General features: G+C 34.2%; 1 protein-coding gene and 1 pseudogene across 1 annotated transcript; both read right to left on the bottom strand.

Annotated features, from left to right (window-relative positions):
* Nucleotides 1-35,281: 35,281 nt before the first annotated feature.
* LOC129232956 (dystrophin-like) lies at nt 35,282-141,206 on the bottom strand. Its single transcript, XM_054867045.1, has 26 exons — nt 141,101-141,206; nt 111,394-111,605; nt 107,795-107,949; nt 107,484-107,676; nt 88,505-88,677; nt 88,069-88,337; nt 85,005-85,168; nt 82,670-82,804; nt 78,481-78,706; nt 76,556-76,616; nt 76,399-76,460; nt 74,919-74,993; nt 73,093-73,297; nt 70,945-71,033; nt 69,129-69,208; nt 68,913-68,990; nt 65,541-65,707; nt 64,584-64,695; nt 61,679-61,887; nt 61,153-61,200; nt 58,939-59,008; nt 55,600-55,691; nt 53,977-54,220; nt 40,405-40,531; nt 37,395-37,452; nt 35,282-35,420 (listed from the first exon to the last, which is right to left on the bottom strand). The coding sequence occupies exons 2-25, from the start codon at nt 111,559-111,561 to the stop codon at nt 37,403-37,405; spliced, it is 3,252 nt and encodes a 1,083-aa protein (XP_054723020.1). The 5' UTR covers nt 111,562-111,605; nt 141,101-141,206; the 3' UTR covers nt 35,282-35,420; nt 37,395-37,402.
* On the bottom strand, nt 116,299-117,069 carry LOC129232957 (uncharacterized; annotated as a pseudogene).
* Nucleotides 141,207-144,179: the final 2,973 nt, after the last annotated feature.

Genomic DNA, 144,179 nt, shown 5'->3' with positions numbered 1-144,179 from the left:
TATTTTACGGCAAGTGCAAAAAGAAAATGTAGTTTTCTAAAAAGACAGTTCCACACAGATTTCGAAACATTCAACACATTTTCTTAGTTTTTAAAAAGTCGAAAGAAAGACAATGCGCTGAAATGTTTTTAGCGAGAATAGGATATCCCTTTTCCCAATCTAAGTGCAAAATCATAAAAATAAAAAACCTCGTTTAATACTTTTTAAATAAGAAAATAGAACCGACTTCAACAACTGCAGCTAAAAATTGCTCTAAAAAGTAAAAATAATTTCATTCTTCGAACAGCATATACTGCTTTTAAACATAATTTTTGAAGTCGACGCAAAAATGATAGGAAAAATGAAATGCAACCATTTTTATTTACATTTTTCATGAAAAACAGTCAAAATTCGAACGAAGCCTTTATATCGATACACAAATATGTTGTTAAAAATGTTGTATGCGAATTCTATAGAAGAACCTGGGTCCATTAAAATTAGCATTTTTAATTAAATTATGTTTAAGTATGATTTTATCTACTGTTTTTGCGCCGACTTCAAAAATTGTTTAAAAAGTAGTTTAAGTTATGTTTAAATAGCTGCTGTTCGAAGAATGAAATTATTTTTACTTTTTAGAGCAATTTCCAGCTGCAGTTTTTGAAGTCGGTTCTATTTTTTTACTTACGGTTCTTTTTTGTGGTGTAAATATAAAATAAGTACGTAGGGTAGAGAGTGTAGTACACTCCTTACGTACATCTCGAGAGAGAAATTATCTAGCACAGGAGCCTGAAAACAGCTAAGATGAGCAAAATAGAGAAAGAAATAGAGCTCAACGTCTCGGAAACTTCCGAAGACTAAAGAAACACTTTTTTAAATGCGCAATTATTTACAAAGAAAATTGTCTTCATCACCAGTTTGACTTTATCAAAGTATGCTTTCCGAAAAAAAAATCACGAGTCACTAAAAAACAACAGAAATCGCTTTAACTTTGACCATATAATTTGAACAGTTTTCTTGATTTTTCGAGAATACATTCGGATACTGACCTGATGATCATGGGATTACCTGGGAAGTACATACCTTTTCAAACGAGAAAAAAAAAAAAAAAAAAAGAACTTTCCAAATTGGTCTATGCGTGTTTGAGTTTACGGGGGACAAGTATAAAAAGATTCCGACGAAGTGAGAACGCCTTTTTTGAAGTCGGTTAAAAAAAGAAAAAAAAATTATTGCGCATAACATTTTATACGATTGTCACTAAAAACTGATCTTTGTTCCTCTGTAGGATTTATTTGTGCGCTAATTTAATTAGAACCATTTAAATGTCAACAGTTTTCCTAACTATGTTATGTTTCACAATAATACGTGTTACGTAAATCGTGAAAAGTCACCTTTCTCTTTACTTGGCCACGTTATAGATTAACACCACACTAGAAACAGAGTACCTTCTGTGATGTTATATAGATGAAAACCAAAGTAGTACTAAAATAATGATACTGAATGAATTTCCTGTTTTCTTCAGAAGTGTCTTTATTCAAAATTTGCAATATGACTACTAATGATTAATACAGGGGAAATATTAACGGGGGGGGGGGTACTCCCCCTAAAGCAAGAGCCCTTCTAAAAAGGAAAAATTAAGGGACTCCCCTGATTAATATTGATGTTTTATGGTACTTTCTTTAACACTGAATAAGGAAAGTACCTTTGTTTTATGGCACTTTCTTTAACACTAGATTTTATATTTAATTGTTTAATATTGAAATTAAATGAAGTTTATTGTTTTTTGCCCATAACTTTTTTCTAAAGAACAAATATGGTGAAGCAAAGGTTTGGGACCTAAGTTAGATCACTCCTATCCATTAAACAAAAAAAAAAAAAAAACTATACAAATCGTTTCACTAAGTGAGGCGCTATGAATTTACAAACAAACTAGTATGTTGTGGCCATCACGAAACTTTCTTCTATATTTTTCTTTTCTTTCTGATCCTTCCCCATGCTTGACGAGGAAGCAATATTCCCAACAAAAACAAAATTACACATGCAAAAACTGAAAGTTATTTTAAAAGCCTTGCTTGAATTAATTACAAATATTTTATTTGTTAACAAACATAAGATGGCAACAGTTAAAAATTTTAAATCATTGAGATAATATTTCCGATCATTTCCATACAATTAAAATCACGAGAAATACGCAGACGACAATCTATTACGATTTATCTTTCTTATTGTTGCATTAATAAAGCTATTTTTTATTCGCAAAAAAAAAAAAAAAAACACCCTGGAGCGATTGGTGTCAAAATTGAACCAAAGCCTGTTTACATATGGATTCACATATATTCCAAATTTCAACCAGAACGTAGCATTACTTCTTGAGATAGGGCACTCACAATGGAAAAAAAGAACGAGCGATTGCGCTACCCCCTTTTTACTTTCTTCTATATCTAATATTTAGCTATTGACACCAAAATAAAATCAGCTTTTATACCCTTTAAGGGCTATTTGCCGATAAATTTTTCTTTCATTCCGTTCATTATTTCTTGAGATACAGCAGTCACAATTGACGACAAAAAACGTTCTATAGCTCAACCCCCGTTTGAGTTATTGGCACCAAAATTGAATCAGCACCTGTTCCTGTTACTGGCAACATATGGACCAAATTTTGTTTGATTCCGCCAGTTACTTCCTGGGGAATAGCAATCACGCGTAACTCAAAAAACGTCAAATTGCTCCACCCCCCTTGGAGGAATTCGCGCCAAAAACCAATGGGCACAAGTTCACAAGTTCACATAGGGGTACATATGTGTACCAAATTTCGTTCGATTTCATGCGGAAGGTTTTGCTGTAGAGCGGCCACAAAAAACTGGTCACACACAGACGTGACACACACACACAGACAGACAGACATTTTCCAAAAATAGTCGAAATGGACTCAGCACACCTAAAAACGTTCGAATCCGTCAAAATTCGAAATTCGAAAATTTGCACGAATCCAATACTTTTTCTATATATTAGATATAGAAGAAAGTAAAAAGCGCGAGTATGAAATTTGAAGAGTTCCCACGATTTCTCCTGGATCCCTCATACCCGGACTTGAAGACCATTAAACGACCGGGTGAGGTATACCGTTTCAAACAGAAAAAGAATTTTCCTAATCGGTCCAGGCGTCTTCTAGTAATCGGGGAGCATATTACATAAAAAAGTTCTGACGAAGTCTGTTAATTAGTATCGCCATAACTGTAAATTAAACTCACGGCGTCATGAAATATTAAATCTAGAATACTTGTCAAACTTCAGAAATTAGACACCAGTTACGATACATTGAATAAGGAATATAGATTTAATCGTCGGATTGGTGGGGGGGGGGGATTTTTGTCTTCAGGGTTCCCCCTGAATTGAACACTTAATATATTTCAAAACTGAAATATTAACAACATATACAGTAAAACCTGTAAAGTTGACTACCCTTGTAAGTTGACCACCTGTCTAGGTTGACCGCTTTTGTCAGGAACGGAATTAGCCCTATCTCATATAATGAAGGAAAACCTCTGTAACTTGACCACCTCTCTATCTTGACCACCTGCCTATCTTGACCACTAATGTACGCCAAATTTGGTCTGGAGTATTGTAAAAAACCCTTTGTAAGTTGACCACTTGTTTTTTTTTTTTTTAACTTTCTTCAGCATATTACTTTATAATTTATTTATTTATAATAATAATAATAATTATATATATATATATATATATATATATATATATATATATATATATATATATATATATATATATATATATATATATATATATATATATTATAGCCTTCAAAGAATGTTTTTAATGCTTTGATGACATACTAGCATTTTACTAACTAAACAGCAGCATAAAGCTTATGCTGCTTTTTATTCTCCAAACTTGTTTTTCATTTGTAGTTCTATTTGAGATAACTTTTTGTACTCTGTTCAATGAAAATAGGTGTCAGTAGAAAAGTTCAAAGTCTTTTCTTTCAGTTGCAATACGTTGCGGCAACACAGGAATTCTGCTAAAAAGAGCAGGCCCGGATCTATACATTTTGGGCCCCCTGGCAACAAAATATGTAGGGCCTTTCCCTAGTGGCCAGCAGTGTCTATTTGAAAAGCAAATAAGCCTCAGTGCTAGTTTTTTTTTTTTTTTTTTCTATTTTTTCATCAATTTCTAGGGCCCCTCGCACGGCGGATACGCAGATCTGGGCCTGCTAATGAATAAAGTTACATGTTTCTGGTGCAAGGGATTAAGAGATAAGATATTTTAATTTTGCCTTTATGAACTGGGAACTATTATGAGTTGAGCTTGTTGCTCTTTGTGCTATAAGTTTTACGTAAAAAGGCTTCAAAAAGAACGTTAGTGGAACTTGAGATTAATAAAAAGTATGAAATATTAAAAGTAATTGAAAATGGAGAAAGCCAGAGAAAATTAGCTGGCATATATGGAATTTCTAAAACTACAGTGTCTAATATAGTTAAAAACAAGGGAAAAATAACAAAAGTATTTGAATCGTATTTTTAATTATTGTTTCACTTTCAATAATGTTAAACAGTGAAAGTGGAGCTGAACAGAAAGAGTAAGGGTGAATTCCTCAAAAAATGAATACATGGTGCAAGAAATGACAAAAAAAAACATTACCGCTTTTTATAAGTTGACCACCTGTCTAAGTTGACCAACAAAGTACTGCACCGCGGGTGGTCAACTTACACAGGTTTCACTGTATTTAAAAAAAAATCAAAGTAGTAGTTAACTAATTAATTAAAGTTATTTATTAGCATTTTTTTAAATTAAATTCATTAATTCAACTATTTTCGTAGCAAAATACATTTAATTTACTGATTTGCTACACAAGTAATAAATACATTAGTAAGACTATAATTAAAATTAACAGGCGGCTACATGAAAATCAAACACCCCGATGCGTGAGAATTGAAAATTGTTCAAGACAAAATTCCTCCGTCGAAAAAATGCACCGTTCACGCCAAAACCACGTGACCTGAGAGTGATGTATTTCTCAGCTGACGAAAGCTGGTCTATGTAGTCGCAACGTATGAAATTTAAAGTTTCTTAGATTTCTCCGGGACCCCTCATCAGAGCCAAACAAAATTAACATGGGACCATCTGGAAAGTATACCCTTCCAAACAAAAAAAAAGAATTCTTCAAATCGATCCAGTATTCTTGGAGTAATACGAAAACATACATAAAAAGCAGCAAGACGAAATAATAACCTTCTTTTTTTAAGTTGGTTAACAAATGAATAAATGATGAATAAAAAACGCTTGAACTTAAGACTTCATCTCAAACAGCAAGCATGTTTGAATTCCGCCACCACAATTTTATTTTCGCAATCCCCTTTATACCTCCTGCGAACCCCAGGGGTTCGCGAACCACGGGTTTGGGAACTAATGCACTATAGCAAGGTGTAAAAATATAGAAAAAAAAAAGTTCCCTTAAAATTTTAAGTGAGGAGGAGGGGGCACAAAAAAAAAGGTCTGCTAAAATAGTAGGCCTTAAGTATTTCGATTAAATTTATTAGTTTTGTGAAACAAGATCGTTAAAAAATATCCTTTTCTTCTGATCTTTTGTGTATAGAAATCAATAACACTTGAGTGGTTCTTAAAGTTGCCATGACACAAAAAATGTACAATGTTTCCATAAGTTATCTATCGTCAAATAAATAACATTTAATAACTATCTCAAAACCTTTCATGCAAAGTTCTTAGCATCTACCTTAGATAAAAATTCTCACAAGAGCTACTAAGAACTGCTTTGAAGCAAGTCATTCATGTCGCCACCACCTTCCCTTCGTGCCGGACATTGTCACCACGGAAAATGATCAATGGTTGTCCGGCACCGGGCTATCAGGCGCCTCACTGCACAGGATTTAGGGAGAGAACTCTTCTTTGGATAAATGAAAATCTCGTTATGTTCTTAGAAGAAGAATTATATCGGCGGAAAAGATGGTATTTTGCTCCCATAACACGATAGGCAACCATGTGAAAGGATAATTGAATTTATGACATGAATTCTGGATAACAAAACTGTATCTATTGCTGAACTAAATGCATCCAAGGGGTCCCATATAGGGGGGTAAGGGGGCTCGAGCCCCCTCTTTGAAATGAGAAGTTCCATGTTTTTAGTACATTTTTCTTTGCAAAAATGTAAAAACATTTCTCCAGCCATTAATGAATAAGTTATAAAAATGTCAAATTTCAATGACTCTAATCTGTCCATGGGGAAAATATCCGGCTAAACCATGATTAAAATATCTGAGATCCCCCCCCCTTACAATTTTGCATATGGGATCCCATGAATGCATCTAAGAAGCTGTTGAAGCAAAAGGTCATTTTCAAGAGATTATTATCTTCGAATTTGATTCAGTTTTGAGTCCTTTTAATTATTTTGTATACTTTTCTTTTTAGAATATTTATTTACTTTATCTAATTGCGGGATTTTCTTGCCTGAGCATTATACATATATTTCAGGTTTTCCATTTTACTGATGCATGTATGATCTGTTCAACAACAACCTATTGAAAATTTCCCCGCGTAGCGTACCAAAATCATCACTATCTTGTAAAAATCACATCAGTGACGCGTTTTTTGAGGGGAAGGGAAGTAAATATTTTGTTTCTAATGAAAAAAGCATCCTCTTCATGGAGTCTAAAATTTAGACACGTTTAGAGCTAAAAAGATCCGTAAGAGCTTTTGACTGCGAAAGTCGAAAGATTTATTGCAACTGCAACTTGTGTTGATAAACTTTAACTGATACTTCAGTTTTATATATTAAAGAAACTTATCAAATTGTTCTCAATGAAAGTCGTTGTGAAATTCATCTATTTCTCAAAAGTTTAATATCCTGCTGTAAACTGCTGTCTTAGAATCGTCTGAGTTCGACTAGAACATTTTACGTTACCTAATTTCAACTCTAACACTATGATCCTTTGCTCTCTCATAACTGAAAGTACTAACTCCCAAACAAATAATTATTATGAATAAACGTGTAGGACACTTAACTAATAATTTACGAAAAGTCAGTACGTTCCTGATGTGCTATCGCAAGACAGCAACCAGCAACGGTCCAAGTCTAAATTGTAGAATATTACAGTCGAAACTGAAGTATTATTTTCATTTACAAATGAAAATGATACAATAAGGACCCCTCAACACTAGGGCAGGGCCTGCTCTAGCAGTTTTTCCACCCATGGAGATGTTGACAAATGCCCCCCCCTCGTCTTAGTAATATTTTACAATCATCGAGCATACTGTCCCGTACTGCTGCAATTTGAGCAGCAAAAAAAAAAAAAAAAAAAGCCGAGTCCCTCATTTTTTTTTTTTTTTTTCCTCCTCACATTTTGCAATCATGAAATTTTCCGCCCTACACCAGGTCGCGTACACCAGGGCACCCCGATGGGAGGTTACGGTGACCTCGCAAAAGTTTTCTTATTCGGCGAATTTTGTCTGACGATTCGGCGAAATTCTCATCATTCGGCAGAATTTGGAGTTCTGTTCGGCAAAATTGTCATCATTGGGAGAAAATTCCATTCCATTCGACAAACTGCGAATTTCCGCCCACTCAAAAATGTTAAGTTCGGGGCGCACTTGCTCAACCGTGTATCAAAATCAGACTGAGCAAGAAAATGGCTCATAACTTAATATGCTACTCAACGACCTGAAATGTAACTTTAACTTGCATTCCATTGCATCATCGCCTTTGAATAACGAGACCAAAAATGGCGCTCAAGAAAATAATTGGCTGCCTGCCAAGAGATCGATCCAAAGAAGCCACTCGTGCCTCGAGATGCCAATCACCGGAGATAGATCCAGGATCAGGGACATTTTTTTTTGCCGTCAGAAGAAAATTCCGACATCACATCCTTTCGCTCCTCAGCCCTTAAATATTTTTCCTTTTTTTTTTCCTGTTCCCATGTTCAATAAAAGTTTAGTGTTTTTTTACGTAATTCGATGGTAATGCATACAATGTTTTATAAATGTAAATTTTATCAAACAATATGTGCTTAATTTCGAAAGAATCGTTTTGATTCATTACTAAATGATGTTTGCCGATTGATTCCTATTTAAGAACTAAAGAATAAAACGAAATTTAGAAAAGCCGAATTTCAAGTTTCCTTCTAATTTTTATACATAAATTGATAAAATAGAAAATTGTAAGTTTGAAAGTTTAAAGTACTCTTCGAAATCTAACTAGCGTATTTGATTGAAGATTTAGACAAAAACTGCTTTTGTCAGTTCGTAATAAATTGATCGTTTTATAACTTCTATTTTCTAGAAATAATTCTCTACCGTCAGCATTACTTCAGTTTTTCTAGTAACTCTGAGACATAAAGAAAAATAGCCGGAGAAGTATTAAAAAGTTCGAAGGAAGAAAAAATCTTTAGGAGACATTTTTTGCTTTAGGTAATAAAGAAAAAGAAATCTTCTGGGTAACAAAAAAGGAATGATAACAAGATTTAATACAGTGAACGAAGATAATAGTGAGAGTAATTCTAGGCTAAACCTTTGACTAAGAAGAAAAATCGTTTGAATTCATTTGAAGAAGAAATCCTTCCAGTGACAGGATCAAACGTGGTGACATTGTATCAAAAAAACATACTTGAGGAAGTTGATGTTAAGCTAAGGAAGAATGAATTAGAAAAATGTGCATCTGTGCAGTGTAAGTAAAAGGTTATATAGTCGTAACAATATTTTTTGTTTTCCTACATCTTTGATCACATACATTCTTATATTCAGTAAATTACAGCTTCGGTCACTCGTCTGGTCGTGCTAATTATATTAGCTACCAGTTTGTTCGGCACTCTTGGCTTCCTTAAGAGGTTTTCCATCTCCAGCTCAGTCACTTTCTTATGCCGGGCTGATGAGTGCTAATAAGCACGAAACTGCAGTCCTCGGCTGGAAATGACTGAGCTGGCGGTGTATTTCATGTACATACATTCTTACTCATAAAAAATGTCGCTTATGTGCCATTAATTTCATTACATAATTCCATTATTCCATAAATTCTACAATTTCCAACAATTTATTAAATAAATGCATATACTAAAGCTAGTTATTAAATGAAAATATAGACAAGTTTGTACGCAAAATTTAATATTACTACACATCACTTTAAAACTCTTTAACATAGTACAGAAGACCCTTATTTTACGCGGATTTGATTATACGCGGTTTGAGATTTGACACCTTTATTTTATTTTACGCAGATGCTAGACATAGATAAAGAAAATAAAAATTGCATTAAAAATTGGAAGAAAGAACGCAATAATTGAAGAACATTTCTATGACACCACAAAATTGAGAAAATTGTAATCTATCTTAATTTCTTGTTGTATTTCTTTCAAATAATCACGCCTCCCTGGAAAGTCTGCTATGCCTTTCCAGGTTGAAAACCCATGCATTAGAAGATTATGAGAAATGAAACATTAGAAGTTACGTACATAGTTGAGTTCTACTTAAAACACTTTCTGCAAGTTGCTCCTAAGTGATATTCAGCAGACCGCGATTTGTTGCAGATCACTTAGGCACGAATGCAGGAAGATTTCTCAATGAAACTTGATCAGGTCCCGCAATTTCAAATACTTAACTTTCTCAAAATTTCCTTGCAAACTGCTTTTGAAGAACTGAAAACTTACCCCCATTTGGTTTCAATTTCAAAAATTCGTTCGAGTTGTGAAAAATGTATATTTGAAATACAGTGAAACCAGTGTAAGTTGACCCCACTTGCGGTGCACTACTTTAGTGGTCAACTTAAACAGGTGGTCAACTTATAGAGGTTGAATTATATGATATAGATCTAGTTCTGTGCCTGAAAATTAGTCAACTTAGACAGTTGGTCAACTTACAAGGGTGGTCAACTTTATAGGTTTTACTGTACTTTACTGCTTAAATAAATTGAGGAAAAGTGGAAGAGACTTAACTGAATGAAGGAAATCGAAGTTGGTGCACCGGAAAGTAATCTCGCTCAGTTCTAAACGAACTTTTCGTTTTACCACGTGTTTAGTTCAATACGCGGCCAAAACATTTGCAGAGGGCGGTTAAGTTCCCGCAGGACACAGGCCCCGGCAACTAGCGACATAGCCTCTTTGCAGCTAAACTTAATGAACAGCTAAATTTAATTACATTATTTTTGGCTCAGAATATCCAGAAATCAATTATCCAGCGTAAATCCTTTCTGCTGATTGAGAAAATGAACATTTTTCTTCGTCGAAGCTGATAAATAATCCATGCCTTTTTCATCTCATAAGTTAGAGGCATAAGAATAATTTTCATAAATTTGCATCCATTTTGCGCATCAAAAGGCAAGAAAATATTCTTCAAAAGAAAAGAAATGTTTCCTTTACAAACAGTGCGAAAAAGGAAAGGAAAATTAAGGAATAAAAGAATAAAAGAGAACAATTTACTGAACATATTTCAAGATGGGAAAAAAGAGAGAGCAATAAACCAAACTGATTAAAAAGGAAAAAAATTTCTCTTACAGGAACATTACTGTTTACTAATATCCTAAGAAAAGAAATAGACATGCTAATGTTTTTTCTTTTGAAATTTAATTGCCAACTAAGTTATCTTCCACGAAAAAGATTTTTGCATGGATGATGCTAGTTAGATCACTTTGATCTAACTTTTTTACAGAATAAGCACAAAATGAGTTTTGAAAAAAAAATATATGAAAATATTTTGAAGATTGTTGTTTAAGACTTAATGTCAGTAATCGAATTACATCCGGTAAAAAAACTGAGGACTTAAAATGGATAACGACTTAGGGACCAAAAAAATCCAAAATCTTTCTCTCTCTCTCTCTCTCTCTCTTTTTAAAGGAAAACTGTCTTAACGACAGAGCTAAACAAGACGGTAAATTCCCAAAGTGCACACTACAGTATATCAATAGTTCAAACAATTGTTGAAAGATAGAGCTGGTTGCATTTGTTTTGCTAAGTGAAGTGAAGATTGTTCTAATAGTTCAATGTTGCCATCAGGGACTAGGTGATAAGACGCCATCCGAGTTCAGGTGTGTTATTGTTGTTGCTTATCCTCGAGAAGAGATCCGACATACGTCAGATCATCTCCAGCAGGTTGACTAATAAAATGTTGGTTGCCATTTGGGGATCAGAGGTTAAGTCTGCCTTTGAAAGTGCGAAGCAACCCAGATTTGCTCTGATGAAGCTGGATGGTCACAGCATTTTTTACAAACAGGGTGGATTTTTCTGCCGCATTCAAAAGTAAGAGACACTAAAAATGGCCAGTTGTAAGTCTGCTATAGAATAGTTTCAGTGCGACTGTCACATTTGACTTCAGGCAAGAGCCCCAGAAGACGTTGCGCTGTGCCATTCTTGAGCAGGTGGAATAAGCTAGACCAAATTAAGTTTTAATATTTCATTAAAGTACAGTTCTAGATAAGTAGGCCAAGAGCCAGTGACCGTTTCGTCTTCACTGCCCTCTATAGACAATCTATCCGCGACCACCTCGTTACCACAAATGTTTGCATGTGATGGAATCCATTGGAGATGGATGTCATGGTTCTGGGAAGTCTTTCTCAGTTTGAGCTGAGCAGATAAGCTAGTTTCAACGTTTACCGAGGACCAGCTACTAAGATGTTGTGGAGCACTGAGGTTGTCCGATAAAATCCAAAGTTCACCAAAAATACAATCATAGGAAATAATTGCGTCATCCCTTACATTTATTGCGATTAACTCGCTCCGCAAGACAGAACAAGTGTTAGGGTTGCGCTGTTTTAGTGCAGTCTCAAGGTAAGGAGTCTTAATACAATTCCGCTGCCTCTACGAGCATGTGTACGATTACCATAAGTATAGACCTGAAGTGCATCTTTAGGAATACAACTGAACATTTCCAGCTACAGATCTAAAGGTAGTCGTCAAGATGAGTTTGTTCGTTTGCAGCTGAATTCAGATCGAAATGGAAGAAAGCTCTTGATAGTCCCGGAGAAGGGTCAATTCAAGCTCTCAAACATTAAGGATCAACTTCTCGGAAGAACAAATTTGGGTTTCTGCCAAGCGAAAAGGGCTGTAAGTAATTAGTTTTTCTTTGCTGTGCCAAGTGTGCAAACACCAGGAAGTATAATGTTGGGGGACATAGCTATGCGTGGTTGTTATAGTTAATCTCGAACGGAGCTATACCAGAAAAGCAGATATTTCTGAGTCCTAATATAATGCGAGCGGCATTAATTGGACACGTTCTAATTTCTGAAGATTGGTTTCGGACGCGCATCAATAAATTGGGTAGTCATTTTTCAGAATAGGTCTAATTAGCAAATAAAATGTAACTCTAAGAGTGTTTGCATCAGATCCCTAATCCCTGCTTGCTAGAAATTTACAAATACAAATACAAATACAAATGTGACGACCAGCAACAGGCTCTGGGCCCAGCTAGGCTGGTCCTAGTCAATTAATTAGTCCCCAATGAAGATCAATGGCCCTCTTAAAGCTATCCACTCCCTTGCTCATTACCGCCTCTTCCGGTAAGCTATTCCAAGTGCCCACGACCCTGCTAAAGTAGTAGTTTTTCCTGATTTCCAAGTTAGCCTGAGGTTTAAATAGCTTAAAACAATGACCCCTCGTCCTGCTTTTCCAGCAAAAATTTAATCCATTTACATCTTTCATTTTGATAAATTTAAATAACTGAATCATGTCCCCTCTGACTCTCCTTTGCTCCAGGCTATACATGTTAAGCCTATTAAGTCTGGTATCATAATCTAAACCTGAGAGTCCCGCCCTTACTAATTTAGTTAGCCTTCTTTGAACCCTTTCCAATACAAAAATATCTTTCTTCAGATAAGGCGACCAAAACTGAACAGCATACTCCAAATGAGGTCTTACTAAACTCCTATATACTGCCGTCATAATCATAGTTGCCGTAACTCCACTTTAGGTAAATGTTCAGGAAGGGCGATTTAGTTTCTTTCGCTTGGGCCACCAATTTAAATTGCGACAACTCTTTTGGTGATTATGTTACTAGGATGCTCTTTGACATAAGATCGTTAAATTGGACGATTTTGCAAAATTTGGGGCTAAAATGGCGGTTACGGCTTTTATGCGTAGTATACGACTTCATTCTGGAGCAGCAGAAATGCCGCAACTCCCTTCTTTAGCGTGATTTCGGCTACAAAGTTACGATTTGAAACACCATTCAGTGAAATTGTACTTTATATTTGTTATTTAACTTTTGCTTTGTAAATAAAAAGGATGAATTAAATTAAAAATGAACCTTTAACACCAGCCAAATAAGTTTTATTACATCAAAAACAAAACAAAAAGTCTTACTTGTTATTCACAAGTTGATACCAGGTCAGTAACGTGTCTGGTTGTAAAAATTTGCCTGTTAAATACCATTTTTCGAATGACATATTTATCCAAAAATTTACAAAGGTATAGTGCTTTCAGTATTACAATTTAAATACCATTCAAAGGAGATATTTATACAAAAATTGACAAAACTATAGAGCTGTCAGGATTACAACTTAAATAACATTGATTAAATGACATTTTTCTAGCCATCGTCGACATTGCTGCGGAGATCTGCAGCCTTGTTATTCACTGGAAGATTTTCCCAAAATAGCCGTCTGTTTTCTGGCATGAGGGGGAGCAAGGTTTTTAAAATTCCTTCTTTTCTTTCAGCTGAAATGCCCCGTGCTTCGGAAATCGATTGCGGCATGCCCTTGTATTTTTGTGCCTTTACTGAAAGGAAATTGAGTGGAATGTACTCCTTTTCTGAAAAGTCAGTTTTATATTTAACGTTTTGCTGTCCCCTCTCCGCAACAATTTCGACGATATCTTTTAAGTAGGGCCTTGGCTTGGCCCGACTTATTTTGTATTGTGATGACTCATCTTTCCATTCCAAAAAATCGCTTTGACCCATCTCTTTCACCTTAACTTTGCCAGGATTGGCTTCACCGACAGCTTTAACGAAATCCGAAAAGTCGTAGGTTTTTTTTTGACGTTTCAGTGATAGTTCGACCTGGTGGTGAAAACTATCAGCCGCCATGAAAGTATGGCTAGGCTCAAAATAACGTAAGGTAATAGAGTTTGCAGCTATTTCGTTGGAGTTAACTATTTTTACGATGTACGAAATGAGAGTCCAATTTTTATTTTGACCGGCGCAATTATCCAGCCAGATAACTAAATAAAGTATGTCCCTGTGACAAACAAAAAACGAATGGAAAGCACTTACAAGATCTTCCTTTTTGCGCCCAGAAGTGCATTCATGCCATAGGCAGGCAAAAGGGGGTACCTGCGGCTTATCGCCTAACGGAGCGAAAGTCTCATTAAATACAACGATTCTTGGACAAAATAATACCTTTTTAAACATGTCAATTCGCGGTAGCATAATTACTTTTTCTAGATCAGCAGAAACGTACAAGGTCTCGGCGGAAGTAGTTTGGCTGTCGGCGCGATATTTTTCTCGCGCTGCTGTTGCTTTCTCAATATGTTTTTTCCATTCAATACAAGAAGTACAGTCACTTGACAAAGAATCCTCTGTATGCAGAGGGTCATGTAGCTTAAAAATTTCGCAATGATCGCACTCTTCATGACCAAGTTTGGTACGCGAAATATTCAAAGCTTTGACACATTTTCGGTACAAATCATACGAACACGTAATATTTGGATACTTTTCAACAAAATCCGCATGCATATCAGTGACCGTTACGTCGTTTGGCAAATATCTTTTGTTCGGAGCGTGCTCCCTACGGTAATGAGACACGCTAGGCGAAAAAGATTCTATGTGTTTATTTATAAGATCTCTGGTTGTTTTGTCTCTTTTATACCGACCTCTTTTATCAGCAGTCACATAGTTACCAAAAACTTTATCGCCGTTCAGGACCTTAACAATGATTCTATCGTTTTTAGCACTATAACCAAGAGTTGTAAGGAAGAATGTTTTACACACATGGCAAGCTTTTCCGTTTTCATCTTTTAACTCGTACGTAACAGATCTCTTGCGTTTATCAGCATTCTCGCCGCGCCTTCTTTTAACTACCGATTGTGTTACACACGACGAAACAAAAAGCTGCTGTTCATTCGGTTTCATAGCCCAATATTCAGAATTTAAGACGTATCTTCGATCATTGGAAATTTTTGAACCGCAAGCTTTAAAGGTGCAAGCGCAACTAGCTTTGAGTTGATGTTGTTTAACTTTCTTTGACCGTTGATCCTCTTTCCTGTCATTTACAGATTGGCTGTACATTTTTCTCTTTCTAGTGGCACCCCTCTTCGTCAAACTTTCGGCTACATCAGATTCCTTAACGCTCGGAGTACCGGTATTTGAAGTGGACTGTCCCAGTTCAGTGCTGCTGCTGCCGTTTGCCCTATTTTTCTTTGCTTCCGTTAATCGTATATAGTAATCAAACGGATCACAATCACTGGAATCCGAAGAATCAGTGCAAACAAAATTTGGATTTAGCATGGAGCGGTTTGAACTCGTATTAATGTGGGACGGGCCCGCTTTTGGTGAAGATGCACTGTTGTTGTCATCTTGATCCAATTTAACTGCCTCCCGCTCCTCTGGATCGGTTTCCATTGTGGCGGTCAATTTGTTATACCCTAACAGCCAAACAGACAGAAAACTCATTAAAAAGGTGACTCTTGTTAAAAGCCGTTGTCCCACCTAATTAGTCTACGTAATTAAAACTAGTAACTGCAATATTGCACTAATAAATACACAAACTTTAGTGTAAGTTTTTAGTGAATTACAGAATAAAAATAAACTCACCTGACTTTTGAAGTCTCCAAGAGCACTTTTTTTTAGGTATGCACTATTGCTGCTGAACAATAATTCACTCGGGCACACTAGATAGGTCAAGATCACACGTCCACGTACTAAAATAAAATGAAGGTGTGCCACAGTCTACCTTGCAAAGTAAACATCACCAGCTGAAACATCCGCGCTGGCCCTTTCGCGCATCGTGTCTCTGGTCCGTTCCTAAGCGTAAACACAGTAACTCCACCACGTGTGCGGAGTTGCGGCATTTATGCCTATGATTGGATTTGCGGCATTTATGCCGAGTACCGACTGCATTTTGGAGGAGTTGCGGCAAAACTGGCTATCGATTTAGGTGGGAAGGACGCTTCAACCGAATATATCCTTTCGTACACACATGCGTAATGGCCTATAGTACCCAAAAATCGCAATAACTCAAAATCGACAAAAAGTGGAGTTACGGCAACTATGCGTATGACGGCAGTATAAAGGCAGAAGAACTTTCTTAGATTTGTTTGAAATAGACCTATTGATGAACCCAAGCATTTTGTTGGCTTTGTTACTAGCAATACTGCACTGTTGACTAAACTTGAAGTCCTGATTTATAAAGACACCCAGATCCATAACATTTTCTGCCTGATTTATGACTGAACCCTGTAAACGATATCTCATACGCTTATTTCCATGACCTAAGTGTAGCACTTGACATTTCCCTACATTAACTGCCATACCCCATTTATCTGCCCACTTAGTAATATGATCTAAATCCTCTTGCAGCTGTTTTACTTGTTCTTCATTTTCAACAATCCCCATAACTTTTACATCGTCAGCAAAACAATTCATGCTTCCAGAAATATTTTCATTGATGTCATTCATAAATATAATAAACAAAAGAGGCCCTAAAACTGATCCCTGAGGAACCCCACTTAAAACATCGCTCCAATTAGAATGATTTCCTCTCACAACTACTCTTTGCTTCCTACCAGTAAGCCAATTTCTAACCCAAAGTAAAGTTTTTCCTCCTATTCCAATGTCAGCTAACTTGCTGAGAAGAGCAACATGCGGTACCTTGTCAAAAGCTTTTTGAAAATCAATATAAACAACATCCACACATTTTTTGTTATCTAAAGCTGAGGTAACCTTGTCGTAGAAATGCAATAAATTAGTAGTACAGGATTTACCTTTCCTGAAACCATACTGCAAACTAGTCAACAGACTATTAGTCTCTAAGAACATCATGATCTTAATTTTGATCAAAGTTTCGAAAATCTTACAAATCACCGAAGTCAAACTTACAGGTCTATAATTCCCAGCAATACCTTTAGACCCCTTCTTGAAGAGTGGCGTTATGTTAGCCAGCTTCCAGTCCTCTGGCACCGTCCCCGAGTTATAAGAAGCATTGAAAATATTCAAAATAACATCCACTAATTCCTCTGCACATTCAACTAAAATTTTTGGATAAATATTATCTGGTCCCGGAGCTTTAGTTGCATTAATCTTTTTCAAATGAAATAAAACCTCCTCCCTGGAAAATACAAAATCCTCAAGCTGTATAATAGCTTGTGTCTTGTTAGTGTCAACTGTTGAGATACAGTTATCGTTAAACACACTGGAAAAAAAGTTATTCAGAACATTTGCAATATCCTTATCGGTTTGGATTAAATTTCCATACTCATCAACCAAAGGCCCAATTTGACTGTTTCGAGCTTTCCCAGAATTAGCGTAAGCAAAAAACCTCTTAGGGTTCCCATCAATGTCATCTGCCAGCCTTTGCTCCAATTCCCTTTTCTGAATCCGTACCAAATACTTAAAATTTCGCCTTGCCTTACCATACTGGAGCCTCTCCGCACTCTGACCAGCTTCTTTAAACTTACGAAAAGTGGCTTGCTTATAATTAAGAGCTTCTTTAGTCTCCCTGGAGAACCACATGGGCCAAATTTTGGTATTAACACCTTTTCTCCTAAATGGAACATAGTCCCCAACGGTTTTAGCAAGTTTATCCTTAAATTCCGTCCACTGCTGATCTACGTCGCTATTTTCCAACCCTGACGAAAAAACCTCTTTCAAGCTCTGCCTAAGTGCAACAAAATCAGTGTTTCTGAAATTGGGCACAAACCTAAAATTATCATCTTTGCACACTTCAAATTTAACCCGGAACCTAATGCTGTTATGATCACTATCTCCAATATGCTCCCCTACACTCAACCCCTGAACAAAACTACCTATGTCACAAAAAACTAGATCCAAAATTGCCTCCTCTCGAGTTCCCTGAGTTACAACTTGATCTAAGAAACAGTCACCAATTACTTTTAAAAATTCCTCTTCTTTGCCATTACCAGGATAAAAATTATTCCAATCAATACCCGGAAAATTGAAATCCCCCATTATGATAACGGATCCCTTACTGGACATGTCACTAATAATACGATACATCTGTTCATCTTGTCCCTGGTTTGAATTAGGTGGCCTATAAATGTTTCCAAAGCGTAGCTTTTTGCCCTTACTGCTCATCAACTCCAGCCAAACCATATCAATATCAGTAGGCTTATCATTTATGACCAATTCATTGCAAATAAAATTGTCTCTAACATAAAATAAAACCCCACCACCTCTTTTACCTACTCTATCCTGTCTGAACAAATTATACCCAGCAATATGTAATAACTCTGCATCAGATTCGGTAGCCCATGTCTCTGTAATTCCAATAACATCCAACTTCTCATCCATAACTATGCTTTTCAATTCATCCATCTTGTTCCTAATACTGCGAGCATTGGTATAGAAAACTTTAAGCATGCCTAAGTTGCTTTTATTTAACACCCTGAAATTTCCTAAATTACAATTGTTAACATTACTACTCTTGTTCGTCACTTTATTTCCATTTCTAGCAATACCCAAAAAAATTTCATTCTCTCGATACCTGATGCTTGAACCATGCCCCCCATTCCAACTTAGTTTTTTGACTCCGAAGCCCTTAAAATTAATCCACTAACCATTTTGACCCCTGTAGAGCTCAGATGCAGGCCATCCCTAGCAATCCAATCCCGTTTACAATGACTCCATACATCAATGAACCTGATACTGCGCTTTTCGCAAATTGACTTCAGTAGCAAGTTCATACACCTCGCACGTTGATTTAGCCAGCTCCTATGCACTCCATACCTGGGAAGCAAACCAACCACTTGGACATTCGTCGAAAAGCTGGTTGCTTTATCCAACAGGGATTCCCATTCCCTAGAAAACTCCTCATTTTTACTGTGGCCTACATCATTTGTTCCCACCCACAAAGTAACCATGTCCTCCTTATTCAATACTCCCTTCTTTTCAGCAACCATATTAACGTCTTTTACCCGAGCCCCTGGTAAACAACACCTAGCCACCTTACGCTTTACTCTCCCAACTGTGTTACCCACCTCCCTTACCATAGAGTCCCCCAAAATTACACCCTTAGTTTCCCAATCTAACTCCTCATTTGAAACTTCCCCCTGAATCTCTGGAACATTTATACCCTCTACAACTGGCCTACACCCTAATGCTAACTGGGCTTCCAAAACTAGCATCTTAAGTCTTAAGTCTGAGAGTTCAGCACATTTAGTGCAAATATAATCCTCCTCAAAAACAGACTCATTTTCCCCCTTATACAGGCAGAACATATGACATAAATCACAAGAGATCCACCTGTCCCCCTTCCCACTCTTTACCTCTTTCATAATGCATATAACACCCATTTCTACTCAGTGAATATGTTCCAAAAGGCAAAACAGAAAGATAAAAATGCAAAAAAACACAGAATAAATACTAAAAACAGCAGTAAATAAACAGAGTTGCTACACCCAATAAAGCACACAAGATCAAAAACCAGGAGATCACCACATGTTAGGCTTAGCTCCAAAAAATGCAAAAACACTTCAAGAATACAATAACAGCTAAAATGAGCCCCCAAAACACAATAAAACTGAATTACATGATAAAGTGAAGTAAAAAAACCTAAAACTAGTCAGTAATAATGAAAAATTATAGTAAGAAAACACTTATCAAATTAGCAGCAATAACACTCCCTGCATCACAGGCGCCCTCTAGTGGCCAAAAGTGTTAGGCCAAAAGTTGAAGATGTTAAGGCGCTTACGGGTCTTTAAAACCAAGTGGTCCATATGTCTATTACTGTTATATTCAGAGTTTAGAAAGTTACTTTTTTAGTCCTAGGTACTTGGGATATTTTTCATTATACGTGAGAAGCTGAGCATCGAAATATAATTTCGGTTGATAATAGTATGGGTGCTTATTTGTAGCAAGGAACGGCACAACTGATTTAGCTGGATTGAAAGTCAATTTTGTTCTTCTGCAAACTCTGAAAATGCAGCCAAAGTAACGTTAAGGAACGTTTTCGAATTCTGTGGCCGAACTCCCAAGAACAATATCATCAGCAAAGATTATTATATGAACAAGTTCCGAATTCCTTTTTTCTTCGGCTGCACAAATAGCGAGAAAAGTGTTGGGCTTAAAACTGATCCCAGAGGAACGCCCTGTCTCGGTCTAAGATCTGAAAAGATAGTTGTAGAATTTTCTAATGGATATGTGGTGCAGAAAATATGCAATTCAAACTTAAGGCTGTGTCCCTAATATAGAAATAGTCTATTAAATATCTAAAAAAATTTAATGACAAGCTTGTCCTTCCACACAGTATCAAAGGCATTGGATAGGTCTAGCAGAGGCGCCACAGAATGTCGAGTCCATCACCTGAACCGGATATTTGATGAGACCTGTATCGGGTCAGCGGCTTCGGGGTGGTGAATTAAGTATGACATGGTCTGAAATTAAGTCTTAACTTGGATGATCAAAACCAAATTCGACTAATGAATCACCTCAAGATGAACCTAACTGTTACCCAGGCGCTCTCATTTCCCAGAATTCGAACTTTTTTGAGCCACTCACATTTTAGAGTTACTATAACCATTTACTAACCAGTTCGCCTCTAAGCGTCAGGAGCGTTCCATAATACACAATCAGGTACATTTATTTGATCGTTTGAGATTGTATTTTGGTTTAATGTAGTTGATTGTTTTACATATGTTGTCAAATTTCACCATGAACTTAAGGAAAGTGCATCATGAGCCATGTTTTTATATGCACTAAAAAATGCATTTTGTTTTCATCTTTCGATACTGAACATTACCGAAGCCATGAGGAGAAAAGTAATCTCATAAATGAGAAAAAGAAGGAAGAATAAAAAGGAAAGGTAAAAAGAAAAAAGATTTTGAGCTACTTTGCTCACTAGTATCTTAAAAAACAAAAGAATATCTAGGATAAAGAATAAAAAGATAGAATAATCAAATAGGAGCTTTAACGTTCTCAGGACCTAACAAGCGAGCAATTCTTGCCTACCCCTGGCAAATAGAAAAAAAAAGATCGTCTGATCTATTGGAAGAAATCCTCCCTCTAACGTCCGCTAAGAACAAGGCGGCCATGCGTGGCCAAATTGGGCTAAGACGGGAGCGGGAATGGGAAATTCCCGCTTATCGATTCGCTAGCACTGGGAGCATTGCCAGATTCGGGGCACTTCGCCCGCACGGACGCCCCTCGTTGCACACCGACACCCCTGTGCAGAGTGCAGACGAGTAAAGTGATAACGAACGTTGAAGTTTTTCATGCTCCCTGTGTAAATATCGCTTGCTTAAAAAATAGAAAGTTGCTGTTCAAGAGTTTCTTTAAAGATGGGAATAAGACATTGTGAAGGAAAAAGTCAACAAGAGTTCTTCACTTTTCTTCTTTAAAACTTATTTTGCACATTGATAAAGAAAAGGGAAAGCTGTGAATACTAGCAAAGGGCACATTTCAGTTAATGTTTATGAGTTATTTATTTTTTTAAGAACTTTTAAAATTCCTGAATAAAGTAAACACTGTTCCTTTTTTAAAAAACTTATTAGATTACCCTTACCAGATGTTCAAAATTTCATTGTCCTTTCAAAAAATCCGACCTTATTTTTTACTTCTTTTTACAAACGAGCTGATGTGTGCATCACATGACTTCCTTTTACTCCAATTTAATGTCATTTTCTCATTATTGGCAGTTTTGATATGATTCAATAGTTTACTCTAAATATCACCAAGAGTGGCCAAACTGAAACCAGATTTCAAAAAAAAAAAATAAATAAATAAATAAATAAAATTAAAAAATATCGCCAAGTTGGCGACAAAACTTGGCGACGCCACACACGTATGCGGCGACTCTCACCGGATAAACATAAGCGGGATTCATCTGAGAACACGACATTTCGCCGTTCTGTCATCCACGTCGCTCTACGTCCGGCACCATACTAAACTTTGCTGTCTATGTTGTGTGGTCAATGGCAGTCTTCTTAGCGAACGCCGTGATTGCAGACCACGTGCGACCGAACGACGGGAAATGGTTCTGGTTGACACAGGAACATTCAGGGTATCTTGCACCTGCTGCAGAATCGAGGAACAAGTGACTTGTGGGCCTGCTATAGCTTGTCGGGGGATGCGTCGATCCACGCGTTCTGACGTCACTCTGGCTGCCCCTGCACTGCACCCCCTCAATCTTACCACATTTCGTTGTTCCAACCATCTTCGGCACAGCCGATGCACCGTGCTCGCATCCATGTGGGTATCAGCTGCGATTTGACGTACGGACCAACCCCCCCTTCTCAGTCCAATCATAATACCCCTCGTAAAATTGTCTGTCTGCTGGAAGTGCCTTCGTTTGGCATTCTCTCGTGTTACACGTATCCTCCAAGACAAAAATAAAATTTCTTCGATAATTCTCCTGTCCGAAATAACGACACGAATATTGCCGATTCTACATGTTCCTTCCCTTATATCTTACCTCACGTGCGTCGGAGAGCTGCGCATTTCACACCATTTACATAACTCAGTGATGTACGTCTACTCTAAAATTTGCATAAATTTCTGAACACTCCTTCTTGGTGTTGCATTTTCAATGTCGAGCATTGTAAAATCCAGAAACTCTCTAGTTTATCGCCAAGCAACCGTAACTCAGTCAATTAGCGACTGAAGCGAACTCCGAATGATCAGCAATTCGATTTTTTTAACGAAGCATGCAGTCCATATAAATTGATCATTTCGCACCACCCAGAAGGAAAGTTTTAAATTAAAATCTATCATTGCAAAAGCAAAACGAAAAAGAAAATCAAAATTTATCTTCTGGGAAAAGGGGGAAAAAATCCTTAGGGAGTTCAAAAATCTCTCTCAATTCATGGAGACGGGTTAAGGGGGGGGGGGGTCGTACATTTTATTGAATTAAAATGCGAAACAAACAAAACGAAAAAAGATATCGGGTAGAGTTCGAGACTTGAAAGTTGGCTATTTGGGGCAAGCCTAACCTGGCAACATTGTGAAGGCTACGCAGATCCTAATCCACGACTCCTAAATACTAATTGCCTGATGCTTTCTCGCTTTTAACATAGAGCAAAATGATCCCAATAAGCAAGATTCGGTACTCTTGCTACTACTCAGGCCCCTATATATACGACCCGGCGCATCAGCTTGAGATCAGCCATTTTGGATCGAAGCGCGCGTTTTTTTTTTTTTTTTTTTTTGTCGTTGTCTTTTCCGGCCGTTTGGTGGTTGTTCACTGCGAGTGATTATTAGCTGCATACGTGAATTGTTTATTAAATAAAATATTATTTACGGCAAATTTGGCGGAACACGAAACTTTGCTGTGGTAACTCTAGCTCCGCAACAATTATAAATCCGATCCAAAATGGCTAAACTTAAGCTGATACGTCGGCCTATCTATATAGTGGCTCTAGCTACTACCATCTATTGAAGGTCAAAGGTATTAGAAATTAATAACGGAGTGGAAATTAACCCCCCCCCCCAATGGGGTTGTTTCCTTCAGACAAAAGTACTACTTTTAGTCACTGAAATTGATAGAATAAGCAAAAAAAGAATATGAACCCAGAAAATATTTTGATTTCCCCAACAGTTATTTTTTATTTAATGTTTTAAAAGGTTCGATTTTTCAAACAGGGCGTGGTCTTGATGGCGTCACAAATGATGCACTTTGGCGCATCTTTCTACCTTATTCCACGTTATTATAATTCAGAAGCGAATTAAACATTGCGCTCTACGCTTGCTATCAACCATATCGTTGCCAATACACGTGAGTAAAGATGCGAATTAAAAAATTTGCCCTGTGAATAGCAACACTGAATGGCATTTCATCATTTGTGATGTCATCGGCAGAAGTCTAAACAATGAAAGCCCATCGACTTAAGTATTTTTTTTAAAAACATTAAACAAAAAAAATTGTTTAAAAAATGGTCAGATCCTATGTTTTTAAACATGCTCTTTCAGAAAAAAAATACTTTTAAAATTTTGGGAACGACCCCATTGGTTAACTTTTAAATTTAAGAGGCGTTGTCCTAATCACAGCATAAACGTCGCTGCCAGGTTCGCTTTGCCCCTCTGTATCCCCTGTTCTAATTAACTAGCTGAGTCGCCCGGCTTTGCACGGTCCCCATAGAAAATAAAAGTTACGTCAAGTGACGCTGGTTCAACAATCAGCCTTGAACAAAAAAAAAAAAAAAAAGCAGTAAAATTTTGCCGCAGATTGCGGAAAAATAACCAAAAAGTAAACATTTTAAATCCCCCGATGTCGAAATCTAAGTGTCATGTAGTTAGTAGTTTTTAATTAATATCTCCGCTAATCAGGCCCACTCCTGATGTAGGCCGCCGCTTAGGGTGGCAAATTTCGAAATTGAAACTTTTTTTTTTTTACGAACATCTGTTTCAGCGCCATAATATTCACTGCTTCAATGCTTAAAAAAAAAAATAATTTAGAGTGTGTGCCAGTGCTTGGATATGCAAAATATAGTTCGGAATTTTAACAAGAAATGCAATTTAATTTCAGAGGCGGAAAATTTCGTGATTTAAAAGTCTTTTGAAAACATTAATGTATCTGTTTCAGTGACATAAGATGCACTACATTAATGTTAAAAAAGGTAAAGTGTGTACCAGTGCTTGGATATGCAAAACCCAGTTTGGAATTTAACTAGAAACTCACTTTAATTTCAAGCACTTAACTTATTTTTTTATTTTATTATTACTTTATATTATTATTATTGTTATTCAATGCGGAGGGGGGGGGGCGGCACTTGTCAATATCGACTAGGGCGGTAGAACTACTAAAGCCGGCCGGCCCTAATTATTATCGGAGGATTATGTTAAATAGCCAAACATGAAGACGGGAAGATAACGAATCCTTCGATACCTAGTTCGATGGTCAGTTCACTGTCGTTCGGGAGAAGTTACTTGAACATACATACATACATACGCTCAGTTTTTAATAATGTAAGATTGAGATAAATAGAACAAACTTCCTGCTTGTGCAAAAAAAGGCTCTTTCTAACGACCTTTCATGTGAAGGGGTGGAGAAATTGTTTCGTCCCCCAATGAGATGAAATACGTGAAAATTCAGTTTAAAAAATTAATTTAAATAAAAAACGAATTCCAAATTTAGAAAAAGTGCTCCCAGGTGCAGACCCTCCGGGATTCGTCCAACTTTCGAACAAATGTTTAACGGATCGGGCACAAATCACGCTGTTACTCTTTACATACAAATTAAAGTGGTAATGGCTTGGATATGGTAGCTTTTGATGAATTGGAAAAATGTGCCTGCATTCAGACATAACTTGGAATAAAAAATGCTGTTGCGAAGAGGAATTGAAATCTTGAATTAGTTTTACACCTCTTTCAGCTGAGTCATAGACAACCCATAAACTGTTAACTATCCTTTTAGCTTTAATATAATATTGGTTATCACACCATTCATCAGGAGCAGTATTTAAAAACTATCGTATCGAATCTCTTTAAAAAAAAAAAAAAAAAAAAAAAAAAAAAACATATTTTCAGGAGTAAGCAAGGCACCTGAAGTTAAAAAATTTAAAAGCAAAATTGTTTTCCTTACTCGTTTTTTGAAGATTTTTTTTTTTAAATATCTAAATCCGCCAACCACGGAATTTTCCGAATTTCGGACCGCGGCCGAAAAATTTGACACTTAACATTGCACGATGGATGTCTAAAAGAGTTTTTGGATTTTCGGAGAAATAATGAATGTATATATTTGCTTAAATTTCAGTACTGTAGTTTAAAAAACGATGCTTAAAGCTGGAGAATCGGACATATTTGTGAGATAAAAGTTCCGAAAATATTTCCAAAACTACACTCGAAAATCTGGGTATCTTCTCGAAGCTCAACCCTTTTAACTTAACATTAAAGAAATAAATGCTGACACACTCTGACAAAACTTTATACTGCCTGCCTATGAACTAAAGACTTCATTTAAAGTAGAAACTCGACCGTGTGAAAAATGCAAGGAGCGCCAATTCTGCATTCATCAATTTTTCGCAAAGGAATTGCTCGGAAATAAGTTCGTTAAAAAAAAAAAAAAAATGCATATGAAATAATGTTACAACAAATTTCAAAAGGAAAAACTTTCTAATTTTAATTCAATTAAAAGCAATAACTAGCACAAAAAAAATACAAGCTGGGGAAACTAACCGTTTTGAAATTCGTGTTTGAAAAAATAAATCTTTTCAAAAAAAAAAAAAAAAAAGATTAAAAATTGGACACATTTCCGATCATTTTTAAGCAAGTTCGTCACATTTTGTTTTCCTTCTTTTAAAAATGTAGTATTTGCTCTAAAATGTGGTAAAACGTTCAAAAAGAAAAACACATTGTATGCGCCCCACCCGTTGCATCCGCCACATCGACCAATACCTAAACCTTTTTTTTCTCGTTAGTGCAAAGGCACTTATGAACGAAAAAAAAAGGGGGGGGGGATACTTCTTTCTCAAATTCGAAAACCCGTAAAAAATATCCGTTGGGAAATTTTTTTTCCTTCGAATATGAAACCACCAAGAACTTAAATTCACTAGGTGAAACATTAGCATTTTTAAGTAAGTAAAAATCAATTTAAAATTGTATATTTATCATCTGCACGAGTTCGGTTTTAATGAGCGTCAATAAAATCATTGAGAAGAAATATCTGCTGCCATTTTTCTCTCGAGTGTGAACAAATAAAATTCTTGCTTTTGCTTTGAGGATTTTCCTGCAATGGAGGAATTTAAAAATTTCCCTGTTTGATTATTTTTTCGTTTTGCCGGCAGAAGGAATTTAGTTGCATGAATGAAGGACTGTTTTTATGCAATCGAGACTTTAAGATTTGCCCTCAGCTTTATTTTAGAATGGATGCTGCTAATGTGGATCTTTAGGGACTGACGTCGTTATTCTAATGGGGGCTTTTAGAGAACATTCAACTATTCAAAAGGTACTTTTTTATGCGAAGCTTCTAATTCTGATGGGGTTTAAAAAGGGAACATTGGTGTTAGTTGGACTTTTTTTTTTCTCATTCTGAGAGGAATGTTTGAGGCTATTTTACTTATCCAGATAGTTAATTTTAGAGTTGGCGTCATTCGAAAACTACCAACCCTTTTTCTGTCAGCGATATTGAGAAGCAGATGCTCTTACTCTAATGGTAATTTTAGGGAAAGTTTTTCCTTTTCTTATAGAAAGTTTTGGGTGCTATCTTCCTCAATCTGATGGGATTTTTTTAATACCCTTGTTCCATATTCTGATGGTGATTTTTAAGGTCTATTGTCCTTACTCAAGTAAAGATTTTTCGGGAACTAATGTCGAGATTGTACTGGGAATTTTGAAGTACACTTAATCCTAATTCCAATAAGGATTTATAGGGTCTGTTGACGCTATTTATGTACCTAACCCTTGCCTTTGTTCTAATAACTCATTTAGCTATATTTCTCCTTATTCATTCCTGTAACTGGAATTTTTAGAGGAGTTTTAACTTTATTTATGAAGTTTTCTCATTTAAATGGGAATTTTTAGGGAATGTTTAAAGTTTAGTTGGTGTGTTTAATATCTGTCGTCGACAAGAAATGTTTAATTATGTCTTTTTTTTTTAAAAAAACCCTGAACATATGTCACTTGAAGCAACTTTTATTTTCGAGGAGGCAGATCGTGAAAAGCCGGGGAATAGTCCAGTTGCATACTTAAGGTAAAAGACACTCCGTAGGAAATTTCGTGAGGAAATTATGAGACCAATTCTAATACATTCCTTTTGGCCTATATAACTATGCCTCACCGGGTGTTTTGGGCACACAGAGGAATTAGCAGATGTAATCGCAAACATTTTCAATGCTTCTTATAATTCGGGGACAGTGCCAGAGGACTGGAAGCTGGCTAACATTACACCGCTCTTCAAGAAAGGGTCTAAAGGGAGTGCGGGAAATTATAGACCTGTGAGTCTAACTTCGGTGGTTTGCAAAATTTTTGAAACATTGATGAAAATTAAGATAGTAAATTTTCTAGAGACTAATAATCTATTGACTAGTTTTCAGTACGGTTTTAGGAAAGGTAAATCTTGAGCAACTAATTTATTACATTTCTATGACAAAGTTACCATGGCTTTGGACAATAAGAAGCCTGTAGATGTTGTTTACATTGATTTTCAAAAAGCTTTCGATAAGGTACCGCATGTTGCTCTACTTAGCAAATTAGCTGATATAGGAATAGGAGGGAAAACTTTCATTTGGGTAAAAAATTGGCTAACCGGAAGGAAACAAAGAGTAGTTGTAAGGGGAAATTATTCTAATTGGAGTGAGGTCTTAAGCGGGGTTCCTCAAGGATCAGTGTTAGGGCCTGTTTTGTTCATTGTCTTTATGAACGATATTCACAAAAATATTTCTGGGAACATGAATTGTTTTGCTAATGATGTCAAAGTTATGGGGACTGTAGAAAATGAAGAACAAGCAAATCAGCTGCAAGAGGATCTAGATCATATTACGGAGTGGGCTGATAAATGGGGTATGGTTGTTAATGTTGGGAAATGTCAAGTGCTACATTTAGGGCATGGAAATAAGTGTACAAGTTACTATTTGCAAGGTTCAGTCATTAGTCAGGCAGACAAAGTTACTGATCTGGGAGTCCTAATAAGTCAGGATTTAAAGTTTAGCCAACAGTGCAGCATTGCTAGCAACAAAGCCAATAAGATGCTTGGGTTTATCAATAGATCTATTTCAAATAAATCTAAAGAAGTTCTTCTGCCCTTATATAGAAGTTTGGTAAGACCCCATTTGGAGTATGCTGTTCAGTTTTGGTCTCCTTATCTTAAGAAAGACATTAATGTATTGGAAAGGGTTCAAAGACGGGCTACAAGGCTAATAAGTGGACTTTCCCACTTAGATTATGATTCCAGGCTTAGAAGGCTAAAAATGTACAGTCTTGAGCAAAGAAGAGACCGAGGGGACATGATTCAGCTGTTTAAATTTATTAAAACGAAAGATGTTACGGGGCTATTTAGCTCTGAAAACAGGACAAGGGGTCATTGTTTTAAGCTATTTAAATCTCAGGCTAACATGGATATTAGGAAAAATTATTATTTTAGCAGGGTAGTGGAGCCTTGGAACAGCTTACCGGAAGAGGTGGTAATGAGCAAAGGAGTAGACAGTTTTAAGAGGGCCATTGATCTTCACTGGGGATTGTAAATTGACTAGGACCAGTCTAGCTGGGCCCAGAGCCTGTTGCTGGTCGTCACTTTTGTATTGTATTGTATTGTATTATTGTTTGAATTCGTGTCAGACGGCCTGTGTGACGTCATTAATCCAAGATGGCGGCTGCACTAGATATTGATGAAAATTCTCGGTTTTAACACATTTTTGAGGCTTACTAAGATTTTTTTTCAACTTGTATTACATATTTAATATTTTAATACGATTATTTTTCAAATTTAAAAACAAATTGTCCATATAAAATAAGTTTTTTTTGTTATTTGTGATTTTCGATTCAGATTTTATGAATTTTTTTAGTTACCAATAGCAGTTAAAAAATGTTTTGGAAAGCTTGCACGATAAAATAAAATATATTATTCCATAAAAACATGTAAAATTATTTGCATACACGTACTTTGGGGGCTATAAGAATTTATTTATTTATTTTTTTTAATGTAGAAAAATTTACAACTTCCGTTACTTAATATCGGAAACAATGACAATTTTATTACTTACATTTTATGTACTCTAAACAATGAGAAAATTATTTAAATTCTGATTTTAATTAAAAAATATAGATTTAAAAGTAAACAACAGTTCTTACTTAAAGTTCTTCATCTGAAGTGTCATCAATATCGCTTTGTTGGCTGTGATTTTCACATAAGTCCTCATCACCTCCACACACACAAAGTTCAGTGCATGAAATGTTCTGAGATTTGCATTTACATGAAACAATGCATTTTCCTTTTACATAGCTGCATCGAACTAGCTTCAAGATGGATTCAGATGCACAAGGAAGTATACACATAACTAGAGCATAGAAGTTGTCTTTCATTTCCCATCCGAAGTCTAACGGTGACGGTAAATTCGGGTGCTGCTGGTCAGCAAGACGCCACTCTAATACCTGATAATGGCTCTTAAAATGTATGGGGACAAAGATGCTCTTGTAGGTGGCAAATTTTCATTTTGAGCCTCCTGCTTGGAAAACATGAACCAACTAAGTTCTCCAATGTCAGAAATCTTGATCAGAGGCACATACACAGACCAAATAAATCCTTCAATAGCAACTTTATCATTTGCACTAAATTCTTCGGTTGACCCCAGATGACTCAGCGCATCAAGAGTATCTTTATCTGCCGTCTTGTAAATTTTCAAAAAAGATGGTTTCCCCTTCCTAGCAAGTGAACCTGTTGTATCACATCCTGATACAGCATAGAGTCCTAATATTTCTTTAGTTTTTTCGGGTCCTATTGTGGTCACAATGCTAGTTAGATCGATCATTCTTCGATTACTACTTAAACCAGTCAAAATAAGCAGGCAGTGAAATGATTTTAACCAGAACAATGCTAGTAAAAATACATCGGTGTCAAAGGAATATATATGAATACTGGTTGCCCCTTCTCTAGAAGCATGAAGACATTGCAGTATTATTTTAACATCTGCCTCTTCATGACTGTTTTGCAGTGCAGTCACAACCCCTTTTTATGATGATTTAGCTTCACTTCTCCAGCTCACGATTAGGTCTCTTTCAATGCTGCGTGCGTATATTAAAGCTTTATCCGCCAGATAAGCTGTCAAATTATCCTTTGTTTTTATATGAGAAAGTAGGATCTTCATCCGTACATTTTTAATATTAGTAGAATCAGTTATTTTGAACTCAATGGGTGTTAACGTACTCACCCTTTTTTATGGCAGATTTCAGCCGAGTTTTCAATATATGTGTCAAACACCAAGTGTGTTTCATCATAATTTAAAAGAATTTCCTTGATCTTATTATTAAATTCTGCAGCTAAATCATTACATGTTTTCACTAGCTCTGATTTCTTCATTGATTGTAGCTCAGCCATTCCATCCATAACAGCAACACTGTAAGATTTTCTATTCATTTGCTTCGTTATGTTTGAGTATTTCATGGGGTTTGGTAAAGACTCTTTGATGCTACTGTCTACTTTTTCTGAGCCACATTGCTCTAAAATCTTCGTTAACTATGATTTGTTTTGGGACAATTTTATAGACCCGTCCAAATTAAACATAGACTGTGGAACAGCCGAAAATTCATATGCACCAAGTGCTGCTTTTAAATCAATGTCTGCTTGGCTCCTCAATACAACTAGCAAAAGGGTAACTAACGATAGATCAACTTTTAACTGTAGAACAGTGCCAGCTATATTTGTCGCAACTTTCTTCATGCCATTTTTACATAGATTTAGTTTTTCTTTCTTCATTGGGGCCCAGAAATTCATATTTTCAGTTTCAATTCTCTCTCGTTTGAAAGTGGCGTACATTTCACGGCCTCTGTTTAAAATGCTTAATACATCTGTTTGTGTGGCTTCACTATGTACAGACTTTGTTGTTGTCTTAATAAGTTCACTTCCATCATATGTTATGGGGTTTGTTGATACTCTGATGGCATTATATATAGATTGCACATCTTCATGTTGTCGCTTTCCTCTTGAACCTGCCAAATGATGATGTGTACTCTTTAACATTTCATTTAATCCAATCATTGCTTTAGTTTTATCAGAAAGCCTTGCCAGCTCCGGAGAGGTCAAAAAAAAAAAAAAAAAAAAGCACTAAAGTATTTTTCTTTTTAGTTATATATTTACTATTTCACCAATTACTTTCATTCTCCTATTCTCTTGCTCTAAAATTTTATCTAACCCTCCTAAAGCACAAAATGGCACATAAGACTATTTAACAACTCAATTTCCTTCCATAAATGCATTCCAAAGATTTGGATGCTTAACTTTAAGACGCTTCATATCAGTCAGGTTAGGTACCATGGTATCATACTTGCATAATTTGTTAAATTTAAAGCAAAGAAATAGGGAACGAAAGCTTCCAATGAAAAAATGTGTAATTCCCATTTTCCTGAACTAACAGACCGTATAATAAGTAGCATAGTATCAACCACATGCATATATAGCAAAGCAAGTTTAAATATTGGTCTTCCACTTACTATTCAAATGTATAAATGGCATCGAGATAACATTTGAATAGTGCAACCCTTAACATAGAATGTGCTTCTATAGCCCGTCTAACACACTTTCCTGCAAGAATTTTTGACACTACAGTTTACAACGATTACGCAGTCGAACCTCGTTAAAACGAACTCAAATGGACCTTCAAAGTAAATTTGTCCCAACAGTTGCTCGTTTTATCTGAAAAACAATAGTGTTGAGTGTGTTAAGTGATTTTCAATAGAAGGACTGGGTCCGCAAATGTTGTTCGCTTTAGCAGTAGTTCGTTATAATCGTGTTCGAATTAACCAGGTTTGACTGTACTAATGTTTAGTGATCTTAGCCTGAAAAATAAAAATATTTTTAACTGCGAAAGCTCACCCGAGATACTTTTAAGTTGCTAATTAGAGTGTGCCAAGGTATAAAAAAAAAAGGATTTATCAGAATTTTCTTTAAAAATGAGTAATGAACAAATAAATCAAATATTTTGTTTTTAATTTATAATAAGAAGGTGAATGGAATATTAATCAAGTAAATTCACCAGAAAATTATCACAAAATACCCAAAAATAAACTCATAGTTTCAAAAATTCATCAAAGTCGCCATCTTGGATTGATGACGTCATACAGGTCGTCTGACACGAATTCAAGCAAAACACCCGGTGAGGCATAGTTATATAGACCATAAGGAATATATTAAAATTGGTCTCACAATTTCCTCACGAAATTTCCCACAGAATGTAGTATGCCCCTCTACTAGAATGCAGCTAGTATGAAACAAAATAAATCTTAAAAAGTGATAGAATAAAAACAATGCAGTTTCACTAAATTTCTCATTTATTGCTGCAAATTGATTCAGACATTTCCACTTATCCTTAAGTGTAAAGACATATTCATTTATAGTACAAAAATGGTACATGCTAAGACATGTCACACAATAATCTTTGGAGTTTTGAAGAATTTTTTGTAGCACAATAGAAAATTACTTTTCAACTTGGATGATTTTATTCTAATATTTTGAACCAATAATTAAATCTGAGTTTTTCACGTGACTATGATGCGAGGAAAAATTTTCATTATTAACAATTAATAAATATCGTTATGGTATTAAATTCAGTTCAGTTTATGACATATACAGTTGAATTCCTTCAATGTAAGGCAAACTTTTTAGTTTCCATTAAATGGATTTTTTTTTTCAAAATTACATTTTTGTAATTAAAAGCTTAATGAAGACTATGTAATGATTATGTTAAATGGAAATGTTATTTTGTCATTATTCAAGCAATTCAACTGGATGAATCATCGTTTTTAAATACACAGAGATAGTTAGACTGTTTTACTATAATTCCTTTCATTAACACAAAATATTGTGGGCACATGCTTTATACGACTCTTCAATGGAGATCTCTAATGAACTGAAAACAACGTATATGAGAGGGGAAAAAAAGAAATTTTTCAGTATGTGGCAGTGACAGAAACTCAATCATTAAAAGTTCAAAAACATAATAAAAAAGCAAGTTTAGACTGCAACAGTCACAAATTACTGTTCTTGGTTTTGCAATGAGCAGTTATTGCTATGGTTTTCACACCAGCAACAGCTTTGATAACTCATAACACAATCCAAAAACCATAGTCCCCTGGAATTTAGTTAGTAAGATAAAATTTAAGGATTGGAAAAACAACCAAAGGGAAAATGATTGGCAAGGAAATTAAGCTTTGTTTAAACTTAACGACATTTTGTTTCACAGGCTCTGGAGTGAAACGAGTACAAAATAAAATATTTATTCTAAACTATTTCTGCATATTTAAAACTCTAAAGTAACAATAAATGAAATTGTGCCAAATACTTTTTTGATCATAGAAGATTATAGTAAATTCCTGTTAACACAATACGGCCCTTTAAGTTTCTCCTTTAAAAGAACATATGATGATTTCCCATTATGGACTATATTGGTCAAAACTATGAACATAATTTACAAATGCATCCATCAATTACAAATGAAACACTTATCCTTTAAATTAAAAAAAAATGAACACGACGTTTTTTTTTACAGATGCAACGTTTGAAGTACATAAATCAATCATACTTTCATCAGCAACAAAATATTGCAAATATACATTATTTGATCTTTTAAACAAAAATAATATCTACTTTATAAGAATCTAAATAAATTTTATTTTTATACAAAGTCTTTCTCTCATAATTTTATTTTGTAACTTTAACCACTTGAAAGTTCTGCTTTCATTAAAAGCAAACTCTACTCTTTGTACAGTACACCCTTACGTGGTCCAACATATTACTCTCAAAGCTCGCATTTCTAATTATCACGTTTCATTTAGGCAAGCTTTATACTTTTTTATCTTCTCATCAATGGCGCCGCTGATATATATAAGAAATTACTTTCTTAATACTTAAGGTTTTGGTCAACAAGATTTTTCAATTTATCTAAAAAAGTAAATGGAAGTCATGCAATTTTTCACCGGAAATGCTCAGTGAATATTATATTCAACATTCATCAAATGTTTTACTTCCTTCAAAAAGTTGCTTATCACCCAAAACCTTATTCAGTTTTTCTTAAAATTACATTTTCCGGCATTTCCTCAAATAAAATCTTTCAAATATATTGAACTGACAAGTGATTAAAGTTTCTATCAGTCTTGATATGATCGACCAACATGGTCAAAAGAAATACACAACATAGAAAACTTTAAAATATTCAATTTCTCTAACAATAAATCTTTCAGAAATCGGGAAAAACCTTCCAAGGAGCTGACTGAACTCCCGTTTGATTCACCTGCTACACAAACAAACGCAAAGTGACTCTGACAACAATATAAAAAAATACTATTCCCCATCATGTCTACAGAGAGCCATCCTTGTGCAAAGACTAAGGCAATATAAAGTGATGTCCAGGCAATGGTATAACATGATATGTCTGACTTCTTCCCTCCTTGATGGTAAATGAACGAGGTAACATGACTTCGGTACAAAAAGATTGGCGAAAAAAAGTGAAGCACTGGCAGTCTTTTCCCAGATGATTACGATGAAGATTCAAATTAAATGCAGGGTCATTGTTTGAGGTCATCATCGGAACCGCTGGCCTCTTCGTCATCCGTCATGACTGTGACTAGGGTGCCCACGGCTTTTCCCAGATTTCCAGCCATATGCAGCAAGTTATTCACACGGGCTGAACCTAGAGCACAATTTTCGTTAAAAATGCATTCAGTTCATGCAATCACCAAATTTTTATTAATAATAAAAAAACTTTTGTACCAGAAAAGACTTTACAAAAGTGAAGTTCAACTGGAAGGTCACTTTAAAACATTGCAATCCTATACCAGGTATTTAAGAATACTAGTCAATATCATTCATTTGCGCACCTCCCTCCCCCAGAAAAGAAACCTTCTCCACAAAATACCCATAGATCCATAATTTGACAATCTTAGATTTATTTTGAATTGTATTTTTTACTATAATTATCGTAGTTAATCATTTAATTTTCAAAAAAAATTAACAATCAAGTTCATTTTTGCTCTAAGAACCTTAACATGAAAAAAAAAAAAAAAAAACTTTGGGACCTATGATTCACAATTTAATTTTATATGTGCACTAAAACTACATCAATGGATGAGTTTTAAAAAGAATTTGTAGCATTTTGACACAGTTTAACAGTCATGACTGATCGATTTTCCACAGGAAAAAGTTATTTCAAAGAACTTGTCAAAGCATGAAAATTGAAAGAAAAGGGAAAACTTAGTGAAACAAAATGTAGGCAAAACATATGAGGATGAAGTCAAGAGTCAGTTGCACCGCTCTACAGACTTAATGCATATATATATACGTATGCTCGTTATCAGAAACAGTGAAGAAATCAGTAGTATGTTGCAGATTCGCGAGAGAGTCACTTGACTATTTCTTAGTTCGGGGAGAAAACCCCTTACAATACTAAAAGAAAAGACAATTATCAGTGAATGAAGATTTTTAATGTATTTTCTGGGACATAATCAAAAGGCAGCTTGTACTTGTTCTTCTGCTTTTGTATAGAAGTTTGGGGAGAAGTCATTTGGAGTATGCTTATCAGTTTTGGTCTCCTTATCTCAGGAAAAATATTTCAGCATTGGAAAGGGTTCAAAGAAGGGCTACTAGACTAGTAAGGAGTATTTCAGATTTAGATTATGATACTGGACTTAAAAGACTTAATATGTATAGCAAATTTGTAATATCAAAATGAAAGAAGTTAATGGGTTAAATTTTTAAATGGAAAGCAAGACAAGGAATCATTGTTTTAGTTATTCAAATCTCAGGCTAGCTTGGAAATTAGGAAAAATTACTGCTTTAGTAGGGTTGTGGGCATTTGGAACAGAAGAGGCTGCAATCAAAAAGGAGGGTAGATTAAAAGTCATTGATCTTTGTTGAGGACTAATTAATTGACTAGGACCAGCCTAGCTGGGCCCAGGGCCTGTTGCTAGTCATCACGTCTGTATTTGAATAAAATATGGCAAAAAATCATTAAATATGAATGAATATAATATAAACAAAACAATACAGATATACTAAAGTTCAAGATATGATGAATCATAATTTTAGAGACTTTGAATTATTTCCAGCGCTTTAACAAATTATACATTTAAAAGTTTCAATTTTGATTTCAATTAGAATTCATAGCTTTATTCGTATTTTCTTAGGCAGATATTTTGTTGATGGACAGCCTTTTGGTGTTAATCAATTTAACAAGGTGCTTCTAAAAAAATTTAATCAAAGAGCATACATTCAAAATTCTTTGGATTTAAGTTGAAAACGAAATCCATTTCTTTGGAAGCTTATAGTTATTAAACAATATTAAGTTGATGGAACAAACTTCAAATTATTCATCTAAAATGCAAGAATAATTGAAATTCCTCTAATTTTTTTCTACATCAATAACAGCAAGTTATTTTTAATTATTGCATCATGATACATTATTGGAAAGCATGAACTGGTTCATTTTGTAAATCTGAAGTCACAAGTTTTTTTCTTTTTTTTTTTTGAAAAATAAATAAATCTGTTAGAACAAATCACAGAATGCATTTTGCTCCTGATTAACATTCATCTTTTCCTAGATACTGCTCTTTAAAATGAGGCATGATTTTTGCAAATTTTGCTGTAAAAATATCAGTAATTTCATTACCTGAACTTCTACATGCTGAGATATTCACCATAGCTGGACTTGGTAATACTGGCCAATTCTGAAACAAATTGGTTACAGTCCCAAACCAAGCTACATTTGAACACAGTTTGTAAGAACAAAACAGGTTACAGTGAAACTCCTGCATAGCAGAGAGCCACCAGCAATCAGGAATGGTATCTTTGTCTGCAATAAGTTATCCCTAATTTCGAGATCTTAAGGTAAGACTGGAAACTGCATTTTCCAAGATTTCCCTTGCTGTTGTTGTTAATAATGCAGCTAGGGAGACCGGTGCCACTTGCTGATAGGAAGTTGAAATTAAGGGAGAAAATGTGGGCTATGTGAAAGTCAAGTTCCAAATGGGCCATAGCAGCTCTATATTTGGCTATAAATGTCGGTTTCATTTATTACCACCTCCACAATTTAGACATAGCTCTGAAGGAGAGGAAAATCTCCAGGTCACTGCGAACAATCAACCAAAGGACGTTCAAACCCACAGGTTTAGCAAGCACACATTCTGCACATTCTGCTTGAACTCAATGGTTGTCTAAGCCATGAAAGGCCCTGAACCTAGATACTCTCTGATTCCCGAGTCCGACAACCCACCTGGTAAGTTATCTATAGGTCTCCAAAAATTCTTAACACACTTCCAGAAAAATTTAAAAAAGAATGTTAAAAGATATTTAGGGAAAAAAAATCATTAAATAAAATTAAATAATAATATTGAATAGTTTGTTACTTATTAGACAGCATATGAACATTAGTTGAATTTCAACAAAAAGCAGTTTAAATTATTAAGAAAAAAATTGTCTTCTTTTGAGAAAAAATCTATGATTCATTTTTTTTTTTTTTTTTGCAAAAGATTTACTTTTCAGTAAAGTTCCTCACTCCTACATGAAGGCTTAATTTAATAGCTCTCAAAACTTTTATATTTATACAAGTAAAGTACACAAAATAAACCTTGCAACTTAATCAAAAAAATAAATAATTTTGAGGTAAATAGGCCCCACCCTCTGGAATTATAGATTCATGTATTAATCCTGGCACCTTAAAAATTAATTTCATTATTTTTTAATTCAAAGAACTCAGTTGATCAATATTTCTAGGCAACATTCATTTGCTTCAATTCTTAATTGTGTGGGGGTTGTAGTATTTATCAATGCCGGTTATTAATGATGGGCCAACATTAATTTCAAAAACTTGCATTTGTAAAGACTAAGTTTGACACCAGCTTCTCAGTTTTGATGTAATCTTCAAGGTTATGAATAATTTTATATCCAAACTTGATCACAATTTGTCTAAAATACAAACAGCCCAGAAGTAGGAGTTTCACTGTGCATAACACTAAAGATGCATTATAACTAAATGTTTTCTACAAAAATGAACAAGCATAACAGGAATTTCACCGGATTGGAAAAAAATGCATTCAGAAGAAAAAAAATGAATACTATTTTTAGTCGAGACAAACTGAAATTTAAGTATACCAAAGTAATTTACTTTCTTTTTTTCAGTTTAATTATCAACGTTTGCTAATATTTTTGCTTATTTAAATAAACTTCTAAACTTGAAAGCATTTTTTTCAAAATTAGAAAGCGATGATGAAATTTAGTTTCTAAGAGAAAGATGAAATATGGCTATATGAGGCAATGAACAGATGTAACAGTTGTAAAAATGGGATGTAATAAAACAAAATAGTTCAAAAAAGAAGAGAAAAAGCAATGCATTTTAAAGATGAGTTGATGAGTAAGTTAATAGTTTGGGGGCATTAATAAAAGTATATTCTTTAAAAAGGATGAAATTAAGAAATTTGCTTCCTAAGTTTTCATGATAAAAAGTAATCCCTAAAAATTAGTTTTTAAAATGGTCATTGATGCTATAGGATTATGAAGAACCAAATAAAAGCAAAACTAAATTAAAGATGAAGCTTAAAGTTAGTTTTAATAAGGATGATAAAAAAAAATATATGATATGCATTAATTTTTTTTCTAAAGGATGTTTCTCATCATATGAACAAATAGATGATGAAGACCAGCCTAGCTGGGACCAGAGCATACTGCTGGTAGCCTTTATGCATTTATACATTTGTATTTGCATATTAAACTATGAGTTTTGGAAAAAGGATGCTTATAAGAGAATGATAAATTGACTAGGATCATCCTAGTTGGGCCCAGGGCCTGTTGCTGGTCCCTCCTTTTGTATTTATTTTGTAGAAAGAAGAGATAATAAAATTTATTCCTTAAATAGTGAGGTGACCTGATTCAGTTATTTAAGCTTATTAAAACGGAAGATCTTCAAAGACTAAATTTCTGCATACATGGCAAAACCAGAAGTTATTGTTTAGAGTTTTTCAAATAAAAAGCTAACCTTGAGATCGGGAAAAATGATTACATGAACAGTGCTGAGTTAATTTGGAACACTTTACAAAAAGCTTTCTTGATCTTACATTGGGGAATGATGAATTGTTGAGGACCAGCCTAGCAGGGCCCCAAGTCTGTAGCTAGTCGTCACTCATGTGTTTGTATAAGATGAAATTTATAATGCTATGGTGCAATTTTGTTTATAAAATTTAAGTAATAATGAAATTTAGGTTCAAAAAGGAAAGGGATGGCTAAGTTTATGCCCTAAATTGAAGTGACAATGAAATAGTCACTAAAACGCGACAAGATTAAAAAACGCAGATCCTTGAGGCAAAGGAAATATGAATCATTTTATAGTAATACATATAGAGAAAGAAACAATGATGAGATGAATGAATAAATAAATAAAATGAAAAAAAAAATCGATTGATAAAAAAAAGGGCAGCAGGTATAATTTATTCTAAAATGATTGACAAAATGATGTATGTTAATCTAAAGAAATATAAGTTCCTTAATAGAAGAATAGTGGTTGAATGTAACTACAAAAAAGAAAACAGGTGATGATGATATTGGGTTTTTGAAACGTACGCTTGCGTGAACAATTCTGAAAAATTGTTCAAAGGAATATTCTAGCATTTCAAAAACAATGTGCTTACCTCCATGATCAGAAATATGTCCATTTCTCCTAGGTACCTGTTCTACAATGACCGTCCTATTCCAAGATGCTTGAGGGGTCCCAAAGCCATTATTTTGAGGGTTACTTCGAACTGGAACAGGCTGAGGCTGGAAACACAAAAAAACTAAGTTGACATTCAATGTAGAAGAACACAATGAGTTTCAAAATATTTTTTTCATGCAATAGCATGAGAAGTTAAACACAAAAATGAGAGCAGAAAAAAATATAAATACAGTTGGCTCTCTGTTTAACGACTTTCAAGGGACCACCAAAAATCGTTCTTAAGTAGAAATCATCCGTAAATAGAATGCTTTCAACACTATAGTGGACCATTTGGGAAAGTAAAAAGCCGTCTTTAAACAGAGAAAGTCGTTAAATAGAGCGTCGTTAAACAGAGAGCCTACAGTATATACCATGTTTTCTGATTGTACATAGCACTTTTTAACCTTAAAAATTTGTCTTTATTACTTCGGCTTCTTTTATATAAAGAACAGTCTTGAGGACCATAGCTCTAAGATGAATTTTCTAAAATGAAGGGTAAATTGTGTAATACCCTGTTTTAAGACCTGTGTATTTCATCGCTTCACAGCAACACTAAGACATCTAATCCAAGGAATAACGCTAAGATATTCTACTGTTGCTCTGAGGCGACGATTTGCTTTCATGATCTGAGAGTAAGCTGGCAGTTGGTCGAACATGAATGAACAAACTACTATAAAATCTTGGAATGTGGAATAAATAATGTAACCAGAAAAAAGGGAAAACCATTTCTTATAGAATGATAATGATTATGAAGTGAGAAAGATACAAAAAAAGTCAATGGTGATAACAGCCAGATGGCATTGAATTTTAAGAATTTATAAAAGATCAATTTCCTAGTGAAAAAAATCATACATGAAGGTTTTCCCCCCTGAAAATTGTGTTAATTGTTTTGTGCATACCTTACACATAGAGCCAACTCTGGAAAGTAGCAAAACATGTCACCTGGGGTGACAGATTTCAGTAGGTAACAAGCATTGCATTTTTGCATCGTCAAAACATTTTAACATTACCAGAAATTTTTATTTTTTTCTTTAAGTGCAAATGAGATTTAAAATTTGATTGTGATGATTAATTTTAATAAGATTGAAATTGAACATCATTTAATATTTCATGAGATATAAAACAGGGGTTTCCGACTTGTAAGTGCTTGAGGGAGCCAAAGGCTCAGTGGCGGACTGCAACATAACTATAGTCATTACAAAATACTTTTTTGAAGAGGGACCGGGAACAGATACTGGACATCATAATGAATATAAATTACAAAATAAGGAAAAAAGGAAACTTTTCCGGTAAATAGGTTGTCTGCTTGCAACCAACGAAAACAAAGTCCACATCGCGCTTTTGCCGTTCAGTCTCAATTATTTTGTGTATAAAATGCATCTGAAGTTTTGAAGTGCACTTTACAATCCTTAAAATATGGTATTCATTAGTAGATAGCATTTGTAACTGATATGGATTTTCTCAAAAACTACTTTTCTTGCTCACAAACAGGAAATTAAACTGTGAAAATTATTTTCCCAAAAGGCTTCACCGGCTGGCAGTTGGAAAACATAGGTGCAAAAGTTCAGAAATTAAAATGCTGCAAAATTTAATATCCAAATATTTTCATTTTTTAACGCTGCATATTTTATACAAAAAAATTAGCAGTTACTGTTAAGTTATAAAAAATATATTTACTGCTAAACATTATGAGGCTGTTTTTCTGGTTATTGTGTCATATTTAAATGAGTTTGCAATAGTAAGGTTAATGTAATGTGTCCTACGATTTATGATTTAAGAAAAATTTAAAAGCAACAAAATTTAAATTTAACATCTGATATTTTTCTCTTACCTTAAAATTATTTTGAATGAGAGAAAACTAATAAGTAACAATTTGAAATAATTTTGTACTGTAGTACTTAACTTTAACTTTCATTCATTGTACAAAAAAAAAATGTTTGTTTAACAATTATGGAATATTTAAATCTGTTTACTATTTGGCCAACCGAATATTTGGTTTGACTGCCAAATATGCAGTTTACCGTATATCAACCAAATATTCGGTGCATCTCTAATAAAAATGACAATGCTTCCGGCAACATGTGAAACTAAGCATTCTCTATGAAATACCTAGGTATTGCATAAAAAGTCTGATTTCATACATTGCCAATAGCATGTACAGGGCCGACGAGAGGTCTTGTCAGCTTAGTCCAAAAGTAAGGGCGTGGCATGGAATCAGACAAGTATAAGTTATGGAAGTTTTATGGGGGGAGGTTGGTCCAGAGACCCAACTAACAAGGGGCCCGCCTTGACTCTTGGCAGCCTTGAACACATACATATATATATATATATATGTATTAGTGCATTACCATGTAAGACTGAAATTGGAGCATGCAGACTTTCAAAGATTGGTTGACATGAAATACAGTGACCTCTCACTTATGTGAGACCAAAGGGAACAGCAAAATTTTTGAGCACAAGTCAGATTCGTGCATGAGTGAAAGAACCAAAAATTAGCTTAAACGCAGTAAGTTAACATTAGTTATACCGTATTTTCCTGCGTATTATCCGCGGGCGGCCTATAATCTGCAGGTCCTAAAATTGGCCTGAAGAAAAAAAATTGGTATAATCCACAGCGACGTATAATCCGCGGATAATACAATGTAAAAAGATAAAGTTTTAATTTAACATACAATTTGAGCAACTAAACTAAAAACGTGAAAAAGTAATTACTTTGAAGGCATAATCAAAATTCATCTGAACCAAAATCTAAAATATAATGATTTCTTCTTGAAATCTTGATTATAGTACGCTAATTACTTGAAAAACAAAGAGTCAAGACAAAGGAGCAAACGGTCTAATCTTGTGCAAGTGGCTACCTATTTCACTGTAATCTTGCTTCTTTTACATGACCTGAATCGCTAAGAGGAACATTCAAGCAACGTAAAATAACCAACATACAGGCAGGTAGCGAGGAAGAACAAGCATGCTTCATAAAATAAACAACATTCAGTCGGCGGGTGAATCCTACTGTAAAAATATTGAGGTTCAATGCGTTGGTGTTAAGAGAGAAAATAATCACAGATAATCTGCGGCTGCATATAATACGCACCTCATAAACTTTGCCTTTTTTAGCAGATAATCCGCGGATTATACGCAGGAAAATACGGTAGTAATAACAATAGTACATTACTAATGCTAATGAATGAATAAGCATATAATTTTCGTTAATGTATTGTAATGTAATGTAAAAATTTGAAGCTGTACGTTCTGTCCTTTTTTATGCACTGTACAGTACGTAAGCAAATTTCGAAAAACTTGAAGCATGTTCCTTGATCAGGCTGTAGTCTAGGATGATGCAAAAGATCCTTGTAGGCTACGCCAGTACTTTACCTCTTAGCCACGACTTTTAGTGGTGTCAACCTATAGACTAAGGGCGTGTAAATGCATTCCAAAAGGGAGAACTAGAAGTGTACAATTTTTTCGTAAGCAAAGTGTGGATAGGCGATTTAACTGTAATTTGAAAAAACATTATCATGCACAAGTGAAAGGTGCATTTTAGGTTTCGAGTATAAATGAATAAGAGTTAACATTGTTTTCCTATATCGCTGTTCCAGCCCACGAGAAAAACGTGTATAACAGAGAGATCACTGTATTCAGTCTTCTGTCAATGTCTTTTGCATGTGAATGCTGATGACCACCAACCAATGTCAGCACACATCAAATTTTTGAGCTTTCACAATAACACATAGACACAAACAAGAAGCTCCAGGAAAGTATGATTCCAATGAACTAACAGTAATAAGACACAGAAAACTGGAAAAAAATATTGGAGTAAATACAACAATTATTCAGTTGCTTCTTAATGCAAGAGCCATTGTAATTGTATAACTTCTCATACTGTAGAGATAATTTTTGTAGTCCCGTGCAGTAGCATAATCTGCGCCACTGAGATGGAGATGTTATGTTCTAGTTGTTGGCATGTCTTCATCACTGGAGAAATGCAACCAGATAGGAATTTTGTTGTTGAGCAAAAACTAATGAAAATCATCATGGGTAAAAACAAGACTATAACGTGGATGATCTAACACTTACCATCAGAACACCTGCTTTGATTCAGAAGTTGGTGGGAAAGCCTGTAATATATCCAAGACTGACCTGTCTGATTTACATCACTTACAATCCATGTTTTGATCTCATCAAGCATCATTGAATAATTATCCGAAATTTAAACATCTATAATGTAACCATAACATTTTTGTTTCCTTTTGCTTTTGTCATTAACCTTTTTGGTATAAATTTAAAATGAGAGTTATTCATTTGATTATTATAAAAAGCATTATCAACTCGAAAATTAGTTTTCTATAGGATATTATTTTATAAAAAACATTTTGAAAGCCATCCATCCTCTTTTTTACATTTTGCCCAATCACAATGTTAGATACAGGCTTGATTATATTGCAAAATTACTTACCCTTAAAAAGAATATGTCTTTTTATAAAATAACAATGATTCTCTTTAATAGAAATGTCAATGTAACACGAACTAATTATGTTTGTCTTGCTAACAGGCAATTTAAAACTGTAAATAGACAAAATCTAATTACACTCTTATGAAATATGAAACTTTCAAAGTTCATCTCTTTGCTCTAGAAGTGCGTGTTAATTTCATACATTCAGGGGCATGCACAGAAATTTTGGGGCCTGTCACAAATGACTTTTCTGCGCGCCCACTCCATATTGTTTACCCCTGTGTTTCACACCTAGTTTTAAAAATATTGGGCCCCCTCAGGCTCAGGCCACAGGTGTTCCTTCTACCCTACCCCCCCCCCCCCTGTGCAGGCCCCTGCATACATTACATTAGTTTTACAATTTGAGCAGGGCTAGATATAGACTTAACGGAGACCCTAAGCTATTTCAAGTATGGGCAGGGCTGCTTTTGTATGAGCAACTTTTTTTTCTCGGGGGTGTAAAAGGCATTAAAAAAAATCCCTTTACAATATTTATCTCTTTCCTCTGATCATACAGCAATACTTTTACTTTTTTGATCGTGTTTTAATATGATGTCCATTTACTTAAGAGAGTTTAACTTAAGAGAGGAATGGTATCTAAAGAGTAACTCATTACTCCCCTTTAAGTGGAACGTAGAATATCCCCCTATTGTTGGGGGCCTGGGGGTTTCTCCCCATAGAAAAATTTCATAAAATACATAGCAAATTCTCGCATTTTGAAGCCTTATAAGATGTAGTTGGAACTACAAAAATATTAGGACAGAAATAGGCAAACAAAACTTTTTTAGTTATATACTCTTTCGCAAATTTAGATAATGCACAGTAAAATTGTTTTCGATTCGACAAAACAATGACAGCAGTTGACAGAGAGAAAGAGTGTGGTAAGAGAATAGGCAATGCATTGTTACTTGCTCACACTAGCTTTCGGGACAATTAGATTTTAATCACACCTCCAACCCACCGACAAATACAACAATGAATTAAGTATAAAATGATCAATAGTAAAAAATGCTTAAACAGAAAATGGTGTGCAGATTTAAAAAGTAAACATTTTAAATCCGCTGATTACAGGAAAAGCCTTTAAAACCAAAAGCTGGAATTTTAATTGTTCACATTCGAGAAAAAAAATGGCAACAGATCTTTCTTCTCAATGATTTTCTTGTTTTCTTCATGCTACAAATTTTAAACAAAAGCATTGTTACAGAAAGTTGAGATGAAGCACTGAATAATAATTTGAATGGAAGAAAGCCTTCAAAAAATAGGGATTTTGTCAAAATCTAAGTGTCATAATTAATATAGTTTTTTAATTAATATCTCCACTAATTATTATCGAAGGATTATGTTAAATAGCCAAACATGAAGACGGGAAGATTACGAATCCATAGATACCTGGTTCGATGGTCAGTTCACTGGCGTTCGGGAGAAGTAATTCTGATAAACATACATAGATACATATGCTCAGTTTTTAATTATATAAGATAAATAAAATTGGAGCCCCCCACTTTGCTTAGGATTTTCAAACACTTATCTAATTATTTTGAAGGACGCTATTAAAATTATTTCAAGCACTTCATTTGTACTTTCAGCAGTCTCTGGTATTTTAGTACTTGATTGTAAATTTTTACAGTCCTATTCTAACTTTGTAAGAAACGGCTATTTTAAGTTTAAAAGAAGAAACTACAGATTTCTCATGACAACTTTTCTTCAGTTGCAAGTGGGAAAGAAAAACGAAAAAGAATAGAGGTAGTGTATTTTTTCACCCATGCTAAACAGATTGACAATATGCAAAAGAAGTAAGATAAAATCAAGTACAGTCAACCCTCGTTTATTGCGGTTGATTCGTTCCAGACTTTACCGCGATAACTGAATTTCCGCGAAGTAGGATTCTGTATATATTTTTCTACTAAGAGCGCATAAAACTTACTTACGGCAATTTAAATAGGTTTTTATCATATTTAGAGCCCCCTAGACATAAAACAGCACCTTTAGCCACTATTACATTTGTATTACTTAATATGTTGCACAAAATATGAGAAAATTAGATATGTTAGACGTAATAGATATCACATTGTTAAAATTATTGGGAAATAAACTACACACACATGCAGTTCTTACATACTACTTACTACTAGTCTACGGAAAAATCTCAACTTCTTCGATTATGAATCAATTGCCCGTTAGGGACCGTAGGAGCTCCCATTCTTCCTCTACATTTATGTATGCAACTTAAAAAGCTAGTGCATTGTCAAACACCATTTACAAATGTATTTATCCCCTAGTAATAATACAGTGATTTATACTTTCCCAGTTTTTTGCTTAACGGTTAAATAGCGGCGATTCCCTACACTTTCTTCTGTGATTTTATACCTCCACGTACAACTAGCCCCTCAGAACTTAGATAAAAGCTTACCTTACTTAAAAGGACATATACTTCGTTATTCTTCTGTAGAAAAAAGTTTACACGAGCGCATAAAAAAGGCTAATTACTATATTTTTAAAAAAAACTAGAAAAAAACTGTGATGTAGTGAAGCCGGTGAAAGTTGAAGCGCGAAGTAGCGAGGGACGATTGTAATAGCAAAAGAATTTCCAAAATGCTGCATTCGGAATTATATAAATAACAAGACATGAAACATATGACTCACAAAAAATTGGAATATGTTTTAGAAATCGTGTGAGAATAATGGTTTTTACATTTTTGGTACAGGATGTAGCAAGAAGCTGAATTTGAACATATATATGCATTCCTTCTCCTGACGCCCTCCCATTTGTGGTTTGTAGCCACACTTTTCCAAATTTTCAAGGATTTCAAGCACAAGAAAATAAAAAAATTTTCAAGTACTTTTCTTTCTTTCTTTTCTTTCTTTTTTTTTTTTTGTGTGTGTGAGGAATAAATCCAGCTAATTTCTGGGAGCTTGGGGCCCCCTAAGCTATAGCTTGCACGTAAATCCAGATCTAAAGGGGGAGGAACAAATGCTAAAATGCAAATAAACTTATGCATTTTAGTACGTATCTGACTTAGGGTATTCCTAAAACTATCTCCTTGCTGAATCCTAACAACTGAATGCAGAGAGAAGTCAATAACTAATTTCTTAATGGCAATTTAAACTGATTAATTTTTTATTTCATTCTCTTTATTATAAATCATGCTTACTTTTCTAGGACAATCATAAACCTGATTTGTAATAAATAAATAAATAATTTAAACTACTTTTTGGCACAATAGACCAATTTCAGGGATACAAAAAAAAAAAAAAAAAAATGCAGACTATTTTCTCTTTAACATATTGAATTCTCATTATTGATAAAATTCTCCCTATCACATAACATTTTAATTCACATTAAAAGTAGTCTTTATGTTTCATTTGAAATTTTTATATAATTTTTCTAAACTCAAACTTTTGAAGTAACATTCAGTGCCTGATTTACTATTGCTGAGCCTAGAGATGTGATCAATTTTCAGGGCCCCTTGATTGGCTCTGAAAATTAAAGACTAATATTTTGAAGAAGAGGAAAAATACTTTGTTTTATGAATTCAGGGACCTAATCAAAAAAAAAAAGTGTAACACAAATTAACATGGGTGGATTTATGGGGGGGCAGAGGGGGGCAATGCCCCCCCAGTTTGGGAGGACTTTATGTAGTAACAACACATTTTCAAAAAAAAAATTTTTTTTTTCTTTTTTGAATAGTTTAGAAGGGCATGGGTGGATTTATAGGGGAGAGGCATCAGGGGCAATGGCCCCCCAATTTTGGGAGGACTTTATATAGTAACAACACATGTTCCAAAATCTTAAAACAAAAAAATCATGGCTTTTTCTTTTTTGAATAGTTCAATGAAAATGAAGAGAAAAGCGAATGTCCTTTTCTGATGGGAGAAAAGAAAAGGGGGGGGGGGGAGAAACAAACATTAAATACAATTAGTACAGCTCTCACTGGGGTGCTGAAAATGTGTCTAAATTCACTATTTTGGACTGAAAAACCATTTGGGCGAAGTATATGAATGAAAATATAGGTTAAACGAGCTATACATTAAGCTGCAACACTTTATAATAATTAACGATTTTTTTTAACAAATTGGAACCTAAAGCAAAGGGGGGAAAATCCCCCCCCCCCATTTGCGCTAACAGAACGATCTACTCGTTATGATTTTTGTCCACATTTAAAGTATATTTGTGTATTTGTAAAGTATATTTGTTCTTAGTAGATTAATTGGCCCTTGAGAAATTCTAAAAAACATAGTTTTTTTTCCCTTCTCTCTCTCTTTTTTTAAGAGAGAGAGAGAAAATAAATACTATCACAAACTGAATAAATTTCAGTAATCTGAGTGTTCTGATTAAATAAATCTTTCTACTTAGAGGGAGAGTACAATTTTACTTTATAAATACTCTTTAAAAAGTAAGGTAAGTCATAATCATGTAAGTCTGAGCGAGTCAGTCCTTGTCATTATTGAAATCTAAATAATTGAGGTCATCAACAGTTTTGGAAAAATTTTCTGAAATTTTATAAAAGTCTATAAAAAACCTAACAAAGATTGGTAAAATCGTAAAAAAATCCTTTAAACCGTAAAAACTGACGAATTTTCATAAAAATTACAAAAAATCAAGCAAAAATCTGCAGGTAAGAGTGAATTACACAACAGGGCTGAATTTGCCTCTAAGATAAACAAGCTGTTGCTTAGGGTCCCTGCTTTGAAGTGGGTTCCTAACTCCCCCCCCCCCCCAAAAAAAATCATGATTTGTTCCTTAAAAAAATGGAAATTTCTTGAAAAAACTAATTTCATTTTTAAGTGCTTGAAAACCTTGAACATTTGGAAACGTGTGGCTACAAACCTTAAATTTTAAAATTTCTAACAAATGGTAGAGGCGGAGGAATGCCAAAATATGTCAAATTCAGCTCCTTGCCACCTCCTGTATAAAAAATGTAAAAATCATGGTTCTCACGTTTGTAATAAATGAAATAAATTCTTGTGACTCACATGTTTCATATCTTGCTCTTGTTTCATATCTATTATTCAATCCCGAATGCAGTATTTTGGGAATTCTTTTGTATTGATTGTTTTTATCTTACTTCTTCTGCATATTGTCTATCTGTTTAGCACGGGGGAAAATACATACTTCTATTTCTTTTCATTTTCTGCCCCACTTGCAACTGAAGAAAAGTTGTTATCATAAGAAATCTATGGTTTCTTTTTTCTTTTAAATTTAAAATTGCTATTTCTTACAAAGTCAGAACAGGACTGTAAAAATTTACATTCAAGTACTAAAATATCAGAGACTGGAAAGTACAAATGAAGTGCATTAAATAATTTTATTTATTCTAGAGTCCTTGAAAATAATTAGATAAGTCTTTGAAAATCCTAAGCAAAGTGGGCTCCAACTACTTCTACACCATATTGTTAATCTGATTAGCCAGGGGAAAAAAATGATACACTACCTCTATTCCTTTTCGTTTTTTGCACTACTTATAATACAAATGTGACATCCAGCAACAGGCTCCGGGTCTAGCTAGGCTGGTCCTAGTCAATTAATTAGTCCCCAATGAAGATCAATGGCCCTCTTAAAGCTATCCACCCCCTTGCTCATTACCGCCTCTTCTGGTAAGCTGTTCCAAGTGTCCATAACCCTACTAAAGTATAGTTTTTCCTAATTTCCAAGTTAGCCTGAGATTTAAATAGCTTAAAACAATGACCCCTCGTCTTGCTTTTGCCGCAAAAATTTAATCCATTTACATCTTTCATTTTGATACATTTAAATAACTGAATCATGTCCCCTGACTCCTTTGCTCCAGGATATACATGTTAAAAAAAGGTTGTTGTAATGATAATGTTGTAAATGATAAGGTTGTTGTAATGATAATAAAGATTGTTGTAATCTGTAGTTTTTTTTTTTTTTTCAAACTTAAAATGGCTGTTCCTTAAAGTTTGAACAATACTGTACAACTGTATAATCTAGTTACCAATTTCTATGTCTATCCAATTAACCTTTATAAGGCTTCAAAATGCAAAATTTTATATCCATTTTACAAAATTTCCTCCGGGGGAGAAAACCCTGGACCCCTAAAATTGGAGATATTCTATTTCCCACTTAAAAGGGAATCCTGCATCCCTCTCTTGATACCAGCTCCCTCTCTTAAGGTCAATTCAAAAAGGACAGCATGAAAACACACATTAATGAAAATGACACACAAAAAAGTAAAGCATGGACTTATGCATCACAGGAAAAAGACAAAAGCATGAGAGTGGGGAGCAATAAAAATGTTGCTCAAAAAAAAATCATGCCCCCCCCCCTCCCCAGGAACTCAGTCCTAAATCCGCCTATGCAAATTAACTCTCAGTAATGTTTAGGCCACATCCTGCATGAAATGTGAAAGTCATGTGTATGTAGCCTGAGTGAAATAAAGGTTGAATATTACTTGCTTAAGCCCTCAGTGTACTACAGTAAGGGTGCCCACCTAAGGCAGGGGGAGTGGGGATGGTGTAGACTGCACCATTGAAATTTTTAAGGGGATTGTTTTGAGGGGTATTTTCCCCACTTTTAGGGGGGCTCTTGCTTTTGGGGATCTTTGCAATAGTTAGGAGGGGAGCGCCCTTGATCTTATGGGTGAGTGGGCACTCTACAGGGTGCAGACAAATAGATGCATGGTTAACTTTCCAGCACTTTCTTCAATTGTACCCTTTGAGGGAGGAGATGAAGTTATAGATATGTCAGGTACACTGTCCCAAAATTTCTAGACGAGACCCTCATGACATTTACTTATGTATTTGAAAAGTTAGATATGCTATAACTTTGTATGTTTAGTGTGGTTTTTGATACATTTGCTTGGAAATAATCAGGTTTGCATTCAAGAGATTTTTTTTAAATTTTATATTTCTACTCCAAAAACGTATTCTGTGAACTGAATTTTTTTTTTTTTCTTAAAAGAATTTAGACACATTTTTATTCAAACAACTTTTTCTTTTTTATATAATTTTACACTCACTTTTATTTAACTAGACCGAGTCAATATCCAAAATTCTGTCGAAAGTGGGTCACCTGTCTTATTGTTTTAGTTTTATTCAAATTGAAATTTTACTGGTGAAACATCAATTTAAACTAAGGAACAAGCAACAAAAGAACGACTCAACTGTTAAAAAAATGGGATTTATTTATGCTTTGAATAATACATAGTGATAATGAATGATTAAATGTTATTTACAATATTTTTGTTTGAATCCAAGAATTTCGGCATCTTGCATCCTGCAACATGAAAACAGTACATTAAAACTGTTGTCAGTGGTGCACAGTGCAATTATTAAAATGTGAAACATCATCAGGTTAAAAACCTAAAATAAGGGCACGTGCATAAGGCATTCGTTTTAACTTTACTAAAACCACTTTAAAATAAATCAAGTCGCTAAAACTGAAAATTTCTCATTTTGAATGTGATTCTATGGTTCTGAATTTTATACATTCAAATGACAGAAACATCTCTTTTATGCAGTTTTATCCTTAAAATTAATCCATGTCATTTTTTTCATTATTTCCGTTTCTTTATTTTTTTCTCTTAGAATGAAAGGATGAGCACAAAAAAATTCTATAACTCTTCTTTTCTTACCTCATTCAGTTTGAAAAATGTTCAGCAAATAAATCATTAAATCATGTATGTTTTTCTTACATAAATCTCTTGAATGCTTGCCTGTGTCAATGTAAGAAATTGAAGCTAAAAGTTAAGCTTGCAATGCTAATCCTAGCTGCATATTACACAGCTAAATTTTCTTTTAAGATTTCCTTCAAATTGAAAATCAAATTCGATTACTTGAGGTAAAGTAGCTGAAATTTTATCAGATGAGTATCAGTGTAACTTAGAGTAAGAAGTTGTTTTGCTAATCATTCATTCTAGTTTGAACATATACATCATTAGTTTCTTTGAGAACCCACTCTTGGAAACAGATCTTAATATATTTTGGGCTGGTGTGTTATGGAAGGGGGGCATTAAGGGATGCAGTCTAGAAATCTAGATGGCTAGAAGAATTAATGGATTTTTCAGAAATAGGTCAGTTTTATTGAAATACCACACTAGCATGGAAAAAAAAAGTATAATTAAATTATGAACAGCTACTTCTTTTCATGCGTAAGTTGTATTAAAATATAAACACTGAAAAAACTAAACTCATGAAGTAGGGATTAATGTACATTGTATTCCACTCTTGAATTATTTCTAAAGCAAATAATAAAAGGCACATAAGGGAAATTTATATTTTTCAAAAGAATTTTCAACAAAGGTGCAGTATCAATACCACTATTTTTGGGGAACATTTAACAACCACATTTTATGACAGAAATGCTGCACCAACTATAATGAGTATGAGCTCCATTATGTAAATGATGCAGTTGCGACACATTTGAATGAAAATGTAAATAAAGATTCAAACCCGCTTGATCAATTATGTAATTTTCAAAACAACATGATTTTGTACAATATTACTTTATTATTATTTTTTCAGTAGAATGAAGTGTTAACATTTTGGTTTTTTACGTATTCAGATTTGGTAATGAAAAAGGCTTTTTCATTTCTTGGTAGTAATACATCTAATAATTGACAGGCCAACTAACCAGTGGACTGCTTTGACGGGTGCAAAAGATTACGAATTTCAAACACACAGTATAGAGAAATATGGCACAATTTTTTTTAAAGCAAATTAACTGTAAACTTACGTTAAGGCTGTAAACATTCAACAAAAATATGCCTTGAGTGTTTGGAGAGCAGGATTCATTGAAGTTCTCAAAAGTGATAAACAAATTACAATATTTAAAAAAAATTCGAGACTGATTTTTCTGTAACCTCTTAGTTATCTCACTACTCTTTAGTAAAAGATGGTTTGAACTCAAATGGCCGAACTGAAATAACTTTTCTCTTGCTATTTCATCTTATTCATTTTCTTTCATTTTATGTGATAACTTAGGCAGGTCAATTTGAAAATTTTTTCAAAAAATATTGTTTGTTCCTATGTAAACTTGTAGCAATAAAACCATATGTATCATACCTCATCCAAAAGCTGCCTGAGACGATGCAGTTGTGCTTCCAACTGCCTGTTATGGTCTTCGAGGATCTGCATTCGTGCTTCCAAGCGTCCTTTGTGCTGCCGCAACAACTTTGCTTCAGCCAGCATTTCTTCATCTCTACATGGGGTAGGAGGAACTTGTTCGTCTTCTTCTTCAGTTACGGTTGGAGACACGCTGCGACTACCACGGCACCCTCTCAGCCTCTCATACTCACCCTGAAGGTGCCTAACGAAAAGAGCAACAGTTGGTACAGGAAGAAATACTAGGAAACTAGGTTTTACATTATACACAAAAAAACATGATTAGTCATCAAATATAATGAAATGGAACTAATGTTAGTATTCTATCAAGTTTAAGCTGACAGCATATTTTAGTAATTGATAGTGTTGATTTAAATGAAAGTTTTTATGGTTAATTTATATATTTTATTTTGCAATTTAGGAACCAAATTAGAAATTATGAATAAAAAGTAGAAATGTCAAAATTTTCAGATCATAATTATTTGTTTTACTTTGTATGTCTGTTTACGAAACATTTAGCTCAAGCAGTAACTCTTAGTTTAAGTATTCATTGTTTAAATATTAGTAAATCAATTGCTTTACTTAAACAAGCCATATGTGTTCAATGAAATTATTATCAAGTGTTTTCTACATCTCAAAATACTTTGGAGTAAATAATGTAAGTCTAATTCATGTCTAAGTGTTTTTTCGGGGAAAGTTATTGTGTACATAATTCATCAAAATCTTAAGAAAAACGTGAGTTAAGCTGTTAGATTTACATCAATTACCACTCATATGTTCTCAAAACCAGCCTCAGTAAAATTTTGTACTTTTTTTCTTCGTTAACTTTTTACTGCCGCTAAAAATCCTATGGCTTTTAGTTGTCTTTTTTTTTCGCCCCCCCCCCCACACACACTTTTCCATCCCAATCGCCACCTCTGATTGCATGTGAGAACTGGTTTTAGTAACCTATTTCAAATTCTCATGACCATATTGAAATAGTAATTGTTCCTAATTTTGAGACTGGCTGTATGAAAAGCTTAAAACAATGACTCCAAGTTTTGCTGTCTGTAAAGAGTCCATGAATATCTTTCATTTTAATAAATTTAAATATTTAGATCATGTCTCCTCTTATTCTCCTTTGCTCAAGACTACATATTAAGCATTTTAAGCCTGGAATCATTATCTAAACTAGATAGCCCATTTACTAATGTCATAGCCCTCTTTTGAACCCTTTCAAAAAACTAATATCTTTCTTAAGATAAGGAGACCAAAGCTTAACAGCATACACTAAATGTGGTCTTACCAAACTTCTGTACAAAGGTATAAGAACATCCATGGAATTTGATGAAATAGACCTTGCTACTCTATAGAATACACATTATTGCAGCTCTATATGACCCATGTGCTAGCAAACTACTTTATTAGTACAAAAAAGTAAAGTTAAAACAATAGAGAAATATATTCAGTAAATTACCGCCCATTAGCCAGAGCTAAAGCAGAAATACATGAAATACACCCCCAGCTCATGAGCTGGCAGTGGATTTCAAATAGAGAAATAGTTCTGCAGCTAATTTATATGATACTAAAAACAAAATAACATACCTATTCTCTTCCTCTAGCTCATGTATCATTGCTTCTAGTTCTTCTCTTTGCTCAGCGTCAATTGAAGCCATTATTTGGGCTGGACTTCTTGGCTATAAGAGGAAATATTATTTTTTTACATCATCAATTTTAATTGTAAGTGGTTGTAACACATGTATAGTAGCACTGAAAACAAATACTTAAAACGTTTATCCAGTAATATCCGAAATTTATGATATCACATTGAAAATATGAATTATGATGCAGTATTAAAATATTTAAATGTATCGAAAAATCCAGGACATTTTTTTAAAAAATTTTGGAAATATTAACAGCACTTCCTAATTTTCTTTCAAGTAGTGTGCCTCTGTAACGAAAATAATTTCAAAATAAAGCACCATATTCTTATGGCATGAGAAAATTTGTGCTCCACTCTTTGTGAAATTCAAAATTGTCATAAGGATATAATTTTACTCCATGCACAATTTGAAATGCTACAACAGCATATCACGAATTCATCAACAACGCTATTTGGTACAAAATCAAGTAGTAAGCATTAAATTTATATTGTAATTAAAACTTGCAAGGTTCGTGCTTGCAGCCCTAGTAACTAAAGGTCACTTCTTTTTCCTCATAAGACAGAAACTGGATTTTAACCTTTTCTACTAATCTGTGTTTGATTAGTATCAAAAAGATTTTTCTACGCATATGAGAATGTCGCGAAGGTATGAAATAACTTCTTGATTTCATACATAAAATTGACTCCATTACATAATAAAATCAACCACAATTTATTAAACATCACACATAAGGCAGTTATGACTCAAGAAGTTGTCACTCAACTGAATAACATTTATCTAATACAGTTTAATGAGTCTTTTACTTTTCAACAATGAGGTGCTGCCATTTGGGAGTTTGAACAAAAATGAAATAAATAAATAAAATTAACAATAGAAATACATTACAAATATGGGTGAGGTGCTGCCTTTTATAATACTAGAGAATATTTACATGAGTAGGGCATTTCACATACATGGCAGTGATACTGGCATAGATTCTGTCATAGAACCGAGTATGGAAAATATCCGTACATTAATAAATATATGCTAGCATAAGCATATACATAATACATGCTGAATTTCTTAACATTAGAATTACAAAAGGGATGACCCCATACAAACTTTTTTTTGCAAATTACTCCTCTGTATTTTCATAAAAAGCAATCTTTCCTCGACTTTTCCTAAATCACCATGCTGTGCATTTCAAGGATATTATTTTTTTTTAAACCTAAAGAAAGGATTATATCTAGAAGTGTGGGCAGGTGTCATTTTGACCCCTTTGAGCAAAAAAGAAATGCAAACACATTTACTGATGCTGAAACAAAGTAGAGCAGGGTGGCGACAGGAACTGTGAAAAAAAGTTCCCTGACTTTTCCCTGATTTCTCTGATTAAGTTCACCAAATTTCCCTAATTTACGTTACCAATGATAATGGTTTTCTTTCTTTGCTCTACTTGAAATCCATTGTATGTTTGTATAAAATGCAGTATTTTGAACGTTTTAAGTTGTGTAAAGTTGTTGAACTAAAGATATATTTTGAAAAAATGCGACTTTTTTTAATAAAATGGCAAAAAAAAAAAAAAAGAGAATTTTTTTTTGGGGGGGGACCTACAAAACAGTATATTAAATTTTTATACTATGGAAAGATTATAAAAATTAAAAAAAAAAGTATTTTACTTCCAGAAACCACTTAGCACAGGAATTTTAAGAAACTATTAAAATTACTCTTAAAAACATACGTGTATTTATGATAGAACTAAAAAGTAATTGAAATTATTTTGAACTAAGTTTTCAAACAGTATAATAATTGTTGCAAGAATAACAAGTAATAGTGAAAGAATAGAAGTAATGTAGTTATTCTTATATAACTAATTGACATATTTATGCAAAACAGATGAAACCATTTGACATCCATTCATAGGGAACTTTTCTCTAATCAAGAACATAGGTTTTAATGAATGAATACAGCATTTTAACAATAAAAAAATAAAGATATTTTCTTAAGTACACAAGTTAACTCTATTTTAAATGATTTTAGTATGTAACAAAAAAAAAAATTAGATTGCTTTTGTAACAAACAACTTCGAAATGCAAGAAAAAAAAAGAAAAAAAAGCAATTAGTTAATTTCAAAATATATATGTATAAAAAAAACTTGGTTATAAAATTAAAGAATTACTTAAATCTGAAGAAAAGAAAACCTTTATAATCTGCGGTGACAACAAATAGTATAACGGCAAAAAACAAAGTTTTTTTTATTCAAAGTTCAATTTTAGCAATTAAATTAAAAACGCGAAGAAGTAATAACTTTTAATCTTTTATAGTATTAATTCAAAAACCAAAGATTTCTTCTTGAAATCGTGATTACAGTACTTAATTACTTCGAGACAATGGAATAAAGGCAAAGGAGCTAAGGCATTAATGAAGGCTTCCTCTGTGCCTGTATGGTTGTTTATTTTACGTAGCATTGAAAGCGTAAAAGGAAATTTGAAGCTAGGTAAAATAAACAACCTAACAGACACAGAAGCAATCTTAGGAAGTTCATCCTGTAGTTAATAAGTAAGATTCAATACTTTGACGTTGAGGAAAAAAGATGCACAAATATGCGGCAGTGTATAATCGCACCTCATTAATTTTACTTTTTTTTGAGCAGTTAATTGCCGGAAAATGCGTAAGGAATTTAGAGTACTTAATTTTGTAAAGCAAAAAAAATTTTTTTTCCATAAAATCAATTTTCCCTGATTTTTTGTTATTTTTTCAAAATTCCCTGATATTTCCCTGATTTTTCCCTGATTAATAAAGTTCCCTGACTTTTCCCTGATCTCCCTGATTTCCCTGATCTGTCGCCACCCTGGTAGAGCCTGAAAAATGCCTCTTGGAACATATCATTGCAAGAACTTGAAGCATTTTATAGGTTTTTGCCCATAAAAGGGAGCATTAGCCGCTAGTTTTTGAAAGGCAACTGAAACAGCACTGGTTATTTTAAGGGCATTTTTAACTTTTTTGAAATATTTCATTACATTTTTTAAATCTCTGCATCTTAAACTGTATATGGTATAAATATGCTGAATTTTAAATAATTTTTACAAATATATAACATTATTTACTGTTAACATTATTTACTTTATTACTGAAATTTTTGAGTTAACATTCAAAAGTAAATTAAAGAAAAAATTAGTTAATATAGGTCATGATATGTAAGTTAAAAATAATTAATTTTTTCAAATGATTTATTGAATTGGTGGTAATTTGCTGTTTCAGGCACTAAATCATAACAGCTACAAATAAATAGTCAATATCTTACCACTGGTAATGCTAATTCTCCACTCAAGGTTTGGCAATATTGTGCTATTAGTTGATGTTCATCCTCACTTCTATGGGGGAAAAAAATAACTATTAAAAATAAAGCTTACATTACATTAAAGATTGATTAAATTAAGCCCATATTATTTCTAATTCAATAACATAGCAAAATATGAATTGCTTGAAATTTAAACAGTTATTAGGAGTAGGCTTCTTTACATTATTTAATTCGCATCCAACTGATCTGCAAAGAAGATAAAATTAATGTTGTGGCGAAATGTTTCTGAGATTGCTTACTGCTTTTAATATTCTTCATTATTATTGCAATAAAATGCTTATTTTTAGTAAGGGATTGCAGAACAGACTGACGATTAATCACAATCCAGATAAAAGCATATCTGCTAACATTACAAGAAAAAATGCAGTAGACAAATGTGATATACCGCAGCATTGCATGTTTTGCTGTTATTTAGGGGATAAAAATAAGATTCGTAACTATTCTTCAAAGCATAAGACAAAGCTCAGTACCTCAGAGTCAAACTAGCAATAAGTTCAAAAATTGTGATTTTCCATTTATTAGTGCATTGCATGTAGAATCCTATTTGGCGTAGAGCCATGTGAAAGCAATTCTTAAAAACAAAATCCTTTGTATTTACTAGTGTTTAAAGAGTGTTTCCCATCCTTTGTATGAAAAAGCAAATGTTATCCCTCTGTCTTGTTAAGTAGAAATTATATGACTTATGTAAGCCTGACTCTGAGATACAGAACTTATATCATAACTATAGTGAATTCAGGGAGAAATAAGAGTAGAAGTAAACAAATGTTGGCTGCAAACAAAGGTTTGTTGTTTGCTGCCAACATTTTTTACTTTCATGAATTACTAGTAGGTTTAGCAGTTCTCTTAATAAGCATTCCGCTTGTCTGCTTGGCGCTGTTTTCAATATCCTAACGCCAAGCAGACAACAGTATAGCCAAGTGCAATGTTGCTTTGTTTACTTCCACTATCAGTTCTCGCTGAATTCACTACAGTTCAAACATAAAACATTCAACATACATTTAAAACTTGAATACAAGATGCTTGGTTATATGTATCCCAACATATAACCAAGAGAAAGTTTAATTACAGAAAACATACTGAATTCAGAGTTGACCGGGAGTTTTTCTCAGGGTGTATCTCATGGCACCAGCTTAAAATTTGGAAGTTGAATGTGGAAGTGAAACAACAAAAATTAAATATTTTTGTAATAGTTTAAGATATAAATAAGTTCTATTTAGAGTTTTACTTTTAATATTTCTTTTTGGTATTATATAAGCAGTGTGGCAAACAACAAGTGGTGTAGTATACAATAAGTGGTGCAGTGTACAGCTACATGTAATGGTACACAAGAGGTTTTACACATTTTTCTTTTTAAAAACATAATCTTAGTGTTCTAGTTGATTTTTTTTTCTGCAAGCAAGATTATTTATAATACAACTTTGGCAATGAGTTGAGTTGGGGTTCTTTTGTAGAAGTTTTGAAAAAGTATTTCAACTCAAATATGTGCAGCAATAATGCATTCCTTTTAAATTGAACTTTCTAAAATGAAATAATCAATGCCAAGAGGACAACACTAAAACATTTTTTTTTCAACAATAATTTCTTAATTCACTTTATGACTTTTGATTCTACACTCAAAAAACTTCATAACTTTTTACCTCTCATTTTCATTTTGTAAATGCATTAATTGGCAAATGAAACTGTTATGTGTATGTGACAGATAAAAATGTTAATATTTACAGTAACTACACATGTTTTATTAATTATTACTTAATACAGTTTAACTTAATAACATTATTATTTTTTATAAACATCTAATCATATAAAAGCTTCTAGTCTTATAGCCTATTCTCACTTAAAATATTTCTCACTTATTCTGTATACACAAATGTACTTAATATTTATATTTAAAAAAAGTTTCTTAAATGAAAAAAAAAATTCATATTTATTTATTATAGTTACGTACAGCATTTTTACAAACAAATTATGTTTTTACAAAATTATGTTTTGTAGGGAGTGGGGTTTTTCCCCCCCAAGGTGGAAAAGCACCAGGGACTTTTCTGCCAAACTGCTTTTGACAAACCAATAAATATTATGAACTTCTGTTTAAAATATGTAGCTTTATGTTATTTCGTGAAATTCATATGTTGATAATGATTCATATTAAGACAAACTTACGAATCAGGAGTTGAATTACTTCTGGCTCTTAGTTCAACTTCTGCTAGCCTGAAATATTAAATGAAATTTTAAAAAAGATGTTTTAAACACATATGACAGTTAAAACCAGAATTAATTATTTTTTGCTCAAAAAGTTAGTGATTAATAATTGCTAATATAACACAGTAACTTTGAAAAATTAAATAATCATTAAATGAAAAAGCTATCAGCATACAATCAATATAAATTAACAACTGATCCTTATTGCCACAACAAACATCAATACGTGACCCATAAAAAGACAACAAAGTCAACCTTGATTAACAATAAAGCTGAATGTCTGGATACTGTAGAACATGGTCCAGGAAATTATGATAACGTTTACGAGCAATTACCATAGCACGGGCGATGAAATGAACATAGCAAGTTGGCGAGAAATTCATCATCCATTAATTATAAATTTACAGGCAAACCAAATGACCTTTTAATTTTGTACTACCGGCAAAGCGGAGTGGGTACCGCTAGTGAAAAATAAAAAACAACATACCTGCTAGCATATAATTCAAGCCTTGAGTGCATTTCTTGTGAAGAAAGTGTATGCTGTGGAGATGGTGCAGGACTTTCTAGATCATCACCTTCTAAAACTGTTTGAACTGGAAGATAGCCTAGCCTTTGATGCTTTTTGAAATACCTTTTTGACTTGAATTTATTTTTCATAATTTTAGTAAAGTCTCTGACATCTTCCCCGGACGTAGTCTAAAAGAAATAATAAATAGATACCAGAATAATAAATGAGACTTTTTTGAAAGATCATTATAAAAATAAAATTTGTATAAAACAATGACCTCAGGCCTTTCACGCAAAATTTGGCCCATCCTTCATTTTGGCACATTTAAACAACTGAATCATGTTGCATCTGGTTACCTTTTGTTCTAGACTACATATTCAGTGCTTTAAGTCCAATTTTCTAACCTAAATCTGAAAGTCCCTAAATGGTCTAGTCCTTTGAACTCTTTCTAAAAATGAAATAAGGAACAAAACTGAACAGCATACTCCAAATGAGGTCTAACCAAACTTCTGCACCAAGTTCGTAACCGTATTGCTTGAAAGTAATTATTGATTCACAATCAAATTTTAAATCCATAAACTCTGTCTGCAAAGAGTTTTCCAGTTTATCCACATCTTCAAAACTAAATGGGTATAAAATCCAGTCAGGAATTTGTAAGTTGATCAAATCTGCAAACCTTGATTCCATGTTCTTTTTTAACTGATCAAGGTGATCAATAAAAATTAAAATTTTTTCTTCAGGAAGTTCATCATCCACGATTAAACTTTTTTTTTGGGTCTGAAACAGGATAAATTCTTTACGGACAATATTTGCCTTGTGGATTTCGAATTTGGCAATGAATGCTGAAATTATGCTTTTGGCCTTGATGAGGCTCATCTTGTTTCTTTGAAGCTTAATGTTGACTTTGTTAAATTTTTTTCAAAAATATCTGTGAGATACGCAAGTTCCAATTTGCACTGTTTCGAATTCTCACTTAAAGCAGGATCATGCAAGTCGAGAAACTCAGCTACAGAGTCGAATAATTCAAAGAAACGGCGCAAACAGTTTCCTTTAAGACATCTCGCAGAGACGTATGTAATAGTAAGCATTCGAATTTTTTATCATTTTCATGGCAAAGCTGTCAAAACAGGCGATCATTGAGAAAATTAGATTTGATCTTCTTAATACCTGTAATGACTAATTGTAAGGTTTCATGTAAAACACCACTCAATTTTTTTGCAGCCAAGTGTTGACGATAAATGACACAATGGATGGTAATCACTTCTGGCACTTCTTTTTTAAGGTGTGCAAGAAACCCAATATGACGACCCGCTATGGCAGGGGCACCATCTGCTGCGCAAGCACTTACATTTGTCAATGGAATTTCTTTTTCTTCAAAATAATCCTTCACCACTTTAAAAATCGACGATCCCTTTGTATCAGTAATCAAAGTTCTGGCGAACAACATTTCCTCAGTTATCTCTTTCAGCTCATTAATAAACCTCGCGTAAGCTAATAAAATAGCATAGCTCTGTTATCTGTCACAGTTGATTCATCAATCTGTAGTGCAAATTTACTTTGTTTCAAAACATTTATGAGTTTGCACTCAACGTCAGCAGCCATTTCATCTATTCTCCTGGAAACTGTGTTGTTACTCAGGGGGAGAGATTGACTTATATATTTACTGGAGCCCTCACCAAGCAAAATTTTAACTATTTTTTTGGCAGCCGGTAGAATAAGAGATTCGCCAATCGTATGAAGCTTACCACATTTTGCTATCAAAAGAGACACTTCGTAAGAAGCAAGAAGCCCTTTGTCAAGATCTGTTGCTTGTCTTCTAAGTAATTCACCCACCTTTGGCCGTTTTTTTTTTTCAAGGTCTTGAGAATAACTAAGAGGTTTATTTACTTTGTCACCATGTACTCTTGACAAATGCTCTTTCATTCGCGAGGGCTTCATCGCTTCATTGCTAGAAAATGTTTTATCGCACAAAAGACAATGTGGAAACTGCACATTTTGCGGTGATGTGAGAAAACCAAATTTTAAATACTCTGCTGAATACTGCTGGCACTTTTTCGAATTCATATCGAACTTCCACACTACGAAACATACACAATTAAACAGAAATTCACTAAATTAAATCAAACAATAGAAACTACGTAAGGAGGTTTCTGCGCTGATTGTAAGATTCTGAATGACAACTGATAAGTAAATGCAAAAATCCATTCCTACACATATCCATCCACTTTTCAGGCGTTAAATATATGCTGGCGCCAACAGTCACAAAGTGCTTACAAGATTTTTTTCTTCCTTGTGAAAACGGCAATAAAATAAAAGATATTATTTTTCGCTTTTGGGATTTTTTTTACCCGAACAGATTTGAATGAGCTGTAAATCATACATGCCTTATTTTCTGGGAACGACTTTCTTTGATTTGACAAGCCATATGCTTGTTTCGGTATTACACAACAAAGGTATTCTGAAAGATATTTCTGAATTGTGTACCAATTTGTTTTAATAAATATAGTTTTTGAAAGGTCAAGAATTTCCCATTACCAGGTATCCGAATACCGATCGCCCCCTAGAAGAGTTTGATCGCCGCTTTGGAGGCGATCGCCCCCAGGTTGAGAATCACTGCTCTAGCATAAAAGGCCAGACATTTGTCATAAACGTATTTCTTGCATTTTCCTTCTTTTTAAAATCTTCATTTGCAAAAAGTACCATAAAATTTATTTTTCTAAATTTTATTTCATTGTGACTGTTTTGTGTTTTTAAATGTTTCTTTCTTTTAAATATTTTCAAATTCATAAGCATTTCTTTATAAGTTCTTTCTTTCAAACATGAAAAAAAGAAATCTTTTTCAGAGAATTAGACTTAAGAGATAACTTAAGATATAAAAACTTACAGCTGTGCAATATTCCTGCATAGGATGAGTTAATTTATGATTTTTTGCTTTACGTCCGGAGAAGAAACAACTTTGACACAAATCAAAGTTGAAACACTTCAAGCAACGATACCTGAAAAAAGAGAAAATAGTTAATGAACAAAAGTGAAAAAAAACATGTTAACTTAAATCAGAAAATATGCCTAATTGAACTTTGCATAAAATTTCCAATCATTTTATTTTATGCGGGAAAAATGAATTATACACAAACATATAGATTTATGACAGTAGAGTTGAAGATCTAAAAAAACTATAATGTTTACTTTAAAAAATACTACTAAAAATATTAGAGGCTTTTATTTAAATTATTAAACAATTTAGAAATAAACTAAGTATAAAAAAAAACACTAGAAATAAACATGAAAGAATCCAAAACCATAGTAGAGTTTCCTAATCAAGAAAATTTTTAAAAACTGTGTAAATCTTTTAAAATTAATGTTTAACCAGATACTATAAATAAAAATAAGCAAACCACACTAATTATCAATTCTATTCATGATAGCTCATGGTATAAACATTAATTTATGGGCTCTCCTCTGGAAATAGCATGAAATATGCAATAATGTCTTTGAATGAGAAACTTAAATGAAATATTAAAAAGAATACACATCTTACATACATGCGACTTAAAAATATTTTACTGTCTACAATTTATTTATGTAGTTTTTTTAAAGAACTCAGTATATCTTTTTATTATACAAAAAAAAAGGCCTTTTTTGCATTACTTGAGACTGGTTGACAGTACAAATAAAAATCACAGAATATCATAAGAGTTATTCATTAACAAATTCTATGCAAAAATGCTCATAAATTTTTCCTATTACCTGTTTTAAATCACTTTGCAGAAAAAGTAAATAACAATAAACTGCAATAAAAAAATAGAGTAAAATATAGAATAATTTACAATGCTTTACTTGCCTAAAACCAACAATAGGATACTGTTTACATATATTGCATTTGGCTTGATGTTTAGCTGTTTCAGCTGCAGCCATACGATGCAAGACTGGAAGCCAAACCAAAGACTGTGGTTCTTGCTGCAACCAAGTGAGAAAATGGCTCGCTTGAATATCTTTTGCATTACCAGCCTAAAACAGAAGTTATTTAACATATTAGGAAAAAATAATTTCAATTCAATATTTTTAAATGAAAGCAGAATTATTAATACAAAATTGAACTCAAAAATACAATATAAGACCATGGACATTCCCAAACACATTTGTACTCATCAGCATAAAAGCAATTTTTTCAAGCACCGTTAATTAATGCATTTATATGCAAAATATAATCCTACATGTACATGGTCAAGCAAAACAAAATACGATTTTTTTTTTTTGCTAAACTCTTAGACAAAATCATTTAATTGATAACATCTTGCTTCTCTGAAGCATCTACCAAATAGTTTAACTCCTAACCTTCTGTTCTCCTGATATGGTTGGTCAGTGGTCGTGTTGCCCATGGAGTGTTTCCAGCTCTTTGAAAGCTGACAAATTTATTTTAGTTTAAATCATTATTTGCAAATGCTTAGGAGCAACCGACTCACAATTAGTAAAATTAATGAAGTGCTACGGCACGAAAAGTATAGTAGAAAGGCAGTAGGCAGGTGCACACGCATGGGTGCCACTTTTTACTACTGAGGATAGAATTCTCTCTTTAAAAAATCGGCTGAAAGATTTCCCTCCACGGACTTTAATTAAAATAAAATAAACTTTCAATTGAAGGACAAAAATTCGTCAGCCGATTTTTTATGATGGATTTCTGTTCTCAGAACTGAAAAGCGGCACCCATTTGCACACAGCAAACGGAAGGTTAAGACAATCATCAGTGGCATAGGCAAGAGGTTGGTCCCCAGGTTCAGAAGCCCCCTCCCTTGAAGCCCTAAACTCTAATAATGAAAACTAAAGTGATTCCCTTGTTTAAATTACTTGTTTCACCATCTAATCAAGTGCATGCATGTATGAGTTAAAATAAAATTCAAATCAAATCCATGGTTACTTTTATTTACATTTCCAAACATAGGATTGCCTTTTTCTAAGAAGAACACCTCTCATTTCTTGCTAGGCCAATGAACATTGTATGTGTTAAAACTAAATTAAACTTTTTATACAGTTTCAATTTTGTTAGTTTTTTAGTTAATTTTACCAAATTACTGTCTGGCTGTCACAAGAAAAGCCTCAGCCGAAATGTCTTGGCCTGTCTGTAGCTATAATAACAAGGCGTGTCTCATTTTCCCAACGAAAGCTTAATGTTGGCAAAACCCATACGACTGCCCAAAGAGGACAGGATGAAAGGCGAAATGGTGCCAAAAAACTCCTCCTGCAAACCCTCGCAGAAAATGAACGAAGTCCGTTTCTATGGCAGTGGACAGCTCAGGCTTAGCGGCGGGAGCTTTTCTCGTGAAAGACAGACAGTAGTCAGAGTTTTTCACTGAAATTTTGGCAACAAATTCTTACAAATACAAATACAAAAGTGACGACCAGCAATAGGCTCTGGGCCCAGCTAGACTGGTCCTAGTCAATTTACAATCCCCAGTGAAGATCAATGGCCCTCTTAAAACTATCTACTCCCGTGCTCATTACCACCTCTTCCAGTAAGCTGTTCCAAGGTTCCACTATGCTGCTATAATAATAATTTTTCCTAATATAAATGTTAGCCTCAGATTTAAATAGCTTAAAACAATGACTAATTGTCCTGTTTTCAGTGCTAAACTTCAGCCCCGTAACATCTTTTATTTTAATAAATTTAAACAATTGAATCATGTCCCCTCGGTCTCTTCTTTGCTCAAGACTGCACATTTTTAGCCTTCTAAGCCTGGAATCATAGTCGAAATGAGAAAGTCCATTTATTAGTATTGTAGCCCACCTTTGAACCCTTTCCAATACATTAATATCTTTCTTAACTTAAGGAGACCAAAACTGAACAGCATACTCCAAATGAGGTCTTACCAAACTTCTATATAAGGGCAGAAGAACTTCTTTAGATTTGTTTGAAATAGATCTATCGATAAACCCAAGCATCTTATTGGCTTTGTTACTAGCTATGTTACACTGTTGGCTGAACTTTAAATCCTGACTTATTAAGACGCCCAGATCAGTAACTTTTTCTGCCTGACTAATGACTGAACCTTGCAAATAATAACTTGTACACTTATTTCCATGCCCTAAATGTAGCACTTGACATTTCCCAACATTAACAGCCATACCCCATTTATCAGTCCACTCTGTAATATGATCTAGATCCTCTTGCAGCTGATTTGCTTGTTCTTCATTTTCTACACTCCTCATAACTTTGACATCATCAGCGAAACAATTCATGTTCCCAGAAATATTTTTATAAATATCGTTCATAAAAGCAATGAACAAAACAGGCCCTAACACTGATCCTTGAGGAACCCCACTTAAAATCTCACGCCAATTAGAATAATTTCCCCTTACAACTACTCTTTGTTTCCTTCCGGTCAGCCAATTTTTTACCCAAATGAAAGTTTTCCCTCCTATTCCTATATCAGCTAATTTGCTAAGTAGAGCAACAAGCGGTACCTTATCGAAAGCTTTTTGAAAATCAATGTAAACAACATCTACAGGCTTCTTATTGTCCAAAGCCATGGTAACTTTGTCATAGAATATGTAATAAATTAGGTGCACAAGATTTACCTTTCCTGAAACCGTACTGAAAACTAGTCAATAGATTATTAGTAATATTATTAGTAATGAATAGTTTTACTATTTTATGGCATTTTTTAAAAAAAAAGCGGATTTTTTGACCCGGCTAAACTGGTTTCCTCCCTTAACTTATTTAAAAAATAAATAAATAATAGAATAACCATAAAAGCTAAAACCCGCAAATTTGAAGATTGAAATTTCCAGAATGCTGAGAATTGGCAGAAAAAATCACATGCACCTACATTCTCAGTACTGTAAAATGGTGGTAACTCATAATATTAATACCTCCTGCTAATTGAGTATCTTAAGAAAGAAAAGAATAAACAAATGATCCATTTTTAAATATTCATTACAATGTTTTTTGAAACAGTTGTTAATTAAACATTCATTACAAAAGTTTCATTATATTTGTCTCTGAAAATGTGAAGTTTTACATGAAACCTTCTGTACAAGTAAGTGGTGGCAATAAAGTTCAGGCCTTTAGTCTAAAAAGACTAAAAGTTTCAAGTCAGCATAATATCTGGGACACATTTTAATATGTTTGATAAACATCTGAATTTTTTCTTCTAGCTGAAAGAAAATGTGCAATTAAGGAATTAAAATTAATATATGGTAGAACATCATTCATTACCTTTTCAAAACAGCTTCTCACACTAGGTTCAATATTGCTGCCCCCAAATGCTGCTATTTCACCCAGCAAACGAGGGATCTACAAAATAAATAAAATAGTAACAGTTAATAAAACATAATAATAACAATAAATAAATAAACAAGTTACACACAATAATTTAAAATTGCTTTTTCTATAAGAGAAAACATACAAAAATGAATAAATAAATAAACTTACTTGCACACAATCATGTAATAATAGACCCAATTTCCTTTCATCAGCACAACCATTTACATCAGCAATCAGGCAAAATAAATCTATTCAAGTATGCATAAGAAATAAATTAACTAAAATGCAAACAATCGTCTTAAACCCTTGTCAGTGCAGCCTGAGCCCAGTTACTGTTTGACCATCAATTACATGGAAAGGCTAATATCCAGTTTATAGGCAGAAATGGACATATCTATTAGTTTATTGGGGTGTTAGTTGCTTTGTTTCAGATGTGCACTTTTGCCTCTTTATTATTTAGCCTTAGTTTTGTAAAAAGGAAAATTTGCTCACAGCAACATTTTTAAATCTAAAGTATATTCGATCTATATTCTCATCGCAAAAAGTAATTGATTTATTATTCACAACAAAGTTTTGAGCTTACTATTTTGCTTTTACGTTCCTGATCGAAATGAAAATATTTTTTTTTTGTTGTTGTTTCCATGGTATCTATTTTTTGTTTCCCCTTATTTTATTTTTGAGAATGTAATCAATGAATAAGGCACTAGTGACATTATAAAACGCGTGCATGAAAATCCCATTGTTATTTTTCCTTCTCCCATGCTAGATTCTTTCAGATGGAATAGTCTTTACTTGGCACATTGCCAAATTACATACAATCCATGGTCAAACAGTATATTTGAATTGCTTGAAGCGGGTTCAGGAGACATTGGCACAAGGGTTAACTGAGAAATAGTGATATTTTTCGCAATAATGAGAGTGAAAGATTTTTAAAAATGATCCAACTTTTTTGTCTAAAATTTCAACTTTTCCATACTTTAACTAGTTTAAAGTAAGACAAAACAACGTTAGAAGAAACACAAATTTGCAAATTACAATAGACACGTGTTTCGGCGTTACAGGGAATGCCTTTTTCAATGCAAAAGATAATGAGCTTATGGATGAAAAGACATCCGGCAAAAGCTTTTGTCAGATGTCTGTTGTAATTTGCAAATTTGTGCTTCTTCTAAGGTTGTTTTGTCTTACTTAACTGTTCAGCACAAAGGTATTTATTTATCTTATTTAACTAGTTTGTTTATCAAATTATTTTTTAGACAAAGACTGATGCAAGTATAATTAACATGTCTAGACCAAGGAAAATCAATTGCTGGACAAAAACCAATTATAATTTCATGTCAATCATAGTAGAATTTTTAGTCATTTCAAAAGATTTGATTTTCAGTAAGAAACATCTCAACATGGAAAAGGTTAATAGAAAGGATAGCATCTTGCTTTCGTAAGGCACGCTTTCACAACGGTTAGCATCTTTAGGCATTGTGAAGGATGAGTTGGCATATTTGGTTATTTAAGAAATCTAACTATTTGGCTATTCATAACATGACATTTACTATTGATGTTTTGCTCAAATAAAGCTTCTACAGCAAACCTATGTATGTAGAGAAGGATTTTGTTTAGTTTCATACAGCTAAGAGGTGCTTTATAATTTAATACAATAACTGACTGATTAAAACTTCAAAAATATTTGCTTTTTAAACACAAAACTTTCTTCAATTTTAAAACGTTTAAAATAAACAAAACTATTCAAAACGAATTTGAAAAAGCTTTATTACTACAGAAATTCAATGTAACCGAAGATAAATTAATACACTCTATAACAAAAAAAATGATGCACCAAGATAGGATAACTCCTTCTTGGTGCGTGGATTGTTTTGTTATAGAGTGTATTTTGAAATCGTGATAGCAAGATGCATGCTTTTTTAATATTTGGACATAACAAAGTATGGGAGGAAAAACTTATCTAGCATTTAAAAATGTAATTACTTACATCTAAATTTGTCTTCTAAACTTCCTCTACTTAGTAAAATGATTCCTACTTTGAAGGACAAGATACGTATGTAACCAGTTCTAGTAACACTGGAAAGAAAAAAACATATACATAAATTATTCAGAATTATCAAAACTCCAAAAAACAATAAAATAAAAAAGAAGTAATTTCTTTACAAATTACTGTTTTTTTGAAGAAGTACCAATGGGCTGTAAAAACAGGAAATTCAAACTAAAGCGAATGGTAATTAGGTAAGTTACAGCAATAATGAAAAAAAAAGAAATCTTACATTTTTACAATAAAACAGAGGTCATTCCGGCCCACTCCACCTTTCTATGTATAAGGTTCAATACTTATGCTGCTATGAGGATCAAACCCAATTGGTTAGCACTAAAAATAGGCTAATACTATAGAAAGTCAGAAAATTGCATTATTATGTTCAGTTCAGAGAGGGGTCATTTACTCTGCCTCAAACTGTTTGGTGATAAAGAAATCTATAATGGAGTCATGGTCATCCAAAACATCCATTGTTTAACAAAGAGACAATGCATGCAAAGAAGTTCTAATTGGAATACCTTCTGTAAATAAAATCATCCAAAACTCAAATGAGGACAGAACTTGTAGGATATTTTTTCCAAACAAAACGGTAGTAAATATCGTGTAATTATGTTCACCAGATCTTGAACTAAACTAATCATTCCTCACAATTTTGCTTAAAATTGTGCTAATTTCATTCTCTCTAGTAATATTCTATATCACTCATTTTACGTTAAATTAGTTTTTTAGATTTCCAGATGCCAAGATATACATAATATTTCTTTAAATTTGGAAGTTCTGTACTCACATGTATGGGTTAGGTACTTACGGTGTTTCTTTCATAACCTTGAGTCCCTTTTATAATGGATATTTATTTATTTATTTGTTTGTTTTTTCATTAACAGTGATGGTGTGTGATGAACTTCTTTTGAACATTGATGAAGTAAATTTAACTTGAAATATATTGGGATTTCAATATTTATATTTTTTAGAAACTCTTAAAATACATTTCTTTTTGGGTGTCACACAGTATAAACGCCCCCCCCCCCCCCAAAGTAATGTTACTATGTTTGATAAATTAAATATAATTTAAAATATATCAGTATTTATATTTCTTAGAAGTTCTTAAATACATTTTAGAAGTTAGCCACAGAAGGGTGTTGCTCCTCAATATGATGCTACTGTGTTTGAACTTAAATTTATTTGAAATGTTGTGGAAAGAATTGTGAATCGAAGTACTTATATCTTTCATAATTCATAATTTCTTAAATGCACTTAAGTTTCCCAGCTCAGAACATGTCACCAAACGTATAAGCTTCCTCTTAATCTAGTGGTGATGCTACTGTTTGATACAGTATATATAATGTAAAATATTGGGAAAATTACGAGAATTGTTGATATTTTTCGGAACTCGTAAATCCATCCCACCCCCTCGGTAGGTCACACCTAAAGTGGACCGCTGCTTCCCCCCCCCCCTGGTTACGATACTGTATAAGGATGACTAATTCTGAGAAAACAATTCATGCAGAGCTATATTTCAAAGAGCTACACTTCAATTTCTTCATATGGGCGGGAATTAACTGTTATGCTTTGATTGTATATTAAAGCATGTATTATTCCCCAACAGCATTATTTTTTGAAGGCTTTGGTTAGCTGGAAAAAATCAAAAACTTATACACACAGGACATTTTTTCGAGAACTGCCCATATACTGATGTAGCTGTGGGTAAAAAGTGGAATTCCCTACTCAATAAAAGTAATAAAATCCGCAATTCATTGCCTCGGTCTGTTAGAGTGACTTGTTTTTGTGTAATCACTGGACAAAAACATCTGCATAGAATTGGAATAAAGGATTTGCCCTACTGACTTCTGTGTTGCCAGGGTGAGATGGACGGTGATCATCTCAAGAACTGGTCCATTATTTCAAAATTTTTACACGACAACTCTAAGGATGCTAAATTTTATTCACATTATTGTTCTACTTCTTGATCTCATTGGGCTGCTTGTCGATTAATGGCAGAAATGCCAGTATAGCGGCATAGGATTTTAAAAAAAAACATTTCAAAGCAAATGAATATACAAGTTTAAAAACATGAGTCGATGTAATACTTACGTATCATACAAATTGAGCAACCAGTTGAGACATAAGTCCAAAGACAAAGGAATATTGATAAGGGAATTGTTTTCTGTGGCGATTCCTTCATAAATGGATGAAAGACAAGTGACCATCTCTGGAACACTGATTAGTTTATCATTTTGTGCCCTCAAACCATGCTGATCAAAAGCATTGATGGCATTATTCATGTTCACCAAGTCCACTGAAAGTAAATTTCTATATAAGATCTATATTATTTATGCCATATAATCGCCTCAAAACAACAGTAGGATATCTTAATTTTTAATCCTGGGATTAGATGTCTTTATGTTCCTCTGAGGTGAGGATATGTAGAGAGAGAGAAAGCTCCAAGAAAGGTTATACATGAGAAGCTACATTTATTAACAGCAGACACGGAAAAAAAAAAGGATCAACAAGACATACTTTAGATTTATTCCCCCATACATAATCATTTGTATAAATGCAAGAACAAAAATTGAGCCTGGCTTGGAGAAATCACCTCCCAACCCATTGAACTTGTTCTCAGCAGTTGTTTCCACATCACTGTCAGGAACTCCTACTAAATGGATGTCGAACTTGATCTGTATGGGAAGTAGCTTCAGACTTCAATTGCAATGACTTTTCTCAATTCCAAAGTTTAAAGAAGTCTGGAGCTACCCTCCAATAACCCTCCAATACAGCGCAAATTTGACAGCCAGTGACAAGTTCCATATCTGAATTTAAGGAACGCTTATCATGGCTTACTTCAGGGGCAGATCCAGCTTCTACTTTTGGTGGAAGTCATTTCAAGAAGAGAGGAACATAAGTCACTTTTGGGAATAAATCTGAAACAAATGTTTCATCACAGCTTTAGGCCATGATTCCCATGATCCTTCCTCTAGATCTGCCCGCACCAGGCTCACTTAAGGATTTCTTCACTGAAGGATTAGTTAACTGCACACTTTCTCCTAACCCATCCATCTTTTTTCTCCTTTGCTTTTATAAAAACCTTGCTCAATTGTAGAGAAAGGATTATATGACAAAAAAAATTATTAAAGATGAACTATTTTCTTTATTCATCTATTGTTTTTATTTAACTGGTAATTTTTACATATTTTCTTCATTAATATGAGGATCACTTCATGTGAAATCAACAAGGCACTCAACCTGACCCTCTCAGATTTTTATGAAACTTTCAAAAGTCACTCTTTGACATCTTGCATTTATATACCATTTTTTAAAACATCTACTGTTCATAATTGATGAGCAATTAATTTTTGAAATTTTTTAAATGCACTTCTTTTTTTACTCGCTGCAGTGCTTTGAAATGTTATTACCCAAGTTCTATTTGAGCTAGAGGTGTTTAATAGCTCATTTTAAAGACAATTATATGCACTTTAATTTTATACGCAACTTAAATACTTTTAAGAAAACCTGTTTCTGCAAAGTATTAAAATTAAAAAACCGAAAATGTTTTGAGACAGTCTTTTAAAAATGTTGAAAAAAAGCCACATGACAGATAAGGAATAAATAAAACTCCAAAAATTTTCAGAGTGAGACCATGAAGGAATCAGCAGCTGCAGTAAAAAGTAAAGAACAGTTTTGTAACTTTTGCTGAAATGTAAGGTTTTAGAGGAGCAACAAACTTGTAGATCAGTTTGTTTTTAAGATATTATGCCTCATTTAAAAGTGAATTGCATACACTTTAAATTGATAATAACTTGAATACTTATGAGATTTTTTTCCCCTAAAACATTAAAAACTAAAAATAAATAAATAAATAAATAAATAAATGGTGTTAGTTGAAAATTTAAAAAAAAAAGTTTAAGTCGATAAATACTTACAACACACTTTCTTTTGAACAGTGCGAAGTTTCATGGCTGTCCTATATGCTGAATACCTGATATCATTCAGTTCAGCTGAAAAAAGAAGTAAAAGAATTAATCCGCTATCAAAACTTCAGAAAAACTTACAATGATGAGTGAAAAAAGAATTTTAAAGAAAGAGAATTTCAAAAAGGAATATAAAATAAAAAGTAAAACATTTACAAAGTTTCTATTATTATTGGAAAGTTAAAAGAAATATAAAAAATAAATCTTTGCATGGAGCCTTATTTCGGGCAGAACCACAGAGAGTGCATGGTACTGCCTGAAATAAGGCCTCACGTGTGAGTTTAGAGAAGTGTTCGGTGTGAGCTTAATTTTTTGAAGCACAATATAAGTAGAGAGGGATGGAGAGTATTTTCAGCATCTGCTGTCGATGGGAGTCATTACTAGATCTAGATGTAACCATCCACAATGCAAACTGAATCATAACTTAAACATTCACTGAGAAATAGGGGGTTCAGGGTTTTCTACACCCCCCCCCCTCTTCCCAGATCATTTGCAATTCTCTCAGATGTTGTTAGGGGAGGAGTTTTCACAGGCTCGCCTTTAGGAATTTTTGGAAATTGAAGCCAAAATTTAAGATAATATTTCATGTTGTTCGCGAGAGGAGTGACGCAACCTTGTCTTTTAAAATGTCTGTAGGAGAAGAATATAAAATAAACCCCCAATTATATATCGGCAGTTGGATTATTCACGGGTCTTTGCAATTTGTTTTTGTTTATTTAATGGTCATTTAATGTATTTTAAACTTATGATGGTTTCATTGTTCGTTTTTAGCTTTTACATATGTATATTTTTTACATTTAATATTAGATGAAATGTAGCAATGTTTCTAGCTATAATTCAAATGTATGTGAGAGTCATTTTTTAGCAATTGTATATAGTAGCATCGCTTATCTGTGGTTACTGTGCCACCTTATTCTGCGGAAAATCAGGAGTTCACTGTATTTATCTTATTTGAAAATGTTTCAAAATATTCATTTTTCCATCACGAGTTTAAATACCGCCCCCTTCCAAAAAAAAAGCAAGGATCACTTGGAGCGGAAAGCCGTCCCGCACCCTTTCCAGAGCTGACATTAAGCTGACCCAATGGTCCATGCATGCAAAAACATTATTTATTTTTTATTTATTTATTTATTTATTTATTTTTTTTATTTATTTATTTTTTTTTTTGAGGATTATGTAATGTCCCCCACCCTCTCCCCTCCTTCTAGCTCTATTCTTACTTATTTTGAAACATCATTAAAGTAGTTCACTTAAAATTATGATGGGTTTTTCAGAATAATCTTGGCAAATTGCCGCCCCTCTTACTGTTATGCCCCCCCCCCCGGCAAGAGCCACTCCTGCCAACCCCCAGGTACGCCTCTGACCAGCACACCAATTATCTGAAGCTCTTACAGTAGTAAAAATATTAATGCAGTATTTAAAATGCTCTTACCTAAGGAATCCATCAATTCAATCATTTTTGGATGGTCCCAGTGAGTAGTTTCAGTTAGATGGCTGGGGAAAAAATTAAAAATCAAAACATATTTTAACTTAGAGATTTAAACAGAAAAAAATCCAAAAATTTCAAAGAATTTCACAAATCTACTTACTTTACATAATAAGGCACTTTGTTTCCTGCTACTGCTCTTTCCCATGGATGACTAACAGATGCTGCAACAATAAAAGCAATTTGTAAATCTTTAGAAAATACAGCAGTATACAGAATGTGTAACTTTTGAATGAAAATATTTTTCAATTTCAAAACCATTTGCCGTCTTTTTTTTTCATTCTTAAATGAAAATGTTACCTACTAGAAGTAACCTAAACATAAACAATGGCCCAGCTAAATTCCAATTATCTTACTCATAAATTAAAAAATAAATAAATAAAATAAAAAAATACCTTGGTCATAGAAATTTATAAAAAAAGAAAAAAAAAACTTTTAGTGCTTGAAAATAGAGGCCAATTTAATATCAAAGTAGTAATTTTGTTAATTGTGCAAACAATGAGCTCTTTTAATGATTAGTGTGAATCTAATATTAAGCTCTCTTAATTAAGGTACAGCTTAAATTTTAGTTATTCTTTCAGTTCAAATTTGTGTCAAAAATAGCACAGTATTAATATATTTCTAAATTAGTAAATTTGAGAATGTAGCGGTAGTTTATAATTTTGTGTTTAAATAGTGACATTGAAAAGGTCTGTCACGGAGGTGAGGAATTTTCCATTAATATGGATACATTTTTCAGGGATTTTTTTTCTTTGTTGCAACAATCTGCACATGTTAAGTTTTCGAAAACATGTGCACTTCTTTTCTTATATTAATTTACAACCCTGAAATTCAAGTTAACCGAGGTGAGAATTCTCAATAACTACACTTGGTTTTCAAAACAAAATCTACCTTCTTGTTTTTCAACAAAAATCTCACAACTTCTTTATGGCTGCAAATAAACAAGGGGGACCCCCTTGTATCCTGGGAAGTAAAAGGAGAAGTGCCTTTACTGCCATCCATTAATGAGAAATGGCATTTTGTGTTTGGGTAACCAAGGTTAGAATTTATTGTGTGACGGCTTTATTATCCTACTAAAAAAAACTAAAACACAATATTAAAAAAAATTAACATACTTAAACAATTAGCATTTGAGACACATGTGAAAGAAAGAATAAATAAATAAGTATATACTTTTAATTAAACATTTTATTAAGTAGCATAAACTCAGGCCAGGAGTGGGACATGCCACGGAGGTGAGAATTCACAAGTTGTGAACCAAAAATGTATTAAAATAAAAATTATTATTAGAAAATTGTTGGCAGGTATAAATAGATAGATTTTTGATGAAATTAAATAACATTATTAAATGAATTGTTCCTTTAACTTATTACTGTAAAAGGCATGTAACAGAAAAGTTACACTTTTTAGAGCATGACCCATACTCTACAGACTTCAGTACTAATTTCTCAAATAGTGTCCTGTTTGTGTAAAACTGAAAATTCTTCTCATAGTTTTGTGAACCTGGAGTTAACAATCAAATCATATTCTCTTAGAAAATTGCTGTTTTTTTGTCAAAATATAAAAATACTCATGTTTTTGTGACTGTAAAAATAAAATTTCACAAATTAACATTTTCACATTAAAATTGAAAATTTTATGATAAAAAGAATTTTAAAATGCATTATTTAACAGATTTCCACAAAATTTGTGAACATCAATAGTTTCAAGCTAATTTTTGATGTAAGAGACAGTAACAGCAACATATTCCCTTAATTCTTTTAGATCTGTTTAGACAAATTATAAATTATAAAGCCGAAATAAGTTTATAGTGATGCTATTTTCAAAAAGAGTCAGCTTTTGTGTAAGTTCCAAATACTGCGATATAGCAAACAATACAGTAATAATTTTACACTGTCTTAGTTTGGAGCTTTGGCTAGCAAAAAAAAAAAAACATTCTAATTCCCAAAAATACCGCAGTATTTTGATCAGTTATGAGAGTGAATACAATTTCACCAAATGCAGAAACAAATACAGAAATAAACTAACCACTAAGGAATTGCTGCTGAGCGGAGCCTTGATCGAGCAAACAATGCTCCAGCTGTTTACGTCGGTCATCCACAGCCATTTGTAAAACTTTCCATCGAGTATTCAACTCCTCAAGCCTGTTGAGGTTGGAATGTGAGAGCAGGACATTGCAACCGGTAATTCTAGCGGCTGCCTCGTTTACTTCATCGACATGCATCTGAAGAGGTGCTGTGCGATCCTTGAAAGCCTGTAAAAATCGTTGAGTTTCTAATATAATAAAAAGTATAAAATGAAACTTGAAGTATACTGCCTGGTTCAAAACCCATAGTATAGTATCTTGAGCAGTAAAAAATCTAAAAATCAAACATGCATATACATAAAACCCTATTTTGCCTCAGAGGCTGATCTAAACAGGGGGGGGGGGGGGGCATGGCCCCACCCAATAAATTATCTCCTTATTTTTTTAAGAAGAAAAAAGAGAAGAAAATTTGATGAGAAAATAACAAAATTTAATGCACAAGTTTTACTTCAAAAGAAATTTTGGTTTTTATCGGGAGGGAAATGACATTCCTCTCCTCAAAACAAACTACTTTATTTCTAAAATTTTGCTCCATTGTTTACATTATTTCTTGATGCAAACTTTAGACACTTTGAAGATCTATAAATGTTGCTGTCCTCTGAGTACACCTATAGCTCACAAGGCCAAAGAAAGCCTAAATTTGCGTTTTATGGCTTTAATTCCGAAAGGTTTCTGGAGGAGAGCCCCTTATTCCAATACTCCTCCACAAATGCCACAAAAGATAACTAAAAAATTGATGCATATTTCTTCAAAGCAATACATTAAACACAAAGAATGTTTCGGTATTAACCTTAGCTTAAATTTTATAAATTCAGCCTATTTCTGTTATTTTGAAATTCCCCCAAATGATATAAAAACTTGAAGATGGGTAGGAGCGGTGGTTTTTTAAAAAAATTGATGATCCAGCACTGTTTGACAGGTGACTATTAGGACAAACATTCAAAGAAAGTGTGTTAGATAATTTCAAATAACCTCTCCCAAAGTGATCGGCTAGATCCGGAACTGCCTTGACTCAATAGTAAAATCTTGGATTGCCATTCATAAGAAACTTTCAGCCACACCATCATCATCTACGCAAGCTGTTGCAGTTACTTGGACATTTCAAAAGGGAAAACAACAATGCTTGGAAACATTTTTTTAAAATTTGCTTAGAAACACCAAAAATCCTGTGGATTTAAATAGCCTAAACAAATCGATATAGCCCAACTCTTCCCTCTGCAATAATACAGGAAACTTGAAAACAGTCTTATCATCAAATTTTAATTGCTGCCTAGAAAATGAGTAGACAGTATTTTCTATTCCTTCATTAAACTGCTTTACAAAGGTTTTCATTTATTTTTTCCTAATTTAGATGTTATAAGCAATTTGTAGTAGTTATTCCAAGAAGTCATTTTTTCACCTTTTTAGCATTAGAGCAAGAAATCAGATTTAAGTCTTAACCAAGAGCAGATCCAACATCTGCTTTTGGAGGTGATCATAGTCAGAGGGGTGAGGGTGAGAGCTCCATTTTTGCGTACAAACAGGGGGCTCTGAGACAATTTTTTCAGAATAAAAGTCCCCAAAATGCAGCTTTACGATATATTTGATCACTTAAGAGGAGGGAGGGCCATGATCCTCCATTGGGGCACGTGTCTAGCCTTGATGATGTACAGGAACTTGTAAAAGTACCCACTCTTCCTACACCAAACAACATAACTTAAATTTGAAAATTGGCGACTTCATGTCCCAATCTACCACATGTACAAAGCATTGCTTAATTAACTACCAACATTTAAAAACCAACTTCCTGATCATTATCCACATATTGACTTTAATGTCCAAGGCAAACAATTTACTATCACACATTTCTTCACTTAATCTGTTCTGACTATGATTGCATGAGAGATTTTCATAAGATCTCAAGATTTTTTTTTTAACAAATTGATTAGGTCAATCCTCAGAATAATTCAAAAGACATGCTCATAAAATGTCAAACAATTGATTTGTATAAAGCAGTCTAATTTCAAATTCAAAAGTTTCAATCGACTCAAGGAATATGCTAAAGTAATACATATCTCTTCAATGAGTAAAATGCAGTGCTTTTAAGGAAAGAGACAAAAGTCCAAGTTTTATGTCATTTTTTCACAAATCAAGGGTGCACTTGGACAAGACTACAACTTGGACATGAGTAGATAAAAAAAATGAATAAAATTTCAAAATATTTTAAGCAAAAAGAATTAATATAGTCAACTGTTAGTTTGTAATTCATCTTATAACATAACATTTATTTTTATTTTGTAAACCACATTGAAGAAAGCCAGCACTCCACACATACACACTAACTTCATCTTCAAACAATTTGGAAAAAAAAGAAAATAATTACATTTTATAACTTTACATTCAAACAATTGACTACACACTAATTACAATGAGAAATCAGGGTTAGGAAAAAACCGGTTAATTTGAAAACAAACAAAAAAAAAACGGTTTTTTTTTTGGTTTAAACTCTAATTGTAAGAATACCTATTTCATTTTGAGAAATTCATAAATATTTAACGATTTAAACGTAATGAATTTTTAATATTCACATTTGTGCTTAATTACTTGGTGATTAATTAAATAATTAAAAGTAAAATCTTTCAATTCATTTCCTTGCTTCCCCCCATAGTAGCGCTTTCCCCCTATAGGAGAAATATTCTTTAAAAATCTTTGACTACTAAAAAGTACCATAAATTTAATAAATAGACCTTGGCACAAATGAAAAATCACAGAAATAATTTGCGGTGAGAGTTAACATACAGCGGCAGATTTACTAGGGGACGGTGGGGGCGACCGCCCCCTCCGTAACCGTCATTTTTTAAAACCAATAATATAGAATTGAAGGAATTAGGTACTAGCAATCACTACTAATTTCAATCAAATACATTCCACAAATTTGCTTTAAATTAAGTTTAGACAGTTAGTGTAGTCAAGGATGGACAGGCGTTACCTACTTTTTAATTTGAACCTAAGCTTGGCCCTTCCCCCTTTTTTTGAATGTTAATAAGATTTATATTTCTATATGGTCTTCCAACCTTTTTTCCCCATGAACTACACTATACTGGTATAATAATACATTGCTATGACTAAGAATAGTGTTTCCAACCCTGTGGGTGATAACCCCTAAAGGGGAGATTTAACACTTCAAGGGGGCGATAAGTTCATGAGGGGCGATAGAGGGAGCGTAGTATTTAAAAGACAGGATAAAGGGGGGCGATTAGTATTTAAAAGACAGGATGAAGAGGGGCAATTGACTCCATGCCCCCTACATAACGGGTTTGGGGGGAGGAATGGCTTTTACGGTTTTCAATCACCACCCCCTTGAACAGACTGTAAATCCGCCCCTGTTATGATATAATTGTAAATAACCAAGAATAAAATCTTGTAAATCAATTTCCTCATAGTTATAACTTTCTGCGATAAATATATAAATAAAAATGAAATTAAAATCAAGTATTCTAAAAATTGAAAAAATTTTTGAACATTCTTACATTATTTTTTTATTATATTGAGATTGAAAAAGTTCTTTAACAGGTGAAAACTTGACACGAAATTTGTTATTAGAGCACAGAGTTACACATATATTTTCTGTTTTCAAAATTTTATGCATCTTTTATTTTTATTTGCTCTGATTGCGTCATCTATAGTAGATGTCAAAAAGTGTATGGTTTTTTTCCTTGTCATTTAGATATTCTACAGAGTTTAAATTTACATACCACAACAGATTGCTTAAATGATGCATGATTTATCTCTAAATAATGAAGCAAATCAGGTAGTATGAATAGATAAAGACTATAAACTACTTGAATTTTTCTCTATATAATTTTAGAAACACATAGTTGGTGTGCTTTATATTTATGTACCTAATAAGAAAAGTTGCATTAACTTAAGAAAGAAAAAACTATTGAATTTATGTTACATAAAAAAAAAAGATTTTGCAAATTTATTAATATGTAATTTACCCTTAGATTTGGGGGATAACAATTGAGTTTTTCAAAAAAAAAAAACACTTTGTTTAAATTGCGGTTTAAACCAAACAACCCTGTGGGAAATGAACCCAATTTCTAAAAAATGCATTTCATACACAATCAGGAGGAAAAAAATCTTTTGTACTTTGAGTTCATCCACTTGTTCTGGAAGTTGGTCAAGAACAAATTCAGATACAGGAGGCCATTTTGATTTTGCAGTCTCAGCAGAATGGAGCCTAGTGTTCAAGTCATCCATAGCTCTTTGTAAAGTTTGCATTTTCTAGTAAGAAAACAAAATGTTTGCATTAGCATATGCAGCAAGTAATTACAAATGTTGCATCTAACCAGGAAACATCACGAGTTCAGTAATCATGAAAAAAGTTAAAAATGGTCGCATTCGAAAGAGTATCATTAGAAAAAAAAATTGACCCAAATATTGTGTGCCCTCGTCCTTTTGTTTTTGAGATATGGGGGGTCAAAGTCTGTCGAAATCTTACGAAAATTCGCCAAATTTAAAGACTTGGCAAGAAATGGAAAATACCACGTGATTTCATCGCCTGCGTCTAGCAAGACTCGCATTTTCATTTCTGGTCATCTGCAAAGCGCGTAAACGATGTTTCGAATTAACCCTTTACTTGTGTGGGTAAAATTAAAAAGTAACTATGAAGCCTGTGAAATGGAAACTAGAGAGCTTTATCCAGAGGAGCTACAACTTTATAACGAAATTGAACGTAGGATTTAACTTTGTAATCATGATAATAATGCATTTCAGAATTTAAGTGCATTTCAAGTGTGTTTTACTTAACTAATTTAAGTTTGTACTCTTGTAATGAAATGTGTTGTAAGTAATTAATAATTATGTACGAGAATTAATATGAATAAGTAAAAAAAACATGCTTATTAAAGCTTATATATTGAAAATAAAATGGATAGTTTTTGATGTTGAAAGAACATGATCACGGATTGTAGTATCCCAGCTCTTATTTATTTTTTCAAAAGTTATTATCATTAATGAAGTTCTATTGTCTGACCACTGCTAGCGAAAATGTTTAATTTAAAATCGAAAAAAATAATTAAAAAAAAAAAAAAAAACAACGGGTAGTAAATGTCAAAAATTTGCACAGCAAAACCAACGATATCGGAAATTACTTCATAACAGATTCTTATCAAAAATTTTATAGTCGACGTTCATTACAACAACCCCTGTAGTTCGAAAAAGTCTGTCACTGCAACTGAAAGTCGCTATAACGTAAATGCACATCATATTGCATGTTATTTAGTCATTTTTAAAAATACTGAAGTCACTTTTACCAATTACGTTTCACGTTAAAAGGGAATTCAAATTCGATCAAAATAAAAATTAATACAGTTTTTTTTTTATCTGACTTGTTAGAGGGTTTACACATAACTTGAAAACGATACACATAACGAAAAACACACTGAAAATAACTGACAAAAATCGTTTTTTTTTAAATTTGAGAACATGGTTTGAAATCTTTAAAAATGTCGTTTTCTTCGTATTTAGATACTGTTGAAGACTTCAGATTTACGACTTTTCAAAAAAAAAAAAGACTTTAAAGTGTGTTTACCGTTTCTCTACGGTTATCATATTTTTTTCAAAACAGTTTCATCATCGAATAAACTCTTTCAGTGGAAATATTTCACCCGCAGAAGCATAAAAGTTTTAAGCATCAGTTTTTTAACAGTCTTAAGAATAACAAAAAATTCCATTGTTTTTACAATAAAATAAAACAAATATTTCGGGCTGTGGCGTTTTCCCCTATACAGTTGCACGTTAATATCCCGGAACACAAGCCCCTAAAAATTTCAATGCCGCAGTCTGTGCCACGACACCCCGCGCCATGGTAGCCACCCCAGTAAAGAATTAATGCGATATTTCTGACGCCCTTTGGTGGTGACCAAATATGGAAGTGAAATGTCTTGTCAGATGCAGATGTTGAATTCGCGCCGTACCTTCCATTTCTGAACAAAACTCGCTAAATTTGGCGACTTTACTAAAAATTTCGGCAATTTTTAAGACATCATATTTCGATAGCGTGGTCACGAGGGCACGTAGTTTCAGTGCCATAAACATGTTTTCCAATGCTCTTTCGAATGCCACCAATTTGGAATTTTTTTGAATTTCCTTGATTGTGATGTTTCCTGGTAAGTGAAGAAATAAATCTATGCAAAAACACGACATAAATTCATAAAGAAAAATCCTTCAACTGTAGCTTTAATCTTGATCCTACTGTTATCTAGCAACAGTTGATGTTTACAGAACTAAAAGTATACAACACAGAATTAAAATGCTACTCATTTAAATTGTTATAAAATTCGTTGGAGTAACAAAATGTTATAACTTTAGGAACAAAGATTGATTAAGAATTTACGATTAACAAAGGCAAAATATTAAAACATTTTATAAACAAAAAGTATGCATGCTCTTAGACAAATTTCTGATTTCAAATTAAACTTACAACAAGAACATCATCAAGCCTCTTCTGCCTCTGTTCTGTTCGAGATAGAAGTCCATTCCATTTGTCCGACAGTTTTTTGACTTCCCTCCGAATGCTTCGAGTAATTTCACGCGCCTGTTCCTCAGCACTTCTGTACCCTCTACTATCTCCTTCAAACTCCTTGGCTGAAATATAATTTCCAAAAAAATAACATAATATACAAGACAATACATAAATAAGAAACGAATAACTACTTTTCAGAACGATACAACCTGTTTACAATTCAATCTAGTATGATAAAGTGGCTATCATGCCGTTTTCATCTATACCAGGGGTTGCCTAAGCGGGTCTCGCTAAATGCCCACAATATCAAGACATATAATATAACAGAGATAGGCTAGGGTGCCGTGAGAAAATTCCAGTTCTTCAAATGGTGCCATGAATGCAAAAAGTTTGGAAACCACTGATCCAAGGGCGCTGATAAACGAAGGCAAGTGGGGGGCTCAAGCACCCCTCCCCTAGAAATTAGAACTTCCTTGCTTTCAGTACTTTTTTCTTTGCAAAAAATGTAAAAACATTTCTTCTCCAGCCATTAATGAACAAATTATTGAAAATGTCAAACTTTAATTACTCTAATCTGTACTGAAATTGGTTTTCACGGGGAAAATATCCAGCTAAACTATGGGGAAAATATCTGAGCCCCCCTCCCCCTTAAAACTTTGCATATGGGCGCCCATGCACTAATCTACACATTTTAGATGAAAGCTGACTATATTATCACAATTACTGAAATTTGGAGTCTTGGCAGCTTTTGAAAGTTATGATAGTAATCAGATTGGTCTGATTAATTACCTTGGCAAATTTTTAAATTAATGTATTTTTGTAACCATGTTGGTTGGCAGGATTTAATGTACTTAGCTCTGTTTTGTTAGTGTACAGAGCCAGAGGTACAAGAAAAAACAAAATTGCTGATTGTGTGAAGCTGGATAACAGTCTCATTCTTTGAGAAAAACTCTTTCTTCTTTTTTTAAACAAAGAACTAATTTGTGAAACTTTGTTCAAGAAAATGAAGCACTTGTTATTAAATGGTGAAAATCATTCCCCCCCCCCCCCATACTTGAATGATTTGTTATTGAACTTAAGGAAAAGATAAATTTTCCCTGTAATCTATCGATCATAATAACATTAAATTATCTTCATATATATATATATATATATATATATATAATAGCCAATGATCGAGTAATTTGCGAGTTTCAACAATGAAACTGACGCAACGGTATGATAATTTGATATATTTTGGTAATGTTTAATATGCAGGGAAAGGCATTATTGTGACAAGGCTGAACTCGATCCCGTAACTTAACTGTTTTACTGGTCATTTCAGGGGCATGAAGAAACGAAAGAATGGTCAACAATGAACGCTACCTACTGGAGTTTAGGGTTGATCCATTGGAGTTAAGGTTACAATTTCAAGTATCAAAATATCACCAAACAGGTAATGGCTTTGTTCAAATGTAGAAGCCATTTTCACTCCTCATATCTTGACGAGTGATTTTACCATATAGTTAATAAAATCAAGTTGCTTAGAAATAGAAGAAAATGATTCAACCCTTTTTGGAACAAACAAATAATCAAATGACTCACTTTCATTTGAAAATGATTAACAGTTTTTTTTTTTTTTTTTTTTCATGTAACCACAGTATGGATTTTAGATACACAATTTTGGAAGAAGCTAGTTATAAAAAATCTTCATGTACAAATTCTATTTCTCAATAACTATCATTATTTCCATTTATGTTTAGCAGTAGGTTTATCACTGCAAGATTGTTTAAAAAAATTAAAACATTCACATAGTTTGGTAGTTCCCAAAGCTTCAAAGTAATTGCAAAACAAGTTTTTTTCCCCCCTTGTTTGCAGATTGCTTTTTGTGCTTTACTGCAGAACCGCATACAAATAAAGTAATTTTAGAGAGAGGTTACTCCCCCCCCCCCCCGTGATTGATTGATTAAACTTAAACTTTACTCAATCCCTTTTGGCACAAAACTTGCTTGTGATTTAGAACTTTTTGAAAAAAATGCACGAATTTCATCCTCTGTTTTCATTACCACTAAACTGCATTTGGAAATTTGATTGGTATTGTAAATTTTATATTGTTCGACATATGCTGCAGACTTTCTCACTAAAAAATCAATTTTGAAAATTTTGACTGTAATTTGCAGTGGACGCGTCGCGGCGCTTCAGCTGATGCGGCGGTTACGATTTTCTAGCTGTGTTGTTTATCATTCTGTTGTTTTCCCCTTTTTCTTTTAGCACAAACGCGAATCTGAAGTTCAAGGTTAATAAAAAACCCGGTTTCAAACATTTTTCGCTGGATTTCCTTTACACTTGGCATCTTGCCAATCTTTTATCTCTTTCTACTTCCTTCCTTTCAGGACGGCTAGATCGGTTTAAAAATCGCTCAACAGGCTAACTGCTGCAATGGATAACGATGTAAAAGTTAGTAAGGGCTAACTTTAACAGGACATTTTCTAAAAGTTGAAAAAAAGAAAGAAATATTTCAGTTCAGAAACAAATGCTCGCACTTTTTTTTGCAAAAAAAGCGTTTAAAAGTAATCTGCTTTTTTATTTTTCAGTCAGAGACTTTGTATATTCCTTAGGCGTGGTTCTTCTATCTAGTATGGTAGGTACTTCCTTGCTCTCACTTGGCGAGAACTGCGGCGATGCGTCACTTTTGAGCTTTTTTCTCCATGCACTTTGGTGGGGGGGGGGGTGCGGCGCTTACGCCGATGCGGCATTTCGTCCAAAAATTACAGTAAACGTTTTGAAAACAAGTTCTTCAAATGTAAAACAATGATTTGAGTAGCACCGGGCTCAAGTCTAATCAGTAGTTTCACACAAAATTAGAAATAATGTAAAACAGGACTTAGAAAAGAAAATTGACTGCTAAGAAAATCTTGAAAAATAAAAATAATTATGACAAATTTAATGTAGAAGAAAGCAAGAGGCACATTTCAAAACTGTACCAATGCCTTCTTGCACAATATATCCATTCCCAGAAGATAATTTTTAACTGTCCACACACCTTCTGAATCACTGGTATCAGAGAGTGGAGGTTCTTTGGCAACATAATGCCTTCCAGCAAGCAAACTACTCTCCACCACAGGTCTTTTGTCATCTAACTGTCGTCTAAATGCTCTGTGCTCGTCTTGCTGTTTGACTATACAAGCAACATCTCCTCCTATAGCAGGCTGAGCAGATAGTTCTGTTTCTTTTTTGATAACCCATTCAGTGAGCTCTCGCAAAGAGAGAAGCAATTGATTCCATTGATCTGCACTGCTCTCCAGACGATTCCTGAGGACACAATAACGAAGATTAATATAATATTTATAATCTGAAAATTGCAGAATTTTTTTTTAAGTGTGTTTTCCTCTAGAGAACAAAATTTCACTGCAAAATTGTTGATTTTAAAAATTGAATCTGGAAAAAATAGTAAATAAAAAATAAATTAAAATGCTCACCTCAGTGACACAGTTTTTAGCCTGAGAGCATTCCACCTATGATTCATTTCTTGGAGCTTTCGCCCCAGCAACAAAGCATCATCTTGACTTTCAAGGCTTTGCAACAAATGGCTGCTGCGTTCACTCAAAGTCTGGTGGAGGTCCCTCTGTGATTCAATTTCCCGCTGCAAGTCCTAAAAAAATAAAATTAATCAATTACTATACTTAATACATATTTGTAGCGTGTGGTTGTTGTTCGAAATGGTTGAATTAAACAGATAAATATGAACCTATAAAGATCGTGTTCATAACAAAGTACTTAAACCCAGTTAAAAGTTTAAAAAAAAAAACTAAAATTTTAATAATGAAAGACGAATGGATTGAGTGTAATATAGGATCTTTTAACTACCTTATATTTCTTATTCTGAAAACAGAAACTTTTAGAAAAACGGCACGCCACTTAGTTTTCGGCGACGTACGTGCTTGCTTCTGGCATGCTTCCAAAACATAGGTTTTTATGTATGTGAGGTAGAAATTAAGAAAATATTGTTCAAGTGTAAGAGGCATCCGTAAACATTCATGGAAATTGATTTAATCTTGGAAAAAAAAAATATGCATAACAAAACGCTTGAATGCAAAAGTCCAATCCATATGATGTCAGGGGAGTAAGACGCCCCACCTCGCCAGTTAAGAGCTAAATACAAAAAAAAAGGAAAAAAAAAAAATACACAGCGAAAAAGAAAACTGAATAAACGAAAAACAAAAAGACTCACATGTTCAAACATTTGCAAAGTTTTTTGCAGAGTGAAATTAACCATTAGCAATCCATTTTGTCTCGCCAAGCGTGACTTCATTCCGATTCAAAAATATCAGTTCGGATCCAATCAAGCAAAAAATTGCCTTCAAAATCATTTGTTGAGCATCAAAGTAAATTATCACAAAAAGTGCTCAACAAAGAATAATTTCACTTGATCAAGTAGAGCAAAAAGATGTAAGGAATAATAAACACGTATGAATGAGAAAAAATCGATTCAATACATTTCAATTACAAAAATCATGACTTTTGATTTTTTTTTCCATTCCCACACAATGATATTAAATTGTATCCTAAGCTAAGAGTTGCGTTTTTTATGCATCAATAAGGGTGAGTGTGAGAGACTGAATAAAATCTTTTACTCCACATTTCAAATAAATAATTGTTATTATTAGAAAAAGATAAGAATTCCAAAACGTAGATATAATCAAGATAATTTGAAACGGAAGGCAAACATTCACAAAAATGCCAGCGGCAATAAGAGTAGAAATTACATCAATGATCAAACGGCTAATAAAAACGCTAAATGATGTAAAACGTTTAAATTTGGAACATTCTGTTCCTTACATCAATTTAGTGACGAGAAAAGCTAGTTAAAAGAATTTTCAGTAGAATTTGTGTACTTTCTTTTCTTAAGTGTGCAATTAAATGTCTAAGAACAGAGCCGTTAAAAAGAATTTCAAAGTTTCAAAGAATAATTTCCTAAATCACAAAATAAAATAACAAAAGCATCTTTCTATTCGGATCAATTAAGAACCAAGCAAAAGCTTTTGCACTTAACTAGCAGATTACATGAGTTGAATGAGATCATTTATAATGTACAGCAGTCATATATCAATTCATGAAGCAAAATCGTATTCGTCAACAACACCAGCGATAGTTTTGAAATGCCTTGGAACACAAAAAATATAGCGCAAAAAATTGATTAAAAAAAAGACGTTACTGAAATTAGAAAATATTAACTGACAACACATAGACTTTTAACTAGTCAGAAGTCATCCAATAGCAAAAGAAAAATATGTACTAAAGTATAGTATATTAGTATATAGTAGACTAAGTAAAGTATTTTTTGATATCCTTATACATCAAACAATGAATTTAATTCTCAAGTATGGTGAATGTAAACGTAAAACAGTAAGAGTAAAAATAAATATATTTAAAAATAATAAGTTAAAACCTTTTGGAGCTCCAGAATAGCACTAAAGAACAAAAAAAACGAGATTGAAATAGACAGATCCGAAGCAAAACATCAAGTAGAATCAAATATTTTTATGAAAGCAAAAAAAGACGACAGGCTGCGAGACATTTAGCGAAGCTAAAACAAATTTCAGCAGAAAAATCCATCTCTACACTCAAATCTTCTTAAAACTTTCCGTTCTAAAATCAGAAAAGTAAACTTTCACAATAAACCGATCCGAGAGATGAAGCAAAAGCAAATCCTCTGCAACGGAATTCTTCTACAAATGTGGTACATCTTCGACGGATTCAAACTTTTTACCCCAGAAGAAGATGCGCTATTTAGGGTGCAGATAAAAGTGCTACTCTAAGTCCATCGTCTTTTTAAGAATGTATATTCTGTTCCCCCATCACGAGAATGATAGCCATTCTTGAAACCTCGTAGAACATCTAGAGGCACTTCAGAACTTTCAGCGGGGACTCTCCAGAAACTGAAGGTGAGCCTGAAATGTTCCATTACCTGGGTAGATAAGCGGATGGTCCGAGCTAGTAAAAACGATCCCTTTTCAAGGACAGTTATCTGAACAGGCATGAGCGCTTGAGAATAAATTCCATCACTCTTGGCACATAAAGATTAGAGCGAAGATGTCTGATGTTATATATACGGCCCGGGAAATAATCAAGTTAAAACAATAAAAGTCGTGCAAAATGCAAAATGATATAGTAACTTATGCTACAGCAAACTAACACAATATCTTAAAAACTCCATTGCAAAAATGTGAATATCACATTATTCAAGCATGTAGCTGCAAAAGTAGGTATCACCCAGGGGTGCCCACCTAGGGGAGGTCGTGGCACAGACTGCGCCATTGAAATTTTTAGAGATTTGTTTTGAGGGGTATTTTTCTTTTTTGGGAGGTGGGTGATGGGGGGGGGCTAGTTTTGGGGGGTCTTAACGCTATTTAAGGGAGGGGGTGCTCCCTTGCTCTTTGGGGGCACCCCTGTATCACCAATGTAACTTTGTCTAAAAACACGCCCCCCCTCCTCGAGGTTTGTCGTTGCAATACTTAGGAGACCAACAATCTGAGACAGTCAGAGAAATTCAAACAAAACAGGAAAAGTTATAGTAACTTATATATTTTTGTACCGAAAGCTAGATGATTTTTATTTATTTATTTATATTTATTTATTATTATTATTATTATTATTATTATTATTAATGAGCTTTTTACTTTTGCAGCCAAAGTTATATGCTTTAATTCAACTGAACGTGGAAGAGAGGGTGCAATCAAAACAAAAGTAAATTTTTGGTTCAGCAACACGAGAAAGTAGTTTTTGCTGAATTTTAGAATTTCGCGATGAAAATCCTCCCGCCCCCATTTCCTCAAAAAAGAAGATACATTTTTTGAAACCCAGAAAACAATCCTTAAATTCGGGAGATTTTCAACAAAGCCCCGAAAATTCCAAAACGGTTTTGAATCATCAAGGAGAAAGTTATAAAACGTCTATGTAATCTTATAAAAAGTTCTCGAATTTCTTAATCACAAAGCGTTCAAGTAACAAGCAAAAAACAGCATTAAATATAAATCAACCAAACAACTATTCAGCGTGTCTTAAAGAAAACTTACAATAAGAAATTCGGCATTAACAAATATTAGTCGAACAGCTCCTTCCATTACCGACAAGAATGTACAAAACGATATCGAAATGTCAAAAAAATCTGCAACGAAGTCAAACAAAAGTACAAAACTAAAACTAAAGAAACTGAAATAAAATATTCAGAGCTACTTAATACATTCTCCATCCATCCTGCAGCGCATTAAAATTTAATGCCAGACATCTGACTTAATGCTGACTGTAAGAGACAGATGTACTTCTTTTCTAAAGACATTCTCGAAACAATTAAAGCGACTCCTAATGGTTCAGCTCGCGCCATCTTGTTAATAATTAATTACAGAAACTGAGGATTTTTTTCATTAACATTATTCTTATTCCAATGCATGACAAAAGGGCACGGTTGTGTTGGAGAAAACGGCTCATAAACACACCATTCACTCAACACAAAAGTCGAGTTGAATAAAATGGAAACTGAATAAAATCTTTATCAGTACGAAATAATTGTACTAAATAGTTTACCATGCTTGAGAAAGAATCATCTGACATTGGCAATTCAATTATGCTCAAAAAAAGAAAAAAGAGAGAGAAGAATTCGATTTCTTTACTGACGGAAGAATTACCAACTTTTGATGATGATCACGTTCCATGGCAAGAAAGTCTGATTCAAAATGGAAGCAATTATATTGTAGTAGTAGTAGTAGTAGCACAGTCGAACTCGCTTATAACGAACTTTGATTTAACGAGAAATCGGATCTAGCGAGGAAATTAGAATCGCTGGCACAATAGGAGCATAACTCGCTTTCAATGAGTAAACTCAACTCAGTGTACTTGATGGCTTTGAAGGGCAGAAAAACATCAAACTTTTTTCGAAGTCAGTAGTGCAATTGACGATACAGTTGAACTCGCTTATAACGACCTCTGATTTAACGAGAAACAGGATTTAGGGAGAAAATTAGAAGGAATTGGTTGGTATAATGTAAAGTTTAATGATATCATAACTCGTTTTTGAAGAGTATAAGTTCCGCTCGAGCAGTATTTTTATGATACATAAAATTTCTATTAACTTCCAGCTCAGCTTATACTTCCTTGAAAAACTTCCTTTCGGACTCTGAAGTCAACTGAAAGTTTGCAATGGGTTATAAATCTTGAGAACAATAATTGACAAACATTTGACCGGTCCTCGGAGATTTTTGTTCTTTCAAGCTAAAAAAATGTCCCTATTCAAAAAAAGGCAGAAGAAAAGCAAGAAAACACCGCTGCCACATCTTTTGCGTGAACTTAGTGATTATTTTTCAAAGTTTTCTATGGTTTTTCAGCAATGCGAATACTTATGATAGTTTCTTATTTTATTCTTAACATTTAAATATTTTTGTAAGTTTTTTAACAGCAAGTCAAGTTTTATTTACATATTTATTAACTCATTTATCATTGCTAATGTTTTCTAAAAAAGGAAAAACCCCTCAGCCGTTCGCAATTTTTTTTCAAATGTTTAACGGCTCCCGAGACGATAGTTTTTTTTTTTTTTTTTTTTCTGAAAATAAACGGGAGGGGGAAGGAACGGACTGGGAGGAACATCTGGCCTAGGAATACTAAAGCAAAAACGAGCCAAATTTTTCGAAACTGAACTTCCAAAATCGCAGTTTAGGATGACCATCAATGTTACGAGAGGGGATCTTTTTGAAAAAAATTTCTAAATTGAGGTCCAGGTCCTATAAACAAAATTTAGACGATCTTTAATGATGTTGGTGAGGGTAGGAGCTAAATATAATGGCTAGATATGGCCAATATCACTAATCTAAAATCGGATTTGGAGTCGCATTTTCGGCGCTAATTTGAACGAGTTACCTCCAATTCCGTTGCAAAACTTAGTAATTTCTAGTAGATCATTCTCGGCCTTTCCTGCGTATTTGAGCAGTGTCAATTCGGAACTCAAAACAAAGAGAACAACCGACAGGGTGAAGAGTCTGCTATGGCGCAATACTGCGATAATTTTGCTTAGCTGTGGGTATATGATGCCGTCCGTTCATGAAAGCAAAGATTAGCAAATCGGGATAGGTTCCATTTTTAAAAAGCGTGATAGGTTGAGGATGTGCACTCCTCATCGCACTTGTTATCACTGTCTTTTTCAAAACTACTTATAGTGAATTCGGAGAGAACTGATAGTAGAAGTAAGCAAAGCAACATGACATTTGGCGATACCATTGTCTGATTGGCGATGGGATGACAAAAACAGCGCCAATCAGAAAAGCGAAATTTATCTGAGATGAGTCGCCAATCCGATGCGTAATTCATGAAAGTGGCTGATGTTGACGTCAAACAGCAACCCTCTTTGTTTACATCTGCTATCAATTCTCCCTAAATGCACTATAGGAAGAACTGCTGGAACACGTTATTTTGCATAGCTTTACTTCGGGGTTTCTCTTTCTATTTTGATATAATCGGAACAGACCTGCCGTATGCGTAAATTGGAAGGAGGTCCCAGCTAAGGAGAACCGACAGTACGTTCTAGCAGCTTCTTTCACGATATTTCTAAACTGCTTAGGAATTATTATAACTTTGTATGTTGCGGTTTTTGCTTTATTAACTCCAAAGAGATCAGAGCCACTGCTAGCGTGAAAAATCCCTGAATTATGTAGAACGTTTAGCAAAAAAAAAAAAATCCCTACCTTTTATTTTCATTTAGTATCGCATTTGATCATCATATAGGAACCTAGAGCTAGTAATAGATGGATTTTTTTTTAAAATACAGTGAAACTTCAATAACGCGAAGTTACAGGGAACGCGAAAAAAATTCGAGTTATCGAAAATTCGACTAATCGAAAACAAAACCTAAACTATAGAAGAAAAAGAAAATGATACCACTAAAACTCAAAAGATTTATAACATGCTCAAAAAAGTGATAAAATGATGTACCAGTGATACTATATACATACATTACATAATTAACATATAATTGTAAAAATTAAAGAATTTATGTAGGTTGAAAAACAAATTTAAATTTGTATGCATAATGAACAACTTTTTAACTTACCTAAAAAGACATAGGTATCATTTTTTTAAAAAATCTGTAATCAAACATTGCTTTTGCGCTGATATTTGTTCTTTCACTAAATAATCTTCGGATACTTTTAATGCGTCAAAGAGAGAGTCTGGAACATTCGGACGCGATTCTACAAAAACGCGCAATATATCTGCTGCTCGTTTTGCATCTTGAATCGAAGGTAAATTTTATCACTGGCTCAAATACTTCTACCTCTTCATCACCAGAATATTTTTCGCTTTTTTCCGTTATGCTTGATAAAATTTCTTCATCTGTCGGGTATTCAGTCACTAAAACTCCGTCCTCAACTGACACAAAATCCATAAAATCTCTGTCGGTAGGAATGTTCATTTTATTTTGTAAAACGCTCCACTCACTTTGAAAATTTATATCGTCCATATTTTCTTCTTCGTATTCATTATCTAGCTCCAAACAAGATGTATCTTTTACAAAACCAGCCTTTTTAAAACAGTTAACAATTGTCTGTTGTGCAACATCACTCCATGCTTTCCGCAGTTCCCGGAGACTGTCGAGCAGAGTAATGCAAGGAACCGAATTCTCTTCCAGACACTGTAGAATTTTTAATACAACACGTTTTCTGTAGTGAACCTTTAAATTTTTTATGATGCCCTGATCCATAGGCTGCATGATAGAAGTTGTGTTCGGAGGAAGAAATTCCAATTTAATTGCAGTTAAGTTATTTGCCACTGCCTTGGGATGTGCAGGGCAATTATCAATAAACATTACAATTTTTCTTCCAGCTGAGATAAATTTATTATCTATATTTTTAAGCCAAGAATTGAACACCTCTGAAGACATCCAGGCTTTACTATTGCTTGTGTAATCGACTGGCAAAGACTTGACGCTGTTAAAGCATCTCGGCTTCTTAGCCTTACCGATAACAAGCAAAGGCAGCTTCTCCGTGCCTGACATGTTGCTTGCTACCATAACAGTTATGCGTTCTTTGCTCCGCTTTCCACCCGAACATGTATCACCTTTTATAGTAAAAGTTTTGTCAGGGAGACATTTGAAAAAAAGTCCTGTCTTATCTGCATTAAAAATATCATTTTCATTGTACTCCATTAGAATAGTTTTTAATACTTTTTCTTTCCATTCTTCGCAAATTTTTTCATCCACTACTGCGCTTTCGCCACAAATGGTTCGGTACACAATGTAGTGTCGAGTTTTAAATTTGTCTAGCTAACCTGCGCTAGCTTCAAAATTTGAAATGCCAATATTTTTTGCGAAAGTTTCTGCTTTTTCACGTATGATTGGTCCAGATAACGGAACATTTTTCTCTTTCGCTACTAGCATCCACTTTACTAAGGCCTCTTCAAGCTCTGGATACCTTCCATCCTTAAGGCGTTTTCTTTTTGCATTAAATTTTTCGTCAGCAACCGCTTGGAGGTAGACATTTCGGTTTTTTAAAATTGTTGAAAGCGTACTTGGAGGCACACCAAACTTCAATGCAATGTACTTTTTTGCTATACCTAAATCGACATCTATGATCAGCTCAACTTTTTCTTGCAAATTTAAAATTTTAAGTTTTCTCTTAACCTTTTTTTGAGGTCTAAACTTTGAGGGATAAGCGAGACAGCCCCTCAATCACACGCTTTCTTTAACACATAAAGAAAAACAGCAAATTTAGAACGACCTTACAGCTTTGTAGAACAAAACGCTAATTCGAGAAAGAATCCCTTCTGTCGAGACAACAGGGATTCTTTCTGTTGTCTCGACAGAAAGCCGACCTCGACAGAAAGACAACCGCCCGACCTTTTTTCCCCAAAAGTGGATATTTCAGTCCTGAATGTACCGCCCCCCCCCCCCTTTCTCTATTTTTTTCTGTTCCGGGCTTCGCAAAGTCAGAGCTTTGGTTTCCCCCTGTGCAGGTTTTTCCTTTTAAGAAAAAAAAAACGAAGCAAACATTACCTTTAGGAAAAAAAAGATAAAACATTTACAAGGTTACCTACAAAATATCGAATTCCTATTTATTAGATCTACTAGGTCTAGACGCATTTTGATGCAATGCAGTGGCGCCAGCTTTTTTCTTTTTGTTCATACTAGAAGAAAAAAAACGATTTCGACTTATAGAGTTACATTAGCATGGAAAATTTGACAAGGTCAGGGGGAAAAATTCGGCTCATCGAATATTTCGACTCAACGAAATTCGGTTTATCGAAAATAATTAACATGCATTCTCCGTTCAGTTGGACGGGAATTAATAACCTCTTCGGCTTGTCGAAGTTTTCGACTCATCGAAGTTCGACTTATCGAAGTTTCACTGTATAGCATTTAACAGTTTAAAAAATTGAATATCATACAGTTTTATGTTATTTAACAGCTTTCTTTTTATAGAAAAGAGTTATTACTTGAATCTTGTTTTCATGAAATTGTTCTCACTGAAAAAAAAAAAGTTAAAGTAATTTACAAGCTTAAGACAAGTGACGGAGTTATTTAGCATATATGTTGAAAAGTCAAAGTTAATGAACAGGGAAGTACGTTAGTTTACTCCTGGACGAATTTCCCGTTATTTATTAATTGAGAGAACAGTCTCTAAGTTATAAGATAAAAATAACAGAATTTTTTAAAATATACTAAGCACTTTTCATAATGCACTCAAAAGGACGGAACTACTTTGATATACCCCCCCCCCCCCAAATCCGAAATTTGGCGACTTTTGGTAAAATTACGGTAACCGGGTCGCGTTGGCGTATGTTTTCAAAAACAGCCAAATTTGGCACCTAAGACTCACCCAATGTAAACAAAGTACTACATTGTAAACAAAGGAAATCATCCAATGGGAATAGACTTAAAGAAAAGGGGTGGAGCTTTGAATGGCTCCAACTATCACCTTGGTAACTAGAACTGTTTATTAACTTTCTCCTTTCTTTGATTATAGCCGCAAGGAAGCAAAAAAATAAGTAATAAAACATTTCCTTTTGTAATTGATGAAAATATGCAGAAATATATTACTAAGCCTATTTTTTTATAGAATTTTATTGCTTTTCTTATTTTAAAATTAAGTTTGCAGAAAAGAGAAGTGAGATGTAACGTTTTCCAACATGTTAACATAATGTGCGTGGGAATATAAAGCGCATGAAACGAAATGGTTCATGATAAAAATGTTACCTTTTTATGTTTAATTTCCTAAAAAACATTAAAATGAAACATACATTTCTACCAAATTTAACAACATTTAAAGTTTGATAAAAAAACGACATTAGTCTGTAATAGTTTGTTAAGTAAATAGAAAAAGCCCTTAAGTAGATTTAATGTTCAATTAAAATTTAAAACGATCTACTAAATAAGTTAAATCATATCAAAAGATCCATTCAGAGAACATTATCCTAACTAACATTTTAGTTCAAACTTACTAAAATTAATTCATTATATATGAATTATTTCATTATATAAAGTTAATTCATTACTTTATTACAATAAGTAATGAATTAAATCAAAGATGGAACAGTAAAACACAAAGGAAATTACTCACTGCGAACAAATTCCAAAAACGTATCCAAAGATATGAATAACTGATTTTTAAATCCAACTTAAAATATGACAAACATTCTGCGATGTAAATTTTTGTAAAATGTTTCGAAGATCTAAAAATTGAAGAAACGCAATATATGTTGCCATTTTCTGGAAAAAAAAAAAAAACTTTGAGAAAATTAAAAATCTTATTCTATGGAATTAAAAAAAAAGATTTATTAAACCAAATACATTGCAATTTTGTGTAGTGAACTCTGCAATGGTTGATTGGCCAAACGAAGAGCGAATAAGATTTGGTGTAGGGTTACCAACATTGATCCGTCGCCAAGGTAAGGTAGCGGGTTGATAGAATGAAATATTTATCCCCGCGACCCGGTTACCGTAATTCTAATCGACTTTTTTTCCTCGCAAAGCAAAATACCTGTTTTTGGCGTTGGCGCAAAATACCTGGTTTTCAACAATACTATATACAGTAGGCATGTTGAAAGCTAAAAGATAAAAATAATTAATAGAAAAAAAATATAATTTTAAAATACAACCAGATTTGCGGCAAAATACAGCAAGTCAGAATCTGCTTGTGCACTTCACAAAGAAATGGCGAATGAATGAAATGGCGCTAAAACATATATGAAATCCAAAAATTGTTGCCACAAAACTTTCAAAAAAAAATCACTCAAAAAATTGTACAAAATACAAGAAAATACTAAATTTGGCAACAGCAAAAACCTAAAAGCTGAAAAAACCTAAATTGGCAACACCAAAATAAGAAACAGCAACCCTAAAAAGTTCGTAGGGAGTGCCAGATTTGGCGCGTAATTTTTGGGGGGGTATATCAAAGTTATACCAAAAGGACAAAATAAATTATCCTTTTTGGCATAGAAAAGTTAAGTGTTCCTGTAGTTTTCAATTACTCTAAGAAAATGACACCACAAACAAAGAAAGTGCGGCTCAAGTCATGTAGAGAATTTCTTATCAGTATCTAACTTTCAATCACAAATTTGAGTGTTGAAACATGCATAATTTTCTTAATGGGAAAGTTTGGTTCGAAATGACTTGAGCCGAAAATATGAAGAAGGGTGCGGCTCAAGTCATTTCGAACCAAACTTTCCCATTAAGAAAATTATGCATGTTTCAACACTCAAATTTGTGATTGAAAGTTAGATACTGATAAGAAATTCTCTACATGACTTGAGCCGCACTTTCTTTGTTTGTGGTGTCATTTTCTTAGAATAATTGAAACTAGAGGAACACTTAAATTATCCTTTGTGACCTAGAAAAAAGTTATTTTGTCTTTTTGAGTGCATTAAGAAAATTGCTTAGTATTTTCTTTTCTTTTTTTTTATTTTAATTCTGTTATTTTTCATTTTTCCCAGGCGACGTTTGTGCTGGACTGGTGTCCCTTTTAGTTTTGTTTATCCCGATTGAAATAATTTTAGACTATCAGCACTTTATATTTTCTAACTGTTGCCAAAGTCAATTGTTTGCCTCAAGACAGAAATGGTGATCAACAAAGAAATAAAATATTTCTTGTTTTCAAGGTTTATCTTCATTTTTTTCCAGACGACGTTTGCGATGAGTTTTGGTCCATTTAAATATTAAAGGTTTCTCAAACTAATTTATGGTTCACAACATACAAGTTACTTGAGATAAAGATCCTAATATGTCTCTTTACTTAGTCCCATTATCGATTATTGGCGTAGGTGAGGATACAAATCCTACGGGAGCAATTTCATTGAATAAATTTCATGCTTGCTTCAGAGAAGCCTGTGATTCAAACTTTTCCATTATGATTGCAATTAACATTACTGTTGCAAGGCAACAAAATTTGTAACAATGGGTTTTATATTTAAATATTTAATGGGGAAATTACATGAAATTTGCTGTTTTCCATCCTAACCGAAATAATAATTTTATTTTAGAACTTTAATTTCTCAGCGCTAAGTTGTACCTTTAGATAAAGCAAATCATTTAGTGAAATCCAGAAGTCTCTAAGTTGTCTAGTTCCTGAGATATAAGGAAAACCAGGCCTCAGATTTCTCTGTGACAATCAGGCCAAGTATAATAAAATTGCTTAATAGTAATAAAAAGATAAAGCAATACCTTCTACCACCAACTAAATAATACTTCCAGTAACCCTTGACCCATCACTGAAAATAACACAAAATCTTTACTGCGAAGTCCAGAGCGAAATTTCTAAAGCTTTACTAATCTTCCACTGCAGCGACCACTCAGCGGACCAATCGGGTTGCGGCTTAGTCGAGTTGTTACGCTGGAGCTAGCGGGTAATAAAGATCCAATATGAAGTTCATCAGAGAAGTACATGGAGGAAGGATTAAAAGCTTGAGTTTTCTCAATAATCGCTTTGGAGGAGCACAATCTAAAGAGGAGGCATGTTTAATTGGATGCCAGGCTGTTGTTCGGGCGCAGCTATTCCAATAACAATGCTGAAACGTCTATCACATCGTTAATCATGGAACTTGAGAATCAATATTTTAGGACTTGTTAACTGGGGTTGAGGGCTTGGGATGCAACCATCAAGTGTAAATTTCTTGCGTTGAAGCATGATTCTTAATTTCGATTATGAGTTTCAACCTTTGAATACCATGCGTTAGTATGCTCAAAGAGACTCATTTTGTTTTGATTTTTTTTTTTTTTTTTTTTTTTGCAACTTTTCCAGGGGGGAGGGACCCCTCCCCCCACCTTTTTTTAAAAAAAAACCGCAAAAACCACGCCCACATACATAGAATTCTCAAAGCCAGGGGTCAATAATGCCCCTCCCTGCCGGCAAATTGACGAGTCTGATGTTGCAAAGGAACAAGTGTCACTACCAAATGAATAGGGTTTCCAATCCCGATCCCGAATCCCGCATTGTATTTAGCGGGATTATTTCCACAGGATCAGGTGCAAAATAACGCAGGATTTCTAAACCCGCAAAGATTTTCTATGCAAGCGTTTTCTAACATTTGCCCCTCAAAAAAAAAAAAAAAAAAAACGAATATTTTCATAAACATCAAGTGAAGGTTGAATCACCTTCCTTGTATATTTGCAAGAAGAGCAAGAAAAACTTTGTGTCGCACATGATGAACGATGAATTTACCATTTAGGATTACGATAAAAAATAAGAGTTTATTTTTCTGAGAATGCGTTGGTTTTCTCATTCGAGGTTTCGGTTTTGATTCATTCAAATATTGGGAACATGCGTAAAAATTACAAACGTTTTCGAAAACCATCGCTAAAATTTGAATCAGAAAATTGCGTTTTATAAAAAAATTGAGAAAGTATATTACAAATTGCAAAATCCACTGGAGTAGCCTGAATGCAATATTTAAACGTTACGTAAGCTTAAGGAATACACTCAAAACCTTTACTGTTTGACCACAGATTGTATGGAATTGGCAAACATCCAGTTGGGGCGACTCCATCTGAATGAGGGGAAAAATAAAAATATTATGCGCGTATTCCGCTCATTTGAACGAGACTCAGCTTAATTTAGAAGCTAACATGCATCTGCAAAATCTGACATCCCTGAAAACTAATAGATGCTTCCATTTCCGCGTGTAAACCGGATGTTTACCTTTCCATACGATCAGTGGTTAGACAGTAACTTACTAAAAGAGCACAATATTTTTCGCCGAAGAAAAAAGCCTGACATTATTAAACTCTCTACCCGGTAGCAGGTGCCTGCCGATGTCTTTATCATCATTAAGCTAATATTATAAATGTGAGTCGTACCTTGAAAATTGTTTGATAAATTATCTGAGCAATCTGCAATATTCGACAACGGCACGACTCTAAATCTAAGTTCAGTCATTATAAAAGAAATTACTGAAACTTATATATGAAATACAGGATAACTCGCATGACAGTGCATACGTAAAACTGTTCATGTTTTAGAATGTATCTTTAAAATAACAAGTAAAATTAAAGAAGTTATCCAAAAACTTTTACTGAAGTTACTGCTTGATGAAACTAATTAGCATTAAATGCACGGATACAATGACCAACGTTAATTAAGTAGCAAGTAGGGTTTCCAATCCCGTAATCCCAATCCCGAATCCCGCGGGACTTCCAATCCCGCAAAGACTTTCCATGCAAACGTTTCCCAATTTTTGCTGTTCATAAAACGAATACTTTTACAAGTATCATCTGAAGTTTTAATTACCTTCCTGTATATTTACAAGAAGAGCAAGAAAAAACTTCATGTTTCATATGGTGAATGGTAGATTTACAATTCAAGAAAACGGAAATAGAGCATATTTTTCTGAGAATGAATTGGTATTCTCATTCCAGGTTTTAGTGTTCATACGTTCAGCAATTGTGAAAGTGCGTAAAAACTATAAGCCTTTTTGAAAATCATCACTAAATATTGAAACCTAGAAAATCAGGCTTAGAAGAAATTGAAAAAGTGTATTACAGAGTGCAAAATCCGCTGGAGTAGCTTGAATGCAATGTTGAAACGCTTTCATAAGTCTAAGAAATTTGCTCAGAAACTTTAACTTACTAAAAGTGCACACGCTGTTTTTTCCAAAGAAGAAAGTAGTGAAAAACCTGACATTATTTTTCATTTGTACTCCCTAACCTGTAGAAAGTGCCTGTCGATGTCGTTGTCACAGTGAAGATAATTATTTTTGTGGGTGGTACCTTGAAAATTATCTTGGATGAATTAGGCGAGTAATCTTCAGTATTCGACACGACTATAAAAGAGGTGACAGAAACTTGAATGAAACATTAGTGCCGAACGTTAAGTGTTTGATTGGGGGGGGGGGTCTCTTTATGAAAAGAGGTAAAACTAGTAAAATTATTCAAAATCTCTTACTGGGACTACGACCCAATCAGCCTCCCCCCGCCCCCTCCTGCTGTAAAGAATTAAATGCACTAATGCAATGACCAATGTCAATGAAGAAACAAGGCAAGTTAAATTGGATAGACTAACACACAAATCAAATAGGCATCGTTTTTGTCCGAAATTTGAAGTTCATGAGCATAAACCCCTATTATGACACACCCCATAAAAAAAAAGAAAAATCTATTTTAGAAGGTGGTGAAGTTTATGGGAATATTTTACTAAATGTCCACAATTATTTAGTTTCAGTAAAACCAACTGCAGTGAAGCTGCATCGCTTTTTCTTCAAGCTCGTTATTTTTTGCCCTAAAATCTTTTCCCCATCCCATACGAGCGATGCTTTGTTAAGACGCACTGAACTTTTTTAAAGTGCACTTGTTCGTACCAAACGATAGTCGGTAATTGAGATGTGACATTGTAGTACTCTTCAATTGGTGTACCTAATTCGAGATAACGAGTAATTTATGTAACAGAAGCAGTCCCTCCTAAAAAGCACAATGTTTTCTATTTGACAACTTAACTTTTAGAAGAAAACAGTCAATCCCGCGGGATCCCAGGATTGGCTCCTTACAATTCCGAATTCCCGCGGGATTGAGATTAGCGCGAGATTGCAAACCCTAGATAACAGCAAGGATAGGATTAGAAACGTGTTGTCGTAGCACTATATAATTTTTAACGAAAAAAAAATTATTCGTCACTTTTCGCAACTAGGACTTGATTCTTTGGTAGTCATGATCAATGAAATAGTCGCCCGTTGGCGACTGACGACCGTTAACCTAGAGCTTTACACTTTAAACACTACCCTACCAAGGTTGCTATTGGAATAAATGCAACTAGAATTTGCAAATCATTAGTGGATACAAAGAAATTATTTATAACCTTAAAACAGCCAACTTTTGTAAGAAATTATACGCTCACCGCGGTTACATTGCGTAACACTTGAAAGGGGTCCCATGATTTATAACTGGGATTTCCATACTTGCGTAATGGGGCTTTCCGTGATGATTGCCTACTGCGCAGATGCATGAGAGCGCCTGAGTTCATATGGTTATAGACAGTCGTGAAGGGATGACTGACAAATCTCCTGACCGAATAGCGGGATAGCATTTTTTTATGGCATATTTTTAACCGCTTTTCGGGAGAAAGGGGAAATTGGCTGTCCATCATGTAAACTCTACCAGTGTGTAGAAAATAAAATAGTTGTATGTTGTGAACATGGTCCCTTTAATTCTCCGTAAAATTGATTCATGAAAAATGTGAATAAAAAGTGGAGAAGATCCTCTTCAACAACTTTCGATAGTTCAAAGTCTTATAACTTGAATATTGCTTTATCTCGAAGTTTTCATTGGGTCTCGAATGTCGTCGTTTCCAAAATTTTAAAAGTATTTTTTTCTAAAACAGCATGCTTAAAAACATAGAATCTGACCATTTTCTGATAAATTTGTTTATGTTTAATATTCTAAAAAAATACTTAAATCGGAGCGCATTTATTTATTTACGGCATCTGCCGATGACATCACAAATGATGGAATGCCATTCAGTGTTGCCATTCACAGTGCAAAATATTCAATTCGCATCTTTACTCACGTGTATTGGCAACGATATGGTTGATAGCAAGCGTAGAGCGCAATATTTAATTCGCTGCTTGATTAGCATAACGTGGAAACGTAGAAGAAAGATGCGGCAAAGTGCATCATTTGTGACATCATCAAGACCACATCTTGTTTGAAAAAAACGGACATTTTAAAAAATTAATTTTAAAAAAACTGTTGGGAAAATGAAAGTATTTTCTGGGTCCATGTTATTATTATTATTTTTATTTTATTTATTTTTTTGCTTATTCTATCCATTTCTATGACTAAAAGTAGTACTTTTGACTGAAGGAAACCACCCCATTCTTGAAAAGGTTGTGGGAACTTCCCATAACTCAAACTACCAATAAATTGAGGGTTTTTGCTGGTCTCTTTGGACTTCTGAGTTGTTGAGTGTCGACTGTACGCTATTAGTAGTAGTAACCAGAGCACAAAATTCAACGCTGTAGGTCGTCGTAGGTGCACACTTGGCGTAACTAGATCAAATCAACATACACTCCTGTTTATGAAAATTGCAACACCACGAAGGACTTACGCGAGTGAGCTGAAAATTGCAGGAAATGTAAAGTAGGGCATGATGTGCAAATGATTAGAACTGCAGGCCGGTAGCGCATGCATATGCTGAGCAGCGTCCTCTGAACGACGGATCGAATCGAATTAAATAGACGGCTGTAGCGAGACATGTATGATTATCGGTGGCGGTGATTATATGCTAGAGTAAACGTTAACTGAATCTTTACTATGCCTCTTCGACGAAAGAAAGCGAAATTTGAGCAAATTTCGGAGTTTGAACGGGGCAGAATCGTCGGCCTTCGTGAAGCTGGATTGTCTTATCGTGCAGTAGCCGCTCGTGTGCAGCGCAACAGCAGCACAATCATGCGTGTTTGGAAGCAGTGGACGGACGAGGGTCTGACAGCTCGGAAATCCGGGAGTGGACCCAGAAATGTGACGTCAGCTCTCGATGACAGACACCTAGTGCGTATGGCGCTGACGAACCGCACAGCTTCTTCTAGACAATTGGCAGCACAGTGGTCAACAGCTACAGGTGTTTCATTGTGTGCTTCATCAATTCGGAGACGTCTGCTGCAGCGTGGGCTGCGCGAAAGGATTCCTTTATACAGGATTCCTCTCAAGCAAAACCATCGCCGCCTGCGGCTACAATGGGCCAATGTGCATAGGAGCTGGCGTGTTGATTGGCAGCAGGTAGTCTTTTCTGACAAATCCTGCTTCCATTTGTGGAACCATGATGGCCGAATTCGTGTCAGGCGCCATGCCGGTGAACGGCACATTCCGGAGTGCATTATCGAACGCCACAGTGGACGAACACCCGGAGTTATGGTCTGGGGTGCCATAGCATATCATGGGCGATCACAATTGCTACGAATTGTGGGCAATTTGAACAGTACCCGATACATAAACGAAGTTTTACAGCCCCAAGCTATTCTTTTCCTCCAAGGATTGCCAGGGGATGTATTCCAGCAGGATAATGCCCATCCACATGTCGCCAGGACTGTCAAATCCTACCTTGATTCGCAGCAGGTACAGCTTCTTCCTTGGCCTGCATATTCCCCGGATGTGTCACCGATTGAACATGTGTGGGATTTCGTTGGGCGGCGGTGCGGCATCTCGCTCGTGATCCTCGTCCTGTTGCTTCGACAGACGAACTTTGGTGGCGCATGAAAACAATATGGAATACTCTTTCGCAGGCAGATATTCAAACTTTATTTCACTCCATGCAGAGTCGTGTAGCAGCTCTTATTGCGGCGCGTGGTGGCCACACAAAATACTAATTTCTATCTCTGTTTATTGTTTGTTTGGTTCGAAAATGTAATCATTTATTTGTACCATTACAACTCAACTGTGTATTAAATTTCATTCAACTATGATGCTTCCTTCATGGTGTTGCAATTTTCACAAACAGGAGTGTACATCGAGAGCTAGAGCGGTGCAAATAACGAATGGATATTTCTGCTCAGAACTCAGGCTGATGGGATCGGTGGTTGGAAAGACGTACTGAGTATCCACCTAAAGTAAAAGCTGGAAGCTTTTGGGTTTCGTCAAATGATTCCGGTGTAAAAGTTAGGACAAGAGTCTTTTGTCTTCTCATTCACAGGAAAAATAAGTGTCGCAACATGGCAAGGAGATGAGAGCCGCTAAAAAAAAAAATCCATTCGTGACAAACTTACTTGTGGATTTACTGAACTGTCTCAGTTCGGATGGCGAAGGGGAAAAAACTATTTACTTAGTTCGCCCTTCGCATGCGCAAAGCCCCATATGCATTAATCCAGCTGAAAAGCTATTGGAGTAGAAACTTTCCACATGAGTTCAGGCGGGAAGATGAAAAGCGTAAAAAATTGATTTCTCAACAAGCAATAATAAAACTTAGATCGTGAAACTGATATTCACTCTTCCACAAAGCTACTCACTCGGATCTGATCTTGATATCCATGGTTGGTCCGATGGAAGTCATCCCGTGGTCCATACTTCTCTTCTTCAGCCTCCAGCAGTTCTAGGGCAGATTCAGTTTCAGAAAGCCAAGCGAGGAAGCGGTCAAGTGCCTTGTCCAGCTGTTGAAGACTGTTCAGAGCATTTAAAAGCGCCTTGCCTCGACTTTGCACACTGAATGGAAAAAAGGAAAATTTTCTGTTAATTACTTAGAGCTTATCGAAGGTTTTTGGCTAAAACGATTAATTGCGTCACAACACTTAGGTAGTGATCACAACTCAGAGATACCAACCTGATGGCAAGCTCTGTGTATCGTTGATTGATGCGATCGGCGATGGCTCTTAGTCTGTTGGCATCGTCGTGGGGGCAGTCCGCTGCGATCTTGTGTGCGGTTCTAGTCACACCTTCTACAGAGCCCTTCCACTGGCCCACCTCTGCCTGAAGTACCTGATACAACAAACACACAAAAATATATTTTAAAATGAACAGTTATATTTCATATTTGCCGTAGCGCATGGCCAAAGCGACTTAATTCATGCTATTAACAAACATAAAAACGACGTTGCGATAGTATGCATTTTATGTTCTCATTTAGAAAGAAAATTTGCTCGGAGTGGTGTTTTGTGCTTACCAGAAAGGATTAAAAGAATCTAGTGTTTTATAATTCTCATCATGAAACAAAAATTTAATTTTACCAACTTTTAGTGATCAATTTCTCTTATTCTTTTAAACCTTATTCAGCAGTTGATAAGGAGACCATGGGAACCAAGGCCCGTTTCCAAGAGCCGCAACTGATAGGAAAGGCGTTGCTACAGGCTTGATTAAAAAAAAAAGAGAGAGAGAGAGAAAGAAACGAAAAGAAAAATCCTATAACCTATATGATTCGAGTTTTGCATTCGTTCTTCTAAAAAAAATTCTGTTAGGAATTAACAGTTTCTAACAGTTTTTTTTTTTTTTTTTTAACATTTCCTAGTCATTCTTTAGTTGAGATTCGAAACAAAAATATTGATTATTTAGCTTGAATACACTCTCGGCATAGCATCGAGGTTTTGTAAAACTCTCGCCGTTTATTTTTATTATAGTATCTCAACCAGTTTTAAAAAATATATTTAAATTATAAATCACAAATCTATAAACCCTCGATGCGAAATTTATTACAGATATCGTAATAAATATCCAAGCGGGGTTATTAAATCAAAATACTCGCAAGAGAAGCACTTCGAGTTCCAAAACTTTGACGGCAGGAAAGCAGATAAATGTTCTCTAGCTAAGATTTCAGTTTTTTTTCCTCTTAAAAATATAATACAGAACTTTTCACCGGAAGAAAAGTGATGGATTGTTTACATCTTTTACCAGCTTGATATAAACATTTACTCTCGGGTAAACAGAACATCGGAAAAATATACTCGCGGATCGTCAGGACTTCCGAAATGTTTGACAGATATCTTCGACGTGAGATTTCTAATTTTAATGATAGATTTTCACATCATGAACAAAATAAGAATTTGAAGCATACAGTTGAACTCGGTTAATACGAAATGTCAAAAATCAACGAATTTGTTCGTATTAGTCGTTATTCGTAAAAACCGTAAATGAGTGATACTGTGAAAAAACGAAAAAAAAAAAAAATACTTACTTATATTTAAAAACCATTACTACAAATTCACACATAGTAATCTAACTATTAGTACATTCAGAAAATTAATCACTCATTTCTTATAAATGAATGTTTTTGGAAAATACTAAAAAAGAAATATGATAATCGACAACCGCGGAATATGTTGTCCACAGGGTAAACAAATGTACTGGCTTTATTTTCTATATAAAATATTTAATATTTTCTTCTCTATACACACTGGGACTTCTACTGCCTAACAAACTGATGAATAATTTCTGAAAAAGAAAATTACAATATTCAACCCCGAACATTTTAAGTACAGAGGTCAGAAATTTTTGTTCGTCTTAGCCGAGACTTTCAATTTAATTTACGTATTATACGTGAAATTTTTAATAGCAAACCAAACTTAACGCACAAAATGTCCGCTTTAGCCGTGATTTCGTATTAAACGTGATTGTATTAAGAGAGTTCAACTGTATTTTTAAAAATAAATATGGAATCTAATCTTTCTCATCTCTTTTGCCTTAACTCAGGGTTGCCAACCTTGGAGGAACAATTTGAGGAGCATCTGTGGTGATTTTGAGGAGCAATTTGAAAATTTGCGGAGCAGTTTGGTGTTTTGTGTAAAAAATCAATAAAAATGACTAAAACCACTTATCTAAAATTGTTTCAGAGCTTTAATAATCATTTAAAGCACTAGAATAGAAATAATTGTTTTTAAATTAATAAAACAGCTTCAAACACTATTTCAATCTTTGAGTATAAGCATCTTTACTTTCCCATGTTTACATGTTTGACATGATAAAAACTCAAGCAACGATAAAATTAAAAATTTTAAAAACTCCCGTCTGAGTCGCAATTGTAGAATAAAGAGGGAAAATTTAAAATCCTTTTAAAAGGCTTTTATTATTAAAAATCAATGTCAAGTATTTTATTTGCTATTAAATAGAAACTGGCAACAGATAAAAAATTTACATCACTGAATTTTATTTCCTTGTCGGCCAACAATGAATTCGGTTATCAATCGTGTGAATAAAGGCTTATTAAAACCTGCTTTAACAAAAACGTTTTAATTCGAATTCTATGCAACATGGAAGTTCTCATTCTATCAGACGCGGAAAAAAATATCTCTTTATTTTGGTATTCAATTTTGAAAAATTTAACTATGTTTTCACTGCAAAAATCGTGAAAAAACCTTTCAGAGGTTTTTAATTAATATTTTCGTTAACTAATGCCATCCAAAGATGCAACCTAGCTAAGAAGATTCTCGATCAACTCTTCTTTAGAACATTTTTTTTTCTTTTCAAAAATCGGCCCATCCATTTAGGCACTAGAGTGCCATAGATAGACACACAGACACGTCAGACTTATAACCACCTTCCTTTGTGTGTCGGGGCTTAAAAATATAAGCTTGAAAACGTTCAGCCGGGAAATGCGAAGCAAAATAACTTCTTTGCGGAACCGCAGAGTTGCCAATTTTAAAGTTTCCAGGAGGGAGTTTCGAGCACCATTCCTTTTCTTAACGTCATCAAAGATGGCTTACGCTTGCGTTTCAGAACTTCAATTCGGAAAAATTGCCAGTGCAATGGGATGGAGGTGGGGGGGGGGGGGCAATCAATACCTTCGCTTCTCCCTTGTATTCGTCCATGAAATTGAATCCCAGGTCAAAAAATCTGAAAACTTACAGCGACATTGTTGCATTTTCCACTTCATCCCATTTTACTGTTATGAAAATGATTCCACCATTTAAAATGTATTGATGGACTCTGGTGAGAGTGCTCTGATATTAAGGTTGACCGCTTTTTAAATGAATTAGTTCAAAGTAACTGGAAATGCGTTGAACTAAAGCACGTCAGCGTTATTGATAATTCTAAACTAGCGCAATCGCATCCCCAACGTATCATGCGAACTGAACCTGCATATTCAAAAGGAAGAACAGGCAGGTATTTTTACAAAGCCTACTACCAAGTTCTGGAATTAGTAGTGCTAGAAGAAAGTTCCAGAAGAATCAAAAGTAATTAGCGCAATTTATTTCCCGTGTACATATTGATTCCGCGAAATATTTAACTGTTGCACAGTTAACACTTTCTTTCCCCTTCAAAATAATAGCACGCTTATGAATTAATGACATGCAAGGTGTACTTATGGTTAATTTTATACGCTGATCTAGAATCAAAAATGTACTCCTACAGTAAGTAAAATCTCACCCTATTTCAAAAAGAGAAATCAAAAGGGCACCACCAAAAAAAAAAAATTTTTTTTTTCGGTCTTACCTTTTGCTCTTTGAGTTGAGCTTCAAGGATGTCGAGGGTCTGGCCAACGGGCGGCATTCTCTCCAGCCGCCCCTGCAACCTGTTGAGCCATCCCTCAACTTCTCTGCGTCGCTCGTCGAAGCCCCGTCCGTCCGCAAGCATCCCCTCCAGCTGCCGCTTGCGTTGCATCGCCCCCTCGCGACACTCCTCCCACGCAGAGTGCAGCTGCAGGGCTGAGGGAGAAAAAACACCAACTTACACCACTGATTTAAGATTTAAGCCACCAAGTGACTAATAGGCAAAGAGAACTTTCTACTGTTAACAGCTCCAACATATGTTCTTCGAAGGAGGTCTCACTCGAGCAATTACTATCTCTCTAAAACGTTTTGGGAGCACGGCTCGTGGACCATTCACATTGCATAATTATGCTACTAGTACCGTGAACGCCGGGAAAATTGAATCAACCGCTTTGAATCAAATCGTCAAAAACAGAACAAAATCCAGCTTTATTGAATTAGTCGCTTTATTGAATCAGCCGCTTTATTGAATCAGCCACTTTATGGAATCAAAACTGCTGAGAACAAACGTGATTCATGTAAGCGGCGGCCACTGTAGTCATAGTCTTTAACGACATGCAATCGATATTACAGCTCATGAAAATCAAATTCGCTCAGTGAGGGAGTTACAAACGGAATTCAGGAACGGTAGAGCTCCCGACGTAAATCACCCACTTTGTAGCAACAATTTACTCCAAAACTGGGTGGACACTGAACAAGCATGGTAGTTGCCAATTGCAAGGCGTTACGTTATAATAGTACGCAATAGTAGGAAAAGCACTATGAATATTCTCTAGACTTGCCCTAAACTTACGTATAGCAATATAAAGCGTCTAGTTGAAAGGTGGAAAAAAGGACTACTGACATCACGAACCTTTATTCACTGCCACATCAACCAGTAACTTGGCAGACTGAAGAGTTTTGCTGAGCTAAAACAGTCCCTGCTCGTGCATACGGCTTTAACATTCACAATGAAAACACCAAGACATGACGAGATAGCTATGCCGATCGACGGTAAATTGATATACTAAATTATACTAAAATATGTAGTTTTAAATCATTTTAAGTATTCCTCATAAGCATTAGAATTTAGGATCATGGTTTTGACAGCAAGGACGTCAAACAGTGCCCCGTCCCTTCCTGTAGTCACCTGAAATGCTCAAATTTTATTTATCATTTTACGACAATAGTTTTCATACATACATACATAGTCTTCCGATTTCAACAGAGCTAAAAATTGGGAGTATAATTTTAGCGTTACATCCGAAGCACTCAAAATATGGAATTGAAACTGTAGTGGTGGTGGTTATGTCAGAGGTGGTATATTCACTACATAACTCGGTTTTAGTTTGTCAGCGTTTAATACACATATTTCCACGTTCACTCTTCCAGAGACAATCTTTTCTGACTGCCAGTGCTGATTCTCAGTTAGCCTTGTGGGAGTTCAAGTGATTGCGCAAGTTGGGGTTTCCATAGTTGCGCAATTGGGATTTCTCCTTTTACACGAACTCATCTGATGAATTTATGGGTTTCCCACAGAGTATCCCCCCAGTGACTGAGGGTTGCTAACCCAAAGGAACGATTTTTTTTTTTTTTTTGAGAATCAACACTGGAAGTCATTTCATATTGTCAAAGAAAACATAAGATATATACATATATACAAAATAATTGAAAATTTGAGATTGATATATATATATACAAAAACTAATATTTTGCAGTGAAAAGAAGATATATTAGGTTATATAAGTTGCTAAGTTTTTTTGAAAATGTACTCGTCTTCCGTATCTGGTGACATATGTTGCAGGTTCGTTTGTAGGTGTTTTATTTATAGTTTTTAGTTTTGCAGTTGCTGGAAGTGGAGAATGGACAGTTTCCGGAATTATATGAGCCGGTTTAACGCGGTCAAGAGAAACTGTTGTGCGTCGACCATTGATGTCTATTGTAATTGTTTTCTCCGTTTTGCTCAACACTTTATGAGGACCAGTATATGGTTGATGTAAAGGTGGTTTCACATGATCAACTCTTAGAAAAATATGCGAAGATGATTTTCGCAACGGATGGATGTAATACTGATCGGTGCAATGCGCAGATGTCGCAACAGGATTCAGCTGTCTCATTCTGTCACGAAGATCAGTTACGAAATCCGAGTCACATGCAGGAGTGACTGTAGGGTCGATTATGTCACAAGGAAGACGTAAGGTTGTGCCGTAAACCAGTTCTGCACAAGAAGATTGCAAGTCTTCCTTAATGGATGTTCGGATACCCAGAAGAATTACGGGTATTAGTTCTGACCATCTGTCAGTATTTTCATGAGCTTTTAAAGCAGACTTTATATGCCGATGGAAGCGTTCGACAAGTCCATTTGCAATTGGATGATAACTAGTTGTTTGGATCTTTTGAGTGCCTAGTAAGCGAGTAAATTCAGTGAACATTGAAGAGCGAAACTGGGGTCCTTGATCAGAAATTATTATCGATGGACATCCGAAACGAGAGATCCAAGTGTTAAATATTTCACGGCATACGGTTGGTGCTTTAATGTCAGCTATGGGTACTGCTTCTGGCCATCTGGAAAAGCGGTCAATCATAGTGATAATGTATGTTTTACCGTCAGATGGTGGCAAGGGACCCACGATATCCACATGAATGTGCGAGAATCTGGCATCAGGAAGAGAAAATGTACCTAGAGGCATTTTGTTGTGCCTGTGTACTTTTGATTTTTGGCATGATTCACAGCACTGCACCCACTGCTTAATTTGGCACTTCATATTAGGCCATACATATCGCGCACAGATGAGCTTGGTTGAAGCTGCGATTCCTGGATGTGCCATGTTATGCAGATGATCAAATATTAGTTTACGAAAGGAAACAGGAACGAATGGACGTGGAACACCTGTTGAAGTATCCAAAGTAAATTGTAGTCCGCAGTTTGGCATGGTTTGAACTCCAATTTTAAAGAAGATGTATTGCCTTCGAGAAATTTTTGAGTTTCTGGATCACTTTTCTGTGCATTTGCAAATTCTTTAAAATTTAAATTTGCAGCTTTCGTAATCGACCCAACTTCGATTCGCGAGAGTGTATCTGATACCACATTTTCTGAATCCTTCACACGCCGAATGGCTGTGGAGTACTGCGAAATGAAATCTAAATGGCGTAATTGTCTTGGGGAACATTTATCTGGATTTTGTTTAAAAACATGAGTAAGTGGCTTTTGGTCTGTATATATTACAAAAATTCTGCCCTCTAACATGTGTTTGAATTTTTTAATAGCAGAGTAAATTGCGAACAGTTCCCTGTCATAGGTTGACCATTTTTGTTGACTTTTGTTTAGTTTCATTGAGAAAAAGGCTATTGGTTCCCACAGTCCATGCGATTGTTGAGATAAGGTTCCGCCTATAGCAACCTCTGAGGTGTCTACATATAAGCTTAATTGAGCTCCTGGAATGGGATGTCTCAAAAGAGTGGCTTTAGCAATCGCGTTTTTCGCGTCAATAAAGGCTTTTTCTGCTTCTTCATTCCATTTAAGTTGTTCTGCCGCTTTGCGAACCTTGGAATGAGATTTCTTTTTATTTGTATGTCCTTCTAAAAGTTGTACTATAGGAGCAAGTATATGCGCAGCTTTGGGTATAAAACATCGGTAAAAGTTGAACATACCTAAAAATCTACGCAACTGGGTTAAGGTATCTGGTTTTGGAAAATTTTGGATACAATGTACTTTATCGGGTAGAGGTTTTATTCCGTTTTCCGAAAGATTGAATCCTAAGAAGTCTATAGTTGACACACCAAATATGCACTTTTGTACGTTAATACAGAGACCGTATTCATCTAATTTTGAAAATACGTTTTTCAAATGTTGGTGATGCTCTTCGGGATTTTTAGATGCTATTAGTATATCACCGACGAAGGCGTAAATCCTGGTAATCCTCGAGTAATTTCGTCTGAAAAACGTTGAAATGTAGCACTCGTGTTACAGAGGCCGAATTGCATCACTGTACTTTCAAATAGGCCAAAAGGAGTACAAATTGCAGTTTTGTGAATATCGTCCGGATGAATAGGAATTTGGTGGTACGCTTTTATTAAGTCAATTCGACTAAAAATTTTTGTTCCGTGCAATTCAGCTGTAAAATCCGCAACACAAGGGATGGGATATTTATCTTTTATTGTTTGAGAGTTTAGAGATCTAAAATCACCAACTGGTCTCCACTCTAAAGTTCCTTTCTTAGGAACCACGTTAAGAGGCGAAGCGTAGTTGCTTTTCGAAGGTCTTATATGTCCTAGATGCATCATATTTTGAAATTCTTGCTTAGCAATTTTAAGACGATCTGGAGCTAACCTTCGAGGTTTTGCTACTACGGGAGGACCTTTTGTTATTATGTGGTGAACAGTATTGTGTTTTACTGTTTGATGTGGATTAGGTAATTTGGTAATAGCAGGAAATTCTTGCAACAGTTTATGATATTCTGTATCCCCAGAAAGAGAAATTTGAGCCGAATGTAGTTTCGAATCTTTAATTCGGCCGGTGATTGCAATTTTGTTTTCGTATCTCTCAGACACTTATTGCGGAGATCTGGCACCAATTCAAAATAATGGAGGGAATCTGCTCCAAGAATAGGTGAACTAACATCTGCAATCAGGAAAGTCCATAAAAAGTTTCGTCTTAAATTCAGATTCAGCGATAAGGTTTTCTGACCAAAAACATTAATGTTGGAAGAATTTGCTGCCATAAGGGTTTGTTGTGTAGCATTCCGTTTCTGGTAGATATTAGCAGGAATTAAACTGACGTCCGATCCTGTGTCAACCAGAAAAGATATATTTGTTGTCTGGTCACGAATGAACAGGCGACGTGATTCCTTAGGCAAAGAGTAAGTCCCCGCTATTCCTTGCTCGTTTCGTTTCCCTGCCACTTGCAAGGTTTCACGCATTTTTCTTCTCTACATTTGTCTCCAAAGCGTTTATGATACCAACAATAGAAAAATCACGTTTACGAGAGACACTCCTTTCGCGAGACCCATTGTTTCTGCGATTGGACGAACGACCGCGAAAATAGGAAAGACGATCAATTCTTCTATTTAACTTTTCAATTTCGCGAAGAAATTTAGTCTCAAGTGTTGGTTCACTTTTATTAGACACTGCAAAAGTCTCCGTGGAAGATGGTGAAACTTCTATGATCCTATCGGCAATTTCTGCAGCTTTGTCTAAAGTAAGTTCGGAAACTGCAGCTAAAATTGTTTGGACTGAAGATGGCAAACGCTGCAAAAGTAACTCTAGCATCAAATTTTCAGCTACATTCAAAGTTTCGGCGCGACGTTTCATATTCTGTAGCAATTCAGATGGTCTGCGAGAGCCTAATTCTTCCCCTGAAACTAACTTTCGAATTTCCTATTGGGATGATTCCCCAGACCGATTTATAAGTTCTTTCTTAATATGCGAATAAGGAATGGTTTTATCTGGTTTCATTAATACATCTCTTATTAAAGAAGCTGTATCAGGAGGAAATATGTGCAACTACGTAATTGTATTTTGTTTTCGAATCAGTTATGGGCTTTGGAGTAGCGAGTTCAAAAGTACTTTCGCACATTACAAACCATAAACTAGGATCTGATCTATGGTAGTGGGGTATTTGTACTGCACTTATTTCAGACATGGTGCAAGGTTCAGATTCTTTAGGTTCAGATATTGAATGAATCATATTAAGGCATATAAATACAGTACTCAGGGTTCATACTCTATTCGGATGAAAAAATTCCATGACTTTTCCAAGATCTTTTCATGACTTCATAAAAAAATTTCATGACCTTGTTACATGAAGAGAATAGTACTATTTAATTTCAAACTGGAATTTTTCTGGAAATGAGCATTAGCGAAAGTTCTACGTGAATGCTTCTACCTCATTGAAGCACTTACTTGTGATCGATCAGTAAACATCTAAAAACTAAACTGTTCTTATTTGTCTTCATCATATAACTTTACTAAAAGTTAGTTAAACTAACTAAGGGCTTTAAGTAAAACTACAGTGAATGAAATATAACGGTGCTTAAATGTCTAATACTCTTTATAAACAGGTAAAATGATAATGAATGGGACAAAAGTTGAATGAGTCATTACTAAGTTTCAATAAATTTGCTTCAAAGAGTTGCCTTTTAGCATCAGCAGTGCATTTAAGCATACACATAGCTTGACAGTACTTTGGTTCATTGAAGAAAAGTCATTCTTTAGTAAATTCATGTTTCTAAACCAGATATTTATATTTAAAAAAAGAAAGAAAAACATTCAGTAGCGAATAAATCTTCTGATTCAAATGTACTTATTTAATTATTTGCACATTTTCAAATGCATATAAATTAGTAGGTTCAGAAATTCCTGAACATAGGGTTTGATTCCTGACATTGAACGTAGCAGTGGGTCGCATGGATTAATTCTGCGAGCCGTATGATGGGCAGTACTATTTTAGAGTATTAGAATTCCCCTATTTCTGTGTTTTATCACCTGACTAAAGGTCTTCATTTTCTAAAACTTTCAACAAATTGAGATAAACTCTGATAAATTTAGTAATCAAGTTTTTACGAGTGATGGAAACAAACTCGGATGCAATTGAATTGCATTTTTTGAGTGGCGTGGCAAAATCAAGAATGTGCAAGTTTGCTACTACAGAATATAAAAAATAATGGTTAATGCAAAATGAGTGATGTCCAAGCAATAAAATCACATTGCAAAAAAAGACGAGCGGCTGCTACAGAAGCGGATGTAATGAGATTTCAAAATTCAGAATTGTTTTTGGGATCATTCAATTTTCCAGTTTTAATATGTAAGACTGTTAAATCACTCAATATTTCTGATCCTCTTACAGCAACTGTTACTTTTTCTTTGCCCCGGACATTTTTTCATGACTTTAAATAATTTTCCATGACTTTGAACGAAAATTTCAATTTTCCATGACTTTTCCAGGTCTGAAATTCGCTAAAAAATTTTCCATGACTTTCCAGGATTTCCATGACCCGTACGAACCCTGAGTTACTATAACATAAATGCGTAATTTATACTGTTAATGGGAATTTGGCATTATAATCACAAACGCGACATATATACAACTGAAAAATGCAATGTTAAAAAATTATCAAGCCTACTATATTTTTAAAGATAACACTTCATGAAAACGAACAGTAATTACATGCATATGAAACATTTTCTTCGACTTTATCATAAGAAAAACACCGAGAGAGCTTAAACTGAAGTTGAGGGAAATAAAGGGGCACCTAAGTGACCTACTTTTCCACGCGAATCAAATGCAAAGCACAGAGAAATGATTTACACTCGCCAAAAAAAAAGATATTAATATATATATATATATATATATATATATATATATATATATATATATACACACACACACACACACAGAGGACGGTGTCTTCCAGCCCCCCAACTACGGCACTGGTTTTAAGTAAATGTGTTTAACAGAGCTTTAAAAAGGAACTGCTTAAGATGTCCCATATGCAAAGTCATGTATTTCGAACAGGGTCTGAAGAAAACAGCTATTGAAAACTAAATGCATTTCATAAATTTAATTTTATAAGTTTCATTGAATTAAAGTTCACTACGAGCATCAGGCACGTTGAATGATTATGTTGCATCGAAATCTCTCATCATTTAAAAAAAGCAAAAGAACGTTGATAAAAGTTAAATTTTTTCTTTTTAAATTATGACTATATTCTTGAGCTTGGTTGTGCTTGGTGCACGATTTTTAAACGTATACCCGCACAATGGCACTATTTTTGCGGTTTGTAAAAGCAAATCATTACATGCTGTAGTAAATGCATAGTTATGTACATTGTAGATTAATGGCAGGGTTGCACATCCCCCCTAAGGACAATGCGCCCCCCCTGAATATCGCGGAAAGCCCCCCAAAAAACAAAAGTCCCCCCTAAAAATGAGTAAAATACCCCTCATAATCCCCCCCTCAGGTGGACAAACCTGTTAATGGCAAAGGGACAGCCACAGTTACAAGTCAGTTGCGCGCAGTGAGAAAAGATTCTTTAGCTGATTAGAAGTGAGTAAAATAAAAAAAAGCTTTTTAGACGAAAAAAATTCGTTCCACACGAAGAACAAAGTGGATATGCAATCCCTTTTATTTATTCGTATTTTGTTTGTTTTGTTTTAAACATTTTCTGTTTAGTTGAATATTGACAGGCATGAAATAAATATCACACGGAAAAATAAAATGCTCACCCTGAGTTTCAAAAATAAGGTTCCAGCAGTGTTTATAAAGCTATTTTCATTCGGATCAGTTTATTTCAAGTGATTTTGTCTTAAGAAACTACTTTACTTTTGAGTTTTGAGTCTACATCAAATATTTTTGTGAATCATTATTTTGAGAAATTTAATTAAAGTCGAGATTATTTTCAATTTATTCAGATAAAAATGTTAAATTATTAATGCACAATACTAAACAGTACCAGATATAAAGCTATTTAACACTGAGGCAAACAGAATTTCTTTCAATGAAGAATGACTATCAGCGCAATTGCGAATGGCATAGAGCCAAAACAAAGAATTCAACATATTTTATTTTTAAGTTTTAAAAATTCTTTAATAAAGTATCCATTCGTGAATGTGGGAAAAAAAACTAATGATACAGTAAGCACAAAGAAGAATAAAAACAGGAGCTCAATGCAATATATCTCAGTTTGGAGTATAGAAGACAGCTAGCGTCTTTGGTGAAAGAGATAGCTAAAAATGGTTCGAAATTTCCTTCAATTCGAGGCTTTCTTTCGGTGTAAGTCTCACGGTTTCAAAATTTTTCGGAATTCGAAAAGCGATTTGGAAGGATTCCAGAAAAGCGTTTTTGTCACTTAAACTAAATGTGTGCTCGGGTTCTTGCTTCCTTTCTTTATTGAGCCACCGGAATGGGTTCAACCAACATGTGGACGTTCCTCTTTTTGTTTGTTCCCTTTTTGGACGAGAAAAAGAAGGAATCCGCCAATCGATGGGCCAGGCTTGTTTTGTGTCGAATAGTAGTAAATAAATCCTGCAATCGCCAGACACCCAGGAAGACCGGACGACGCCGGATTGGCTTATCTCTGAAAGGATGGGGCAGCGAATGACAGCAACTAATGAAAGTGAGTGATGCTAAAGATGCGTGCCATCAAGCATCCATTTCAATCCTTAAAAAAAATCCTTCCTCAAAAAGCGGTTTTGGATTTTTTTTTTTTTTTTTTTTTCAAACTACTGAAGTGAAATCTTGACGCTAAAAAGTCAGTAAACAAACTTAGGACCATAAGAAATGTAAGACGATATAAAATCCTTGCCAAATCAAAAACCTAGCAGAAAATTACGAGCGAGTCATTGATATGACTTCATGGCACTGAGAACAAGGGTGGATACAGAAAACCATTTTAAAGGGGGGGGGGGATCATGCTAAAGAATTAACTCCCCCCCCCCCACATGAACGAAATCTGGAGTACAAAAACTTTCTGAAACAGCTTTGGTGTCAATAAAAAGCAACAAATCGGCCTTAAATCACCTTATAGGGCATTTGCTAATTACTTTTATACGCAATGGAAAGAAATGACATTTCAAACACTTAAATATGAATTGAAAAGATCACTCAAATCGTTTACATTTCATTAATTAAGTGTTTGAACACAATGTCGACGGATAATGTTGACGGAAGTTTGGGGGGGGGGTGCCATGACTCACACGACCCCCCCCCCCCCCTTCTATCTGTCCCTGACAGAGAATCATTTACTGAACATTTCAGCCATTCACAAGACAAATTAAAACTCCAATTTTTAATATTTTAGTTCTATAAGTGCTGTGTTCAACAATCGCGCGCAAATATGAAATGAAGTTATTCATAATTTATTCCTTATCACCTGATGGTAGGAAATTGTCAAAAAAAAAAAAAAAAAACATTAACATTCATCTAAGAAGTTACCTTCTTCATCAGTTTTCTCAGTCCAGACATCAATGGATAGCATAGGCGGCTCGTACGGAGGGGCAAGGGGACAACTGTCCCCTCACTTTTAAGAGCAAAGAAGCCTTGCCCCTCAACTTTTCTAAGTTCAAAATTATCGATTGACCGAAGAAATTATAAAATTGATCGATTCACGTGTTTAAAGAAAAATCAACTTAATGAATGTGTCACTTTGCAGAACAAAGGCAAATGACATGATCACCAGCATTGTAGCTGGTTGGTTCACTTGCTCGATCTAAATTATTGAGTAAGTCCACATTGCAGAACAAAGGCAAATGACATGATCTCTATATTATTGTAGCTGGTTCACAGGCGCGATCTAAATTCTTGAGAAAAGCTCACCCCTTTGCAGAACAAAAGCAAATGACCTGATCTCCATTATTGTAGCTGGTTCACTTGCACGATCTAAATTCTTGAGAAAAGCTCACTTTGCAGAACAAAGGCAAATGACCTGATCTACATTATTGTAGCTGGTTCACTTGCTCGATCTAAATTCTTGAGAAAAGTCCACTAACAAAGAAAAATGATATGCTCAAAATAAAAATGCATAAGCAGAAGAAACAAAAATTCTTATGAATGAGAAAATTTCCCACAAAATGCATTCACTAATTTTATTTGTTATTATTGATAGAACTCATCCAACAACAAAAAAATAGTAGTTTGATAACAATATTGAACCCATTTATTTTTAAATTAGTCTAAGCGAGTTTGTTTACACTAAAACAAAAGGGCCTGATCAATAGAAGTCCCCCCCCCCCCACTCTCCTCTTCAAGTGCTATAAATTAAAAATTTGTGAGGCGTATGACGCAAAATCGAGAAATGAGTATATCAAAAAAGAAGAAAAGTCAACAACCGTACGGCACAATCTGCTATGATCCTTTTGTTAAATAAACCCACCTTAAACTCCATTATCAGCTGAATGAAAACAACAGCATGATTTGTGTTAACGATTCCAACAAAAGTAGAAAGGTCCACAGCAGAAAAAACAAGGCGAATTTTAGTCTAAGTAAAGCAGAAAAGTAAAACTTATGTGGAACTCCTCGTATGTGTGTGCCAACACATCAGGATAATGGCTGCTTGCTCACTGACATAGCGGGTGTGAAACCTTCCATCTGGCGCAAGACACAGCTGGCTTTTGAGAACATTTCTCTTCGGCAAAAAAGGAGATCCCAGCACGAAAAGAACTTTTTCAAGAATTCTGTTTTTTTTTCTTTATCTTTGCGCTCTTTGACAGAATTCGATGAAGTCTTTGGACTTGATTTGCATTACATTGTGAAAAATGAGATTGAAAATAAATCCAAGTTTCATAGCGTTCCTTCCTATAGGGAAAAGAATCTAAGACTGGCAAAATAAATAAATAAAATATTACGAAGTGACAAAGAGGATTTTAAAAAAATATGGGGGGGGGGCAGTATGAATTCATTAAAAGATGGGAAGTTTACACAAACACAAGTAAGATAAGTAAATATTTTTTGGCACTAATCCTCATATACATCATAGCCAATGATCGAGTAACCCGCGAGTTTCAACAATAAAACCCGCGCCACGGCATGATCATTTGATAATATGTTTTGGTAATGTTTAACATGCAGGGAAAGGCTTTATCGTGACAAGGCTGAACTCGATCCCTACATTAACTATTTTACTGGTAAGACTGTCATTTCAGGGGAATGAAGCAAAGAAAAGAGTGGTCAACAATGAACGCTATCTACTGGAGTTTAAGGTTAATCCACTTAAAATTTCACCAATCAAATATCAAAAAACAGGCAATGGCTTCGTTCAAATGTAGAAGCAATTTTCACCCGTCATACCTTAACGGGCGATTTTCTAGTTTATAATAAAAATAGTAATTTTGTGCTAAATAACATTGGATTTGCGAAAGAGCACAGACAGCCATAAGGTAATCATATACCTTTTGTAAGCGTACGTCATTCGTAAGAATTACAGTTGTTGGTTCTGATTTCACATTTGCTCACTACTTTAAGAAAATTAAGATTCTTAAAGTGCAGTTTTGCTACATCAACTCTCAGCGGAAAATATTAATTTTATAAAAAATAAACCGCGCGACCAGGGTGGCGACAGGAACTGTGAAAAAAAGTTCCCTGACTTTTCCCCGATTAAGTTCACCAAATTTCCCTGATTTACGTTACCAATGATAATGGTTTCCTTTCTTTGCTCTACTTGAAATCCATTGTATGTTTGTATAAAATGCAGTACTTTAAACGCTTTAAGTTGTGTAAAGTTGATGAACTAAAGATGTATTTTTAAAAAATGCTACTTTTTAAACAAAATAGTAAAAAACATATCAAGTCAATTTTTTTGGAAAAATAAAACTACAAAACTGTAAATTAATTTTTTCTACATGGAAAGATTATAAAAATTTTTTTAAAAATACTTTACTTCCAGAAACCACTTAGCATATGAATTTTAAGAAACTATTAAAATCACTCTTAAAAACATATGTGTATTTATGGTAGAACTAAAAAGTAATTGAAATTATTTTGAACTAAATTTTCAAACAGTATAATAATTGTTGCAAGAATAACAAGTAATAGAGAAAGGTTACTCATATAACTAATTGACATATTTATGCAAAACAGATGAAACCTTTTGACATCCATTCATAGGTAGCTTTTCGCTAATCAAGGACATAGGTTTTAATGAATGAATACAGCATTTTAACAATAAAAAAAATAAAGATATTTACTTAAGTACACAAGTTAACTCTATTTCAAATGATTTAAGTATGTAACGAAAATAATCTTAGATTGCTTTTGTAACAAAAAACTTCGAAATGCAAGAAAAAAAAAGAAAAAAAAGCAATTAGTTAATTTCAAAATATATATGTATAAAAAAAACTTGGTTATAAAATTAAAGAATTACTTAAATCTGAAGAAAAGAAAACCTTAATAATCTGCGGTGACAACAAATAGTATAACGGCAAAAAAAAAGTTTTTTTGATTGAAAGTTCAATTTTAGCAATTAAATGAAAAACGCGAAGAAGTAATAACTTTTAAGCTTTTAACAGTATTAATTCAAAAACCAAAGATTTCTTCTTGAAATCGTGATTACAGTACGCTAATCACTTAGAGACAATGGGATAAAGGCAAAGGAGCTAAGGCATTAATGAAGGCTTCCTCTTTGCCTGTATGGTTATTTATTTTACGTCGCATTGAAAGCATGAAAGGAAATTTCAAGCTAGGTAAAATAAACAACCTAACAGACACAGAAGCAATCTCATCCTGTGGTTAATAAGTAAGATTCAATACTTAGACGTTGCGGAAAAAATATGCACAAATATGCGGCAGTGTATAATCGCACCTCATTAATTTTACTTTTTTTTTTTTTTTTTTTGAAAAGATAATTGGCGGAAAATGCGTAGGGAATTAGGATACTTAATTTTGTAAAGCAAAAAAAAAAAAAATTCTTCGTAAAATCAATTTTTCCTGATTTTTTGTTATTTTTTCGAAATTTCCTGATATTTCCATGACTTTTCCCTGATCTGTCGCCACCCTGCCGACACAAAGTATCCCACAAACCCTTCCAGATTTTTATTTCGGGGGGAGCCACTGATGACTGGCAAAACGTGAAACAAATATCAATGATAATAACTGTTTAAATAGTCAAAAGATTTCAACGCAATTCACCGAATTACTTTGGAATTTCATGGGATTCAATAATGATTAGATTTTTCTCACCAGGTAAAAGAATGGCAGAAAAACTCAGTTACGAGTCGTATTTTAATTGTTAAAGGATATTTCGATTGCTAGTGAGAAATAGAAATAATAAAAAATATGAACACTTCATATTTTCATGGAACTACTATCAAAAGAAGTTAAATGTGGGAGGAAAGCTGTCTTAATGCAAGCTGCTTGATGGAGAACCCGCCATTCTAATTGTATTTCGGACGCAATTTTCCGGGCTAATTTCATTACGTACCCGCGTTACGTACGTTATTATCCATTAGCAAAAAGTGGGATTGCCAGCAATCCTTGAAAAAATAAAAGAGATTGACACAAATGCTTCTAGAAAAAAGACAAAAGAGTTTTCGGAACCATCGCTGTCATGTGATTTTCGATTTTACTTCAGTAACAAAATCTGAGGTATTTTCATTCATGGCAATTTAATGCAGTATCAAACTTATAGGAGACAGATATACGAGTACAGCGTGTCTTCGTTTAACCTGCAAGATCTATATTTTTTGCAACCGTTAATCCTAGATACATACTTTGCAAAAATAGTCAAAATAAGGTGCAGAATTTAGATTTTAAAAATTTAGAGCAGAAGAGGAAAAAATATGAAATCTAGCTTTTTATATGGGTTCTAAGTTTTCTACATTGCATTTAGGTAAATCACAAGCATGAAAAACCAATTCGAGGACGGAAAAAAAAAACAAAAACAAAAAAACAAACAGCTAGCAATATTCAGTGAGATATAAAACGCAGCGTTTCGTGACTTTCACCCCTGAACACGCTCAATCACACTTTTTGAGGGGAAATACAGCGACTAACAACGGTTTAAAATTAAATGTGTGGATACAGTGCTTTTTCTCTTTTCTTTTCTTTCTTTTTTCAAATTGTTCGAGCGTTTGTTGTGTGTTTTTATGAATAATACCATAATATTTGCATTTATTTTCCAACTTGAAAATCACCTGTCAAGGTATGACGGGTGAAAATTGCTTTTACATTTGAACGAAGCTATTGCCTGTTCGGTGATATTTTGATAGTTGAAATGGTAACCCTAACTCCAGTAGGTAGCGTTCATTGTTGACCATTTTTTCTTTCTTCATTCCCCTGAAATGATACGGTCATACCAGTTAAGCTACCGGATCGAGTTCAGCCTTGTCATAATAAAGCCTTTCCCTGCATGTTAAACATTACCAAAACATATTATTAAATTATCATGCTGTGGCTCGAGTTTCATTGTTGAAACACGCGCGTTACTCGATCATTTGCTGTTATATATACGAGGATATCAATAAAATAGAAATAGTTTTTTTTTTCCTTCATCAACATGTTATTCTCGCGAAAGGGTGATAAGTTTCCAATCACATCTTCTGCACGGTTTTTACTAATTTAGAACTCGAATATCATCATAAATTTTGATTGCAAATTGTTCAAATGTTTTGTGCTGGTATTATTTTTCAATAGAGAAAATTTTCCTATACACAATCTACCTTACTTGGGCACCATACAAAATGTTAGACTTCGTATTTTTTCACTATTTTTTTTCGCTCAAAGCTTTTAATATAATTTAATATCTACCTTCAAAATTTGAACAAACTATTAATATTTAAACTCTGCATCTTGTTTCGACCATTTTTGAAATGAAAGTGCGCATCTAAGACTAACGATTGCGAAAATAGAGGTCCTGTAAGGTTAAAAGGGGACAGTTAAGCAGCCTTGAAACAGACACCATATATTTGTGCTTCAACAGCAATTTGATTTTTTCAAATAAAAAATATTTTGTAGAATAATAATATATTATACTTCAAAATAACTATTACCTTGATCTATTACCTTGATCACGCGATATAATTTATTGCCTTATTATAAATATTTTTTAATACTCTGAACAAAAGTGCCAAATTTGTGCCAAGTTTGACGCGATTTCTCTCCTCAGTTCGCATTTATTTATCTCAAATCCGATTTCTGCGCAGGAACGCATTATTGTTTTAACCTCCCATAAAATGCAAAATGAGAGTAATACTATTTCATGTTTTTCTCGTCAGCCCGGAGGAGTTACTTTATTCCAGAAAGATGTTCCTCTCACTTTTTTAAATGGCAATTTAAAAGCTAACAGCAGGGATGTGCCAACCAAAATTCGCTTTTGGAGCAATCTTGGGAGCAGGAAAATAGTGAGTTTGGAGCAGCTTGGAGCAGTAAAACGGTGAATTTGGAGCAGCCTGGAGCAGTGAAATTGAAAATTTGGAGCAGCTGGGAGCAGTAAAATTGCAAATTTGAAGCAACTTAGAGCAGCAAAAATTTTAATTTTGCATCAATTTGGAGTAACTACCATGTATATTTCACATACAGAAACATGTGTGGCATGATAAAATAATAAAAAAGGAAATTAAGGATGCAAAAATACCAGAACTCCAATTATTAATTGAAGCACTCGTATTTACATTCATTATTATTATTATTATTATTATTGTCTAATATTTTCCACAAAAGACAAGTCCTGTCCTGCTCTACTTTTTTCATACATTTCTTCTGATTTAAATTTCGTTCACACATTTACTTTGCTTAGAGGTACATCACTGTTTTAGTGCACATTTATGTTATAGTGCTTTTATGCCTATTTTTAAAATTTGTTTACTTTTATATAGTTCATTATACATGTATACATGTAATCGACATCAGATATCTATACATAAAACTCAAAAAGGCTAAAAAAAATCAAAAGGTCAAAGGAAAAAAAGTTAAAATTTCAAAACTTTACCTCAACCCATTACAAGTGAGTTTTAAAGAGCTATTAATTAATCTTTTTTTCCCTTCTTTTTCTTGGTCTGACTAAGTTATTTACTTATATTTCACCTTATATATATTTTTTTCGGCATATATGTTTTTTCTGAACTACTTGATTAAAAAAATCTGAAGATCAAGCAAAGGCGACATTAAACCTTTTATTTTTAACTGTTTGATATTTAGTCACATAATTAATAATGAAATTACAATGAAAAAAAAAGAGAAGAAAGATTGAGAAAAAGAATTTGGAAATACATGTGAAAAAAACAATATGAAAAATGTATTTTTTTTTTTTTTTAAGACAGGCTAAGAATGGAAAAAATGCCTGAATCTGAAAAACTTGTAATGACAAGCATATTCATTAACAGAGCATTTGAATTCCCAGATTTTTGCTATCTTTAGTGTCTCCAAAATCAAAATTAGAGATCAATTTTCTGTCCTAAAATCTTAAGAAACTCAAGTTTAAAAAACTGGTGAACAATATTAATTTTTACAGATGGCATTTGCTCAAATAAATTTGGATGCAACTGGATTGATATTTTCGAGTGGGCGTGGCCAAGAAGACAAACTTACAAGTCCTCTTTTTCTGAAAACACAAGATGAGAATGGTTGACAATAATGGTCAACACAAATTTTTTCAAGTCAAAGGAACAAAATCACATATTAAATTAAAACAATCGAGTTTTTCAAAAGCGGATGCAATTGAATTTTGAAATGCGCAAAAAATCGGGACTACGTCCAATAAAACTCGTAAAAACAAGCTCCAAATGCAAAAACTCGATGATAATCTGCAAAAACTGCCAAATATACTTAAGGAATTGCAACATTAAATGCAAAATGGCACATTTGGCGCAAGTTTGTCCGATTTCGGCGAAGGAAAATTCATTTGGCGGTCTTTTGGAGCAGTTAGGCGCAGGATCGGCAATTGGCGCAACTGGCACATCCCTGTAACAGTATGCAAAAAACTGTCTTACGGTTGCATTTGGTCTCCAATAGCCAAATTCAATTAATTTAAGTCAGTGTCAAACTGGCACAACAAAGTAAACAATAAGCGAACGTTTTTTACATGAAATAATAATAAGCTCTGTATCACTGAAGATGCATCGATACAAATGTCCTTTTAAATTGATTTTCAGCTAACTACAATTTAATTTGATCAATCGAAGTGGTTGCAGACCATTCCCAAACGATCTAGATGATCCATCGATTGTCTGGCGTTCCATCTGTCCAAACATGTAGAAAGAATCGGATTCCAATAAAATTTCATCACAATTTTTCTTTCAATAGAAGTGGCAACACACTAATTGTGTTTCTCGTTCTGTAAACAATATTGGCGTTCCATAGGACGTCGATCAAAGCGATAGATGCAAAAGAACGAATAGGTGTAACAAAAGAAACGCAGCGAAGTAATATTGACTTGGAGAAAATCTATACAAAAGAAAAATATGAACACAATTCCACAAATAAAAACTACATTGGAGGACGATCTTATGAAATGTATTTTAAAAAACCAATAAAATTGAAAAGTGTGAAGGGAAAACTTATCAGCAGACAAAAGGCACCACTTACTTTCAAGACATATTACAAAGAACATCAAATTTATATATACATATATTGTTGACGTAAGCATCAGCCTAGAGCAATTAATAAGTGAAGATTATACATTTAATAACAAATACCCTCTGTACACACCGCATCAACTCAATGTCCTCCATATGCTTCCCCTTTGTTCATTACATTTTTTTTTTCGTTTTTGCTAGTTTGTTTAGTTTAGAAGTCATTAAACGTTTTTTTTTTTTTTACTCCTTAAATTTTCTCTTTAACCACTATATTTTTCGTTATCCATAGTTATTCATTTATGTTCATAGGACTTAACATCTTAGTGGCTAAAATTTTTCTCTTGAACATCTGTAGTTTTTCCTTTAATTTTGAAGGTTTCCCTTTAGTCATCAGATCCCTTTAGTCATCAGTGGTTGGAAAAACTACATTTTTTTTATAGCGAACTACAACTACTTTGTTACAAATGTAGTTAACTACAACTACTTTTTCTTAAATGTAGCAACTACCAACTACTTTTGAAATGTAGTCGCTACTTCGCTACTTTTCAAAAAATAAATAAAAGCATACACACTGGGGTGTCCCACAAAAAATGAAAGTCGATGCTTCAAGTCGCATACCCTCTTATATTTTTTTCCTCTTATGTCAAAACAATTGCGAAAAAAAAGTTTCATGTGATTTGAACAACGGCAATTCGTTGAAACTTACGTCTGAAAGTGTAAACTAGCACTTGTATTGCTTGGCCAAATCGAAAAAAAAAACTTTTTAGAAACCCGAAATTTCTGTTGGTAAAACGTTGCCCCAATACCCCACATAACCATTTATTCAAATAAAAAATTTAAATATCCTACATTTGGCCTAAAATTTATAATTTTCTTCAAATTTTTTTTCCTGAACAATTACATATAAATTTAAACAAAATATCAAGTCCAAAAATTATTAGCGAACGCATTTTTAGATCAACATTTGCAAATGAATAATAAAAAATAGTATATTTTAAAAAAAATAACTTAACCTTGAAAAAAAAAACATATCTTTGAGTATGTGGAAGACTTAAATATCGCAGGAGAGCAAAAAAATCTATTTAAGGCTAATTACCTACTCTACTATTTATATTTTTCAGCTTGATAATTTCGTAAAATTTACCTTACATTTTTAAAAATATAAATCTAAAAAAAAAATTAATGTTTTGAAGATGATTATAAATTCTAGGCCAAGTGTGGGATACCTAAATGTTTTTTTAATTCGAATAAATGTTATTGTGGTACATGTGGGGGATATGGGCAACGTTTTATCAACCGAAATTTAGAGTTTCTAAAAAAAGAAAAAAAATTATTATTATTATTATTTGGCCTAGCGTTACAAGTGGTGGTTCACACTTTCAGACGGAGGTTGGCACAGGTTGCCGTTGTTCAAATTATATGTAACTTTTTTTACAATTTGTTTTGACGTAAAACAAAAAATATAAAATTGGGTGCGACTTGAAAAAACTTTCGACTTTTTGGGACACCCTAATGCACACACATACCGTAGGAGGATTGAACGAAAAAAGTTTGAGATTGATAAATTAGCTCATCTGAACATGGAATATTACTGAGAATTATCTGTTTCTTTTTTCTTCCCCAAAAATGTCCGTTGTCATACTAACACTCAATGCTCGTATTTATTGTAAAAAAGCAGACGAGGGCAATTCAATATTATCCTCTGTAACATTTACAGTTGCTTCTTTATTTGGTGAATACAGTCGAGTCCCGACTTACGCGAGGGATGCGTTCCAAGACTCCTCGCGTAAGTTGAAATTTTGCGTTGTAGAAAAATATATGCATACAAATTTTTTAAAGCATACCAAATACTTTTAGGCACTTATAAACACCTCTCAAACTGCTCTAAAGCGTTCCTTAACCATTACAGTTTCTTCCAAAAAGAAGATGCACTAAATGAATGACCAATGGGAATAAAAGGTATAAAATAAAACAACACGGTACGCACTACATGCAGTAAAATTAAAATGATGCACAAAATAGTACTGTACAGTAGATACAGTAGCAATATTTACGAGTCACAAAATGAGGATACTAGTGATGATTTATGCTCCAAGATCAAATCGTTATTCTTATCAAATACATTTTTAAATATGCTTCACTTTTTATTTAAAACGTTACAATTTGTGGCTACATCTCTCCTATACCTGATCTTTTTATTAATCCCCAATGCAAGAGCCCGCGTAGCTTCCATTTTCATAATTTTTACTTTGCTAGACTGCTGTGAAAGCTTCAATATTGAAACTAAGTTCTAAACTTTTACGGACATCTTTTTGTTTTGACTTTTAATTGTACATATGGAAGATTCACTCATACTTATTGTCGCGCTACCTTCGACGTTTTGTAATTGTTCAAGCATATCGAGAATCTTAGCCTTTTTAAATTTTTTTATCAGAAACTTTCTTTTTCTTCACATTTTCAAACTTTAGATGAAGGTGACACTAAGGTGCCATTATGGTTATTTGATGCACTAGACTAGTTTGGCGTGGGAACTTTGGCTGTCAGTGATGCTCAAAGTTACGTAATAACATTCACGAAATAAATATTTAATAGTCAACGACGAAGCTTATACTTCCTTCTAAAAAAATTCATGTTGTGGGCGAAAAATTTGCGTTAGCTCTAAAATTCGTTACTGGTGAAAAAATCGCGTTACAGCCATTTCGCGTAAGTTGGATCGCGTTGTAGCGGGATTCGACTGTAATGTAAAAGCACTTATTTTCGCTTGACTTTAATTTTCGCGTGCTCGTCGTAATCACGAAAATTTAAGTCTCGCGAAGTATTTGTTTTTCAACCTTCCGACCCTTTTTGTAAAATTCGCGAAATTTTCAACTCGCAAAATCACCGATACCTTCATTTTCGCGAACATAAGTGCTTTTATGGTATTAGAACAATAATATCTTTGAAATCTAAAACGTTCATTCCCGGGACATTCTACATTCTCGGCAGCCAGAAAAAACAAAGGAGTCACTACATTGGCGGTTTCGCTAATTCATATGCTTTTCTTTTCAAGTCTAGCTCTATACAATACACATATTAGCGAATTATGAAAATTACGATGGCAAACAAACTAATGGCGTCAAACAGATAGAACGTATGGCGTCAAAATGATATGACTGAGGTCAACTCGCATTTTGATGAGTCTTATTTCTGATTGCATCCGGTGATGTACTAGTGCAAAATTTGCGCCAGTCAAATTCGTTACCTTGATTTTTAAAGTTTATTTAAAAGTAATTTCCATAAATCGCTACAAATTAGTATTTTTCTGTATCGAACTACTTGCTAAACTACTTTATGTAAAAAGTAGTGCGCTACACTGCAAACGACTAAAAAATGTAGCTACTACCAACCACTCATCAGACTTTCTCCCTTATTCTTCCCGATCAGTTTTAAATTTATTTATAAAAAAAGTTTCCATAATCATTAAGATTCTTAAGCAGCTGATAGAAGTTTTTTTTTTCTTTTTTACACAAACCAACTGTAATTTTACTATAAAAATGACATTCTACAACACTGATAAGTATTTTCCCTTCAAACCATACAGAAGTTACAAAATGTAAACTAATAACGTTAGAAACAACACTTAAAATTTAAAATTACAATTGAGATTCTTGTAAAAAGGCTAAAATTCTAAACTCAATTGCGAGAGAAACTGAAATACACAACAGAGGATTCTATTACGAAAAACTTAAAGATTCCATGTTCAAACCCACGCCTAAATAAATATTAATCTCAACTAGTTGATTCTCAAATGTGTAGGCGTGCGTAGGTGATGTGCGAAGGAATATATAATAAGAAACAAACACCTACGAGCATTTGCCGACGAAGAAAATAATTTAACACATAACTATGATTTGCATATTTAAAACAAAATGATTTGCATTTTTTGTCTGTATGATTTAGGCTGTCTAAAGAAATAATATAACCCTAAAATGTCTTTGCACAATTACAACAAATCGCTAAAGTTGGACATGATTAGTTTTCACATGAAAGCAAAGGATTATGTAAAAGTAGCTAAAATAATCACGTTTTCACACATAGAAAACAGAACTGTATGCTTTGGGGGGGGGGGGAATATTGGATCTGAAAAATCAAGGAACCAAGCCAAACATAATGTTAAGTCAGATACGGTCCTTTTCAGCTATTACACGGTTAATTGATAAATGCATTTGAAAAACTATTTTCCCCAAAAGTTCAACTGCGTACTAAGAGGATACTAATAATTAACTTTTTCATTACGCTAAAATGAAGTAAAAAAAAATTCTCACGTGCAGTCCAAAATACCTTTCATGTAATCACATCACTAATATTTTCCAGAAATATCTCAAAAACTACTCAAGCATCCCTCCAGACACAGTGAAAAATCTTGAAGAAAGAAGCATTTGGCGATTCCCAACTACGCTTTCAACATTTTTTTTCTGCTCGCTGCTCAGGTGAATGGAAATTCCATAGCGAAATGCGACATGGAGGAAAATAATTCGTTTGGTAAGAATCTTGAAGGGGAGGGAGTACGGAATGCTTCTTCAATCTTCGCGACAGCGTGAGGAATCTAATCCCCTTCTTGCTCTGGGTGTTCGACTTGAATTCAATTTCAAAAACTCCCTCTTGCTACCTGCTTTTATACTTTAGCTATGCAGGCCATCTTCTGGTGATGTTGCCTAGCGATCAATGGATGAAAGTCGTCATCGATTAACTTCTGAAAGGATTCAAGACTTAATTTAAAGCAGATTCCTGCGGATTTTTCTTTCTGTTTCAGTCTTACTTCTTTACGTGATAGAGATGTACGCTTCTTCTGGAAAAAAAAAGTATTTTTTTCTTTGCCTGTTTTTTCCCTCGTAATTATAAGATTCACTGATGCTGAACATACATTCGAGTCCCGACTTACGTGAGGGATGCGTTCCAAGACCCCTCGCGTAAGTTGAAATTTCGTGTTGTGGAAAAGGGTATGTGTAGAAACTTTAATAAACGTACCCAATTATTTTAGACACTTGAAAACACCCCCTCTCAACTGTTAAAAATCATTTCTTTTAACTATACATTACTGTTTCTTACATAAAGAACTGAATGGTTACTTATATTTATTTAAAAAAAACCTTTATTCAACATTAATGCTGCTACAATGCACAAAATCAATGGTCAAAGGGGGAAAAAAAGACATAAAATAAACCAGTATACGGTATGTACAGTATAAAGTAAGAAAAACAAATGCACTGCAGTTGTACTGTACAGTAGATCCAGTAGTGATATTTGTAACTGAAAAAAAGTGAAGATGATAATGATTTAAGTTGCATGATCAAACCGTTTTCTAATATATATTTAAACAGTTGCTTCACTAATTCTTTTATAACGTTTCCATCTATAGCAACACCCCTCTTCCTGGTTTCCTTAATTCACAATACAAGAGCAGCTTCCATTTTCATAAATTTTTGCATTTTACTAAGATATTACTGGGTAAACTTTTACGGGTTTCCTTTTCATGACTTTTAATTGTATGTATGGAATATAGAAGATTCACTCATACCTAATTGTCGTGCTATCTTCGACACATTTTTTAGTTAAGATTCAGCTTTTCAAGAAGCTTTAGCGTCGGGAAGCTTTAGCTTTCCTTTATTTGTCAAAAACTTTCTATTTTTCTTTCCATCTTCAAAAACTTTAAATGAAACAGGGCTCTTAGTTGTCATTACATTTCATCAACTTTCTCATTTAGAATGAAAAAAAATAAAGAGAAATAAGGAGTAGTTATTTGTATAAGCGATGTTCAAACTAGCACGGTGTGGGAACTTTCCGCTCTCAAGGATGCGAAAATGATGAAGGTCTATTCACGAAAAAAAAAAAAAAAAAAAAAATATATATATATAGTAGCCAATTACAAAGTCAATACTTATACATCACGATTCCCCGCCGAAAATTTTCGCGTTGCGGGTGAGGAATTCGCGTTAAGCCTAAAACTCTTTACTGGTGAAAAAATCGCGTTATAGCCATTTCGCGTAAGTCGGATCGCGTTGTAGCGGGAGTCGACTGTATTTCAGTGCCGTCCTGTTTATAGAAACAATAGCAGTTAAACTGTGCCCTGGATTTCATACATCTTTAATGGTGCGATCGGTAATTTTTTGTTTTTACTTTTTTTTAAAGACTTTAGTGGCCAGAGTCGTCTCTACACCCGTCCCAAGCCCGGGTAAATGGGGAGGGTTTTGCGATGGTGTAGCATCCACGCATGTAAAACGACCACTCTTTACTTACGTGTGAGCAGATCTGTATCTGTTCTGTTCAGTGGCTAATTGAGTGGGACAGTGAGTCAAGTCTATACCTGGCTCCACGGTGCCAAAAGTCGTAAGTGGTATGAATTTCGTTCTCGTAGGGAGAGGAGACTCCCGCCGAAAGGTTCGTCCTTGAGAAGCCCATTGATGGGTGACCTTTTCTTCACCTCACCCCACTTCTTAGCATATAGCCTTAGGCCGATTGCTTACGCTATTGGATTGTTCTTGCCAGATATAAAATGCCCCCCTCCCACACACAATGATCTCTATAAAACTGCCAAGACATGATGTCTCATCGCCTCTATTCCAATTTAACTGAACTGTGGCATGTGAGTATTATTGCACCAGCGACATTAATGCATTGAGCTGTTTCTATTTTGCCACGCGTCGTTAAGACAAAGCTCGTGTACTATAATTGGATTAATACGACCTCGAAATTAAAAGTTATGTCAAGAAGTGACGCGTGTTCAACAATTAGGCTTCAAAAAAAAAAAAATTTTACTTCTTTTTACTGTTATTTTGAATACAGGTAAAAACAATTCGGGAAAAGAAAAAAAAAATTTCATATTTAACAGAAAGGAATTCTTCTAAAAGATAAAACAGCAGATAAGAATCGTCTTAAAACAAATCAATTTTCAATCAAAAAAAAAAAAGAAAAAACATGCATTCAATAAAAGGTTTAGTAAAAGCCAAATTGTAATTCTTCAATGAAAATGTGCATGCAATTGAAACTATGTATCTGTACAAAAAAATTTTAAAAACCTTCACAGAATTAAGACCTATTCAATTTAGAAAAAAAAATAGTAAATAAGAACTTGGATCTTACGGTATCTTACACGGAATAAAAACTCGAATTTTGAACAATATCGAATCCATCCCCGTGATTTCAAATTTTTTCAGGAGGGTGAGGGGGGGGGGGGGCAAAGGGTATGTACTTAATGTAAATGTTAAGAGGAAAAGTTCAAACAACGCCCACTTAAATGTTCATAAACTGACTTCCAAAAGCCGTGGGGAGGGTAATTGATCACCCTTGCCCCTCCCCCAAATGACAGGCCTGTACACTGCCGTGGGCAGGTAAAGGGCAGTAACAGCTTTTTTTTCTTTTTTGTCATCTATTGTACAATAGGGTGGAACGAAAAAAACAAAGTTTTTACTTTCGAATCGTAATAGTGCAGAAAAGTTGCGATTGGTGAAGACTTACAAAACAAAACAAAAATTTTTAAAATCGGATAATATCTTCCGATCCCGCAACGAGCCTAAAAATTTGAAAAAAATGGAAAATTTCATGTTTTTAGCGATTTTTTAAAAATTTTGCTCCAACGTTTCTTTTTAATACTCTAAGACGGAAAAGTTACGATTGGTGAAGCCTTCAAAAATGTAAAAAAAAAAAAAAAAACATGTTGAAATCGAATAATACCTTCTGATCCAGGAACAAGAATGAAAAGTAAAAAAAAGGGAGAATTTCATCTTTTCTTTGTGATTAAAAATAAAATTGTTCTTGCTGTTTTTCCCTCCGGTGTTACAGGGAAAAGCCTTTTAAAAAACCCTATAATAAACATAAACATTAAATTATTTCTTGACTTTTAAGGTATCTTCTAAACATGCAAAACTACCATTCTTTACAATAATGAAATATTTTCAAATAATAGAAAGTTATAAAATATTTACCAAATTTACAATCCAGTATACAAGTCTTATTGTTTTAAGTGTTTCTTGTGGAAGCTAATTTATAATCAGATTTTTTGAAAAAATCGGGCATAATTGATCTGGATTTCAATGTTGCTTTTATGTAGCCATCTCTTGATTTAAATCCACACACTTTGAGTGAAGCCTCCGTCACTAACTTCACACATCTTTTGACAGCTTGCGTATGGCAGGGGAATAGTTTTATATCCCAGTCGGGTATAGTGCCTGTTACAATAAATTTTTCAATGTCTTTGTTATGACCGTTTCGAAGAAAAGGTGGAGAAGATAGCTTTGTCGTGTTCCAATTAATAATCTCTGTGTAATCTTCTGCTTCGAAATTTAGAGATGGAATGACAAAGTTTCTAATGCTTTTGCCTTTAGAAAGAAACTCTCTGGCTTTTAACACACTTTTAAACGCTAGTTCTCTTATGTGCCTCCTTTCATCAAACACCATTGCCATTAATTAGATTGTCAGGTAAGTATCGACAGGTTTGAATTGTTCTGTAAACATGAATGGCACCGTCTGTGAAATTTTTGCGGTTCTTTATTTCAAACCAGACCGACATGTAACATCGCAAAATAAAAAGTCACTATGTGTTTTAACTCACCTGATAGGATCGATACGCTTACGTACAGTCTAAGAACTCTATTTGGACAAGTGAGCCATCTGGAATGTGAGAGTGGGCCGGGGTCAAGATTTGACAAATCATTTGGTCCAAAGTTCCAATTTTTCCTATGCCATGTTTCCTCTGAAGATAGAGAAATCTTTGTTCAGATCAGTATCTTTTCAGATTTTTCACACGTACATTTCATGTAAATTGGACATTCACAAATGTCTAGGGTCTTTTTACAAGTGCAAATAACATTCTTTACGCACTTACAGGCAGAGACGTCAAAGAGTTTCCTTCTTCACTTTTAAATTTATCAATCCTTTCTTTAAACTTTAGTTTATCCTTGTCTCGGTTGTAAGATCTCATGAAATTGAGATATTTTTTGTAGAAGATATCAATGAGCTGAGCAAATCTTTTCAGGGAAACTGTAGGAATCGAGGCCTTATCAAAGATACATTTAACTTTTTGTCCTTAACAATGGAAAAACTCATTTTCGTGTTATTGACTTTTCTAGGTAACTCAAATCTCTCTTGAAAGCAACTTTGAAGTAAATTTTCATAAGTAAGGAGCTTATTTGTTGGCAAATCTCTCGGGTGGCCAAATATAGGGCACTCAAGGGACTTTCTCGTAATTCTTTTCTGCAAAGATGGATTCATGTTTGAAACACGTTAAACAGAGCAAATAGACATCACACGCACATTAGAAACATTGAGAAATACTGATGCCAGCACGACTGCTTTATTCATTTAAGTAAGATACCTATACACAAACCAACGAAAAAGCTCATAAATTCAAGATCGTGAGGCGCTAATGGGGCGTATTAGATGCATACACTGTACTGAGCGGCATAAGCAAATATGAGTCACGCGGGATTAAAGGGCCATGTGGACAATTTCAAGACAGGCTAGTACTAAAATATCACATATATTTTATAAACAAACGTTCTTTCATTAGTATTTCATATTGAACTTATGAGGATCGTTAAACTAAAAGAAAAAAAAAGCTGAAAAAGGGCTTAAAGTTTACATTTTTTTAAATACGAGGTGCGGCTAGAAAAAAACCGAACTAGCACAGGTGAAACAATAAAACGAATGCAATAAGACTGAAAGTCGCCTGGCCTGTTATGTGACTCTTGCTCCGCCTACTGCTCGAGTTTCATCTGCCTCCTGCACTCAGTCTGCCCGTGGCGTCTGTTCTAAGTAGTTGACGTTTTGGCTGTGCGTCGGAAAAATGTTGAGTGTACAGAAAGAACAGCGTGTTAACATCAAATTTCTTTTCAAACTTGGAAAATCTGCAAGTGAAACGTTTGTAATGTTGCAACAAGTTTACGACGATGATTGTTTATCGCGAACACAAGTGTTTGAGTGGTTTAAACGATTTAAAGATGGCCGCGAAGACACAAGTGATGACGCTCGCACTGGCAGACCATTGTCAGCAAAAACTGATGCAAACATTGAAAAAAATCGGTAAACTTGTTCGAGAAGATCGCCGTTTAACAATCAGAGCAATGTCTGAGTTGACAGGAATTGACAAGGAAAGTGTTAGGCAGAATCTTCATGAAAGTTTCAACATGAACAAAGTGTGTGCAAAAATGGTTCCAAAGTGTCTCACAATTGAACAGAAGGAACGCCGAAGAATGATTTGTTCTGACATCCTAGGACCCCTGTGATTTTTTTCTTTTCCCTAAAGTCAAGTCAGCTTTGAAAGGAACTAGATTTGAGAGTGATGAAGCAGTAAAAGAAAAAGCGACGGAAGTAATGTATGAACTTACCGAAAATGATCTGCAGCATTGCTATGAACAGTGGAAAATTCGTATGGAGCGGTGTATAGACCGAGGAGGAGAGTACATTGAAGGAGATAACATCAAATTGTAAATAATGGAAAATAAAAAAATTTTATAGCATCAGTTCGGTTTTTTTCTAGCCACACCTCGTATGTAGGTTCGTTGCGCGATCGGAAGATATTGTTTTATTTCAAAAAGATTTGTTTTTTTTTGCTTTGAAGTCTTCACTAAACGTAACTTCTCCGTTCTGTAGCCTGAAAAAGTACATTGAACCAAAAATGTTAAAAATTCGGAAAAAAACCTGAAATTCTCAACTTCTTCGATTTTTTAGGCTTGTTTCTGGATCAGAAGGTATTATTAGATTTCAATTTGTTTTTTTATTTCTGAAGGCTTTACCAATCATAACATTTCCGTCTCAGAGCCTTAAAAAGAAACATTAAAACAAAATTTTTGAAAAATCACTAAGAAAACACGAAATTTTCCATTTTTTCAAATATTCAGGCTCGTTGCGGGATCGGAAGATATTATCCGATTTTAAAAATTTTTGTTTTGTTTTGTAAGTCTTCACCTATCGCAACTTTTCCGCACTATTACGATTCGAAAGTAAAAACTTTGTTTTTTTCGTTCCACCCTATTGTACAAGCTTGCTGTTTGGTTTCCGCTGAAAAAAGGCACGAAAAAAACGTCTAATTCCAAAATTCCCTTTTGTTAGTATTGTGAATCCAATGCACATTTCTTCAAACATCTCGAAAATTCATTTCTGAATATCGCTCATTTGGAAGAAGAGTGTCACAATACGAAGAAATGAAATTTTACAGGAGAAGCGTTTGAAGTTGAACTCTTCAGAAAATTTACATTAAGAAAAGTAAGTTTGCTGTGCTCTCCAGTGTTTAATAATCGAACAAAGAATGTCATTATTTTCCAAAGAAGATAACGGCCTTTGAAGGCCTTTAAGCAAAAAAATAAATAAAGAAATAAATAAAAATTTCGTATTATGGCACTCTTTTTGCAAACGAGCGATATGCTACCGTTTACCTGCCAACGGCAGTACACATCATTGTATTCCATTTTTGAAACATACTCCTACCTGAACGTCCGCATTATAGAAAGAAAAAAAACACTTTGATGTTAAAATCCCACATAACTTTTATTATCCCCCCCTACCTTCTCTTGGCGATTCTTAGTTTCGTAATCTGTCTTGAATACCGTCGACATTCAGCAATTTTCACAAAAAGTTGACAGTCCTCTGCGCACATATAATCCAAAAGATAAGGTTACAATCGAAACAAGAATCTTTACCTCTGGCTTCTAATTCCTTGTTGTAGTCCCCTTTCTGCCTGAAGTGTGCTACGGCAGCCAGCAACTTTTTCAGCTGCACATTCCTCTGCTCTTGTTCATTCAAGAACTTCTGCAAAAAGGAAAGAAAAGAAAATCCTTAGTTTCGGACAGAAGCGGCTTTGTAAGCTCTCTATCGATGGGGACACAAAATATCAAAACAAAAGCCTACTCTTTCACAAATAGAATACTTGTTTTCTGTAGTTCTATTCAAGCCATCTTGAGCCAAACAGAACGGAAATAACAAAAGATAAAGATTAAAGGTTTTCCCAAAGATAAAGTATAATATAAGTTGATGGATTGAAATCTATATTGGCTTTCCTCTACAGTATATTTATTTTCAAAACTTAAGGTAAAGATGAAAAGGCAATCTATATTAAAATGACATTAAGATTGGTCTATCAAGAACTTTCTCCTTTCCTCCAAATACAAAAAAAGAGGGGGGGGGGACGTACTGCCAGCGATTTTTAACGATTGCCGTAGTTTCCTTGCGTTCATTTTCGTAAAACAGTTCGTTCACCCCCAGGAAATGATTAATATTACACCAGATGTAAAGAAGCACAGAAGGGAGGGTAACGTATTAAGACACGTACTTAGAATTAAATTTACAAACATTGTCACGCCCCAAAGAACAAGATTCTTCAGTGGGTCGAAATCAAGAAAATAGAAAAACAGAATGCGAATAAAGATTCGCTACATACGTATCCCCCTCCCCCCCCCCCCCATAAAATGTTATGCATCAACTTTGAAAGTTGAAAAAAACACATTACGCACATGCAACATACCGACAGTCCGGTTATCCCATCCAGAGACTGCAGTTTCGTCCTTGTTTGAACTTATCAGTCTGGAATAGGGAATAACCGAGCTGGAGGAATCTGCCACATAATTGAAGACGAGCCAACAAACTGGTAGATAAAGTAAATTTATCTCACCAGCGAGAGTCCGCAGGCATGGTAAGGTTCAACTCAAAAATTGAAGGCAATAGAACTGCATCATGTCTACGAACTCTCACTGGTGAGATAAATTTACTTTATCTACCAGTTAGTTGGCAATCTCGGCTTGATTGAGAGTTGAACCGTACCATCCTGTGGACTCTCGCTAGTGAGGGATAAACTAACTTTATATACCAGTTTGTTGGCACTCTCGTCATCAATGAGATGGACTTACTAAACATTTTTTACCGTTCTTCTTTCAAACTCTGAGGTTTATGCGCGATCTAAAGACATTATAATTTTTTTTTTTAACTACAGTAGAAATCTTAATTATCCGAATCAATTGGGACCGGACGTCGTTCGGATAAACAAAACTTCGAGTAGTTGGCATTTCTCTAAAAAAAGGTCTAGCTCATTTAAGCACTGCCTGTATGTATAAAATGGGAGGAAAAAAAAATATTTAAAGGAATATAGTTTTAATTAATTGAATGAAAGGCAACATTTTTACGTGTTAAATGTACTTACAAGTGCTGTACATTAGAAGTAACTGATAGTACAGCCCTATGAGACGGTGACTCAAAGGACTACAGGACGAGCAGACTGAGTTATTATTCTATGAATCGCAGAACGTTTTCGTCTTCAGTTATTTTCTCTGAAATTGTGAAAGCGATTCGGATAGTAAGAGTTGGGACAATTTGGAAGTTCTACTACATTCCAATATTTAGGAAGCCAAGAAGCAACTTTCATTCTCTCCCCCCCCCCCTCCACCAGAAGTGGCTTACCGAAAATATTCATTTTTCGGCCATACTCTACTGTTAAACGATAATAAACCAATTAGGAATCCTATACTCATTTCTAACACCAAAATTGTAGTCAGGACTTGACTGCTGACAAAACAGAATGCAGAAGCCCTATTACTTCAAAATGTTAGTTCATAGGTCAATAGTGTGAAATTCCGCTTTTATCCTTAAAATTCACAGAAAAGAGGTCAGTTTTACGTTACGTACAGAGTTTATCTCAGCTCTCATGAAAAATTGAGCCCTGCTGATTATAATAATTAATTACTTTTATTGTTTCTTTTTTTATTTGCAATACTGATGGCCACTTTTGATTTTAATTTCTAGATCAATAACTAATCGTCTCTTATGACTCGCACTCAATAGACAGATCTTAGTGTGGTCAAACTTCTGCGTCGCAGACGTCGCTTTAAGAAAAAATGTAAATAATGCTGAACGAAATGCCCGAATTTTTCATAAGCAATGCGAAAATTCACCATAAAACCTCTCATATTCTTCCTGAATGGCAGACACAGGTGCAAGAATTAAGTTAGAACCCAAATCCTTTATTACACCGAAGTACAGTAATGAAAATTTTAGGACATATAGGGAAAAGATTTAAGTATTGTGATATTTTTTGGTCGTTTTTTACTTTCTTTTACAAAAAGGTGGGGCACAGTGAGACGTGGGATACATTCACACCAAGCTTTTTTATGGATTTTATAAGTATAAGTGGTTAATGATGCTAGGTACCCATGAATCTGCAACTATTCGCCGGGTGGATTCTAGTACAGTCTGAGTAAAAACTTTAAGTCCAGTACATATTTTAGAGAAATTGGACACACCTTAATCTTAGGATCAAAAAGTCATATGAGTGATAAATATTAACCTTAAATACAAGTAAAAAAGGCCAAACAATTTAATTGTAAGTGTTTCATTATCAGAAAATATTACTAATCAATATTTGAACCTGAGTAAAATCTTTAAGGCCAACATAAAAAAAGCATATGAGGACAAAAATTCAAACATTTATAAGCTTGTGTGGCAGCAATTCCTTCAAATTACTTCAAATATTCTTGTTTTCATGAATGAAACTAGTTTTTGACAAAATTCGGGATGTATTTTTACCATTCATCTTTGATGGTAGATTTCAGCTCTACTGATGAAGTAAAATGTCTCTCCTTTGCATAAACTCTTCTTGCTAAGTCACCCAATAAGTTCTCTATCGGGTTAAGATCTGGAGACTTAGTTGGCCATTTCAAAGATTCAACATTGTTTACTTGGAGCCTATTTTTTGCACTGTTAATCGATGGATAGATGCATTGTTTTGCTGAT

This window comes from Uloborus diversus, unplaced genomic scaffold (assembly GCF_026930045.1).
Source record: "Uloborus diversus isolate 005 unplaced genomic scaffold, Udiv.v.3.1 scaffold_140, whole genome shotgun sequence".
NCBI lineage: Eukaryota > Metazoa > Arthropoda > Arachnida > Araneae > Uloboridae > Uloborus > Uloborus diversus.
The sequence above is the reverse complement of the archived record's forward strand: the minus strand, read 5'-3'. Positions and strand labels throughout refer to the sequence as shown.

Bases quoted from the DNA above. Each gene is read 5' to 3' on its own strand.
- LOC129232956 (XM_054867045.1), bottom strand. From the start codon at position 111,561: ATGCAACGCAAGCGGCAGCTGGAGGGGATGCTTGCGGACGGACGGGGC. The intron at 76,617-78,480 runs GTTAGTTTATTT...TTATTGTTGCAG, and splicing joins TCAGCAGCAATTCCTTAGTG to CATCTGTTAGTCATCCATGG. The intron at 73,298-74,918 runs GTAAGTATTTAT...ATTTACTTTCAG, and splicing joins TGTTCAAAAGAAAGTGTGTT to TGGACTTGGTGAACATGAAT.